This window comes from Ornithorhynchus anatinus, chromosome 17, assembly GCF_004115215.2.
Source record: "Ornithorhynchus anatinus isolate Pmale09 chromosome 17, mOrnAna1.pri.v4, whole genome shotgun sequence".
NCBI classification, from domain to species: domain Eukaryota; kingdom Metazoa; phylum Chordata; class Mammalia; order Monotremata; family Ornithorhynchidae; genus Ornithorhynchus; species Ornithorhynchus anatinus.
Window position 1 is genome coordinate 29,166,709 of NC_041744.1, and position 142,132 is coordinate 29,308,840.

At 39.7% G+C, this 142,132-nt stretch overlaps 1 long non-coding RNA gene across 1 annotated transcript; it reads left to right on the forward strand.

Annotated features, from left to right (window-relative positions):
- Window positions 1-12,232: 12,232 nt before the first annotated feature.
- LOC120638918 lies at window positions 12,233-118,882 on the forward strand. Its single transcript, XR_005660961.1, has 3 exons — window positions 12,233-12,316; window positions 56,008-56,112; window positions 118,605-118,882. It is a non-coding gene; the product is annotated as an uncharacterized LOC120638918 (long non-coding RNA).
- The last annotated feature ends 23,250 nt before the right edge of the window (window positions 118,883-142,132 follow it).

Consider the following 142,132-nt stretch of genomic DNA (forward strand, 5'->3'; position numbering starts at 1 on the left):
AAAAAGAGGGTTAAGCTGCGGAGAGGGGAAGGGGGGGTGGTAGAGGGAGTAGAGGGAGAAGAGGAGCTCAGTCTGGGAAAGCCTCTTGGAGGAGGTGAGTTTTAAGTAAGGTTTTGAAGAGAGGAAGAGAATCAGTTTGGCGGAGGTGAGGAGGGAGGGCATTCCAGGACCGCGGGAGGACGTGGCCCAGGGGTCGACGGCGGGATAGGCGAGACTGAGGGATGGTGAGGAGGTGGGCGGCAGAGGAGCGGAGCATGCGGGGTGGGTGGTAGAAAGAGAGAAGGGAGGAGAGGTAGGAAGGGGCAAGGTGATGGAGAGCCTTGAAGCCTTGAAGCCTCACTCCTTGAGTGAGGAGTTTTTGTTTGGAGCGGAGGTTGATAGGCAACCGCTGGAGTTGTTTAAGAAGGGGAGTGACATGCCCAGATTGTTTCTGCAGGAAGATGAGCCGGGCAGCGGAGTGAAGAATAGACTGGAGTGGGGCGAGAGAGGAGGAAGGAGGTCAGAGAGAAGGCTGACACAGTAGTCTAGCCGGGATATAACGAGAGCCTGTAACAGTAAGGTAGCCGTTTGGGTGGAGAGGAAAGGGCGGATCTTGGCGATATTGTAGAGGTGAAACCAGCAGGTCTTGGTAACAGATAGGATGTGTAGGGTGAAGGAGAGAGACGAGTCAAGGATGACACCAAGATTGTTGGCCTGAGAGACGGGAAGGATGGTTGTGCGATCCACGGTGATAGAGAAGTCTGGGAGAGGACCGGGTTTGGGAGGGAAGATGAGGAGCTCAGTCTTGCTCATGTTGAGTTTTAGGTGGCGGGCCGACATCCAGGTGGAGACGTCCTGGAGGCAGGAGGAGATGCGAGCCTGAAGGGAGGGGGAAAGGACAGGGGCAGAGATGTAGATCTGCGTGTCATCTGCGTAGAGATGGTAGTCAAAGCCGTGAGAGCGGATGAGTTCACCGAGGGAGTGAGTGTAAATGGAGAACAGAAGAGGGCCAAGAATTGACCCTTGAGGAACTCCAACAGTTAAAGGATGGGAGGGGGAGGAGGCACCAGCAAAGGAGACCGAGAATGACCGGCCAGAGAGGTAAGAGGAGAACCAGGAGAGGACAGAGTCCGTGAAGCCAAGGTGAGATAAGGTATGGAGGAGGAGGGGATGGTCGACAGTGTCAAAGGCAGCAGAGAGGTCAAGGAGGATTAGAATGGAGTAGGAGCCATTGAATTTGGCAAGAAGGAGGTCATGGGTAACCTTAGAGAGAGCAGTCTCGGTAGAGTGGAGGGGACTGAAGCCAGATTGGAGGGGGTCTAGGAAAGAATGGGAGTTAAGGAATTCTAAGCATCGATTGTAGATGACTCGTTCTAGGATTTTGGAAAGGAAGGGTAGTAGGGAGATAGGGCAATAACTGGAGGGGGAAGACTTTCTTTCTAGAGATTCAGATTCTTATGGTTTTGAAGGCTGCATGTGACTTTTCCCCAGTCATTAAGAAATATTGCAGGTCCTGATGGGCTCTGTTAATTAAATGCACACATAATTATATATTTGTAGACATAAGTAGAAGTTGAAGGAAAAGATTTGGCTGAGGAGGAATCCAGAAAATAAATTGAGCTGAAGATAATTGAAAGGGATGAGACAAGGATGTTTTCTATAGCAGAATAAACAACATTCACACACAGTGCACAGCGGATACAGCTAATAAATAAACAATCAAACAAATTAAATAAGCTGGTTAGTAAAGAGGCAAAAAGAAATATTGTTGATAATTTAATGAAGACTGTTCATGAAACAAAAAATGAATGTTGAGGTCTAGCTGCATGGAAAGGATAGAAACAGACATTTCTGGGGGCCCAATTGTGGAGAAAATTGGTTGAGTGGTTGCTTGGGGATAAGGGATAAGTCCTCCAAAGTGGACATTCAACTTCCCTGATAATCAGTGAGCTTCACCTACAGGTTATCACTTAATCAGAACAATTTTCTGACTATTCCTATCATTCATATCAATCAGTATTATTTATGGAGTTCTGGCTCAAGGCTAAGTATTGTACATTTAGGAAGGTTCAATAAAGTTAGAAGACATGATCTCTACCTTCAAAAAGCCTACAGTTTAGCAGTGGAAACAATCTAAAGATAATGAAGCTATAGATCTGTGGACAAATAACTCCTTAAAAATTAGAGTACATAAATTTATGTGTACAAAAGTGATACAAGTGGGTGTGAAGGCTAAGCTTCAGCAGCATTGTGGAAGGAAAACCAACATGGTTTAGCAACAGGCTGAATGTGATCATCTCCAACCATCCAGCCTTCCTTGGCCTTACAGAGAAGACCAAACCCTCTGTGCAATCATGTGGTCTTCTGCTTTGGCATATTTGACTAATATTTGACATTTACCCAAATAAGCAGGGTAACACTGTCTTTTCTGGATTTAGGAAAGACTATGGACGTCTAAGTTGGAAATTTCTTTTGACAATTGTAATCAATATGTATATAAAATCCTTAATGAACACAATGTAACTGGAGCAACACTCCCACTATCTGAAACTTGGACTACTTACTTAAGCATATAGATATCTGCCTGAAATAGAATCTCAATAGAGCCCCCATTTGGGGGTGTTATGTAGGTTTCAACTCTGCAGGAAAACAGAACAAAGGGATATCTTAAATTAACTACTTTATAGGTAATGGCCTCTTGGGCCACACTATCCCAGAGATCTTATCTTATTCACTCTAAAGTTAATGGGAGTCCTGGACCTCTCTTGTGAAAATTGGAATGGGAGTAGATAATGTATTAGGACAACTGGTAAAATGGTTTATCTTCAGAAAAAAAAATAAATGCATTAGATTTTTTTATGAGCGATACGACTAGAGGATGGACTGAGATAGTTGAACAACTGAAAAAGTCATATTAGAAGGCCACTGGAAAATGGGTAGTATATTTCAGGGCAAACAAATCTCTGAGGCTTTGGGGAAGGCATGGGGAGAAGAATTTGGCATTTGAGTGTAAGACTTATGTGAATGTACACTCAGAAATAAATGGTACCACTGGAGTTGTGAAAATCATCTTAAGCATATTCAAGTTGTAAATGGGGATAAAATTAGCATGCTTCTTGTTTTGGGGAGGATATGTAACCATCCATCTATTCTATAGGTTGATAAGCTTCAGTTAATTAAACTTTGCATGAAATATATTTTAATGATTTAACTAACTTGAGGAAATTAAAAAGATCTTTTATTTCAATAGGGAATTTTAAAGACAGATATACAATTTCGTATCTACCATGTAGATATGATAATTTTTATATGTTTCAAAATAAAAATGGAAAATAATCATTCATTCATTGATTCATTTAATCATATTTGAAAGCTCACTCTGAAAAGCACTGTACTAAGCGCTTGGGAGAGTACAGTATAACAACAAGCAGACATATTCCTGCCCACAATGAGCTCTCAGTCTAGAGGGGAAGAATCCAGTTTTGTAAATTAAAATCTTATTTCTATTTTTTTCATTGTTTACCAAAATTTGAAATCATAATTACTATAATACTCTACTGCATCAAATCAATTTATCTATTAATGTTGTTTATATCATACCCACTAATTGATAGCCCCATTTAAAAATTTAATTTTACAATTGGGAACTGTTATACCATGTTTGCAATTTTAGTTCCTTTACCACAAGTGCAATTCTGCACAGCAGAAAAATGCCAGGCTCTAAAAGAAGAAATCAGGTTAATATGAAATGGGTTTTGAAGCCTCATACTCTCCTTTGGAGAGTCATGGGACTGTGTTTTGTGTGAATGAAGATAATGACTCTCTTATATATTCTTATTTCAGGCTAAAGAATTATCCCACTTCAACAGATGCTTAACTTTCCCAGATGGATGCTGCTCTGATAGTATTTAAGGTGATTTGAATGTGATTTTTAGTTTTCATTTGTTGTCAAATGTTAACAGTAAAATGTATTGACACTCAAAATTATTTGAGAAATATATCAAAATAGTTTGTTCTCACGATTTAAAGCAATGGCTGAACGTATATCTTCAGTACTAGGAAAATATGTATAAAATAGTATATGAGAGAAAGGAAGATATCTATCTCAACAGTAGTAGCTATAGATGTTGTAATAGCATTTATTGAGTGCCCATCAGGGTGCAGTGCATAATACAAAGATTTATGTGACTTGAGTTGCTGGAAATTAATCGGGGGGAGGAATTTTGGAAAAGGTAGTCTTACAGGGGGAGTTTGAAGGAGGGTTATGGTCTATTCAATGATGTATAGAACAAAATAATTCCTAGCCACATATTTTTATATCACTCTATACTATGATATACTTTTGCATTTTTCCAGATTGCACATTTGAATTAGATTTTTTGCATTGAAGTGTTAGATAATGATTATGTGCTACTATAACAAATGTATTTTTAGAATATTCAGAAGGAAAATATTCTGAGAACAATTTAATATAGTAAAATAAAAAGATTGAAATGAGAAAAATAATGTAGTAAACAATGACATAGCTATTCTGAATTGCTGAAAACCATAATTTGAATTCCTTTATAATGCCTTCATCTTTGCAACAGCATTAGCACACTTGGCCTCTGTCAACTACTAAGCAAGTTCGATTTTCCTGAAGTTCACTAAGGATTCTAAAGTAGTGGTTGCATTTGAGAGGATGTTTTCTGGCCTGTCTCCATGAATGGAGTAAAGTTGGGACATATAATTGGTTTTCTTATTTAACCAGTCTCAGCCTCTTCTGAAGACACAACATAAAAATCTGGAAGGAAATATTAGAAATCGCCACAAAATGATTATTTATGAGCACCAACAAAAGACCTTGTATCAGTTATTTATCAGCAATTATGGTGCTTCATGCAGCATAAACTCACAAATAAATAGAAAAATGTGTTGCAGAATCGGCCACACACTATGGATTCATAGTCGTCTAGAAATAGGCTGGGGTTAGGTGCTTCCTGCATCAAGAAAACCTAATACACAACCAAAGATTTCATCAGCTTTTCCATGCTTTTGCAGAATTATATTCTGGGGGAAGCACACTATTCTTTCCATTCACCTACAATGTAGAAGGTAGAAATAAGAATATCAACATCTTTGAGAGCTCAAAACACATGATATAGCACTTACATGGCAGTCTAAATTGAAAATCTGCTGAGTTACTCCTGTAATACAGTGTGTGATATGTGGCCCCTGAGTACCATCACTAGCCTTTTCAACAGTTTCATCAGTGATATTTCTCTGCCATACTGCATATTAAATGGTGAAGCAGGATTATTAATCTCCATGTCTGTAACCTAATATTCAGTCTACCAGTTTCAGGACAGGGCTGGACAGTTGTAAATCAGTTTGTATGTATTTTTAAGAAAAAGATTCAAAAAGATATGATAATTGGGAATTCAAACTTAGTGACTCTATAGGAAGACAACAACATATATGTATGACCAGTGAGGAATGCACAGTTGGTCATTCATTGATGTTTCATCATGGAGTTATGAAAGAACAATAGTCAGACACTAGTGGTGGCATCTTCGAATGAGAACATTAGTTCTTACCAATATTTCAGAAGGTAAGATAACAATTTTCAAAATCAATCTTTAAAAATATATTATGGTGTAATTTCTCATCTATCTCTAATGCTAAGTAAGGTATTTAACCCTTTCAGGCCTGTAGGGAAGCATGTAATGTTTTGTTTTCTATACTTTTCTCATTAACAGTAACATACTTCAGGTGGTATACAGTACCTTTAATTTTAACCTTATTCTCTACATGTTTGGTATTGATAAAATCAATCCATCAATCAATTGTATTCACTGAGCATTTATTATGACAATAATTTTTTTTGGAGATTGAAATGGCCAGCAGGTGAATTCTTTTAAAAAATAAGAATAATAAAATGAGAGGCTTTTTCTTGTTTGAAAGATAATATTTTCCAGGAGAATGAGATTTGAATATATTCAACTGATATTTTGTCTATATGGCATATGCATTGTCAAATCAATTTGGCACTTTAAAAAATAATTTCTGGATAAAATGATTTACAAGTATACACATATATATATTTATACTTGTGTATATATATATGGATTGTGTGGGCAATTCACATACTGAGGATGAAAATTAGTAGTCTTGCTGGTTAATAACCATTTAAATCTCTGCAGGGTATAATTTTCCAGTCAACCGCAGGTTCCCTGGGAAATCAATCTTTCACACACTGCATGGTTGAATGAGCCTTATAAGGGGGTGTTCTTAATTGGTGTCCTCATGGGGCATCTCTAAAGAACATGGGTGGCAGCAAATCACCCTGTGTGCTTAATCAACTTGATCTTAAAAAGTGTCAAATGACTTACCCTACATTTCCCATAAATGTTTCCAATGCATTTCTAAAGGTGATGAATCAGAGGCATTATTTTGGTGTCGTTGTCTACAGTCATAAATTGAAAAGCATGGCTCAGGCTGTTCTAATACCTACCTGAAACTATTGGAGTATACAGTACCAAACTTTTACCTCAACTGCACTCTGAGGAGTTCAAAGTGCTTTTAGACTTTAAAATTTAAAGTGCCAAATCTGCACTTTATTCATACTAATGTCTATCTCCCCCTATAGACTATGAGCTCATTATGGGTAGGGAACGTATATGCTAATTCTATTGTATTGTGCTCTCCCAAGTGCTTAGTACAGTGCTCTGTACATAGTAAGTGCTCAATAAATTACATTGATTGAATAAATGCCATTGATTAATTCAGCAAAGGTGAGCTGGGGGGAAAGGACAACCAAAGGAGAAAAAGATTCCTCTCCCTGTCTTTCAACATATCCTCTAAAGAGCTGATATCTCATTTTTATTGATAAAAAGAATAGGAAAGGGAATGTGTTAGCCATCATAGAGGAGGGAAGCGGTGGGGCATTCAGTGGTCTTTATTCTTCTTGCCGTGTTTAATATCCACAGGTGGAGAGATGAGAGTCTCAAACTTATAGTCCCTTCCAGGTCTTGTGGACACAAGTATCGTCAAAGTCATGCAGTAAAATTTTGTCCCCAGAGAAGCAAACTTGCAGCTTGCAATGTTCTGCTAGGTTCAGTCCCATGACTAGGGGACCTCAATTGTGACATGGTGACTGTCACAGGTGCTACATTTCTCACCAGGTAATTTACTTCCCCTCTGCCCGTTCTGACTTCAGGGCCCTCATTCTCTACTCTCCACATGGACCAGATGTGAAAATCCTGGGAATTCCAGCTCAATTTAAACCTGTAGTGAATGGGTGAATTAAGTGCTCTCAAATTGTAAATCTAGAGTGTGGGAGTTGTAATTCATCCCTCTGTGAGGAGTAGCAAGATTGAACTTTTCAGATCTGCTTAGTTGTACTTTTTGCATTATAGATAATGATATTTCAGCAGTAAGTAGCACCAAGCTGGTGAAACTTGTGAATCTGCTCTTTAAAGCAACTCCTCTCCACTTTCATTTATGTTAGTGTGAAGCAAGCAGCTCCCCGATGGGAGTGGATTTAAATTCATTGCCATTTCTCTTCAGCAAATCCATTCATTGCCCCCTTACTGTCTGAAAGACTCAATCTACCACTAGTCAAGCTGGACTGAAATAGGAATGAGGCAGAGTTTGGTTCACTAGAATTGGAAAAAAGACTTTTCTTGGCTTCCAAATACCTTACTCCCATGAATCGTGTCCCCAAGGCAGAGAACCTAAATAATTGCCTCTCAATGATGAATCAAAAAAGCTGGAAAGTCATGGGAAACAAGTTAAAGAAAATATTGCCCGCTAGGCGTACTTTAATTTTTTCAAAAGCTACCCTCTGTCCATAAGATACTGACTGTATCCTCTGACTATGGTATTCCAAGAAAGCAGTCAGAATTACCAAAACACTTGGAGGAATTAGTTTTAGCAAGTCTTTGCGTGGAGGCGTTTTTTGGCTTTAATTTAGATGTGATAGTTTTAAGAGCCTGTCTATTGCACTGATGAGCCCATAACACCTTTCAGACATGGATGATGGAGGTGATGGAGTCAGTATCCTAAGACTGGTTCTTCAGAATCCCAGGATGGAAGCTTGAAAAACAAATTTAACCAGAGTTCTTGGCTGGGAACTTAGTTGCAGTGAATGAGCTTTATCCTGCCCCCAATAACTGGAGTTGATACTATATGGAATGAAGGGCTGGGGCAAAGGGAAAATGTAACTCTGCCCATATATAGGGCAAAGATGATACACTGGGTTCCTCACTGAGCATACCTGGGGTGGCGCAAAGAATCACTTAGGGTGGAAAAGGGAGTAAGAAAAAGCAAGACTGCATATGTGTGTTCCAAGAGATTCTGCCATCAGCATGACCCCTGCCGTTCTTATCTTTTGTCATCTTCTGAATATGCCCCAAAGTAGACTGTGGAAGAGGAGCAGAGCACCACTGTCCAGGATATACTCCTCCTTACAAAAGGCCTATGCATTTTTCCAGCCCAGAATCAGGGAGGAAGCACAGAGAGGTTGTATTTTCCTCCGTCATTTCAGGGAGTATGCAATAGCTGCCTTTGAGGCTCAGAACAAGGAAATTTTGATAAAAGTCAAAACTAGAAACAGTAGGAAAACTATAGAACAATGAGCTTGGTATTCCAATACTGAATAAAACTCAGCTTTATGACAGACTGCTAATTGTGGACAAAGCAACTGGGTGAGATGCCTCTATTAGCATGGTGGGTCATTGCTCAAGTACATGACATGCAGTATAAATGGCAACAAAGTAATAAAGAAACTCTGTAAAATCAGATTTCTGATAAATTAATTAGGCTGTGTTAATATGGCTACCCTTTGGGACATTGGTGCCCTGACTATGGGCAGGGGTGATATACCCTGAGCCTAAGGCAGTGGCAGGCCCAGAAAAATCCCTTTACTTCTCTGACACTTAAAACAGCCTGCCACACTATACTTCAGGAGGTGAGGTGAGCTCTGGATGGCTGCTAAAATTTGCTTTATTTTAAAAACATCCTAATCTCAATGCTTTGCAATTATTAGTATAATAATAATAATAATAATAATAATAATGGTACTTGTTAGGTGCTTACTATGTGCTGGGGTAGATATAAGCAAATCAGGCTGAACACAGTCCCTGTCCCACATGGGGCTCACAGTCTCAATCCCCATTTTAAAAGATGAGGTAACTGAGTCCCAGAGAAGTGAAGTGACTTGCCCAGGGTCACACAGCAGACAAGCAGTGGAGCAGGATTAGAACCCATGACCCTCTGACTTCCAGGCCTGTGCTCTATCCACTACGCCATGCTGCTTCCATTACTATATCCAAACTCTCTAAACCAATATAAAAATATTTCTGCTGGCTGTTGTCAACTCCTTCACTCTATGTCTGGTTTGGAGAATCTTCCCTTTAGCTGCTGGGCACTTCCAGTGAAAACAGTAAGATCGATTTTAGTGGAAATAAAGGAAGGAATGAAGAAGAGAAATATCAGGAAATTACTATTTCATGTTAAAAGTTATGTAGAATTTGAACAGTGAATGAGACTAGATAAGTCGTTTTGCCTAAATGTATTCAAATTATATCTGTAAATTCAAATGCTGGCTCGTTGCAGAAAAAAGAGTGAAGTCTACTACTTTAGTGCCTTATGATTAGCTATTGCTCACATACATATTAAGAAAAAGTTTGAATAGTTTTTCCATTCTACCTGTAACTCAGGAGGGTTGTACCTATTGAGACCTCTTCCTTATGAATGAAAAGGAGAAGCAAGAGCATGGAAGAGCAGGAGGCCACAGGGATCTTTTTGAACAGAGATGGGCCTGCTAGGGCTTAGAGAGAGAAAGAGATTAATTGGAGTATGAGTACATATGTATACGGACATCATTTTCAAAAAGAGCACTACATATGGTGACACTTTATTTGAATATGCATATGTGGTGGAAAAGCATAATGCTCAACTGACATGTGTACATATAAGGATAGTGCCTTCTTGGGTACATATAAGGATAGTGCCTTCCTGTCCTAATCAATAATCAATGGTTATTTTTGAGTTCCTACCGTGTGCATAGCACTGGACTAAGTACTTGGGTGAGTATAAAACAACAGAGTTGGTAGTCACATTCCCTGCCCACTTTGAGCTTAAAGTCTATAGGGAAAATCTTTCGCTCTGCTGACTGAGAATCAAACCCAAGTCAACTGCTTGGAAGGCAACTATGTTCACCACTATATCACCAATGTTGCAGACAATGTGTTTGTTGTTCATATTTTTGCTGAATAAAAGGCTATTCTGTTTTTGAGGCTAGTAAGGAATAATACCACTCCTGATTACTACCCACCATGTTGGGGTCTCTGCTCAAGTGGTCTCCCAACAAACCCTCTAATGTCTTACATTGTTTCAAATATGCTTTGTTATGCTTTAAATAAGGGATCAATAACCCCTTTCTGCACTAGAGTAAAATAAATGAAATATTAGACCTGTGGATTCTCCAAGAGCCAATCACACAATTAAAACGTAGCTTCCTTCATTGTGAATTTAAAGGTTTTAAATGCCTTGTCTCAGACCCTGAAAATATTGGTGGATTTTAATGTCTGTTTTCCCACCCTTATCCAGTGCCCACTCAGTGATACTAGGCTTGATTAACACCACCACCCAAGGGACTCAGGATTACTAGGTTTTATGGAGCTCTATAGGCTATGATAATAATAATAATAATAGTATTTGTTAAGTCCTGGGAAGGGTATAATAATAATAATAATGTTGGTATTTATTAAATGCTTACTATGTGCAGAGCACTGTTCTAAGCGCTGGGGTAGATACAGGGTAATTAGGTTGTCTCACGTGAGGCTCACAGTCTTAATCCCCATTTTACAGATGAGGGAACTGAGGCTCAGAGAAGTGAAGTGACTTGCCCACAGTCACACAGCTGACAAGTGGCAGAGCATCGGGTTGGACACAGTCCCTGTCCCATATGGGGCTCACAGTCTCAATCCCTATTTTATAGTTGAGGTAATAATAATAATAATAATTGTGGTACTTATTAAGCATTTACTATGGGCCAAGCACTGTTCTAAACAGTGGGCTAGATACAAGTTGATCAGGTGAGACATAGTCCCCTGTCCCACATGGGGCTCACACTCTTAATCCCCATTTTACAGATGAAGTAACTGAGGCCAGAGAAGTTAAGTGACTTGTCCAAGGTCACACAGCAGGCATGTGGTGGAGTAGGGATTAGAACGCAGGTCCTTCTGACTCCCAGGTCTGTGCTCTATCCACTAGACCATGCTGCTTCTTAGGCACAGAGAAGTGAAGTGACTTGCCCAAGGACACACAGCAGACAAGTGGTGGAGCAGGATTTCAACTGATGACAAATGACCCTAATAGTAACGATAATAACAACAATTGTGGTATTTGTTAAACATATACTATGTGTCAAGGACTATACCAAGCCCTGGTGTAGATACCATGTAAACAGACCAGACACAGTCCCTGACCCACATGGGGCTCACAGGCTGAAAGGGAAGGAGGACAGGTTCTTTATCCCCATTTCACAGACAATATTACTGAGGTTCAGAGAATTTAAGGGGCTTGCCTAAAGTCACCCAACAGGTAGAGTTGGAATTATAATTTAGCTCTCTGACTCCCAGGCCCCTGCTCTATCCACTACACCATACTGCTTCTCATGTATCAGTATGTCATTCTTTTTTTCCATTGAAACAATAGTTCATAATAACAGCTGTTGCTGCCTGGAGGGGAAGGAAGGGAAGGGGAGAGAAAGGGAGGGGAAAAAGTAAAGAAGGGAAGTGATGATTGGAAAAGAGTAGAAGAAGAGAGAAAATGACAGCAAATGGGAACAGTGGAGGAGGGAAGGAAGGGATAAAGAAAGGAAAGGAGGAAAGGGTCGGAAAAGGAAGGGGACAGAAAGAAGGGAAGGGTGAACAGATGAGGGGAAGGACAGTGTTATGGACTGGCCCTTGGAGAGATTAATTTCTTTCCTTTTCTCAATCTAGGCAATCCAGCATTCGCAGCCACATAAAGGTTGGAAATAAAGGTTTTATAGATATTCAAAGTGACATCCAGCATCATGCCCAAAAGGTGCACTGACCCATTTGATATCTGGTCATTTTCTATCTTTCATTCTGTGTTGATTAGCCACTTAGTTTCTTCTCTTGCCCATACTAGATCTCATCCTTTTACCCACTTCATCCAGATTGATCTAATTATCCAATTAGTAAATTCACACAGGGGTTCTGGGTTTGGCAAAGTGAGGGCTTGTCCAGTGACCAAATCTGCAGAGATCTGAAAAGACCTTTAGTGGTGGCGGTTGTAGGGATCGATTGTAGCCTGTATGTAAGAGGTGAGTTGCTTTCTTTTTTTTTTGTCTGACTTTCATTCTTCTTCCTTAGCCTTTGAGATTTTCTCTGAGATGAAGAAAGAGTTAAAGTAGCTTTCTTGTGGGGAGGTGTGCTGGGAGGTGGGAGGGGGCAAGTGAAGAAGTAAAGCACATATCATGAAAGGCCTGAGGACAGGTAAAAGTGCCTGGATATAATTGTTCCAAAGTGTCAGATGACAGGATAATTCTGTGTGCTTTGGCTGTGAACTGTTTATAGGATTTTTAATAGAAATCACTTTCTGTTGAGGCAAGGATATTCATTTTTCAAAGCTGATGCCTTGAGGTTAAACTGAGTTTAGTTGAAGTAATTGTGTTAAGAAAGTTCGTTTGCATTTTATGTGAAAATGGAGACTGAGGTCAATCCCTTTGAAAGTGTTTGCTTTTTATCATCTTGTGGGCAGGAGGTAGATATGTATTTTTACTAACATAGTTTAGGAAAATTTACATCTAGCTATTGTTTTAGATTATGACAATCACATATTGTATTCAGATTTCCAGAAGCAGTTAAACCACAAAGGGAAATAAAATTCTTTGATGCCTTTGCTATTACCTCTTTGAATATGTAGTAGAAGAAAATGTGTTTCTATAATGGTTGCTTGCTGCTTGGGAGAAATTGTTACATGATTATAAAAGTTAAGCTCATAAGATTAACTTACCCATAGTGAATTTTATTAGGCATGTTAGCCGACACAGTGACATTTGCAAGGGTATAAGTAGTTTCATTTTGTGAGCCATTATGCTGCTTTTCACTTGATCTAAATAAGGAAACTATCATCAGTTGCCTTTGGAGTACAGTATCCCACACTATTAAATTTCTTAAAAATGAATGGACTTGGCCTTTTGCCTTGTCTTCCCTGGCAATCATTGGAGAGATTTTAGACCTGGAGCTTTCTCTCCTGAAAAATTCATTTTTAAACTTAAATAATTCACATGCAGTATATGTTGTAGTTTGGAATGTAATTCATTTTTTGAGTTCTGAAATAAAACCCAACTGACCTCAATGATTGTAGTAAAGCAAAAAAAAAAAAAAGATAACCATCTAGTCACATGTTTTAATGATGGGAAAGAACCCAAATGTTGAAAAACATCAAGATCTAGTGATTGAAGGCTTGCATTAGGGTAATTATGACACAGATATCCATGTTATTTTAAAGATTTCCACCAGCATTGCTTCAGGATTATTAAAAACAGACCCTGGATTCAGCCTTTTAAGCTATGTAAGGCAGTAGCATTCATTCCACTCCTTTACTTAAATTATTGAAAAACATGGCTGTGGCCCAAAGTGTAATCACTTGCCTCTAGAAACTGATGTGGGAGAAATTCCAAGAAGAGGGAGGGTTTGTTCAGCAGTACATGCCAGAGGAATTAAGGGGTTTACCCTGATTTCTGTGTTGCCATTATTATGCCTTGGTGGTGATTTCTAGGTAGTCTCTCCTCCTCTTCTCCTTTGTGGGCAAGGAATTGTCTATCAACTCTATTATACTCTCCCAAAAGGTTTAGTACAGTTCTCTGCATACAATAAAAGCTCAAAAAATACCTTTGATAGAGAATGTAGTAGTCAGAGCTCTCTTTGCTTTCTTGACTTGTTGCCAATCTTTAGTAACAAGACAAGAGAGAGGGAGGAAATGGGTTCTACTTGTCTGCTATGTTATCTTGGGCAAGTTATGTGATGTCTTTGGGCCTCATTTTTCTCATCTGTAAAATGGGGTTTCAAAACCTGTTCTTCCACTTAATCTGAGAGCCGTATGTGGGACTGGGACTGTTTGTAACCTGTTTAACTTGTATCTACCCAGTACTTAGTGCAGTACTTGTAACATCATAAGCATTTAAGCACTATTATATGTAGTAGTAGCAACTATAAAAATAATACCAGCTGGGAGGCTCCAAAATCATGACAAATTTACTTCATTCAAATGTATTTATTGAGTGCTTACTGTTTCCAGAACACTGTACTAAGCACTTGGAAAGTACAAATCAGCAATAAAGAGAGAGAGTCCTTGCCCACACTGGGCTTACAGAAGGGGAGAGACAAAAATCTGAATATATGAACAGGCATTAATATTAAATAGAATTGTAGACACACACACACAAACACACACACGTGTTGTGGGGTGGGGAGAGGGGGAAGAGCAAAGGGAGCGAGTCAAGGTGATACAGAAGGGACGGGAAGCTTAGTCTTATGGCTCTCAGGCTTCAGCGCTCTGGGATTGACAAAGGAAGTGTTCAGCATTACTGTTTCTTTGAAGGGTAGTGTCTGATAGTTTTTTTTTTATATATTAGAATTGTTCTTATCATTAATGGCATCAGAGCTCTTGCCATGTGGAGAACAGCCTGCTCTAAACATGATACAGATTGTGGTCTAAAAGGGGAAATGGGAATAATCAGCAACCAATAGGGAACATGTTGTCCCTGAGTAGAGTGTACAGAGCAACAGAAAGAATCGTTTTAAACCTTTTGGGGCTTTAAGGAGTGTGCTGTCCTGGAGCACAAAGCTATTTCTAAAAAGGCCAATATCATAATGCAATCTAGAGCTTCAGTGCATTATTTTGGTTTCTCTTCCCTGAGGCGATGTAGATGGGGGAAAACAATCAGAACATCTGAGCATGCTTGTTGTGACTGAAATCTTAAAAAAAAAATCAATTGAAAATGCTATTTTGTCTGAGTTTGCTCTTTGTTTACAATTAAATGGCATACGTCTTCATCGTCTGAGTGTACCCACTCCAATGTGATAAAGCATCTAGTATTTGGGGGCATGTCTGGATCTGAAGCAGACAGAATGCATCATCAGATAACCTCCCAGGGGTGCAGCAGCTGCCTCTGTATCCTTCATAAGGCCCTTCCATGCTATCACAGAAATGGTAAAGTAAAAGTACATTTCCCTATTCCCTTAATGCTCCGGTGAGTGGCGGTCCCTAGCGTGGAGTGAACAATTGAACTCAGTGGGTGGTTTCACTGAATAGATCGCGTTTTAATAGGGGATATTCTTTTAAAAGAGGAGGAGAAGAAGCCTTGGTTGTGACAGTTGCAAAAGGCAAATGATATAGATCTATTCAAAGGTTACATGACACCTATTTGAAAGTGTCATAATTGCATAATCAATCATAAATAGTTGTATGAGGAGTAGAAAATGTGTTCCACAGGGAGCAGACAATTCTCTGAGGCTCCCCAACCAAAGCGAAATTTGCCATCTCTAAGGAAAATCCTGTTCATTTTCCGTAATCAGATCTGAAAAGTAGCAGTCAGTAAAGTTATGCCAGTGAAGACAGAGAAACTACAGGCTGCACAGGCAAGCTTGGAATGATTTGGATCATGATTTTGCCTGCACCCTGGAGAAGGGATCTAGTAATTTCCATGGAACCCTGACCAGTGTTGAGGAACTAGATCCAACCTAAATTCACTGGGGGCATTTTAGGGAAGTAGTGTGGCTTAATGGAAAGGTCACCGGTCCAGAAGTCAGATGACTTGTGTTCTAAGCCCAGCTCTGCCACTTGTCCACTGTGAAAACTTAAGCAAGTCCCTTCACTTTTCTGTGCTTCAGTTAGCTCATCTGTGAAATGGAGAATAAGACTGTAAGCCCTATGCAGGACAGGGACTTTATCCAACCTGATTTGCTTGTATCCACCCCAGCACTTAGTACAGTGCCTGACACATACTAAACACTTAACAAATAACATAATTTATTATTATTTAATTTCCTGTGCCTCAGTTTGTCATCTGTAAAATGAGGATTAAGTACATATTTCTTCTCCTACTTAGACTGTGAACTCTATGTGGGGCAAAGAATTAGGAAGCAGCATGGCTTATTGGAACATGGACCTGGATTTAGAGTACCTGGAGTTTGATCTTCCTTTCTCCACTTTTCTGTTGTGTGACCATGGGCAAGTCTAACTTTCCTGTGCCTCAGTTTCGTCTCTGTAAAAATGGGAATCAATACCTGTTCTCCCTCCTTAGACTGTGAGCTGCAAGTGATACGTGTGTTCACCCTGATTACCATGTGTCTACCCCAGTGCTTAGTTCAGTACCTGGCATATGTACAGTAAGTACTTAAACACTGCAATTATTATTATTATTAGAGAAGTTTTCCTGGTGCGCCATTCCAACTGTAAACACTGAACCTCAGAGGTGTGTAATATGGTTAAAGGAAAAAAAAAAGAACTATTTCCCTCACTGCAGACTCGCACTTGACACAAGAGAAAGATCTTCTCAGTTGGCAGTGATGTGCACTCACAGAATCCTGTGCAAGATCTTTGACCTTGCCCCAGGCAGACTCCCATCACCCCTCATTGTGGTGGATGGAAGAGCATTCTTCCCAAATGGTGGCTTTGTAGCTTATCCCAAAGTCACTCCAGCCTTTACTTAACTCTGCTGCCTGGGTCATTTTTCTACAAGAACATTCAGCACGTCTCTCCTCTCTTTAAAATTCTCTAGTGGTTGCCCATCTACCTCCACATCTAACAAAAACTTCTCACTGCTGGCTTTAAAGCACTCCACCACCTTGCCCCCTCCTATCTTACCTTGCTATTCTCCTTCTACAACCCAGCCCTCACACTTTGCTCCTCTAGTGCTATTCTGTCTTGTTTCTGACCCATGGCCTACATCCTGCCTCTGACCTGGAATACCGTCCCTCCTGAAATGACAGACAAGTACTCTCCCCCCCAGCCCCCTTCAAAGCCTTATTGAGGGCACATTTGCTGCTAGAGGCTTTCCCAGACTAAGTGCCTCCTTCGTCTTCTCCCACTCCCTTCTGCGTCACCTTGAGTTGCTACATTTGTTTCTCCCCCCCACCCCACTACTCTTATGCACATACCTCTTATTTATATTGATGTGTGACTCTCCCCGTCTAAACTTTAAACTCACTGTGGGCAGGGAATGTTTCTGTTTATTATTGTATTGTATTCTCCCAAGCAATTAATACAGTGGTCTGAACACAGTAAGCACTCAATAAATTTGATTGAATATTAACACTTCTTGTCTTGTCCCCTTCCAAAACCTATCCCCTGGGATCCTCACCATTCTCACCCCCATTCTCAGAATGAAAAGTTGTTTGACTCACTGACAGTGTTCTGGTACAGATGTAAAAAGGCAATTTGAACAATACAAACATTTATTTTTACAGGGATTTTAAAGGAAACTGGTAAAATATGACCCTCTTTTATTTGAAATGAAATGACATGGAACCCTTTATCTTCAGTGCATATGTGGTCTGATATTAATGAAAGCAACACTTTCACCAGGCCTGGGTAGCTCTGGTTTCTTGCTAATAGGGAAAAAATTTATCTGCTTTGCACAGTTCTGCTGAGAGGACTTTCTATAGAACCATTCTATTGGGTGTTGGGGAAGAACTCTTGCCAACCAATTTATGTATATTTCTTCTAGAAATACTTTCTGCTCTTTTCCAGAGGTAGCTTACTTTTAGCCTATAAATTTGATCTTTTTTTTCCCCCTTTGAGTTTGAAGCTAATAATGCACTACCAGTTTGGCCACCTGAATTTGAGTTGGATGGGGAAGGAAATCTCCACATTATTCAAAACTCAGACCTTGGTGGATGACAGGGAGAAAAAAGTATCAGAGAGGGGCCCTCAGCTGGTGGAAGAGGAGATGGGTTTAATAAAACTGTTGGCACCCTTAAGGAAGCTGTTTAGAGACACTTTTTGCTCCTTATGGAAGAGAAAATTACAATCTTATTCCCTAATTTTAAAAGAAAAGCCATCTTAGCATGTACTTGGATCTAAAAATCTGAAACAGATTTGTGACACTGGAACTGCCAAGTTTTTTTTGCAGCAATTACTGAACAACTTAGGAGATGATTCCAGGATTGTTTTCTAACATTAAATTCTGTATATACTCCACTTTGTTTTTGCAGAGTTTATTCAGCCCTCTAAAGGTGATCCTCCTTTAGGTTCACCATACCACAGCTATTTACATGTACTGCTGTCATCCATTCTTCTTCCATGTCTTTCGCAGCAGAGCTCTGTCACTGTGAAGCAGCATGATCTAGAGGATAAAACATGGGACTGGCAATCAGGAAACCTGGGTTCACATCTCATCTTTGCCACTACTCCCCCTTGATCATGGGCAAGTTGTTTAACCTCTCTGTCTCAGTTTCCTCATCTGTAAAATGGGAGTAAGATACTGTCCTCTCGCTTATAGTTGGGAGCCCTTTGTGGGACAGAGAGTGTGTCCAATCGGAATATTGCTACACTTATCCCAGGGTACATTGTGCACTTCCAGGGACCTACAAGGGGAATGAAATGTCTCTGGAACGAGGTGGGGTGATCAAGGTCACCCTGGGAGAAACATTGTTTTAGGAGATTTGAACATCTTCCACGTGGTACCATTATATATTTCTGCATGTATACACAGCATAATATTGTATTATGCAGAACAAGTGGGAGTGACAAATTTTCCCCCACTTAAAGAAGTTAAAAATGTCTGAAGCTGGCCTTGGATTTTTACTTTCAATGTGCCCTAGGATAAATTTCATCTTCATGAACAAAAGGCAACTTTTAAAAAATATGGATAATATATTTTCTATAATATAAAAAATTAATTCTAGAAAATTCAGAAACAGCTGTTTTCGTCTAGTCTATTTCCAGGGGTAATTTATTTTGTCCTTTTCCATCTTTATCCAGTGGCTTCCATTTTATGAGAATATGACATTTATAAAGGATTTTCTATCTGTGAAGTACTTTACCATCCATTTTTTAGTTTATATCTCACAGTATCCTCCAAGATTGGTCACACTCACTACTATTGTGATTTAGATAAGGAAACTAGGAAGTGACAGACACTCTGGGCTTCCTAGGAATGCACTCCCAAAATGAAAGTATTTTCAAATTTCATGCCTATCCTTCTCCAACTATGAGTCATTGAAATAGTAAAAAACATTCTGAAAGTTTTCCTTTTTGCCAACAAGTGGCCCTTGGCGGGGACAAAAAAGAGGAGAGATTTGCACTTTAGATAAGCTAAATTGGAATGGGCCGGGAATGTGTCTTGTTATATTGTTGTCTCTCAAGTGCTTAGTAGTGTGCTCTGTACTCCTTAAGTGCTCAATAAATATGATTGTCTGAACAACCTCAGCTGGGTGCATATCACGGCTGCTTATAGTTGGCTGGGTGCTTAAAGGTGGCTGCTTATATTACTGTAAGTGGTAAGATGCATTTGACCAGTGTTGGAGGTTGTCACTACCTGTAATCAGAAGTGCTTTCTCTATTCTTAGTGATGTGCCCAGGGTGATCTTGTTCATAAACAGATTGTTAAAATCACTTGGATAGTGCTGTAAACTTGCTGTTTTATCCACAATTTTCAAACTTTAGGGTATGGCACTATATTTCTTTTTCAAAGTCTTATTTATTGTTGCTTATGAATTAAATATTTTTAGTTATGCTGATACTTCCAAATCATCCATGAATCATTCACACAAGTAGTAATGCTTATTTTATAATGAGAATAGATTTAAGTTCTGTTTCTGTTCACACTCAACAGTTTAAAGAATTTTGGTATCCTGGAAATTCTAATTGAGATGATGCAACTTGTATATCTCTCTCAAACCCCTCTCACTTACCTCCTCCTCCTCCCCTCCGCCCCATGGTGTTTTGAGCCCTTGAAAAAGTTAGTCCTGAAATCTTTCCAACTTGCTCATTACTGTGTCAATCAATTTCTTCCTCAGGGCTGAAAAATAACTTTCTTTTAAGCCTATTTCTCTGATTTTCCTGGAACTACAAGTCTTTGCAACTCAGTTGTGTGCCTCACTTTATCACTAAGCAGACTTAAAAGTGGTTAGTACCTTTATGCCATAGAGAAATAGAGTAATAGCAAAGAAATCATATTGTTTGTTTGTTCTCTCTCTTTCAGGGTGTCCCTAGCTAAAACTTTCTCTCTTTATGTTTGTAATAATCTTGAGATGATGTTCTTATGGGCCTTCTAGTACCACATTTATTAACTGTAATTTTCACGGATACCAATTTGCTGAAGTGTACTCCTTTCTTTATTATCAATGTTCAAAAATAATGTACTGAGTAATAACAATACTTAGCCTTTATAGAGTGACCTATTTTTCTTCACCTCTTGAATAACACACCTAAATTTGTGTTTTCCTCTCATTAATGGCCTAAGGAATTAGCTGACATTGCAGCCAATTTTGCTTTACTTTTGGCTGAAGCAGGCTCTCCATGAAATGTGTTTTCTGCAGAGGTGAGGCAAACCCCTTCTGGGTTTGAGTCACTATTGTGGTTTTTTTTTACTTTTCTCATTCCACCCAAACTTGTCCCTTCATTTCCCACCACCCTCTGGGCCAGCTCCATAGACAGCTTTTTTTTTTTTTGAGAGATCCCATGTAGGGGAGGAGTAGCACTCTTAAGGCAAACATTATAGAACTATTTACAAATTTACACTCTTAGTTCCTTTAATTTACCAGCCATTCTTTAATGATGGTGGTAATAATTATGTTTATTGAGCACTTCTATGTACTAAGCACTGATGAGATAGGAGATAATAGTCAATCAGTTGTATTTATTGAGCACTTGCTGTGTGCAGCACATAGCGCCTAGCACTTGGGAGAGTACAGCACAAGCAGTATGACAGATACATTCCCTGCCCAGAAAGCACTTTCTTTCTAGAGGAGGAAACAGAAATTACTATAAATAAATAAATTATGGCTATGTAATGGTGGGGCTGGGAATAAAGAAAGCAAGTCGGTGCTGCAGAGGGAGTGGAGAAAGAGGATTTGAGGGCTTAGGAAAGGCCTCTGGAGGAGATGTGCCTTCAGTAAGGCTTTGAAGGTGGGGAGAAAATTGTCTGTCGGTTTTTAAAAGGAAGGGTGTTTTAGGCCAGAGATAAGCAAGATACAGGTACAGTGAATAGGTTGGCTTTAGAGAAGTTTAGTGTACAGGCTGGGTTTTAGTAGGAGAGTAGCAAGCTATGGTAGGAGGTGACCAGGTAATAGAGTTGCTTTAAAGCTAATGGTAAATTTCTATCTGAAGCACAGTTGGGTGGGAGGTTCTTGAGGCTTTGGAAACCATGGACTGAATGTTTTTCTGGAAAAATGATCCGGACAGAAGAATGAAGTATGGACTGGATTGGGGAGACACAGGAGGCAGGGAAGTCAGCAAGGAGGCTGATAAAGTAATCAAGGTGGCGTAGGTTAAGTGCTTGGATTAATGTGATGGTAGCAGTTTGGATGGAGAGGAAAGGATGGATTTTAGCAATGTTGTGGAGTTTGAAGGATAGTCAGTTGAAATTGTTGAGTTCATCTGAGTACACTGAGCTGTACTTCTGGAGATCAATGTTACAGAGGATATTTTAGTTTTTACTACCAACACATTGTCTTTTGGAATTAATAAAAAAAATATGTTTCAATCCCCCCACATGTTTTATTGTTTTAAGTTTCATTTGGATGTTACCTCTCTAGATCAGTTTAGTAGATTTGGTAGAGCGTGAGTTGGCAAATGATAATTTCATTTTTCCTGTTAGTGTTTGCTGGCGGACACACTTTTTATGTGTAGTGGCAATGCCCAGTGCTTCGGAAAATGTTAAGAATCTCGATAAGATTTTTTTTTTTTTGGATAGAAAAGCAGTACACCACTGGCAGTAGAACAAAAAATAAATTGTAACTCTTAAATATACAGCTAGAATTGATGGCATGTTTTAAAATGCCTGGGGTGTAGTTGGTAGTATATATGCTCTCCCTCTTCATTACCTGCAGTCTACCACTTTCCTCATCTTCCAAACCCTCTAAAATCACATCTCTTAGAGGCCCTTCCCTCATCATCAGCTATGCCCTTGGCTATGTGCCCCTTAAGCACTTGGATACTCACCCTGGCCCTACAGTATCTGTGCTAATATCCTTATATTCTACTATTTCACCTATTTGTAACTGTAATGTCTCTCTCCCCCTGTAGACTGTAAGGTCCTTGTGGGTAGGGAATGCATCTACCAGTTCTGTTATGTTGAACTTTGCCAAGCTTGTAATACAGTAATTTGAGAAGCAGTGTGGCTCGGTGGAAAGAGCACGGGCTTTGGAGTCAGAGGTCATGAGTTCGAATCCCAGCTCTGCCACTTGTCAGCTGTGTGACTGTGGGCAAGTCACTTCACTTCTCTGGGCCTCAGTTCCCTCATCTGTAAAATGGGGATTAAGACTGTGAGCCCCACGTGGGACAACCTGATTCCCCTGTGTCTACCCCAGCGCTTAGAACAGTGCTCAGCACATAGTAAGCGCTTAACAAATACCAACATTATTAATTAGTAAGCACTCAGTAAGTACATTGGATTGACATGCTCTTAAAGCTTATAGTATGTATGCAACATATATGATATATAAGTATATATCAGCACTATACTGCACTGCAAGCTCCTCGTGGGATGGGTCTTTCAACTCTATCATACTCTCCCAAGCATTTACTTCAGTGCTCAGTGCACAGTAGGCTCTGAGTACATATATACTATTAATTTATGGCAGTTTTATATCCATTGATTTGTATATCTGTATGTGTTTCTGTTTTGTGTGTGTGTATATATATATATACACACAGAGAGAGTAGAAAGACAGTACATTCTACTTTGTGAGGAAGTATGCTGCCCTGCTGCTTTTGCCACTTGAAATTGTTTTCTAATCTGCCTTATATTAGCCTTATATTCCCCAGAGCTCTGACCATCATTATAATTATCCAGTAAAGGACTTAAGGTATTTGGGTAGGAGAGATTGGTAAGAAATGTGCAAGTAGTTTTTCTTTTGCAAGAAGCCAGGGTGATTTGTCAAGTAATATTGACATTTTTGCCTTGCTCCCCAGTTTCAAGCTATTAGCTAAACAGATACAAATGAGCTTCTGTGAACCAGGAATTGTGTTGGAGAGCATAGTCACAAAAATATAATTGGAAACTATATGTAATGTTAATTGAGCATCTGCTTAGAATAAGTTTTTAAGAATAAATCTTGTTCCAAGACAAAGTCTTCACTCAAAATATGAAATAAAATTCTACAATAATGGAATTCTGAAGGGTCAACCAATTGTATTTGGCATACTATTCTGTGTGAAGAGCTATACTAAGTGAATGGGATTATACAGGATAATCAAAAGCAATACCTACTCTGTGAGTTTACAAATCTAGTGGGAGAGAAAGACACTAAAGTCAATTACAGGAAGTAAAGTTCATTTTATATAAGTGGATTCAAAATGAGGAAGGAGAGAAGTTCATAAAAAATCATGATTTTTCAAGTTTGAAAATCTTTAAAACTACTTTGCAGAGAAGATCAATTCTATATGTCATCCTCTCAGATTCTCAGGTCATTCAACTGTTCAATTCCTTCACATTTTGAGGAAACACTATGTATTCATAAGTACATGGAATTTGAAGGAACTCCAACATGTTCTATGTTACCTAAACATCAGGGATTTTGGACATGTATTAAGGACATCAGTAAAGGACATGGCCATCAGTTTAAGAACAGTGGGGTTCATATGTAGAACTAAAGCCTTTTTTTAAGGTATCTGGCTCTTCAGAGTGAAATGCAGCTGGTTAACCTCATCCCTGATATGTTCACTAAGCAATGTGAGCACAATGAAATTGTTTCAGCTGTCAACAGTTATATAGGTCCTGCAATTTCAGTTGGAGTGTCTGCCACTGACCCACGGCAGCTGAAATCACAGGGGCAGTGTGCTGGAAATTGAACCCAAAGTGTTTATTGGCACCAGGCTAAACACCAGTTATTCCTGTTGGAAACTACAACCTGTTGCTTGAAGTTGTTATATTTTTTATCTTTCCTGGAACAGAAATGTAAACTCTTCATACATATCAAACAGGAAGCTGCCTGGATACATACGGTTAGACAGGGATGTCAGAGATCCAGATGCAAAATGGAGTGCTGAGAAGCATTTCATATCTAAGCTGAAGAAATTGCTTTCAGGTCAAAAGCAATGCATATTTTTTTGTTTTCAACCTGCTATAAACATTATTTTGAATTAAATAGTATAGTAATGTATAATGCAAATAAAAATCATAACAAAGGGACTGAAGTCAACTTTAATTTTTCACTGGTATTTAAGCACTATGTACCACACACTGTATTAAGTACTGGGGTAGATACAAAAGGATCAGGTTGAACACAGTCACTATTCCACATGGGACTCACAGTGTTAATCACCATTTTACAGATGAGATAACTGAGGGATAGAGACATTAAGCAGATGCTGGAAGTGGCTTTGCGGTAGTGATAATTTTTTTCTAACTCTTATACCCTCAAGTTCCTGAGTAGTCTTCTTCACCCAGTGGATGCTTAGCAAAGAGTGATTGAATTTAATCAGTCATATTTATTGTACACTTAACTACAATGCCGTACTTTTATTTCTCTTAGGTCTTCAAGGCCTCAAAAGGAATATTTGAGGTGAAAAAGGAGAAATTTGCTTTATACAGTCTCTGGCTTTCATTTCCCTATGGTCTTCAAGACCTGTAAAGATAATATATGGCATTAAAAATGGGAGAACTTTGCTTCATGCAAAAAATTTTCTGCTTATTTGATCACCCAAGGTCTTCAAGAGCATCCAAGAGAATATATAAGGTGAAAAAGGAGAAATGTGATTCACACAAACCATCTCCAGCTTTTAATTCTATACCGAAGGTCTTCAAGGCCTAAAAAGAGAACATGTGAGGCTTAAAAGGAGCAGTGTCCTTCCTGAAAACCATCTCCTTGCTTTCATTTGTTTACCTAAAGACTTTAAGACCTGATAAGAGAATATTCAAGGTTAAAAAGGAGAAATATGCTTCATGCAAACAATCTCCTGCTTTTATTTCTCCTCCTCAGACCTTCAAGGCTCTCTAACTGAGAGTGAATCAAGATTATTTGAAGTGGAAAAGGAGAAATTTCCATCGAGCAAAAAATCTTCTGCTTTTATTTCACTACCGCAGATCTTCAAGGTCTCAAAAGTGAATATTTGAGGGGAAAAAGAAAATTTGCTTCATGCAAACAACCACCACTTTTTATTTCTCGACATAAGTTCTTTGAGGCCAGAAAAGAGAGTATTTGAGGTGTAAAAGGAGAAATTTGCTTTATGCAAAAAATCTCCAGCTAAGGGGTTTTCAAGGCCAGAAAAAAGAATATTGGAGGTGAAAAAGGAGAAAATTGCTTCATGTAAAAGACCTCCTGCTTTTCTTTCTCAACCTCAGGTCTTTGAGGCCTCAAAAGAGGATATTCAAGGTGAAAAAGGAGAGAGTTTATTTTCCTCAAGGTCTCAAAGGAGAATATTTCCAGTGAAAAAGGAGAAAGTTGCTCCATGCAAACAATTTCCTGCTTTTCTTTTCTTCAATAAGGTCTTTCTGAAAAAGTGACACATATCACTAAGGAGAATTGCTTCATGAAAAACCAGTTCTGCTCATTTCCCCACCTTAGTTCAAGGCCTTCAGAGATTAAAATGAGGTGAAAAATGATCAATTTACTTCATGAAAGCAATCTCCAAGTGTTACTTATGAAAGGTCTTAGGTCTTCAAGGTCTTCACAGAGAATATTTGAGGAAGGAAAGGAGAAATTTGCTTCCTGCAAACAAACTCTAGTTTTTATTTCTATAAGGTCTTCAAGGCTTGAAAAGAGAACATATAGCATTAAAAAAGGAGAATTTTGCTTCATGGAAAAAATGTCTTGCTTACATGATGTAGTGGATAGAGCATAGACCTGGGAGTCAGAAGGTCATATGTTCTAAGCCCGGCTCTGCCATTTGTCTGCTGTGTGGCCTTGGACAAGTCATTTCACTTCTCTGTTTCTCCGTTTCCTCATTTGTAAAATGGGGATTAAGACTGAGCGCCCTATGTGGGACAGGGACTGTGGCCAACCTGATTTACTTGTATCCACCCCAGCACTTAGTACAATGCCTGGCACATACTAAGTGCTTCACAAATGCGATAATTGTTATTATTATTACTATTAACTGTGTGCAGGGCACTGTACTAAGCACTTAGGAGAGTAAAACACAACTATAACAAACACATTCCCTGATTTTAGCAAACTTCATTGAATATCACACAAGGCAACCAATTTGCTATTGTCTAGTAAAAGGGATTCTAAATGTTAGAATGCCCTGCAATTGGTTCAATGCAAAGAACACTGCTCTAGGAATGAGGAAGTCTAGAGTTCTAGCAGTAGATCTGCCTGTAGCTGGCTAGCAAGGGCAGACACTACGTGTGCACTATGCAGTATTGTATTAGAGAAGCAGCATGGCTTAATGGAAAGAGGCCAGGCTTGGGAGTCAGAGGTCATGGGTTCTAATCCCAACTCTGCCGCTTATCAGCTGTGTGACCTTCGGCAAGTCACTTCACTTCTCAGTGTCTGTTACCTCATCTGTAGAATGGGGCTGAAGCCTGTGAGCCCCACATGGGACAATCTCATTACCTTGTATCTACCCCAGCGCTTAGAACAGTGCTTGGCACATAGTAAGCACTTAACAAATACCAACATTGTTATTCCATGCCCCAGCTATAACATTACAAGCCAGGATAAGATTAATTCATTCAATCATATTTATTGAGCACTTATTGTGTGCAAAGCATTGTAATTAGCATTTGGGAGGGTACAATATTACAACAAACAGACATTCCCTGCCAATAGACACATGTACAATCCACTGACAACTATAACCAATTCCTCCATTCAGATATTCAGTCCTAAATTCTAATGAGAGAGGCTTGTATGTTATTCTTGTTGGGAGACACCATTCATACACACAGTCCTTTAAACTGTAAGCTCCTTTTGGGCAGGCAGCATATCTACCAGTTCTGTTGTATTGCACTCTTCCAGGTTCTTAGTACAGCACTCTACACACAATATGTGCTCAATAAAAAACATGGATTGACTGATAGACTTAAACTTTGGAATTTACCTTCCTTCTAGTGAAAGGAAATACATCACAATCAAAGGCAACTCACTTTCCACTCAGTGTTGGGTACATTTGTTCATTGGTAAATATAAACAGGACAACTGACACAACTGAGAGTACACCCTAGAATTTTATCAGCGTGGTTCATTGGAAAGAGTCCAGGCTTGGGAGTCAGAGGTCATGGGTTCTAATCCTGGCTCCCCAACTTGTCAGCTGTGTGACTTTGGGCAAGTCACTTAACTTCTCTCTGACTCAGTTACCTCATCTGTAAAATGGGGATTGACTTTGAGCCCCACATGGGACAACCTGATCACCTTATGTCTACCCCAACACTTAAAACAGTGCTTTGCACATACTAAGCACTTAACAAATGCCAGCATTATTTTTATTACTTCTAGATATAAAGGAGAGTATACAGAAAAACCCTACACTTTGAGAAGGTACAAGATGCCTGTTAGTTTTTTCAAGTGTGATACCTAGATAGGGACTTGTATTATCTTTACCTGAAGCTAAGCAACACTTGGAAAGAAGTAAGGTTGTGTGTTTAATTTGGGAGAAGGTCCTTACAAAGAGTTTTTTGGTTTTTTGTTGGGTTTTTTTTTTTTACACCAGTTGGACTGAACAAAGAACAAAAACATCAGTAGACTATAGTCCAGGGAAGTTAGTCTCTTAATACATCCACAGTAGCAAATGAGCACACACAATTCCATGAAGAGTACAAGACAAAGCATGTAGAAGAACAACTCACTATAGAGAAACAGCAGTGATGAAATACTAGCAGGCAAACTAACCAGGCTTGAATATCTTCCTACTAACTGCTACCTGTTGAGATTAAAGAGATTTATACTGCAGGGCATAATGCCTAGTAAAAAGTACACAGGAGGAATGGAGGTCAGGAAAGCTGGGTTTGAACTCCAACTCTGCCACTGGCCTGCTTTATGACCTTGGCCAAATCATTTCACTATTGGAACCTGTGTTTTCATCTGTAAAATGGGGATAAAATAGATTGACCCTCATTTGGGCAGGACTGTGTCCAATCTTATACCACTGTATCTACTCAAGCACTTAATAAATGTCATAATAGCCTTGGGAGGCAGGATGGAAGAGACAAAGCCCTGTCTTTCCACTTCCTTTTTTTTTTCTGATTGACTGTGGTATTTGTTAAATGCTTACTATGTGCCAGGCACTGTACCAAGTGCTGAAATTGTTGTAAGCTAATCAGGTTGGACACAGTTTGTGTCCCATATGGCGCTCAGCCTTATTCCTCATTTTTCAAATGAGGTAACTGAGGCACAGAGTTAAGTGACTTGTCCAAGGTCACACAGAGACAAGTGGCGGAGATGGGAGGGCTTAAAACACAGGTACTCCCAGGCCCATGCTCTATCCACTAGGCCATGGTGCTTCCCTTATTTATGCGCTCAGCCCAAGAATGAATAAAGAGGGCTCCCAGAGAGTACCCGAAAGCCTTACAGGGTTCATCCCTGCCTTCCTGGGTTGCCCAAAGTCTGATAACCTACGAAGTGAGAGTACTGGCAGACTGTTTCTTGTTGCCCCTTGCGGGTTGCTGATTGTCCAAGGTGAGAATTCCTTAGATAACTTCATAAAAAGCAGTGAACTGAAACCAGCAAAAAAACCAAAAAACCTATCATTATTATTCTGAAAGGCACCTTCCTGTTTACTATTCTCATTGATGGGATTTAAGTGGTATGATTTACTGTGAGACTCTTATATAGTTTTTAAACACTAAAGCATTAGCAACTAAGGCTCAGTGTTAATCTTTGCAGCTGTTTTTGTGAGAAACAGTGCTTTTGCTGAGGTCACTTGAAGAACAAAGCCCTGAGCCTTAAAACTCCCACAGCTCCACTTTATAAAACTTGTTAAATGAGAGCAGCATTGCTACCTACTGGAAAGAGCCCAGGTTTAAGTCAGGCAGTCTGGATTTTAATCCCAACCCAGCCATTTTGCCTGTCATATGACCTTGGTGAAGTCATTTAACTTCTCTTTCCCTCTCCTCCTACCATCACTGGACAAAGGCAACATTAGCTGTCACCTAGAATGGGTCATTTGTGCTGGAACTGCCACTACAGGAGAAGAGACTGAGTAACCTATCCTCTTGTTTCTCTTTCGTCTCCTGCTTCTCCACTCTGCAACCACATCACCATGCAGCAGTTGGTCCACAGAATGTTTTCCTGCCAATACATCTGGGCATTTTGTGGGGAGGGCAAAATGCTAAATTAGGCAGTTTGCCTAATATAGGAATGTTCACACTACTCAAAAAGCCTACTCCTAATTTTATCTTCCTCTTTCTGGCAGCCATCTCCAATTTTATTTGAAATGGGGTAAGAAACCACCTTTAGCTGAAGGAGCTGAACATTTGAGGCCAGAGAGGCATGATGTCGGGTATGGAGCACAGGCTCTGGGATAACTTAGTACAGTGCTCTACACCCTGTAATTGCTCATATATCACTGATGGTTTGTATGATTGAGCTGCTTTGGCCCTTGTGAAGAAAGTTCAGCTTCTGTTTCTGTGGGTCCAGAAAGGAAAGAGAAAATTTTGTAATAACTGACAGGAAATTGCTGATTTCTTTTCTTCCAAAGCCCTGAAGACTCTGGAAAGTTCTCATACTCAAGGTTTGACCCAATCACTCACTCATCTGACACTGTTTAAGCAAAGTGTCTCTTTCCATGGTTCTTAGAATCAGTTTTAGAAGGAAAACATATTTTAGTAACAGTGATTTTTTTGGCTAATATGGAAGTGAAACACAAATGAAAGGGGCAAGGTGATCAGTGTTATACACCTCTGTCCTCATTTTAAAATGCAAGACTTTATTTTAAATGATATAGAGAGGAGCTGAGGGATTGTTCAGTAGGGTGGGATTTTGATCCTCTATTAACATTTTCTCACCAACTAGTTTTATTTTACTCTGATATGATTCTCTTAAAGTACCTTAAAAGTGAAATCTATAAACCCAGTGACAAAAATTGGCAGAAATGGGGGAGAGAGATGCTCCATTAGGAGGAATTAACTTTAGTTCTATAAATGATTGAAGTTAATTGTAGAAACAGACCAACCTTTCCAGGTGAAAATAAAGTTTTGTTGTTTGTTCATATGCTATTAGTTTGTCTCTTACTTCCTGTTTAGTCTGCTTTCCCCAAATGACTTAGGAGGATGAAATCTAAGAGTAGAGGAGGTGATTTAGGTCTTGAGGCTGTTTGAGAGTTTTTAATCAGTTGCCTTAGGGCAGCTTGGAATGTTTTCTGAATTTGAGGTTTACATTGATCGCGTATATAATTTTGAACATGTTTAATGCAAAGTTATTCAGCTTTTGGTATATTTCAGTGAATTGCACATCAGGGCTTAACTGATTCAAGGACCCAAATAATTTGGTGTGGAATGCAGGCTGCCATGGCTGCTGAGATGGCATGCAGGAAAGTAGCTATATAATTGAGATAGTAATCTCAATTCCTTGTATTTTTATGCATTTTCCCCTTGATTTAATATTTTCTTCCTTGTTTGTTATTTATTACTCTGACCTCACATCTTCACTACTGCAAAGTTAGAGATTAGACTGAATGTTCCTCTGAGCCATGATATGAACAGAGCATTGTGACTGTGTTGACAACAAATACTGTAAAAGTTGAATTTGACCGTGACTATAGCTGTAAGTCACCATTCTGGCTATAAATTTCAGTTAGCTGCAGCCTCCAGCCAGAGTGAATATGAGGAGACAATTTGACATCTCCCTTTCTCAACGAAAGTATTAGGGCTTTTTGGTCCAACTTCCTTAATCTCCTGCTCGTTTCTATGCTACCATGATTGTGTTTGGGAAAGTAAGGTGATTAGTAGAATTGCTTAGTATGATGGCTCATATTTCCTTGTATGTTTTCAGTAGTGGAGCCTAATATTGCTCACTCAAGTTTCTTAGCTTTGCTTGTATGTTCTGCTGCAGGTTTTTACAAACTTCAATTTTCTTAGGATCATGACGATCTGCAAGGTGTCATTAATACATTTCCCACCGTGCAGCAGATAGTTATTTTTTAATATGAGTTATTGTTGCCAAAACAATCTTGATGGAGTCTCTTTGCCATTCCCACAGTCTTGATGATTATCACTCCATCTATTTATGTGAGTTCTTTGCAGCTGATCTTGCTTATTCCAGATGGAGTGCCTTGATTATTATTCAGGAACTCGATATTGAGCCTTCTTGATACTTTAGGTGTCATTTTTCAATGTACATAAGTTTGGAGGATTTGAGCTGATGCTGAATACAACACTCAGCTGCTTGCATTACAGCAGATATATTTTCAGTTTTCCAGTAGTTTTGAAAGGTGATAATGAAGTAATCTATGAGATGATGTCATTTAGGCCTTGGATTCATCCATGATGTCTTACTTGGGAAGTGGGAAATTGCATCCAAGATTATGAACTGACATTTCATATGCTTGCACATTTACTGACCCTTTCCACTTTCTAGCTTGTTGCCCTTGTCTCATGTTTTGGTAACACGGTATCAGCATTGAAATTTCCTTGTAGAATTCTGTGAAGGTCTGGGTGGGCTTATTAGAGTGATTCTAGAATCTGAGAGGGAATGGAAGTATTGGAGCAAATCCGCTCTTCTTAGGGCTGGCTTGCCCAGTGTTGCCAAGTACCAATGCCATTAGGTCAGGGAGGAGCAAACAGGTGACTCACCTGCTGGGAGTGGAAGGACGGGGAAAATATGCTTTGCTCTCCCTTAAAACTGCCTCAGAAAATGAGGTCAGATGATAGACTATGTATCTGAGACTTAAGGAAAGAGAAACTGCATGAAGGAATTGATGATCTTGTTAGTGTATGCAGCGCCACTCACACTTCAGCACCACTCACCCTCTCAGTCCTGACAGTCAACTTCCCTCTGAGACACTGAGTGTAATGAGTGAATAGGTGTGCAGGAATGTAGCACAGAGTGTGGCCACAAAGTTTTTTACTTGCAGGATCCATGTCGTTCGCGAGTGACGTTCACAGCTGCAGGTCAGTGCTGTGCCAAAGTGACATAACCTGACAAATAATTGCTGTGTAGAAATGGCAAACTTTCATGGGTGGTCTTTCAGTCACCACTGCTGGTAGAACCTCAACAAACAGTCCCCTATTTATATCTGAAAATACTGCTGTAGTGGCCTAAAAAAGAGTCCGGTTTCCAAAAGCATTTAACTTCACCGGAAGGGTTATATGGTTAAAAAGAGACTTTGGTTAATGAAATTTTTCTTTGATGTTTCTTTAAAGGAACAATTTGCTTAAACAGAAGATCCCTTTTTGAACTTTATAATGTTTTTTCACATTTTCTGAGCCTATTTGACATTTTGCTAAAATAGTGTAAAGAAGCTTGAATGAAGGTCCTCAGCAGGTGCTGTTTTGCACTCTGGGAGTTTAGATGGCATTGTTGAATTGAATATTTAAAGCCCCATTCTTTCTCTTCTCTCCTTTTACCCTGTAACTCCACCCCTTTCGCTCCCCCTCCACATAAAGGTGCTTTTTAAGCCAATAGGTAGAAAACTGTTTTCCATATGTTAGTCCTAAGGGATCTGTGCTAATGAACAGACTGGAAACATATTAGGATATGATGACATTTCTTGGATTGGATTTTGGTCATAGATTCTGACCATCACTGTCCCATAGCCCTCTTCCCTTCTTGGTTTTTTGCAGGTATCTTGCATCACGTAAACTATAAACTCTAGACTGTAAGCTTGTTATGGGCAGGAAATGTCTACTAAATCTGTTGTATTGTACTCTCCCAAGCTCTTAGGACAGTATTCTATACATAGTGAGTGCTCAGTGAATACTATTGATTGATCATATTTGAAGTTGAATAGAAAAATTACTTGACCATCAAAAGAAAGTTCTGCTTTGCCTGGGGAAATCCAGAGCCAGGGACAAACTGGGATGAGAATGTAAAGAAGGTGTTCCCACATCCATATTCAGGGAGGGCATGACTGTCCCCCACTTAAAAATGTCAAGGAGACAACTGAGCTCAGAAAACCGAACATTTAAACTTGGTGAAAAACAGGTGACATTTCATTCATTCAATCGCATTTACTGAGTGCTTACTATGTGCAGAGCACTGTACTAAAAGCTTGGAATGTACAGTTTGGCAACAGATTAGACAGCAGACATTTCTTCCTATGGTTAAATATTTCAATTAAAAATTTAAATGCTCTGACGAACAGGGTATTTAAAGGGGTATATTAATTTAGAAATAAACAGTAATAATAATGGTATTTGTTAAGCACTTAATATGTGCCAAGCACTGTTCTAAGCACTGGTGTAGATACAAGGTAATCAGGATGTCTCACAGTCTTAATCCCCATTTTACAGATTCATTCATCCAGTAGTATTTATTGAGCGCTTACTGTGGGCAGAGCAATGTACTAAGTGCTTGTAATGTACAATTTGGCAATAGAGACAAACCCTGCCCAATGATGGGCTCACAGTCTAAACAGATGAGTTAATTGAGGTACAGAGAAGTTGTGACTTGCCTAAAGTCACACAGCTAACAAGTGGCAGACCTAGGATTTGAACCCACGACTTCTGACTCTCAAGCCCATGCTCTTTCCACTAAGCCATGCTGCTTCTCTGAAAAAGTAAAGTGTAATAAAAAAAAGTGAAGTATGTATATGTGGTATTTTGGATCCAGTCTGCAAGTAAACGTGCATGATATAAAATCCATTTAGCTCTAAATGTGAGGCCTTTTATATTTTTTTATTACTTTTATAATTCATTTAAAAGTTATCAAGATGGGATGTCATGATTTTTACTTAATGAACCAGGATGCTTTTTGTCAATCATTTCTATCTGATATGGATGTTGCAGATGTTGCTTCTTAATATTTGCTTTCTTATTATTCTAATCATTTAGTTCAGACTTTTAGAAAAGTAATTTCTGTTATCAATTCTCCTGCTTCTTAAAAATCTTTCCATTCCTTTTCAATTTTCTCTGTAACTACCTTCCACTTGGTACTTTGGTGTTACACCCCTCCCTTAGAAAGGGTGACTAAGATAATATTTCTTCAAATGCAATATCATTTTCACTGGGACTTTTTTTTTAAAAAAAAACAATCTTTGTCTACCATTTGTGAATACTTTCATTTTAAGCCAGAGGAATTGTATAGAAAGATGTCTATAGATTGAACAGGAAAAGGAGAACTGATTTTGATGATTTATCAGGCATAATATATAAGCTTAGATGCCATCATTACTCAAAGCAATCTGCCCCTTTGCTTTCTTTCATTTAGAGTGTTTATTGAAGGTTTAATCTGTGCAGAGCACTGACCAGAGATATTGGCAAAGTTCAAGTGAGCCTCCTCCTTACTCTGGTTTTTCTCTCCCATCCCCTTGCAGTGTTTTTGCCACTTACAGAAGCATTGTGAAGTGAATTTCTGAGAATACTTTGATCATATTTGCAAGCAGTAGAATATTGACAGTATTCGCTGGGGTGCTGGGCTTAGTATTCAACCAAAATATGAGGTTCATAGACCCCTCCTTAGCTCCTCCCCTACTAGAGTGAAAATACCAGTCATTGGTGTTTGGGAAGTCTCTAGGGGCATTTAAATAGGTGAACAGAGTCGCATCCAGATTTGACCCTTACTAGAGAGAGCTGAATATATGCCCTGCTTGCTTATAAAAGTCAAAGCCCAGAAAAGGATTTTTTCTGTTTTGGGAAGGGAGATGAAAAGTCTGTTATCCTCCCCACAGCTCACTGCTTTTATGACTTGTTTCAGGAGGGTTCAAGTGATCCTGGAGGCCTCTCAATTCACTGTGGAACACTCTCTTTGTGATTTAACAGAGATTGAGGATTAATGGCAACAGGTATCATGATACCAAATAGGTCTTTGCCTATGACCCCCATTTTAGTTACCATTCAGCAGTTCTCAAAGGCCTGTGTGATTAACACATACAAGGTAATTCAAGGTAATGAGGTTGGACATAGTCCCTGGCCCACATTAGGCTCACAGTCTTAATCCCCATTTTATAGAACAGGGTACTAAGGTACAGAGATGAGAAGTGACTTGCCCAGGATCACACAACAGACAAGTGGTTTAACAGGGATTAGAACCTATATCCCTCTGACTCCCAGACCTGTGTTGTAACCACTGGACTACGCTGTGTCTCATGCCAACGTTGAGAGAGTGGTGCCAGTTTTGCTTGTGAAGGGTTCATGAGATGGCCAAAATATAGATTTTTTTAATACAGGGACTGAACCTCCACAAAAAAAACCCTTAGAGGAACAATGTATTATATCTCCCAAACAATACTATATTTTAATCTAATGGAAAAAATGTGGAAAAATGAGACACGGTGAGTAGGGGGGTGGGGGGTGAAAGAGTGGAAAAAGTCACAGAACTGTAAATAATTTTGGAGTGGTCTAAAATCCCAGCCAGGTGAAGTCACAGTGTGACATTTTAGATGTTGCTCTTTTACCTTGCTGAGAGTTTGCAGGTCTTATTCCTGCAGCTACTCTTGCTGCTGCTCTCCAGGCTCTGGGATTCACCCTGCATGCACACATCAGGGAGCTGGGAGAGTGGAGACTGTAGTGTTGGCAGCAGCAGCAGCCTCTCTCCCTCAATAAGAAATGAGGCTTCTTGGTAGAGGTGAGTCAGGAACATTTTGTACCATATCTCTCCTCTGATGTCATTGCTCAAGAGGAAGATCATCTGAGGACATTAGCCTCTGTCTAGTTTGTGTTTCCTTCGACTCTTTCACTTCTATTTCTTTTTCCCCCTCTCTCTCTTTCTCATTTATCTCTGGGTCTCTGTGCCTCTCATTTGTTTCTGCTTTAATCTCCCTCAACCCTATCCTCAACACACCCACAGCTAACTCATATTGTATCTATAATAAAATTATCAGGTTAGTTCTGTTTACCAAATTAATTTCCTTTTGTTCTGTTTAGGAATAATGCATTAGGCTGCAAATCACTATTTGTTTTTTAAATGAAGTGTAAACTGTGAATAAGTTTATAAACATATGTCCTGCCCACCCACAGGATGGGTTTGACATGTGCAGGGGAATTATTTGAGTTTCTGCATAGATTAATCTCTCCTGAGGTTAATCCATGGTCAAGGTATACCTGAAATTCTTCCAAGTAAAAGGACCAAGTGACTGTTAGGTACCTTAGCTAATATCCTCTCACGCTCTAATCATTTTTCATAAAGTCTCATTCAGTTAGATTCAAGTAATAATTCAAAACAAGGGACCTACAAGGACCTACCATGTCAGCATTTCAGCCAGAATCACTAACCATCCCCAAAGGAACACACTGTCAGTTCTAGCAAACTAAAATCTGAATTAATGCAGGACACTGACAGGCCTTTCGTTGCCACTTGTCAAGTGCTGCCCCACTGTTATAATTAAATCTTTTAAATTATTTCTATTAAAATTATGTTTGTGAGTGTCAAATCAAAGGCAGATAGGACTTTACAGTTAAGTGGGAAGACTTTCTTATGATTTTTAATCCTGTCTTATTTTAGCCTGTCTGTGACTAATGATTTGTATGATTCCAGTTGGTGATATTGTTTTGTAAGAAAAAGGTAGTAAAACTTTGAAATATTTTAGGCATCTTCTCAGTCTGTTGTACTAGATATTACGATGTTCTGACAGTGTTCCAAAACTTATTTTTTTTTGTAACAACCAGTATTTTTTTCCACATCAAACAAAATAAAACCTGAAAATGGCTACCAGGAGAATTTAATCTCTAAACTAGTGAAAACCAAAGGAAAGCACAGCTTTAGGGGATTTTTGCATTTTTTTATTATTTTTTTTCTAAAACTAAGTTAATTCTCTAGAATTTTCCCCAGGTAATTCATGTTTAAACAAAAACTCACAAAGAACCTAACCCAATTGCCAACCACCCAGGATGCCAAAGGGTATCTGGTGTCAGGGATGTGAATTTGAACTCCACCAAGTTCCAACTAATGGGTAACAGTACCTGAAAAGTGACTTCCACGACATGGCTTAATGGATAGAGCATAATAATAATAGTGTTGGTATTTGTTAAGTGCTTACTATGTGCAGAGCACTGTTAAGCACTGGGGTAGATACAGGGTAAGGTTGTCCCACGTGAGGCTCACAGTTAATCCCCATTTTACAGATGAGGTAACTGAGGCACAGAGAAGTTTGTGACTTGCCCACAGTCACACAGCTGACAAGTGGCAGAGGTGGGATTCAAACCCATGATCTCTGACTCCCACGCCTGGGCTCTTTCCACTGCCCCACAGGGCTTGAGAGTCAAAGGGACCTGGATTTAAACTTGGTTCTGCTGCATGTCTGCTGTGTGACCTTTGGCAAGTCATTTCACTTCTCTGGGCCTCAGCTACCTCATCTGTAGAATGGGCATTAAGTGTGTAAGACCTTGTGGGACAGGGACTGTATCCAACCTGATTAACTTGCATCTACCCCAGCAGTTAGAATAGTGCTTGGCTCATAGTAAAAGCTTAACAAATACCATGATTCTTATTAATGTTATCATTCCATAATGGTCCCTAATGGGAACTCTACTTCAAACACTGAAGTCTGAAAGGTAGTTAATCTAGTAGCAAAATGATGTGAGCAAATTCACACTCCTGTTAGGGGGTCTCTGCAAACCATGACAATTTTCTGGGTTAATGGAGGTCCGTAGACTCCAGAGGAGACAGCCAAATCACAGATTTCCTTCTTGTTCTCTCCAGGTTTAGAAATTACATTTTTCTTTCTTCTGAAAACTGTAATCCCTTAATGCATGACAGATACTTATTTTCCAGGGAGAACATGTTCTAAATGTTATCCTCTGGGCTCAATCTCACAAATTTTTTAAAAAGGAATATTTGTAACAGCAAGTAAGAAAGGAAAGTTAACATTTGCCATTTTCACATTGCTTTGAGATCTTGATCTGAAAATATGCAAAAGTCCTATAGGCTTTTCTTTGTCTTTATATTATCATGAGATCAGTATGATCTGTGGGAATGACATTTGGCAACATTTTAGTCATTTATTTTCAGGGCTGCGTTTTGAGGTTGCAGGCTAAACTGTCACTTTTCCTGATCACTAAATATTGCAGATTGACCCTATTCTCATTCAGAACCCCACAACAGATGATGGGAGTTTTCAGGTCCTTAAAAGGTTCAGTGCTCTGAGGGTTGGCCATGGTCCAATACCCTGAAAAGATTGAATTAGAAAAACTAACATGGCTTGAAACCAGCATACAGTCTTATTCAGCAGAAATGTTTTATGGGCCTTCAGGCAAAGAAAGTATTTAAGATCTTGATCTCCATCTTATTCCTAATCAACTGGTATATGGCTGCCATGATAGGTCAGCCAAAGTTGCACAAAATGATAAAGTATGAGGTTCTGATTGTGATTTTTTTTTATCCTCTGGCCAAATATGCTATTTATTCCATGTGCTTGAGCTTTCTGAAGTACAAAATGTTAGAGACAGAGAGGAAAGTCAGAATTCTTGCTTCCTCTGGAAGAGCTAGATGACTGCTATTCAGGATTTAATTTGGGGAGGAATGGGGGTAAGAGTGGGAAATTGACCCCTGACTCGCAAGCAGCTCACTGTTAGCAACTGATGGGCAGCCACTCCTGACAGTGCGGAGAAGCTATGGGTGGAGCATCCCTGGAAAAGAAAGGAGCAACATCATCTACCACTTCTGCATGGCAGCCTTAAGTGTTCCTCCCCTTCCAGATGTTCTAGATCAACTGCTTTTCCCAGGAGCATTGAAGCAACAGGAAACCCTATGTTTCTGCTGCAGGTAGGTAATCATTAAGTCAATCAGTGGCATTTATTGAGTGCTCACTGTGTGCAGAGCACTGTACTAATAATAATAATAATGTTGGTATTTGTTAAGCGCTTACTATGTGCCGAGCACTGTTCTAAGCGCTGGGGTAGACACAGGGGAATCAGGTTGTCCCACGTGGGGCTCACAGTCTTAATCCCCATTGTACAGATGAGGGAACTGAGGCACCGAGAAGTTAAGTGACTTGCCCAAAGTCACACAGCTGGCAGGTGGCAGAGCCGGGGTTTGAACCCATGACCTAACTAACTAACTGACTAACATGACCTGACTAACATGACCAAACCCTACTAAACACTGGGGAGAGTACAGTACAGCAGAGTTGTTAGACATGTTGCCTGACCTTAAAGCATTTTATAGTCTAGAGGGGGAGACAACCATTCAAAACATTATGGGTATGTACATAAGTGCTTAGGGGCTGAGAGCGGGATGAATATCAAGTGTTCAGAGAGTACAAATTCAAGTGCAAGGGCAATCCAGAAGGACAAGGGAGTAGAGGAAATGAGGGCTTTGTTGGGGACGGCCTCTTGGAGGAGTTGTGATTTTTAATAAGGCTTTGAAGGTGAGAAGAGTCATGGTCTGTCTGATATGAAGAGGATGGAGTTCTAGGCCAGAAGGGGAATATGGGCAAGGAGTTGGCAGTGAGATAGATGAGATCGAGGTTGAGTGAAGAGATTGGTACTGAGCAGTGAAGTATATGGGCTGTGTTATAATAGGGTAATCAGAGAGATAAGCAAAGAGGAGGGTAAGGTGACTAAGTGTTTAAAGTTAGTAGGAAGGAGTTTCTGCTTGATATGGAAGTGGATGAGCAACCCCTTGAGGTTCTTGAGAAGTGGGGAAACATTAAGCAGCGTGGCTCAGTGGAAAGAGCATGGGCTTTGGAGTCAGGGCTCATGAGTTCGAATCCCAGCTCTGCCACTTGTCAGCTGTGTGACTGTGGGCAAGTCACTTAACTTCTCGGTGCCTCAGTTCCCTCATCTGTAAAATGGGGATTAAGACTGTGAGCCCCACGTGGGACAACCTGATTCCCCTGTGTCTACCCCAGCGCTTAGAACAGTGCTCGGCACATAGTAAGCGCTTAACAAATACCAACATTATTATTTATTGCATGGTCTGCTAGAGCAGAGAAAGTGGAGATTTTACAATAGCCACGTGACCTTTAACTCTCTCCTTAGGTCCCCTGTTCCTCCCCCTCCCCCATCCCTCCCCCCCAGTGATCTGGCCACCTATTTCCCCAAAAATCAACACAATCAGGTCTGAGCTCCCCAAAGTCACCCCTCTGCCTCTCCCCTCCCCCCCACCAACCCCCTCCCCTACTTTCCCATCCTTCCCTGCAGTATCCTCAGAGGAGATCTCCTCCCTCCTCGCAAGTGCCATCCCCTCCACCTGCGCCTCGGACCCCATTCCCTTTCACCTTATTAAAACCATCGCCCCTGCCCTCCTCCCTTCCTTAACTTCTATTTTTAACCACTCAATCTCCAAGGGCTCCTTCCCCTCTGCCTTCAAACATGCCCACGTCTCCCCCATCCTAAAAAAACCCGCTCTTGACCCCACTTGCCCCTCCAGTTATCGCCCTATCTCCCTACTACCCTTCCTTTCCAAAATCCTAGAACGAGTCGTCTACAATCGATGCTTAGAATTCCTTAACTCCCATTCTCTCCTAGACCCCCTCCAATCTGGCTTCCGTCCCCTCCACTCTACCGAGACTGCTCTCTCTAAGGTCACCCATGATCTCCTTCTTGCCAAATCCAATGACTCCTACTCCATTCTAATCCTCCTTGACCTCTCTGCTGCCTTTGACACTGTCGACCATCCCCTCCTCCTCCATACCTTATCTCACCTTGGCTTCACGGACTCAGTCCTCTCCTGGTTCTCCTGTTACCTCTCTGGCTGGTCATTCTCGGTCTCCTTCACTGGCGCCTCCTCCCCCTCCCATCCTTTAACTGTTGGAGTTCCTCAAGGGTCAGTTCTTGGCCCTCTTCTGTTCTCCATTTACACTCACTCCCTTGGTGAACTCATTCGCTCTCACGGCTTTGACTACCATCTCTATGCCCCTGTCCTCTCCCACTCCCTTCAGGCTCGCATCTCCTCCTGCCTCCAGGATGTCTCCACCTGGATGTCAGCCCGCCACCTAAAACTCAACATGAGCAAGACTGAGCTCCTCATCTTCCCTCCCAAACCCGGTCCTCTCCCAGACTTCCCTATCACCGTGGATGGCACGACCATCCTTCCTGTCTCTCAGGCCCGCAATCTCGGTGTCATCCTTGACTCGTCTTTCTCGTTCACCCCACACATCCTATCCATTACCAAGACCTGCCGGTTTCACCTTTACAATATCGCCAAGATCCGCCCTTTCCTCTTCACCCAAACGGCTACCTTACTGCTACGGGCTCTCGTTATATTCCGGCTAGACTACCGTGTCAGCCTTCTCTCTGACCTCCCTTCCTCCTCTCTCGCCCCGCTCCAGTCTATTCTTCACTCCGCTGCCTGGCTCATCTTCCTGCAGAAACGATCTGGGCATGTCACTCCCCTTCTTAAACAACTCCAGTGGTTGCCTATCGACCTCCGCTCCAAACAAAAACTCCTCACTCTAGGCTTCGAGGCTCTCCATCACCTTGCCCCTTCCTACCTCTCCTCCCTTCTCTCTTTCTACCACCCACCCGCACGCTCCGCTCCTCTGCCGCCCACCTCCTCACCATCCCTCGGTCTCGCCTATCCCGCTGTCGACCCCTGGGCCACGTCCTCCCGCAGTCCTGGAACGCCCTCCCTCCTCACCTCCGCCAAACTGATTCTCTTCCCCTCTTCAAAACCCTACTTAAAACTCACCTCCTCCAAGAGGCCTTCCCAGACTGAGCTCCTCTTCTCCCTCTACTCCCTCTAACACCACCCCTCCACCTCTCCGCAGCTTAACCCTCTTTTCCCCCCATTTCCCTCTGCTCCTCCCCCTCTCCCTTCCCATCCCCTCGGCACTGTACTCGTCCGCTCAACTGTATGTATTTTCATTACCCTATTTATTTTGTTAATGAAATGTACATCGCCCTGATTCTATTTAGTTGCCATTGTTTTTACGAGATGTTCTTCCCCTTGACTCTATTTATTGCCATTGTTCTTGTCTGTCTCCCCCGATTAGACTGTAAGCCGTCAAACGGCAGGGACTGTCTCTATCTGTCACCGACTTGTTCATCCCAAGCGCTTAGTACAGTGCTCTGCACATATAAGTGCTCAATAAATACTATTGAATGAATGAATGAATGACCCCACACCACTTTTTTATCTGACTCTGCTGCTGTTTAAAAAGTCCTCGATTTGAAGTATACCTTGCTTTCTCTTTCTCACATGGAATCAAAAACCTAAGCTATAATTCTTTCCTTTATTACCACCTCTCTTCCTCCTCCTCCTCCACAGTCACCAGTATCTGTTGAATGTTTACTCTGTGCAGAACATTGCTTTCAGCATTTGGGAGAGGACAATGTAAAAGAGTTGGTAGACAGATTCCTTGTCCACATGGAGCTCACAGTCATCTTTAGCTTACAGTATTCTTATCCTTCTACCTTTTATGGAAGTAAGATTTGGGTAATTCAATGTCAGTCAATCCTTTGGAATTTTCAGGATCAGCATGTGACCATCAAATTTTGATGCTTCAGTCAGTTTTATAAAAACACAAGCGGTCATTCTATGACAGACCAGTATTCAGTCTAGCCCAAGTTTCTGTCTCTAACAGTGGCACCAAAGGAATAATGGAAGGAACAATGTGATGACTGCCCTACAGGAAGGCTATGGATTTACCACCCAGTAGCCCCAAATTTAAATCCTTCTCAAACCTAACATGGTTAACTTTTCCTCATGAAATTTCAGAGTGTTATACAAAGTCTCAGTCTAATAGCCCATTGTAGATTTCTAATAGCCTTGAATTTAATCTATTAACATTTTCTGACTGCTCAGTTTCCTGTGGAACATTGACACCACTGTGGAAACTCTTCCATTTCAAGCCAGCTCCTTCAAGAATTCTGTGGAACATTTCAGTCCAGAGAACAAAGCAACTGAATTTGGGATAGGGAGCAGTGTTTTTCACTAAGTCACTTGACCAAGATTAAAAAAAAAAAGACGAGCAGTTCCCTGCCACACCTTTAATGGTCTAATTTTAATTAAAGAGAAGCTCTGTGTTTGGGTCAACAGTTAAGAGCACAAGCAGACCATAAATGGATCTTCAGGGATGACTGAGAATGCTTGTTGCCTCAAAGTTTTATTCAGCGGTGGGTAGAGGGTTTCTAAAAGACCTAGGCTTTGCATGATCGAAACACAGTAACACTGCGATGAGGTTGCTATAATATTTTTGATCTACCAGTTAACAGTGGCAAATAGTTCTTGAAAGTAGAGTTGCTTCTCAAGTTCAGAATTCCTTCTCCTCTTTCTCTGCCTTCCTTCATTTCTCTGACAAGGACTAGGACCAGACCTTTTTTGTGCCTTTGACATGACTCTCCACATGCCTTTTTTTTTTCTTTTTTATCTCACCCAAAGAGGAAAATAACCACAAAAGCCATAAGATTTTCATAGCAGATAATTATAATGACTTTGCTTTCAGACATTCCAGTGCTTTAATCATCCTCTAGTTTTTAATCTTTGCATTTTGAGTCTTTGGATGTGAAATATACTGTGTTAATACTGATTGTAATTATTTTGTACAGGTGGTAGCTGTACAAAGTCACCAGGCATTTCTATCAGAATTTGAGCTTAAATATCACCTTTGAAGAAGTAGGATGAAAGGATCAAGAACAACGCAGTCATAATTCAGTTATCCACCTCATTATCCAATCCTCTAAAAAAACATGTTTCTGTACTGGACTCTCTGAATTCGTTTACTTTTCTAGTTATTGCACCTTGACATGTGGACAGACATTGAACTTTTTCACCACAAAATTAATGATGACTTTTTCACATCATCTGTTTTTTCTGGGAGGAAATGAGTATTTATTGACCACCAGATCTTTTCATCTCAATCTGTTTTCATGTACCATTCTCAGTCCTATTTGTTAAGGTTTTAGGTAAGATGAGACTGTAGCAACCCAAATGAATTATCTTGTATGGCTGAGTTCTCTGACCCAACCAAAATCCCATCACCTTCCAGGATGTCTCTACACACAAAGTTTTTCCCAGGAGTAATGAGAAATGGAAGCACATTTCCTGTCACCATACTTGGAGATTTGAAAACTCAAAGCAATTAAGAGAGCTGCCTTCAGTGACATCCAGATATTGGATCAGACAGAAGGTGATAGAATCTTAGATCTGACCTGACTGCTTGGATAGTTTTTTGGTTTAGATGGAGTGTTTCAAGAGGCTGAGCAAAGCTAAAGATTTAGTGAAGGGTGGCAGCATCTACAACACTGTGACGAGGTTTTTTACTACCATACTACTTTCTATTGTAACCATTCAAATGTGACATCAGATTTAAGTAGGTTTTACTTTGGACAGCACACTTCAAAGTCATGCACCATTTAGACCTAAATATCTTAAGCCACAAAAACACTGGCTTAGAAAAGCTAAGTGAATATATTTATAATGGCAGAGGAGAGAGCTAGAGGAGCAAAAGAAGGGGAGGGAAGTTGAAGAGAAAAAGAACAAATCATTTTAATGACTAATTCAGTCCAGCCCAGAAGACTCTAAGGATGCTATGATAATTGCTTTCTTGTTCCTCTCTTTAACCATTGAAGCTACCCATCCAAATATCACTAACATTTCCCCACTTCATTTCTAACGTTCAGTCTACTAATCCATTATGGACTTGGTAATATTTTCTACTGCCCAACTTTCTGCCCTCGCCAGATATGCCATCAAAATGGTGACAGTGGTTTGTTTCAGCCAGTTTTATTAGTGGTATACTAGTCAACTTTACTATATTGATATGTTTCTGAAGAAGTAGAAATAAGTTATATAAGTAAAATCTTGTTGGAAAAGTACCAAATAAAACATGTTTGTTTCCCCAGTTAGTCATTTCCATACAAAAGAATGATTGTTTTCTTAGTGAGAGAAGGTTGAGCAATGAAAAGATGATAATTAAAGTTTAAACAAATGCACTAAATATACTGGATAGGATACTAAATATGAGTCACCTAATAAATGTCTTAATTTTTTCACCAGAAGAAATTTATAGTTGCAACCAACCTTTTAAACTGTCTTTGTGGAATAAAAATGGAAAACAATTCTATGTAAATTATGTGTATAGCTTTGTGGAAAAAAATGACTAGGCTGAAAAGAGAAAGATATAAAGGGAAAAAAACTATCACTTAAGAACAAAAAGAATATTGTTTCACTGACTTTCAAAGAATACATTTGTAGGAGAAAAAGCAAAATTATAAGGGTAGATTAAAACAAATGTTGCTATTGATAAAGTGTTGACAACTATCTATTTTGTATTTTAGCTGTGTATAACACACACACAAACACACACACTGGTAAATAGGGCATTTGAGAATGAAGATAATGAGGTCCTTGTGTAATCGTCTCCCACGAAGAATGACATATGAACTCCAGTCCTGACACTGAGACAAAGAATCTGTGTGAAAAAATTGATTAAGGTGATGTCAGTTTGCTCATTGCCACTTAGACTGTCTCTTACCTGATAGCCATGTTTCCTCTGGGACACAGCACATTGAGTAAGTAGTGGGTAAGTTTGTATTTGATCATACATTCTATTTTGTTGAGAAGGTTGAGGTAGTTTCTTGCTTTGCAGCTATCCTTGATTCAAGAAATTGTAATTTTTTATCAAGTGGTATTTGTATGTTGGGCTATTTGTCTACCTATTTATGAAAAGGAGAGGGGACTTTGCACCCCAGTATCAGAATTCAAGCAATCATTTCATTTTGATATGGTGATAAATATTAGCTGTTCTGTAGAGATTCCTGGGCAGGTAAAAACTCCTAATCTGTTTTGGGCTAATTGGTAGTTCAAGGTACTTTTCTGACTCTGTGAAGGGATTTATAATTTGGTATTTACAGAGTGGAGCATTTAGCAGAAAAGAGGTCCTAAATGCCTGCTTCAAAAATTTTATGGCTCATTGTGTAAGAGCTATTTGGCAGACCTGAGGCACATTCTAACACTTACTTTTAAGCACTTTCTTGGGCTCCCTAGTGTGGTCCTATAGGGTAGCCTGGGAGTCTTACACAGTGCTGCTTTATTCTAGTATTGACGATGAGATGAACATAGCTGTGGACTTAAGGGGTTTCAGTTATTTGTCTTGATAGAGCTCTTGATATACAGTGCTTATTGCATCACATTTTCTAACAGAAGGATCCATTTCCAACCAACTTCGTGACTTCTACAAGTATTATGTTTCCTTCTCCACCTCCTGGTTGTTGGTAATAGCTGCTCTCTATTATAGGTTCCATCAACTGCAAATGGTAATTGTGTGTATTACCTGCCACTCACATTGATTCCACTTTCTCCAGTCAGCTTTTTTCACCTCATCAGTAGAACTTGGGTGAAATATCTGAGAGCTTGTGGCCCCTTGCCATTCTCCTTTTTCATCTTGAAACTTGACGGCTCCTTGAACAGTGTTACTGCTGTCATGCAGTCTCTGTTGATTTCTGCCAGCAGGCTAGCATTTCATCTGATTGATTTTAATATTGTTCATGTTTGATCCTGTAAAATTCTATAGGTACTATTGTTGGGAGTTTCACATTAGAGGGTAATGTATTTGAGGGAAAATCATTGTGCCTTAATGAAATTGATTCATGGATAGGCAAACCTTTATAATGTTTTATATTATAGTGTTATATGACTTCAGTGTTATGTTGCTTTAGATAATCCTGTGTAGATAGCAGCATAGCCTAGTGGAAAGAGCACAGGCTAAGAGGCAGAGGACCTTAGTTCTAAACCCAGCTCTGCCACTTTGTAGCTGTGTAATCTTGTCAAATCACTTAACTTCTCTGTGCCTCAATTTCCAAAAATGTCAAGTGGGAATTAAATTCCTGTTCTCTCTTTTACTTAGACTGTGAGCCCCATGTGGGACAGGGACTCTGACCTGATTATCTTGTATCTACCATAATGCTTGGCAGGTAATGAGTGCTAAAGAATTACCCCAGTTATTATGATTATTATTGTCATTATCCATCAACATAACCAACCCATGATTATGCAAGGTAGTAGAAACAGGAATGGCATTGAGAGAAATCTGGATTATCCCCAGTTTGATTCACCTTGACTTTTAATGAACTCCTCCAAATCCACAGCCTGATTAGAACAAAAATTGGGATAATTAGAATATCCTTTTCTCTTCCATGCTAGCTCCGTGTCTAATGGTACTCAGAGATTTGATCAGTAGAAGTGCAAGAAGGAAGAGATGTGACTCATGGAAAACTACAATGTGGACTTGTGGATAGTGACAATTTAACCTTCTTTGGTAGATGAGGCCACGACACAGTGTTGGGCTTTGCACACTTTTTTTTTTTAATTGTAAAACACTGCTAAAATGCTTTGGAATAACAACAACAACTGTGGTATTTTAGCACATATTCTAAGCACTCAGGTAGATACAAGACAATCAGGCCCCACACGGGGTTCACAGACTAGGTAGGAGGAAGAAGAGGTATTGAATTGAAATGAGGTAACTGTCACAGAGGAGTTAAGTGACTTTCCCAATGTGTCACAGTAGGTACATGGCAGAGCCAACATTAGAACCCAGGGATCAAACTCCCAGGTCTGAGCTTGTTCCACTAGGCCACAATGCTTCCCAATATATCAGAGAAGTTGTTTTTTTCTAGCCATATTGAACAGATAGCTTTTCCTGCAAGATCATAGGTGATTACTAGGGTCAAAAATGAGAATAGAGGTGATCAGGAGAGCACGTTTTGCTCCTTCATATTGTTTGCACCTAAGTTAGTATCTTTGTTCTAACATGTCTCCTTTGCCAGTTCTCACTAGGAATTTGTCAGAGCCTGAGTTTGCTCTATTTTTCATCCTCATGAAGTAGCTTGTGGTTCAGCAAACAAAACTGTCTATATGTATTATCTTCATCTACCATCCTTGAATCTCCTCGAATATAAATTTTGCTAAAACACCTGCCCTTGTTAAGCAAATGGGAGCTATGGCCTGGAAACCAAATTAAGAAGTACCTTTTTGGATTTCACCACACGTGGGAGAAACACTTGATTCATGACTTTGAGAGGACAAAGAGTTTTGAATAAGAAAACAATATGCCATTTGCTCAACAATTTGAAAGCTCATGCAGTGCTACGATTACTACATTATGCAATTAATAAAGTACAAGATGTCTGTGAAATAGCATAAAAATTTTACTGGCTATTTCTGAGCCTTCTAGACAGGATGAAAAGCAATATAATTTTTGAAACTAGACATTTAGCAGCATAGGATTATGAATTTTACAGTTATCACCATCTGGTTTAATATTAGAAGAATTTAATTGGTCTCTCAAGCTCAAATCCAAACTTGAACTCATTACTAGTTCAGGGAAAGCAGGTTTCATGTGTATCAACTGTATTGAATTGTACTTCCCCAATGTCCTGCACACAGTAAGTGTTCATTAAGTACCAATGACAGATGCTTCATAGATGCTTAACATAAACTTCCTATAGTAGGAATGCAGCCTACTGGAAAGAGCACAGGCCTGAGAGTCAGAAGACTTGGGTTCTAATCCCAGATCCACTAGGTACCTGCTGTGTTACCTGGTGCAAGTCACTTAATTTCTCTATGCCCCAATTTTCTAATCTGCAAACTGGGGATTCAATACCTGTTCTTCTATTTCCTTGTGGGACCTTATTATCTTCTATCTACCCCAGTGCTTAATACAGTGCTTGGTACACAGTACCTGCTTAACAAATACAACAAATTATTTTATTAATATTTGCACCAGTTGTCCCTCTGAGTAGGGAAAAGACAAGTTGTTGAAAGTCCCTGGGGTATGATTGCTCTGGACTTAATCTGGAAATGGAAAATGTATTCACCATTTTTCTTGTAATGCTAATCTCTGCCCCTGGATGCTAAGAAGTGTCTGCACAGTGTATATCTGTAAAAATACCTGGTGCTGCTTTGGGTTATCCTGGAGTTGAGCTGATGGCAATTCAGCTGGTAGCCCAACAGTGGCATCTGCTCCCTGCATCTCCTAGCAACATGATCCGAACAGTCACATGGTTAGAGAGCTGCAAGACCAGTCTGGACCACCCCCATGGGCTTTCAGGGGCCTCACTCTGAAAGGAGGATTTTGCTTTTCTTTCCATTAGCACCTAGGGCCAATGTGGGCTGTGAGACCACGAGACCAACCTCACAATAATAATCTCACTGAATAGTAAAATATTAGAATGGACTAGTGCATAGATGATGGACCTGGAGTTGAAAGGACCTGGGTTCTCATACCTGGTCCACTACTTGTCTACTATGTAACCTTGGGCAAGTCACTTCACTTCTCTGTACCTCAGTTACGTCATCTGTAAAATGGGGATTAAGACAGTGAGCCCCATTTGGGACATAGACTGTGTCAAACCTGATTATCTTGTATCTATCCCAGTGCTTAATACAGTTACTTGCACATAGTGTTTAACAAAAACCATAAAAAAGTTAAAGAACTGGGGAACATAAGCTAGGAAAACATAGAGATGAATATATGATGTGATTTTTTTTCCATCTTGTTTACCCTCTTTCTCCCTCAAAGGATCTAAAGAAGGATAAATTTGTAATCAGTAAGTCATTCTAAGGCAGGTTTGGATTTCTGGGTGTGGATATGCTGAAAAAAAGTTTACTTTCTAAAGACAGAAATAAACAGTGTGTTTTTTTCTGAAATATGTGGTGGAAAATATTCTCTGATAGATACCGGTGTTCTTAAGAAGATAAATTAATGAAAATAGGTCATCTTCTCATGGATGAAATAATCATTCCAGGATTACCTGGAGCTGTGCCCAAAATCTTTACTTGGGACTAAGGTTTGTAGAGGTAAATAGAACACCCTTTTATCAAACACCTAAAATTATGTATTATGTATAACATACGTAACCATTTGGTTCATAGACTATATGCTCCTTGTGGACAGGGAGCATGTATGGCAATTCTGTTGCACTGTACTCTCCCAAGCACAGAGTACAGTGCTCTCAGTAATTGCCATTGATTGAGGTAGGTACTCTTTTACCCAGTCTTCAAATCCAGTTAATATTCTATGCAAGCAAAATTAAGAAATGTGTTCAGAAATTGTTTTGCAGTGTGCACTGACTCAACTCAAAGCTTAAGTCAGAAAAGGTTTTACATTGCAATTTTTTATAATCACACAATTCAGTGTAATTCATTAAATCAGACTAAATTATCTTGCACCCTACCAGTGTAGCTGAGAATCCTGACCTATTTTGTCAGTTAATGGATCCTGATTTCTAATTGAAGATACAAGGCACACTTGCATTCACATGGGGAAGAGAGGAATAGTCATTCTAAGGTTAAAGTTAACTAACCCAAGGAGAACAAGCAAACAAGGATTAACCAGATTCACTTGAATTTCTTATTTCCTTACCAGTTTTGAAATTAGCTAACAAGTGGGACACCTAAACCTTGTCATCCAACTCCAAGTGTTCAGCCTCTTAAGAGTGCGAAAGCACACAGAACAAGAAAATGGGACATGTGATTCCCAGATTCAGAATGCTGACTAGGCCATAAGGTAAAACAAGATGGACAAGCAATGTGATTGCTCATATCAGTGTTAATGAAATGGAGTCTAACAAGGGAAATAATGTCCAGATCATTCACCTTCAGGAATTCTGAAGTAACTTCATAGGACCAAATCCATTAACTATTATTTTAATCATGTCCCAACTGGAAATGTTCAAAAAAAGCAAAAACAGATAAATGGAAAATGAAATATTTCTGGTGATAGTTACTGTGGAGCTGCTTCTGTTTTTTTGTTGGGTTTTTTGTGTGTGGAGGGGATGGCTATCAGAGGTGGCAAAAGGACTCAAAAAGGAAAATGAGTAGGGAATTAAAATATGACTATCAGTAGCAACTGGCCGTCTGTTTAGAACAACAACAGGGATAATGGCTATTGCTGTTTTCATTTCCTAATAATGGATGCTGAAGAGAAGCAGGAAAAACCCCAGGGCTGGCTAAACTTATGTATTTATTTTATTCATTTAGACATGTGACATGCGTGACATGTCATTGTGTTCTTACTATATACTTAATTAGAAAATACATTTCATATTACTGGCCGACTCATTTTTGACTGAGACAAGGTTAAGCACTTCCTCAAACCAGGTTTTTTTTCAAGAGCCTGTTAGGATTACATTAAGAAGGAAATATCCTTCTCTTTAAGCAGTTTGACCATTTACTACTGTGCTGCAACCTCTCCTGATACTAATCATGGACAGTAATGATGATGCTTTTGAAAAGTATAAGAATTCCAAAGACTGTTTCTTTGAAAGCTTCAGTAAAGGTGCTATTATTGGATCAAAGCAGAGGCTAGAATCTGACTATTGATATGTTGTACTTTGATCTTGTCTATCTTGCCCAATTCTTGCCTCTGGCCTGGAACTCCTTCATTCAGTTGTATTTATTGAGCGCTTACTGTGTGCAGAGCGCTGTATTAAGCACTTGGAAAGTACAATTCAGCAACAGAGACAATCATATAAGATAGTCTGTTACTCTCTCCACCTTCAAAGGCTTTTGAAAATCACATCTCCAAGAAGACTCAATGCCCCTTTTTGTTGCCTATGTACTTGGATCTTTACCCTTAAGTAGTTGATATTACCCACCCTTAGCTTCCAGCATTTATGTACATATCCATATATTTTAAAGTATGTCTCCCTCTCTAGACTGTAAGCTCCTTGTGGGAAGGGAACATGTCTACCAACTTCATTATATTGTACCTTTCCAAGTGATGAGTAAAGTGCTCTGTATGCAGTGTTCAATGAATACCAGTAATTGCACCATTAGGCACTGATAATCACAATCAGTAATCAGTTCAGAAGGACCTGGTTCAGAAGGACCTGGTTGTAATCCCAGCTCTGCCACTTGTCTGCTCTGTGACCTTAGGCAAGTCATTGCACTTCTCTGGGCCTAAATTGCCTCATCTGTGAAATGGGGATTAAAACTCTGCACCTCATGTGGGACTAGGACTATGTCCAAGCTTCTATCTACCCCAGATCTTAGTGGAGTGCTTAAATACCATAAAAAACAGAATAAAAGAAAAAAATTCCTGATTGCTAGAAAGATACTAGCCTACTGAGATATACTTAGTGTCCTGAGTTACTGAGATTCTCCAACTGACGAAGGACACCCAGTAGTAAACTGTAAAGTTTTATAGGTGTGTTTAGGCCTATGGGGTGCTGTGGTTTTTTTTTCCATTATTCAGGTTGGTCATATCATATAAAATTAACTGTCAAAGGGTGGCCATTCATCTGGTTTTATATCAGGCAGTTTGATTTCGTTCTGGTTAGTTCCCTGTCTTGTACTGATCCAGAACTGGACACTTTTATGTCCTGTTCTTAAATTTTAAGCTCCAAGCTTCCTTCCACTGTGCCTTCTGCTGCTAAATTCTGCTGCTTTGACAAGACACTGGAATTCATACAGGCTTTGTAGGCCAACACAATAGTTCTGTGGCTAATAAGTCAACCAACTATATTTATTAAATGCTTACTTTGTGCAGAGCATTATACTAAGTGTTTGGGAGAAGACAATATAACAGAGTTGGTAGAGTCCTGCACACAAGGAGTTTGCAATTAAGAGGGTTATTTATTGAGTGCTTACTGTGTGCAAAACATTCTATTAAATGCTTGGGAGCATTCAGTACTGTTGGTAGTGGAGATAGCATTCTCCTTGCCTTTCCTACCCCCAGTAGAAATGTTCTTAGATCAGCCAACTTGTGCCTGTGATAAAACCATGTTACACAATGTGTCTGCTGAAATGTGTATGTTATGTACATTTCCCTGCCCAAAATTCATGATTTTGATCTAGGGCCATCCAACTGTGTTGTCCCAAGAAAGGATAAATGGACTGTGGCACTATTTTGGAACTATTTTAGAATACTAATGACTTTCATTCCCAAACCAACTAATTGTAAATCGTGGACATGCAAGCTGGTGATTTACTTTAAAAAAAAAAAGTGAATTACAAGTATTTTAGCTGGAGATGGTGACAAGAGTGAAACTAATACTCAAGAGAAATAAACTGTGATTCAGAAACTAAAAATAAATTCACCCTTTTGTTTTCTATTTGTATCAAGTTTATGAACATTATGTCTACATTTCTAGTCAACTTCTTCTTTTTGAAATTCAGAATGCTCTAGGTTGGAGGCATGAATGGGTTTGCAAAATGATGGATTAGTGTCACTCAGTAACAACTCAAGAAGGCAGTGTGGCCAAATGGAAAGTGTAGCTCTGGGAGTTCAGGAGACACTGGCTTGCTGGGAAGCAGCGTGGCTCAGTGGAAAAGAGCCTGGGCTTTGGAGTCAGAGGTCATGAATTCGACTCCCAGCTCTGCCACTTGTCAGCTGTGTGACTGTGGGCAAGTCACTTCATTTCTCTCTGCCTCAGTTCCCTCATCTGTAAAATGGGGATTAACTGTGAGCCCCACGTGGGACAACCTGATTCCCCTATGTCTACCCCAGCGCTTAGAACAGTGCTCTGCATATAGTAAGCGCTTAACAAATACCAACATTATTATCTAGGCCAAGTCACTGAAATTTTCTGTGCTTCAATTTGCTTAGATGTAAAGTGGAGATAAAATATCTGCTTCCTTTTAGATTGTGAGTCCCATCTTATACAACAGGGACAGTATCTGATTTGATTATATTATATCTGTGCCATCACTTAGCTCCTAGTCAAGTGCTTCATAAATTCCATTATCATCATTAATCTCTTCTGAATGAAGAAATTGAAATGAGATTAAATTGTAACAAGGTATTAGAAAAATGGAAAAACCCCCCACTAATATTGAAGTGGGGCTGTAAAAGGAATCTGAGGTGCTGCAAAATAGGCCCTGGCCTTGTTGGAAATGGCTTGGTGCAGCCTGCCTACAGAAGTGACTAATAATCTCATGTCCCTCATATATTTTGCCACAAGCACCCACACTTGTTTAATGGAGTTTACTTCTTGGGCTTAGATGTACTGATGCCATCAGAAAAACAGAGTTGGAAATTATGAGCAGATTTTTTGGGTTTGGGTCAAGTTTCAATATGTTGTCTGAGGAAACCCCCAGATAAAAATCCAGGGCACTTAGGAATCCATTTCTTAGCTATCTTAGAAATGATTAATCTGCTTCTGAAGCAGGAATTTCCTTTCTCATCTTCTAAATTTGTATTTATGATCAAGCACCTAGTACAGTGCAAAGCAGGGATGCCTTATTGGAAAAAATAGGGGTCTAGGAGTTGGGAGACCTGAATTCTAATCCCAGCTCTATCACTGGCCTGCTGTGTGACCTTGGGTAAATCACTTAACTGTACCTCAGTTTTTTCATCTCTAAAATGGGAATTCAGAACCTGTTCCCCTCACTATTCCTTCCCCCCATTAGACTACAAACCTCATGTGCAGCAGGGAATCTGTCCTAGCTGATAATATTTTATCTACTTTAGTGCTTAGTACATGGTTGTCATGCAATAAGCACATAAATACCACTGTTATTATTATTACCACACCGAAGTGGATGGCCAATAAATACAAATTCTACTTGGTACTATCATCACAATTTGGCTTAGGAGTCAGAAGGACCCAGATTAAATCCCAGCTTCACTACTACTACTTTTGGCTTCAAGGCCCTCCATTACCTTGCCCCCTCCTACCTCACCTCTCTTCTCTCTTTCTACTGCCCACCCCGCATGATCTGCTCCTCTCCCGCTCACCTCCTCACTGTCCCCCGTTTATGCCTATCCAGCCGTCGACCACTGGCCCACATCCTCCAGCTGTCCTGGAATGCCCTCCCTCCTCACCTCTGCCAAACTAACTCTCTTCCCCTCTTCAAAGCCCTACTGAGACCTCACCTCCTCCAAGAGGCCTTCCCAGACTCAACTACCCCTTTTCCCTTGGTTCCCTCTCTGCTCCCCCTCTGACCTCTGCTCCCTCACCCTTTCCCCCTTCACTTCCCCTCAGCTAAGCCCCCTTTCCCTCTGCTCCTCCCCTTCTCCCTTCCCCTCCCCTCAGCACTGTGCTCATTTGTATATATTTTTATTACCCTATTTATTTTGTTAATGAGGTATAGATCCCCTTGATTCTATTTATCATGATTATGTTGTCTTGTTTTTTGTCAGTCTGTCTCCCCTGATTAGACTGTGAGCCCGTCATTAGGCAGGGATTGTCTCTATCTGTTGCCGAATTGTACGTTCCAAGCACTTAATACAGTGCTCTGCACAAAGTAAGTGCTCAATAAATACCATTGAATGAATGAATACTAGTCTGCTATGTGACCTTGGGCAAATCACTTAAATTCTCTTGGTTTAATTACCTCATCTGTAAAACGGGGATTAAGACTGAGCCCCCCATGTGGCCAACCTCATTAGCTTGTGTCTACCCCAGTGCTTAGTACAGTGCCTGGCACATAGTGCTTAATAGATACCATTTAAAAAAAATAATGTTTTGAGTGCTTGCTATGTGTAGAGCACTGTTTGTCTTTAGGAGAGTACATTTCAACGGAATGAGTATACACATTCGCTGTTCACAAGGACCTTGTAGTATAGAGGATATAAATGTGTGTTATTTCTAGCCCAGACATTATTTTGATAAAATGATTGTGGTTGGCCTCTTCCTGACTGAATTATAGAAGTCTAGTTGCTTATCTTTTTACCTTTGAGATTTTAAATATTTTATTTTCCTGACATCCTACTCAGGAAGATACACACGCTTCCAACTCTTATGTCATGCCAAGTATTTTAAACTAATAAAACAATATTGTCTGTAAGAACTAATGAAGTATTAAGGAGTTTTCCAACACCTTTCATTCCAAATAGTAATCCTCAATGGATTCTCTTATCATACTAAAGCATATAAACGTTTTGAAAATGATCTCTGACTTTTGTTTTACACAGAATATAACGTAATGCGAAGACAGTTTTGTGGAGATTCCCAAAATCCTACCAGAACATCACACAGGAAGAAGCAAGCTATGTTCCATCACCCCCAACAGACAACAAGTGAGTGTGCAGGCCCAATTTTTGACAGTTAACAAGATAAGAAAGTATTTTGAAGTATGATGATGCGGTGTGGGTTACTGCATTTTTAAAAAAAGAAAAAGATCCTGAGCCAGAAGAGTGCCCATATTAACAGGAACCTAGGATGTGAATGCAGAGACTTCCGTCCTTGTGAAGAAATACAAGTCGGTTCAGGGGGTTGAATGGATTTCTGTATGATTTCTTTGTTACGATTTGTGCCCCTGTGGTGTAACTTGTTTGATGTGATATGGAATGATGGCCAAATATCAAAACTGGCCCTTTTGAGGTAAAGGGAAGAGAGAGCCTGGGAAAGAGGGACAGGGAGGGTAATAGGTGGCTTTCTATGATTTGTTTTTGCTTAGGTTTTATCTTGAAGGCAGAGGGTCAGTATGGAGAGTCCAGTAAGGAAAATTTGCATACTGTTTCAGACCTGTTGTCTACTCCTCTCCACGACTCTCCCCAATCCCCACTGCTCAGGGAACTAAACTACCCTGATCAACAATTTGTGAGGAATCCCAAAGGGCTATTTGCCACTCTGGACTGGAAGTTTCGGTCTGAATGGAATGTTGTGTGTGCATTTTCCACGATTGAGTCACTGACCTGGTCTGGACTTTTCATGGCTAGGAAAAAAAAAGATACAGGCTGGTACTTCTCAAGGGTGTATGCATGTTTCATGGTCCTTGCAGGCTTTCTTTTAAGCAAATAAATGAGGAAGGAAAGAATGTGTAATTAGATGTTCAGGAGAAAGTCCATAGCCTCAAACTTAGGTTAATCTACTACTGAAGAAAAGGAAATCACTCTTTAGAAATGACTTTTGCAAATTTTCCAGTAGGATTAATTCAAAGATTTCAGTCTCCATAATTATGGAGTATCCCACATTGATTTATGTAAGTAATATATCCAGTCAATTTTTTAGGATAGTTTTATCATCTTTCTATTTGCACCTGTCTCCCAGTTTTTTTATATTTTGTATTTAAAGCTACTAATATTTCTAATAATCAGGAGGGCAAGTTATCAAAATTTCCATTCCAGGAATTTGGTCATACTGGTTTCTGTAGATGATAGTAGATTTTCTTTGTGTGTATTCACATAAAGCATCGGTAAAGGAAATACTTTGCCTAGGGGACCACTTACCAGTTAGCAACTCTGGCTTTCTGTGTGAGCTGAAGTCCATCAGAACTGAGGACTGCTGATTGAATCAGAGTTAGGTGGGGGCTGTATTATGCCTATTCCAATAAACAGTACATTCACATATCATGCAGATAAAGTAGGACCTATAATTGGTACACTTAGGACAAACATTTGGATATAACCAATTTTTGATCAATATTCTCTTTGAATACACAAACTTGGCTATAATGTAGAAACCCCCCTCAGTGAGGTGTCATGCTATAGGGAGGAAACAGTAGCAGTTAATGGTTGAGCGGGAAGGAGGGAAGTTTGGGTTTTTGGGTTTTGTTTTGTTTTTTTATTTTCACATCAGTTTGGTTGAAAACTAATAGGGTAGATGTGGAGTTTTCAAACTACTACATCTAATTATTTGGGGGATTCTATCAATAGTAGACATAACTCCAAGAAGGACATGCACATTTCCATAGCTGCCCAACAAGGCTTTATCTGTTATATAATTGAGTGAGTTTAATGCTAATAGTGAACATGCTTTTAGCTAGATGCAGGCCATCATTGAATTGTAGTCTCCACTGACTACATTACTTTTCAACTTCAATTCTTGGACTCATGTATGGATTCTTCAATGTTTGATCTGCCTTCCAAGTTTCCTTTCTTAGACTGTAAGCTCCCGATGGGCAGGAACATGTCTGATAACTCTGTTATTTATAAATGCATAAACAATTTATGCACTTACAAATTCCAAGCATTGGACTGGAAGCCTTTATTAGCATTGGCTTTTTATCCCTTCATCTTGAATACTAATTGACTCACCTCAAACCCCCAGTATGTGTAATCCCCCAGATATGTGTGCATCATAGATTCTCCACCTTTAGTTAAATAAGCTGTGTCTCTTCCTGTCCTTATATATAATGCCTCCATGTAATTGGAAAATGCTACTTTTAATATCATAAACCACATATGCTATAGAAAGTTTAGGGGTACCATTTGTCTGCTCTTTGATCTTAAGAAACAGCAAGGACTAGTAGAGCACAGATTTGGAGTCAGAAGGACCTGGGTTTTAATTCCAGCTCCACCTTGTCTGCTATGTGACCTTGGGCAAGTTACTTAACTTTTCCATGCCTGTTACCTCATCTCTAAAATGGGAATTAAAACTGAGCACTCCATGTGGAACACTGTCTGTGTTCAGCGTTGTATCTACCACAGTATCTGGCACAGAGTAAGAGCTTAACAAATACCATTTAAAAAAGGTCACTTAACCTCTCTATGCCTCAGATTCCTCAACATAAAATGGAGATGTGCCCTAGCGCAATATTTGGCAGAAACTAAGCCCTTTAGAGATACCATAGACTGTAAGCTCCTTGTGAACAGAAAATGTATTGGTCAACTCTGTTGTATTACACTCTCCCAAATGCTTAGTACAGTGCTCTCCAAGCAGTGAGCACTCAATAAATACCGCTGATTTGATTGGTCAAAAAACATGTCAGCTATGTTGAACCTAATAATTTATCACAAATGTTGTGCTCCCTTTATTTGGAATTTCCAAGACACTAGAAATTAATATGGATTCTAAACTGCACTGTCAATAAATGTTGTATTTTTTGAAAGCTTATTGTGTGCAGAGCACAGTACTAAGCACTTGGGGTAGAACAATAAAACAATATATAGACACATTCCCTGACCACAATGAACTTACAATCTACAGGGAGAGACAAACTTAATATCAGTAAATATATTGCAGATATGTACACAAGTGCTCTGGGGCTGGGAGGGGGAATGAAATAAAGGGAGCAAGTCAGGCTGATGCAGAAATGGGTGAAAGAAAAGGAAAAGAGGGTTTAAGGAAAGCCTTTTGGAGGAGATGTACCTTCAATAAGGATTTGAAGGGGAGAGAGTAATTGTCAGATATGAAGAGGGTGGGCATTTTAGGCTAGAGGCAGGACATGGATGAGAGGTCAGCAGAGATATAGACAAGATCGCGGTACATTTGGCATTCAGGTTGGCATGCAGGAAACGAAGTGTGTGGGCTGGGAGAGTAAATAAGTGGGGTAGGAGAGAGCAAGGTGATTAGCCCTTTAAAGCTGATGGTAAGGAGTTTCTGTTTGATCCAGAGGTGGACGGGGAGCCATTAGAGCTTCTTAACGAGTGTGTAAGCATGGAAGGAACATTTTTGTAGAAGAATGATCCGGGCAGCAGAGCAAGGTTTGGACTGGAGTGAGGAGAGATGGGAGGCAGGGAGGTCAGCAAGGAGACTGATACAGTAATCAAGGTGGGATGGGATAGGTGCTTGGGTTAACGTAGTACCAGTTTGGAAGGAAAGCACAGGATGGATTTTAGCAATATTATGGACAATGAACCAACAGGATCTAATGATGGATTGAATGTGTGTGTTAAATGAAAGAAAGGAGTAAAGGATAATGCCAAGGTTATGTACTTGTGAGAGGAAGTTAGTGTTGCTATTTACAGTGATGGGAAAGTCAGGGGAAGGACAGGGTTTGGCGGGGAACATAAGGAATTCTGTTTTTGGCATGTGAAGAAGGTTGCTGATAAGCAGGGTTGTTAGACGGTTATAAACAGTATCTTTCAAGTGAGGAAAGTATTCTGTCTGTTGCAGGACAATGGAAGTCTAATTGGAAATGATAGACTCTTCTCAGCATTATGCTAACACTATGATATTTTGTCTCTGTGGCTACAGAGGCATTGCAAAAAGAGAGGGAATCCTGAATGGCAGATTCCTGAGCTCAGTGAGTATCTGAAATGGATACTGAAGCTTCCCTAGTAGGAATGGAAAATGTGACTTCATTGTTTCATATTGAATTTTATTTTTACTAAATTTCCCAGCCTGGCAATTGAACAATGAAGTTGTGAAATTACCACTGTTTATCTTTGATCCTGGCATAACTTTACCTAATTTGCTCTTGGAAACACCAAATTCCTTATTATAATACACTTGGAAAGTTATGACCAGCTAAGAGGTAGTCTCTGAGTTTTAAGATTGAGAAGCAGCATGGTCTAGTGCCGGTTTCTAATACCGGCTCCACCAGGTGATGGCTGTGTGACTTTGGGCAAGTCACTTCACTTCATCTTTGGGTCTCAGTTACCTCATCTGTAAAATGCAGATTAAGACTTTGAGCCCCATGTGAGACAGGAACTGTGTCCAACCTGATTACCTTGTATCTACTGCAGTGCTTAGAATAGTGCCTAGCAAATAGTAAGTGCTTAACAAATACCATAAAAAAAAAAAGACTTCTGATTTAGGTTGATGGGGAAGTGTCACATCCAGAAAACACTGATGAGGTATAGTTCCTTTATTTTGGCTACATAATAATAATTATGATTATTATGGTATGTTTTAAATGCTTACTAAGTGCTAAGCACTGTTCTAAACCCTGGGGTAGATAGAAGTTAATCATATTGGACACAGTACCTGACCCACATGGGGCTCACCTTCTTAATCCCCATTTTACAGATGAGGTAACTGAGGCACAGAGAAGTTAAGTGTCCAAGGTTACACAGCAGATTTGACAGAGCAGATTTAAACCCAGGTCCAACTGACTCCCAGGCCCATCTCTATACACTAAGCCATGCTGCTTCTTCGTTCAAGGGCTATGGCCCTTTTGGGTCACTCTCCTAACCACACATGGCCCCCTGCTGTGTTGAAGAGAGCCTCCAGTTCAGGGTTGGGTGTGGCATATTGGAGAATCATGAGGCATTAGATTTGGGCCCCAACCTCTAGGTCTCTGGTAATATGGTGATTTATGGGGAAAGTCTGCACGGATGCAGTCGTCCCCAGCCTCCTCTATTCTTCATGCCTCTGGCATGAACAAAACAGATGGGGCTGTCTCTGGAATTAAGCAACTAAACTTATCTCAAGGATATTTTTGCGAGACAGGGACTAGGTCCAATTTGATTAATTTCCATCTTCCCCAGTGCTTAAAACAGTGTTTGACAGTAGGTGCTTAACAAATATAATAATAATAGAGGAGACCTGAATGAAATTATTTGGGGCTTCTACCCCACAACACATGTGGCAGGGCAGTTATCCATAAGCCCTTCCAGGCATGGAGAGAAAGTTGAGCTGGAATGGAATAATTGATGGTAAATTAGGTAGTGATTATTATGTCTGTCTTTGGTTTTTAATATCATTGACTTTTGTTTCTAGATTGGGAAGGAACTTGTTTCTGCAGTAAAATATATTTCATTTTATCAAAGTTTGTTTTTCCTCTTATTGGAATCTCAAGAGGTCAGATATTGATTGGAACTTGTGATCACTAATCCCAGAAATTGCTGAGCAGGTTGGACAGGACCTTAAATCAGATGTTTATTAATTTAGAAAACTTTAGCAACTTCACTAAATGGCCCAACTGCTGTTTTGGGCTTGACTCAATTTGACTCAATTTCTCAAAGATCACCTGTTCTTATTAGTTAACTCAATATTTTTTGGCTTATTTTCATTTTTCTAAGGATTTCAGAAAAACTTGTCCAAAACAGTCATGCCTTCAAGTACCAAAATGTCATTTATTATGAGAGTTAATAGAGGAGTGTCCTAACAAAACTAGAAGGAAACTACCATAACTTTTGATTGGCCTTTTAGTTATCATATAGTTGTGTCTATACCAGACCCTGAGTGCTGTCCCAAAGACGTGGGTCAGTAAGAGTTTTTAAGCTTTGATGCATTTTCCTCACTGAGCTATGCCAATGAATCTGATGACCTGAGTAGGTCTGCATTTGGACAAGGGGTCATTGAGCGCCTGGAATTGTGGGCCTTCCTGCCTAATTTTGACAAGTCTGGTCACCTTACCAGTTAGGCTGCCCATTTATGCTGTAATTATCATACCATTGATTGATGGATAAAGGAAGGAAGGATAAAGGTAGCTACCAAGCTACCCTGCAGGAAGAAACAAGAATAGAGGTTAATGGAGTTCCCAGCATGTCACACCCCAAATGATCCCTCCCAAATGCTTCTCTTCCCAGTTTTTGCTTATGTGTTTGGTAGATATCTTTGTTGAGGGAAGAACAATTACATAAATATCATCTGTTGTTTTTTTGCTTGAATTGCATTGCTGCCTGTGTGGAAGCCTTCTTAGATAGGATCAATCAATCCATAATAAGTATTGAGAGCTTACTGGGTGCAGAGGACTGTACTAAGCACTTGACATTCTAAAGACTTGCTTACATATTCTATTTCTCTGAATCCCCCATGGAGGGTTGGGTCTGTTTGACCTTAAACCAATCTAAGTCACTCACAGTAGCCTTGGTATGGGCAAACTAAAAGTTTATCTTGCACGGAAAACAACTGGAGCAAAATCTCCCAGTTCCTGTTTTGTATTTTCATGTATTCATGAGCACTGACCTCCAGGAATATGTTAGTGTTCTAATGAAATCAATCACAGTTCAAGGCAGGATGATTAAAATAGTGCAACCATTTTAATCACAAACAACTATAAAGGAATCCAGTGGAAACTTCGCCTCTAGACCTTTGATTATCATCTTGTTTATGACTTCTACTTGATGCAGATCAAAATTGCATTCCAAGGGGAATTCCATATTGTGCTTTTAGGAAACAAACCTTTATTGAAGAAGGTTTCATTTTGGGGTAGTTGCCAATGGAGTTGAATATTTGAATACAAGCCCTAGCTTTTTTAAATCTTCTCTGCTGGACTTTGGCATAGAACCCTCAGAGACATTCTGAGTTCAAGAAGTTACTAAGTAACTATGATTTGCCACATCCAACTGATACTAATAAATTTTTCAATCAATCAGTTGTATTCACTGAGCGCTTGTTATGTGCAGAGTATTTCATTCAGTTATATTTATTGAGCATTGTTTTGTGCCATGCAAAGCCCTGTATGAAGTGTTTGGGAAAATACAATATAACAGATGTGTCAGAAACGTTCCCTGACCACAATAAGCTCACAGTCTAGAGGGGTCAGCGGAGGTGGGGAGTGAATATAAATAAATAATGGATATGTTCATAAATGCTGTGGGACTGAGGGAGAGGTGAATCAAGGGTGCAAGTCCAGTGCAAGGGTGATGTTGAAGGGAGTGGAATAAGAGGAAATCAAGGTCTCTTGGAGTAGATGGGCTTTAATAAGGTTTGAAAGATGAGAAGATTATTAAAATTGCCTGTAATAAAATATGTGCTTAATATTAATTTCAAAAATTTGGGATTTTGACAATGCTCAAATATGGAATGGTTAATTGGTGTTTTGAGCTATATATTATTACTGGTGGGAAAAATTAAATTTGGCAGTTGAATTCAAATTCAGATGGTGTAAAAGCAGTTTTCAGCCTCAACTAAGATGACAGGTTACCTGTTAACTTAAAAAGAATAATAGTAATTATGGAATTTAAGTGTTTACTATGTATCAACCACTATACTAAGTGCTGGGTTAGATTTAAGACATCAGGTCAGGCACAGTCTCTATTCTACAGAGAGCCCAAAATCTATATGAGAGAGAGAACAGATATTTCATCCCCATTTTACAGATGAGGAAGCTGATGTAAAGAGTTGTCGCTTGTCTTAGGTCACACAACAGACCCAGTGGTTTGAAGTAGTTTAGGTACTCTGACCAGGAGGCAAGACAAATAACTCACTGTAGTCAGGAAACATATCTACCAACACCGTTATACTCTTATATTAAGCACTGTTATACTGTGTGCTTTGCACAAAATGAGTGTTCAATAAATGCGATTAATTGATTTCTTCTATGGTGTTCATTTTTCTGCACTTTGAAAGGAGTTTCAGGACAGTGTAGAGCAAAGATGTGCATCTACTTTCTGAGCCCATTCCTGGTTTATCCAAGTTCTGAGAAGCTTGCTGTTCTGTGATTAACATTTCCCCCTTGAGAAAAATTAGTCAGCATGAGATGAAATGCTTGACTAGGGGTTACCCAGTGAATTTAGTGGCAGGGGTAGAGTAAAATTTACAGTCCTTCAGCTTCTAGTATGTTGGTTTGCCACTGAACCATGCTGCCTCAGTCAACTGGCTTGAACTCCCCAGAGCTGGTTTTCTATTTCATGTGGTTCAGCATCATTACAGCAGAATCAAGGCACAGCTTGTGAGCAGGAAAGGAGCTACTATGTTATTTAAATAGTGATAATTATTTGCTGCCTGTGAGGCTCTCATGTAAGAGAACCAGTCATTTGGTTTCCTCCAAGTCTAGTGACTAATGCCCTTCTTTCATCTCATTTTCCTATCCCTGATCAGAAATGTGGCTTTTTCCAGAAAAAAAGAGCAAGTCCACATTAAAGAGTTTGCCTGGATAGACTATGAATTCTTAGAAGAATTCAGCACTAATGAGGACTAGTGAGACAGGGGCTTCTGTGTTAGGGAAATACATACCTAGAAGAAAATATGTGTGTGTGAAGAGATGATGTTAAAGGAAAGGCATGAAGGAGAGAAGGAAAGAATCATGGGGTTGAGAAGGATTGTGTTATAGGTTCAGCGTATTTGTGTGTAATCAGTCAATCAGTGTTACACATTGGATACTTACTATGTATAGAGTAATGAACTGAGTGCTGGGGAGAGAACATTATAACAAGGTTGGTAGACATGTTTCTGCCCACCATCAGCAAAGAGAAAAAGAATTTTCTTTGTTTCCATCTTTATTCTGAGCACAGATTTCGTACACCACCTATAGCTTTCCATCCTGCCTGCTTAATATTTTGGGTGCTACTTTGGCTTCAACAGTACATGGTTTTCTAGGGCTATATGTAAAGTTTGCCACTTCAAGTTTGTGCTCTTGCTCACCAGCCCAAACTCTCTCATAGTATTTGCACCGTCAGTAGGATCTAGTAGTTTGTCCTTCTCTGTACCTTCAAAGATTCACCCCCAAGTTCATCTCCACTCTCAAACTGAAATATCAGTACCCCTGCTTAAGTCCCACACCAAGAAGTTGATTGAGGGATCTGAAAGATCTTGTAAATATCTACTATCCAGAGTACCAAAGAATGGGAAGAGGTCTTTTTTCCATGAGTTAACCTTACCCCTTAAGTGATTCTGTCACCTGCTCCCTCTTCTCATTATCTACTTGAAGTTCAAAGATATAAGAAGATACAGGAAACTTAGAAAGTAACTCTAATAGATTCCCTCCCTGAAGTCTTTTGGGTGACTGCTCTTTTCAAATGCTTCAGGGACAGGCATCTGTGAAGAGATTCATATTTGAATTCCTCTGGTGCTACAGGCTCTATTTGAGGAGTCTCTTTGTAATTCTACAAAATGACCTCACTGGACTCATAGCTCCCCAGTGAAAATCATAGGTGATAACCAGTGCCCTTCTAAAGAAAGTGAGAAGCAGCTTAGCCTAGTGGATAGAGCCCGGACCTGAAAGTCAGAAGGACCTGGATTCTAATCTTGGCTCCATGACTGGTCTGTTCTGTGACTTTGGGCAAATCACTTCACTTCTCAGTGCCTCAGTTACCTTATTTATAACAAGGGGTTTTAAGACTGTGAGCCTTATGTGAAACAGAGACTTGGACCAACTTGATTTGCTTGTAACTATCCCAGCATTTAGTACAGTGCCTGGAACATAATAAGAACTTAACAAAGACCATTAAAATAAAAAAAGAATTGTAAGGAGAGCCCCTTTATGGGACAGGAACTGTGTCTAATCTAGTTACCATGTTTTGACCCCAGCACTTAGCACATAGTAAACCCTTAATAAATGCCATAGTTATTAAGAGTCAAGTCAGGGTGAACACAGGGAGGTGTCAATAGCTGTCCAGAGGTTGTCTATTAGATGGACTGAGTTCCTTTCCTTTTCTCTTTCCTACCTAACACAAGTATGGGGAAGTAAGAAATTATCTCTTTACATTGATCACCTCTTTCTGGGTGTCTTTTTTTTTTTTTTTTAGTTGGAAATTAGAACTACTGTAAATGGCTTGGAGGTAATCTTGTCCGGATTGTTGAGGTTTGGATAGAATTCAGTCTGCAGTAATGTGTGCTGATTTACTAGGCATATTTAGCCACCACTATGAATCTTGCTGATCACTTTGATAGCTGTTGAATTATTTCATGTCAAGGAGAAAAGGATGGGGATAGCCAAAAACCTGTTCACTGCTAAAATCCAAAACAGCCTATGACTACTAACATCTGCCCCTCAATTAGTGACAAGAAGAGCTCAGCCGGCATCGATTACACTAAAAACCTGATTGGTGATAAATTATTATTGGTAGTCTGAGAAAGCCAACAAAAAAGATAAGTCGATAATTTTCCTACCTCTGGCAGCAGAAGGTTACAGTGGTTCTATTACTTTAGGTAACTGCAGTGAGTTCTCCTGCCTAGTTTGCAAGATTTTGGCAGCTCATATAGGATGGATCCCCTATACTTTCTTTTTTTTTTTCCACATCCCATTTTGTTTCTAGGGGACAGCAGGCAAAGAATCTTGTTAACTGTGCTAGTCCATAGAATAAATTGTCCTAATCATAGACTGAGACTGCTACCTCAGTGAGCATTATGAGTTCTGGCAGTGTATTTCTATTTGAAGCTAGGTGAGACAGTGGTTCTCATCTTTTTTCTGTGTTATGACAGTTTGAATCAAGTACAGTAAGAGGTAGGAAGAGTGGGACCTTCCTGGGAGGTCAGAAGACAAAGTAGTCCAAGCACCCACATCTTCTCCTCTAAACCCCTCTCCACCCTCCCTACACAGTGAACTCCCCATTTAAATGGTAGGGACCCCCATCCCTAGGATTGGAAGCAGCTTCCTTGCTGTTTGGAACCCTCCATGTTCCAGAGATGGCTAACTTTGAAGGAGCTTTGAGTCCAGAAATGCACACTGCCAGTAACAGGGCAGAACTAATTCAGACATTCACTGGACACTACCCAGCTCACCTCACCCATTCTACTCATTTCTGGAACATAGACCTCCAAATAAAGGGATGGAAGACCTAGCGGATCTTGTGCCTGGACAACTTCATTCATTTAATCATATTTGAGTGCTTACTGTGTACAAAGCACTGTAGTAAGCACTTGGGAAAGTACAATATAACAATGAACAGAGGCATTCCCTACATACAATGAGATCACAGCCTAGAGGGGAGACAGACATCAATATACAAACATATGTACATATATAAATTACCTTGAGCAATCATTTAACTTCTCAATGCCTTAGTTATGTCATCTGGAAAATGAGGATTAAACCTATGAGCCCCATGTGGGACATTGACTATGTTCAACTTGATCAGCTTGTGTCTTCCCCAGCACTTAGTACCATAAAAAAAATGCTTGCACTGAAGTTAGAATAAAGAATTAAGTGATCTTTTGAACTGATCTCCTGCTCTTTTGATACTCTGATTTTCTATCTTCTTAAATCTAGAGCTCTATTAACAAAATTAAGTGAAGAATAGGCAACTATTTGAAGTGAATTATTCAGATAGAAAAAACTTTTCACTTAAGGTACTGTAGTCTTTTTGGACTTAGACCTAATTATTTGAAACTTTGAGTTTAAACATATTTTTTTTCAACTTATAGCTATAGTTTCCTTAATTCAGGCATTCTGAAATAAAGTGGTAAAAAGTAAATTGGTGTAGAAATTGCCTTCTTATGAAAAGCACACATCACTGACCTCTGAACCAGTGAGGACCAATTTGCTAAAAATTTTCCTCCATTAGCTGGACTTCTCTGTGGCATAAAAGTAGGATAACTAATATGAATATGCATTTCCTTTATTAAATGTTAGTAGAAACTGCTCAACACCAAGAGACTATTAGCTTGCTAAAACGGAGATTACAGGATTATGTAGATAAGTAAAGTATAACAGGAGGATAAGATATTTTGAAAAGTCAACTATCAATTAATTGTGCTAATGGAGGTGAAAAGTGACATAACTATTATATTCAAAAGATAACATAAAAAAAGAAAAGAGAATTCTATCTCAGCATTAAGGAAGATTGTATTTTCTTGTTAACCGACTATCCACAAAGAAAAAAAATCATTTCACTTTTTTCTTTTTTTCTTTTTTTTTGAAACCTTGAGTATTATAACTGAGTCAAATCTCTGTAATGGTTTAAATATCCATTTAAGTATCTACAGTGGACCTCAAAACCCTTTTCCAGATGTTTGGACTAGAAAGTAAAGAATAGAATATTATACTACATAGATGCCAGTTGATCAAAAATGCCCAATAGGGTCTATGATTTGACTATAGTTCATCGACTTGAATACTTTGCTCAGTGCTTGGTACATAGTAAGTGCTTAGCAAAAACCACAGTGGTTGTTCTTCTTATGCCCAAATGAAATAAGGTCTTGTATAAGGTCTGACAATGCATGTAGTAACCCTTCAGATAAAATGGATATTTAAATGAACTTTCAGGAAATGTCAAATTATATTTTATGATGACTCTTTAGGCATAGATTCTGAGAGCTGTTTTGAAAGCAATTTCAAGAAACCAATTAAAAGAATATGTAAAGTGACCAAACAAATTTTCTTATTCAGATCTATTTCTAGAGTTTCACTTTTAAATTGGATTTTGACATCCTCTCATGAGAAATCCAAATAACAGTGGCTGCAAAAAAAAATAATAATTCAATGAAAAATGTGTAATTTCTCCCCATTATGTCCTTAATTAAGGATTGCAGCAAGGACATTTTCACTGAATTACCCATGAAGTTCAACATGTGAAAATGGAAACTAAATCTATCTGAGAATGGTATCTGTTACAATAACAATTAACTTAGTTATTTCTTTTAATTTCAAATATTTTAAAACTGGGACAGCTAAAAAGGTTAGCTCTGGGTTTTTTCAATGCCTATTCATATGAGTGTAATAACCATTTTAATTTTACAATATGATGCTGAGTTAATTAGCTACTTGTGCCTGCAAACTGTATATGATAAATGTGATTGCTTGAAAAACCAGAAGACCTTATATTTAAAGCTAGACAGAGAGACCACAGCTCTCCCCACATTTGGACCCCTCCTTAAATCCTTCCTCCTCCAACAAGCTCTCCCAGATTAATTTCCCAGTCACCTGAGCCATGTCATCCCAGAACCATCTCTAGCATTTTATAGACTTTACACTCTTCTTAGCCCTCAGGTACATTGATCTGCTTTAATTTTTGACCTCTCTCATTGTAAATTATTTTAGTCTCCCCCATTAGAGTATTAGATCCTTGTGGGCAGGGAATATGTCATTGTTCTGAAGTTCCCAAGTTCCTAGAACAGTGAACTTCATCAACAAGGTAGTTAAATGCTGCTGCTGCTGATGATGATGGTGATGAAAAAAATAATTTCCACATTTGGTTTCTGATTGACCAGATATGTTATAAAAAACACCTCTGCCAAGAAGAGCAGGGAGACACTTGTCTGATGACAACTCCAAAAGGGCTTGGTTATATACCCTTCCCAAATCCCTAGCACCAACCAAAATATGATGTTTCTCAGCACAAACTTAGGTTTTCTTTCCTTATTCCTAATTATACAACTCTTCTTCCAGCTGGGCCTGGTACTCTCAGGAAGGGGAAGGGAAGCTTCAGAAAGTGGACCTAGTGCCCATATTTCTGAAAATGTCTCAGAGGGAAAAAAAATTAAAGCTTTTTTCATTTTACTACAAACTAAAGGTTTAAAGTATTTCTTTTAGAGTTGAACTCACACTAAAGTTTTTAAACTTAATTTTCAATTGGAGCCTAATGAAACCCAGTGAGCAAGTGAAGACTTCTATGCTGTTCCTAAATTTGAAAAATCTTTAATTATTGCTCATTGGTCTGTCTGACTTTGAACTAGACAAGGGACTGTCACTTTGCTAATCCACTGCATAGGAGGTCTCTTTAGGTTTTAAAAAAAGAATTCCATGATTTTCTGTCTCAGCATTGTAATGTTAAGATTGCTGACCCCCAAGAGTCAGCTTATTCTGTTAGCTTTGATTCTGAAAGCAATATTAAGGTTTGAGGAGTTGCATTTGTGTGATTTAATCAGTCTTCATCTTATCTCTGTAGTTTTCTATTTAAACAATTCCTTAAAATATTACGCTTTTGTCCCTTTGTATCATAGTTAAAAATTTGGCACTCAGTTGAGAACAACTCTAGAAGGGAATGAACCATTTTCAAAGATCTGCTATTTCATCAGTGGCAAGAAAACTTTAATTGTTATCAATCAATTCTATTTATTGAACACATATGCAATACACAGCACTAACCTCGTAGTTCTTTGGGAAGAAAGGGTACCAGCTCCACTTTGTTTAAAGTTCAGAGTATTTCAGTTTTTCAAACTGGGATGAACCTACTTAAGTAGTCAGCTGTCTTAAAGCCCACACATACCTTTGGGGCAGGTTCTTTGTATGCTAAATAAGGGGTCCAGCATGCAATAGAAGCACTGAAGAGGGCAGGCATTAGAAAGGCAGGTATTGGGGAGATCTGGGAAATGTGGGGGCGGGGAGTGCTGTTGTAAACGAGGGTCTCTAAATGTGGTTCTATCTCTGTGCTGGCTATACACTATAGACTACAATTTAACTGAACAGAGTCGGCCTTATATATCTCTGAATCTTGACCCACCCAGCTGTATTTATCAGTAAAAGAAAATCCATGGATCATTGAATTCTGCTCGCTTGATAACACCTTTACAGTACTATTACTTACATTTCACAGTGTGGGTTAACATATGTATCATTGTTGGGAAGGGAGCATGTCCGCCAACTCGGTACTCTCCCAAGTACTTAGTATAGTGCTCTAGACATAGTAAGCACTCATTAAATACCATCGATGATGATGTATCACACAATCTCTCATAATGAGAAGCAATAGCTTTGAACTTTCAAGGGCAGGAAAGCATGCATACCCATCTTTAACATCTTTAGTTTTATTTCTGAACATTTGGATTATAACAGTATTTGCTCATTTCTTTTCGAATTAGCTTCATTGAAGGATTGCCATCTGCAGTGTAAATAGTCTGCTGCTTCTATATCCATTTTTACTAGTTTTCAGAGTCACCTTGAATTTTAAAGAGTTTGTGGGTGAAACCTAAGAAAAATAAAGAAACTAGAATTAGATTGGAAAGGAAGAAAAGGTATAGAAAATCTTATTTCAAGTAGCCAAACTTTAAAGGCAGTAAAATCATTTGTAATTTAAAGGTCTAATAGGGCCAGAGATCAGTTCAGAATTTAGTTATTTGTCAAGGGCACACAGTGCACTAAATTGTGCAGTTCTCCATGAATATTTATGCTCATTTAGAAAAAATAGATAATTCTAGAGGAATATTGATGGCGATTTGGAAATATTGGAAGACCATTTTGACTATTGTGGAAAAAATAAACAAAATAAAATTAAAAAAAATTATCCCCAGATGGGGATAACTCTAGGGTGACTCATAGAAGAGTCAAATGAAGTATCATTTTCTGTAGTTCTAGTTTCAATACAAAATTTAAGAAACACCAAACCCTCCCTTGCCCCCAGGAATACTTTGAGATAATAAATATTGAGATCTTTCTTGCACAGATGCAGTATTTTTCTAAAATAAATTTTGAAGCAGTCATAATTCTCTATGTGCTTCTATAGTTTAATCAAAAGAAGAAAATACAGCAACAAGAGAATATTAGAAGACTGTTCTTTCTTGAGAGAAATATTCCGGAGAATCATAAACAATTTTCACATTCCATAGTAGACAGCCTAGAAAGATTCTTGTTTCATAAGTAAATGGTTTCTTCAAAATAAAAATGATATTTGATTCCTTGAGGGAATGAGGGACTAAAAGGTAAAAAAAATTTACTTTCCTCAGATACTAATTAACACTTTCATACATTTGCAAGGGCCAGGAGTGGGTTGAAAACCTCTGAGCAAAAAAGTTACTTAAAGCATGACATAGTTGCTACATTACAATGATGTACAATAAAACCATCCAGCCCAGACAATCTGAGGCATCCCATGGCAGCAGCAGGGAATTGAAGTCTACAGCTCACTCAATGAGTGGTGACATTTAGATAAGCAGAGAATTGGACATTTTTATTTGAAGGTAAGTATAACCCAACAGGAAGAATGAGCCGAAAGGTATGACAACCTAGCATATTTGAAAAGAATGTAGTAATACTAAGGCAGCTGTTTTTCTCAAGGATTGGTGTCTCAACTAATCTGTAAGAGTTACCCACCATTCCAAATGATGTCTTCATTTGAAATCATTTTTCAAGTGAAATAGAGCATCCATAATTACCCCATGAATTATGGTAAAAATACATTGACTGTGTTTTTCTGGACTGATTTTAATGGAGTCTCGGTCTCATGCTGTTTGAATTTGTTTTCCCCAAACCAATAGATTAATTACCCTCTTAGAGTTGACAACATAACTAGATGTTCTCACAGCCTAGTTACAATGCTTGAATATTATGAAAAGTCTTGAGAGCCATATAAATGTTAACTCAATTTTAGAGCTTTCTCCCAGAAATAAAGTGTTTAACTTGAAATTCTTACATGAATAACAGGTTTATAACCTTATCCAACAACTTCTTTGTCTATTTCTTTTAAAGTAGCCTGACAAGTTTTCAATCCCAATAAAAGTTCACATTTACACTTCAAAAATAGAGAATGACAGAAACAGTCATATACGTTTTTAACCAACCCATATTCCTAGAGCTTGAAGAAATTCAGGATGGATATTGAAAAATAGGGCTCTGGGCAAACTTGGATTTTAATAATCCTGCACAAGATTCTTTCATTAAAAGTATAACTCAAATGTCTAAGTACTTCTTCAGAATGCTGATATGCTGTACAATGTCAGATAAGTGTAGGAACAGTTGGTGGAAGTTCTTGGAGATTAATAGATATTCTGAATCAATTTTAAAGACCAGAAGCTAAAAAAAGAAACATTAAGAAGTAGGATGAAAAACCAGGAGAGCATTCTTTGTTGTTGTTCTGGTTTTTACAGTTTTGTTAACTGCTTATTATGTACCAGGCACTGCACTAAGTAATGGAGTCGATATAAACTAATTAATTCATTCAATTGTATTGAGCACTTACTGTGTGCAGAGCACTGTACTAAGCACTTGGAATGTACAATTCGGCAACAGAGACAATCCCTGCCCAACGATGGGCTCATTGCCTAAGAGCTAGTCAGGTTGGACACAGTCTATGTCCTACAAGGGGCTCACAGTCTTAATCCCCATCCTCAGATGAGGTAACAGAGGCACATAGTCTTTGAGCGACTTGCCCAAGGTCACATAGCAGTCAAGTGAGAGAGCAGGAAGTGGAACCCAGGTTCTCCTGACTCCCAGGCCTGTGCTGTTTCCTCTTGGTCATACTGCTTCTCTTTTATAGACTGTGCCTATGAAACCAAGACTGGAGAGGGTATTAGGAGGTGATGACCAAATTTACCATAGACAGCCAAAAGATCTTGAAAGTGAACAAGGGAAGTCAGCCAGTTTGCCACCCATGTGAAAAGCAAGACAGGAAAGGTAAAAGATGGGAGTATGATGGTTTCTTGGGCATAGGAGAGAATCATGCATGTTTGAAGACAGAAATGATGGATCAAGAGGAGAGGGAGAGTTTGAAGGGATTGAAAATATCTCAGTATCAAATAAGTGTGGGGGCAAAGGATGGGAACAACACTTTTAAGAGGTAGAGGGGGATGAAATTCATGACCCAGGTAGAGCTTAACAAATTAGGCAGGGAATCTGTCTGTGAAAAGCGGTTGTGAAAGAGAATGTGCATGTGCAAGGGAGGATATAATTGAGGAGAGAGGATGACCAGAATGGGGAGCTGTGAAGGAGGACTTCTATGATAGAATTGCATTAAGCAGCATGGCTTAATGGAAAGAGTATGGGCTTGGGAGTCAAAAGATGTGGTTCTAATCCCACCTCTGTCACTTGTCTGCTGTGTGACCTTGGGCAAGCCATTTAACTTCTGTTACCTGTAAAATGAGGATTAAGACTGAGAGACCCTTGTGGGACAACCTGATTGCCTTGTATCTATGTCAGCACTTAGAACAATGCTTGGCATATAGTAGATTCTTAACAAATATGATCATCATTATTATTATTATCCTATTAGCTGAGTTGGCATGATGTCATCCTGGTTTCTAGAATGGGTTCTCTTAAGCACTGCATTTATAGAGAGACTGGTAGACTGTCTGGAATGATTAGAATTTTCACTGCATTTCCCCATGCAGTTTGGATCAAATATGAAGTGTCCACCTGCGAGAATTCTTTCAAGAATATACCTGTCCAGTACAGACTGAATATTGCTTCTTGGGCTAGAGCAGGAGTGAAGTGCCTATACATGTTGAAGCCATTTGTTTCATTGCTGATGCATTTTAGAAACTCTGTGTAGTTCTCGAACAACAAATTACAATTTAATTTAAAAAGTTCTTAGATATAGCACAGTTCAATTTGCAAGAAAATATGCATTATATGTAAAGATGCTACTTGCATCATGAGAAGATCATTTTAAGGCTGAATGGACTTTGAACTGTTATAAAATCATACTGATTTGGAAAATAAGCAGTCTGAGTACTGTGCAGTGGGTTAATATCGTAAACATATATCAAGAATGTACTTAGGCAGTAAGGTTAGGCAGACTCACTTTTAGTAGAGTGCCCAGAAAGTCAAGTTGCAACCCTTAGAGATAGATAATGTGGCCACAAGAAAATCTAGGGACACAAAGCCAAGACTTAGTAATATGGGCAGAAGAAAATTTAAAAATAAAAAAAGCCCTTCTCAGTGGGACTAAACTACATCCATGAACGTTTCAGAAGAATTCCTGTAAATACCTGAGGGAAATATTAAGGGTGTACATGCATGATTTAAGCTGTAATTTAAGATTTTTGTGCATGGAAACTTCTGATGAGAAATGACATATATTACCCAAATTAATGCTATGTTTAGATGCACATTCAGGGAGTTTTGTGATCAGGCTAGCCGTATCAGTGATCTTTAAATCCAGCCAACTGGGTTGGGAACAGTGGTAAATCCTAGGCCAGAATTGCAGCACTGTGTGCTCGGGACATCCCCTTGCTCTGCAGGTCACTCTAACCAGCCCAGGTTCCTGCCGAGTCCATCATCGAGTCAACAAGGCAGGGGAGACGTGCCTCATTAAAACATCAATCTCTTTTTGCCATCTCTCTATGTCTTCCAGCCAGCCCAGCTTAAATAGAGAAGGCTCATTATGACTGTCAGTGGTAGCTGAATGGATGAGCCTGAGAAAGCAATAAAGTGGGGCTTCATTGAATTATAATTGGGCCTGAATACAAACCTACAGCTGGGATTGTTCAGTTGAGTCATGCTGAGTTTAGTTGCAGAACCTATCTGCTGGTACAGAACAGTCTCAGCATCAGGATTGCTTGTTGCCAAATATGAAGACTTTGGAATATTCCCACTGTTCTTAACTGGAGGAGAAACATTTTTGCAATACTAGGAAGGTAATAAACATTGCTACAGGAAGGGTAAGAGGAGAGAGCCCAAGAGGGTAAGCTTCATGAGAGCAGGAATTGTATTTTATACTTCTGTTGTCCTTTCCCAAATGATTAGTACAGTACATTGTATCTAGCAGGCATCCACCATAAACCATCACAACTTTTTTATGGAATTTAAGTGCTTATTATGTGTCAAGCAGTGCTCTAAGTGCTAACAACTGCTACTTAAGGACAATCTCGACCTCTGGTGGAGAGGTCACAGTAACTGGGAAAATGGGAGAAGATGGATGACCATCTGTATTGTGATTTGTCAGGCTATCAGGTGAAAATCTAAATTATAATCCTGGAATTTATGGTCATCCCTTTGATAATAAACCTGGTTTGTCACTTGTGAATAGTTAATTGTTGCTGCTGAGTAGCCAACATTATTGGATATTTAAAAATCATTTTTATATGTTTTAAATGACTCAGTTCATTAAAAGCCTTAAATTACGGTATGATTTTATGGAATGACTTACACAATCATCTCAAATTGTTGCATGTGCTTCAGTTAGTCATTTTTGTGGAAACATTACAGTGAGCAGATTGGGGTTTTATACTTTGCCTTTGATTTCCTTTTTGGCATTAATATTTGGTGGAATAACCTAATATTGAAGGTAGGTGACACATGGGCTAATTAAACAGTTTTCCCTTAGACTGAGAACTGTATGTAAGACAGGAATTGTCTGCTGCGCTTATAAATGTATCTACCCTAGTGCTTCGTATAGTGCTTGGAACACATTACATGCTTAACAAATACCACAGTTAAAATATGTACCGTATGACACCATATATGCTCAGGTTGAGATTTTTACCTAACATGTAACAATCTGGCAAATTATTAGTCATTTAATCAATTGTATTTATAGAGTGCTTTCTGCATGCAGAAAGCTATACTATGTAATTGAGAGAGTACAATATATACTCTAAAGTCTGGGTAACTAAAATGAGAGCTTTGACAAATGAGTTAATAAGAATGATCTGATACTTAGTAAATTCCAAATTCCTTATTACTTTCCTGTTTGGCAAGATTATAATGAGGGGGAAAATGTATCTGTGAGATGATAGATGCTACAGATCCCAGGTTAGATCTTTCAAGAGTTCATTTGAAATCAGTGATTTCTTTTCCAGAACGTGCTCTATTCTTGTCACAATCTCAGAATAGATGAAAGGAGTTCATCTCCCACTTCATGTACTTATTATAATTTTCCCCATGAGAATGAGTTATAGATTCATAATGCTTTCTATGTTCTCATTTTCATGTCCCATTTTCATTCATTTTCTTCTGACAAACAATATAATGAGAACAGAAAAGGTACAAAATTAATCTTTTTCTTCAGCAGTCTGGAGCATGTAGTAGCATTGTTGATCTCCTTGGCTACTCTTTGTATTTGAATTATATCAGGGGTTTTGAGAAGGGTGTGAATAAAAGCTGTGCAGCAATTATATAGAAATTTTTGTTACAAAGACAAAATGGCCAAAACACTTTAAGTTGAGGGTCTGATATCACTGTTCACCAGTAATTCACTAAGTAATGTCAGCTGTTATTGCAGCAACAGTTGAATCTGGTTTATATCTGACTGCATAAATACGCAGTTCACTGGTGATAGACCTAGAAATTCTCAGTAGTTTTGATAAAGGGCCTTTATTCTTAGAGGTGTGAGGGACAGGAAGAGAGAGAAAAGAAGCGCTCATACTTGGAAACAATCTTCCTTCAATACCATGATGAGGAGGAGTAAATATTAAAAGGAATAGAGGAATTCAGTTGGAGAAGCCTGGATTTGCAATCATCTGCCTCTTTCTAAAATTAGATCATAGGAAATAAATTGCCACTTGATGCATTAGTGTCTCTTAGGATCTGAACTCCTTTTTGGAGGTTTACAAAATGCTAGGGGGCGGGGAACTCAGTTTACTATTCCTTATATGTTGATCCAAATAACTTGAGTTTACACACTCCAGAAGATGCCAAATTCCTATCCAGGAAATAGACCCAGAGAGAATTTGTCTTGGACCTTTTAAAACTCTATTTTTGGTTTGTTTTGTAACTGAGCAGTGAAGCTTTATCTTGTGGCATTTATGGTTCTAGTCAAAATTTTTAATACCACACACATTCCACTTTCATTACTTTTACTTGAGATAGTATATATGCCTCAAAAATTAGTTTTTCCTTTCAGCATTTTCTCTTTTGCACCTTCATACACCACTACTTCTCTCACACACCTGTTCATGGTTAGTCACATTTAGATATGTTAGTTCAGATTGACACAACGAATACTTTTACCACAGGACGTTGGACCTTGTACTTTTTTGTTGCTTTGTTTTTATGAAACATAAAAAAGTGAAACAACCTTTCCTTTTGTGTTAGTTACTAAACCATTCCCCACCTTTCATCTTGTGAGTCCTTGGAGGCCAAAGGCCATGTCAAAATCTCATTTGCATATTTTTCCCAGCAATTATTACAATGCCCTGCATACCTTAAGTTTTTAAATATTATTGATAGAGGGAGATCTGGTGAGCTCACTAGAAAAAAATGGTGTCCTGTTTTACAGCAGCAGAGATTGTGCCATATTCATATGAAACCCATGAACACAACTCTCAAAGTATGGGCAAATGAATTTTTTTAATATAGATTGTTACACAGTTATCCTTCTAACTTCAGTTGGGATAATACTCTCAACATTGGTCCTGAATGTTCTAAATCACCAAAGTGAATTAGAATACTAGGGTCAGGAATTGGTGTAAATTAATGTCATGGTATAATCAACTGGGACTATAGCTCATTTAAATCACTTTTGCTGTTCACGATGAATGTCTTTATTTTCTGTGCACACTTCATCCATGATTAAATAGAGTAAATGAAAAGCAGGAGAATATAGTCGAAAGTATGTATAATGCTAACCTTTACTATTATAACAGCGGAAATTGTAATGAAATATGAAGGGTTTCCATGATTATTTTTATTGTCATTCCATTACTAAATCCTGTCATTCCCACCTTCTCAACATTGCTAAAATCCACCATTTCCTCTCCATCCAAACTGCTACCATGTAAATACAATCATCCTATCCTGCCTGGATTACTGCATCAACCTCGTTGCTGACCTCCCAGCCTCCCTACTCCAGTCTGTAGTTCATTCTGCTGCCTGGATCATTTTTCTACAAAAATGTTCAGGACAGGTAATGAAATATATGAGCTAACCAATTGGACTTGAATTTTCTCCAAGTTCAGGGCTTGATTTATTTTAAAAAATTCTAATCCTTTCAAGTTTAAATCTGGCTTGGAACAGTGCTTGGCTAATGGATCCGAGAAATATGAGGTTAAAAACTTCTCCATTGTCTCTATAGTGAACCTTGTTTCATTAATCCGATTTACTGATCTTTCTGATTGCAGCTTTCTCTAGCTAAAGAAAAAGATACATTTTATAGAACATAAGAACAAGCAGCTGAAACCTTGTATTTTATAGTTATGTAAAACATTATATGTCACAAATTGATCTATTATCTCATGAAAAGCTAGCCAACAGTAATTTCAAAGATTCTTGGCTGACAGTGCAATTGTAAACAAGCTACTTTATAATTTTATATTTTTAGTTCCAATTAATCTTTTTTCCTTGCATAAACACTAGCAAAATAAAGGGCTCCTACACATGAACGTTGGTGCTCATTAAATATACAGTTGATTGTGAATCACTTTTCAAAATCTGCAAATTCTATGGACTGGCAATTAGCATGAATAAGGCTGAGTTTCTATATTTATCTGCACCTGGAAAATCCCACATACAGCTAAGATCTAAATAGGTGACACACAGTTAAATGTTATTGCTGAATTCTGCTACCCAGGAGGATACTTTCCCATGAAACAAGTTTATCAGAAAGTCTTGTTTTGTGCTCTCCCAAGGGCTTGGAAAAGGTTTCTTGCATACAGTAATTGTTCAGTGAATACTATTGATTGATTTACTGTAAGTTTTTTGTGGGCAGGGAGTGTGTCTGCCAAATCTGTTGTACAGTGCTCTGCACATAGTAAGTGCTTAAAAAATAGCACTGATTTTTGAACCTGAAGAACAGAATCTTATAGATGTCGGGGCTGAAGGGGAAATGTGTATAATCGTCATCATCAACCCCAGCATTTATTCTGGGCTCTAAGTATTTTACTAGATATTTAAGATATAATAGAAAAGAATACACGAACCTGCACTTCCCCAAGCACTTAGTACAGTGCTCTGCATACAGCAGACACTCAAATACAATTGATAGATCAAAGTTGATGGATAGTTAAATTTTACTATAGAATAGAATTACCCTATTGATGATTAAAATTCTGTGCCTTAATCTTTGGAGAATTTCATTTTGTCCAATCTTCTTCTCTGATACACTTTGATTAGTTATATCTCTCTTTTCTTCCTTTTTCCCTCAAGAGGAAAGCCTATACATTTTTAAATCCATTTTCTATCCACTGATTATATTCATCCCCATATAATTCATAACTTCATTTCCCTTAAGATTAAAGATCAGACAACTGTAAATGCAGTTGCAAACCTGTCTGGAAAAAAAACTCAGTTCCTTCCCTTATGAACAAGTTTGGCCAATAGAAAATGAGTGAATTATAATCTTTATCTCTTTATAAAACAGCTGATTGGTAATTCATAGATGTTTAGTGGGTGGTTTCTGCAGAGTCTGTGTGTCATTTCAAAATGAAATGCTTGAATTTTTGAAACCAATTTACATGCACAGTTAAAACACTTTTGTGCTCTAGAATACATTAAATGACAAACCAAAGGCTCTAGGAAGGACTAAACATTATCTTGAATAGTTATGCAATTAAGTGCTAGCATTTAACAATTCAAAAAGAAATCAGAAACAACCTATGAAAGTTAGACAAAATTAAATTTATCACCTCAGTATCTCTGAGAACTGCATTAATGATCTGAACTTCCCATATCTGTTTCTGCCCCCTACACTATCAAGAGAAGTGTTGGTTCCACTCAGGATTACTCCCCCAGTTGTAGGGCAATGAGGTCTTGTATCCACCCTGTTGCTGTCAAAGAAGTATGGTTTTTCCTTTCCTTCCCTTGCCAGTGTCCAACCAGTTGGATGTTTCAAGTAGCTCTCATGGAAGACTGACCATAATATACCACTGCCAAGAGGGAATATGAACACATAAGGGGAAAAAAATCGAAACAATTATGGTAAAATATTGCAGTTCATTCTAGAACTCCTCAGTCTCCTTACCACTCAAGACTGGTTTTCTTTCCAGTGATGGCAGGGGAAAGAATGAGGTATAAACTCATGAGCTGCAGTTATATGGAAGGTTTGGGTTGTGTGCCACTGAACCATTTTGTTCATGTACAGTTGCCCACGTGGGAAATTTTCTAGATATGAGCCCAGTACTTGAAAAGGAATAATTCAAGTCTGCCATTTGAATAGTATTTCATGTGCTGGCCTTAGAAATGTGTCTTTTTAAAATTGGTGATTTTAAAATAAAATTTGACAATTTTAGTCCTAATCATTATTATTTTTATTTGTTAAACATAAAGGTACTAAGTGTCATTCAAGCAAAGTTGATTTCTATTGTATCTTAAATGCAGAATATTTTGTTGCTGTAGAATTCACAAGCAACATTAGCATGCCACTTCAAAACATAGAAATGTAGCTATACCTGGATGGAGAATTTCCTTTCAAGACTATATGTGGTGAAATAATTTCAGTTGGCCTTTGTTTTAAAGGTGCCAGAGTGTCTACATTCTATTAAATTGAAAAGATCGCTCCCTTGGATCACTGGTCGTCACCTTGGTTTCTTTTGAAGACAATTCATGTGAAGCTCTTGAGCTATTTAATTTCCTCTTAAATATCTCCATGACTCTTTCTTTCATTTTACATCCTATGAACTTGTATATTTCAGATACTACTTTTTGTGAAGGTGATTCGCTTTTCCACAGAAATGGCCTTCATCAGTCTCTATTCATTGCATGATTTCTAGGCCCATTTGAATTTCCTGTTAATCTTTTAGTTTCAAAAGTTATTTAATTTCTATCCTATCCCAGCACTTTCTGCGGTGCTCTGCACACAATAAGTATGTAATAAATATTATACTATTACTGAGGACACCACCTCCTGGTCTATGGGGCTATGGCTAGTCTTTAGTTACTTAAGCTATTAATGGGTTTTTTAAGGAAAATTCTCACATGCACTTTAAATGATGTTAGGCCTCTGTCCTCCTACTCTCTTGTGGACAGGCAATTTGACTACCAATTCTGTTGTGCTCTCTCTAGTACTTAGTAATAATAATAGTAATTATGGTACTTGTTAAGTTCTTACTATGTACCAAGCACTGTTCTAAGTGCTGAAGTAGATATAAGCTAATCAGTTTGGACCCAGTCCATCTCCCATATGGCCTCACACAGCAATTGTTCAATAAGTACCATTGGTTAATTAATTAATTTAATTACTGCCCACTCTGCTCCAGGAAGGATAATGATTAGCAGGAGTGCAAGTGACATAGAGCTACCTAATAGCACTGTAACCAATTCCTATGTACAGGTTCTCTGACCTGAAGATAGACACCCATCCTGAACAGAGATGACCCGATGGGAGACTTCATCATCTTCATCATTAGTGACTAGCAGCTCTCCTGTCCTTCCAGTTCCTCCTCCCCTTCCTGTCAAAAACACCAGCTTGCTGCCTGCCCCAGTACTTTTCCTCTATTTGTTATCTTCTAATATTCACCTTCAATCTATCACAGAATCCTGTTAGTTCTTCCTCCATAATATTTCCTGGATCCACCAAAAGGAACAGTGAACACCTACCTAGTTTGTTATCTTCTTGCTATTAGGCTACCCTATCAGCCCTTTCATTGGCCTACTTGACTGGAGATTCTCTCACCTTCAGTCTTTCTATATACCACTGCCTGAATTCTTCCCTTAAAGTGCCATTCAGCATATGTCTATCTGTTCCTCAAAATCCTAGTGGAAAGAGCCCAGGCCTAAGAATCAGCAGACTAACTCTGGCTTTGACACTTGTTTACTCTGTGAGACCTTGGACAAGTTACTGAATTTTTGTGCCTAAATTTATTCGTCTCTAAAATGGGAATTGAATACCTATTCTCCCTCTTACTTAAACTGTGACCGGCCTGATTATCTTGTACTTACCCCAGTGCTTAGTAGAATGCTTGGCGCATAGTAAGCATTTAACAAATACCACAAATATTAGAGTAGTTATTTTCCTTTTTCATTTTGCATATTAGTTTCCTTACCTGCTACTTCCAAACCTGTATCAGTCAATCAGTTGATGGTATTTGAGTGCTTACTATGTGCAGAGCACTGTTCTAAGCACTTGAGAGAGTACAATACAACAGGATTAGCAGAGACATTCCCTACTCATTGCTCCTTTCATGCTTATCTTCTCTTTCTATTCTGGGTTCTTCCCTGCTGCCTAGAACTCCCCTTTCAAATCCACCAGTCAGCTCTCCCCTCTTCAAAGCCCCCCAGAAATACCCCCTCCTCTTGGAACCCTCTGCTAATTAATCCCCACCACTGAAACAGCCACACTTCTCGTCTATTTATCTCTGAACTCAGCACTTACCTATATCTCAATATGTAGATCAGTGTTCTCAGCAATGCAGAACATCTGACTGGTGGTTACTCTATTACAGAATTTGTGGCCGAAGTAGAGACTCTCCCTACTTCTCTTTACTGTTACAGTGGGTCCCATCTCGCCTGTCCCAGTTCATTATGAGTGACTACCTTTAGCTGTCATTGAGGACTTTTAATTTTTCCTTCTCCAGGTCAGTCCACTGACCAAGAGAAGCAACTTGCCGTGGTTCAGTGGAAAGAGCCCGGGCTTGGGAGTCAGAGGTCATGGGTTCGAATTCTGGCTCCGCCACTTGTCAACTGTGTGACTGTGGGCAAGTCACTTAACTTCTCTGTGCCTGTTACTTCATCTGTAAAATGAGGATTAACTGTGAGCCTCAGGTGGGACAACCTGATTACCCTACATTTACCCCAGTGCTTAGAACAGTGCTCTGCACGTAGTAAGCGCTTAACAAATACCAACATCAACTTGCCACCTTTAGTTCTCACAAAGAAATGTTTTGATCTTCAGTCTACTATTCGGGAACATGTAAGAAGGTATTAAGCACATCAGCAAATGAGTTCCCAGTTAATTCAAGAAAGTAAAGCCAGGCTCTCTAGGGGAACTAGGGAAAGTCTCAGCTGAGTCATTAGGAAGCAACAAGAGGTCCTTGTTAATAGTCCATGTTATGGATTTTGGAAAGGATAAGGTTCTTAAGTTATAACTGGCTATGTAGTTCAAATGCAGTGGTCCCTGAATGCTGTTGACGGGCAGTGTCTGACCAGGGTGAGATAAAGGATTTAGTATCTATTTCTAAAAATGTTGTAGCCTAGTGGAAAGAGCTTGGGCTTGGGAGTCAAGGGACCTAGGTCTAATCCTGGGTCTACCACTTGCCTTCTCTTTGACCTTGAGCAAGTTAAATTCCTCTGTGCCTCAGTTTCTTCCTCTTTAAAAAGGGTATTAAATACTTGTTCTCTCTCCTACTTAGACAGTGAGCCCCATGTGGGACAGAAACTGTGTCTAACCTGATGATCTTGTATCTTCCCCATAGTTTAGTACAATGCTTGACACATAGTAAAAACTTAAGAATCATTGTGGTACTGTTATGATCCTTACTGGGTGTGAGGACCAGGACTGAGTTGCCACTGTGGGTTGGTTACTTTGGAGTTCAGCTGGAAGTAGAAGGAGATAAGGAGTAGCAGTAATATTTGGTATGGTATTTCTGCTCAAACGGCTTCAGTCCAGGCTTAGGTCAGGAACTCTTCCTGCCAGATTCTGATTTGGCCTGTCTCATTTGAGTGTTCTTGGAGCAAGTGACTCTGACACTTGAGCAGGGAGAAACCCAGTCCTATACAGAACAGGGCCTTAGGCAATTACCTTGGTTCATTTTCCCTGAGGGATGGTCTGGCTGACAGATTGTAAATGGACTTTAATCAGAACCATCCTCTGTGGAGTCTGGACAAGGGTACAGATAGAAGAATTGCTTCCCTATACTGTGGAGGCATTTCATCCAAGTTGTAGGGGGAGTCTGAGTCACCTGTGATTTATTTTCTATAATGTGTGAGTTAAAAACTCTGGTGCCAGGCCCTAAGCTATCCATTTTTACCATTAAAAGAACAATGTTACATTTTTAGCTCCAAGATCAGGGAATGCGAATAGGTTGAGAGTCTGGAAGGGAAAGTAATTATTGTATTTTTCAGGGCTTTGTTTTTTGTGATTGCCAGTTTCATCTCAGAAACGAGATATAGGTAGAAAAATCTAGGATTAACCATGTGTAACTTGGTTATTAGTTGACCACTGAAAAAGGAATTTCACATTTTTATAAGTCCAGCTTGGCTAGAGGTGAAGAACTTTCAGATTTAGAAATAAATTATTTAAATTCTCTTAGGCCACTCAACAGTGCTTTAAAAAGGAAAATACTCCCTATATAACTATTATCCTGAAATCCTGAAGTGTCCAGAAAAAAATATTTTGAGTGAACTCTTAGAAGTCCTACTAATGGGTCTGGTGGCCCTGGGGGACTTAGGAGAGGACCTCAGGGATATGGGGTGCGCCAGAAAACATAATGTTGGTATTTGTTAAGTGCTTACTATGTGCAGAGCACTGTTCTAAGCGCTGGGGTAGACACAGGGGGATCAGGTTGTCCCACGTGGGGCTCACAGTCTTCATCCTCATTTTACAGATGAGGTAACTGAGGCACAGAGAAGTGAAGTGACTTGCCCACAGTCACACAGCTGACAAGTGGCAGAGCTGGGATTCGAACTCATGAGCTCTGACTCCAAAGCCCAGCCTCTTTCCACTGAGCCACTGGGCATGCTTATGGACCTGTAGGGAAATGGGGAAAAAAGATTGTAATTTATTGTAGATGATTGGGAGGGGTGTGAGTATGGAGATGGGGACAGGCTGAGGTTATGGTTTGCCAGTTTGCTACCCAGTAATGTCATGCCATACTTAGATTCCTTGGACAGCCCTTCAGACTAGACATGAGGGATAGGTCTCCACCGTAAAAGTATGATGTTTTGGCAGCTGTCCACAGGGTGTTATTTAGGCTTTATTAATGAGAATAAAAATAATGATCATGGTATTTATCAACTGCTTACTCTTTGCCAAGAACTGTACTAACCACCAGGGTAGATATGGATAATCAAACTGGGCAGTCCATGTTCCATAGCCTGAAGGAAGGAATGTTGTTTTACTAGTAAATTATCCCCAACATTTGTTCTTAATTGAAGTCCTATTTCCATAGTATCCCTTAGCTTTCTGGGCTACATCCAGGGATTGGAACTTCATTCTTAATTCATTCTTAAATATGTTATTTCACTGCCCATTATCATTACCTAGAAATTCAGTCTCCATGATGACTTCATGTGTATTTGTTTAGAGCAATTCTCACTGATTGTGAAATTTTATTATCTGCCCACCATTTAACCTTTGGGTAATTGCTCTTGATTGCCTGCAATTAACAGGAACTTTTATATTACTATTTGATGGAATAAGATTTTTAAAGGATCCTGATGCCAAACTTATAGTTAGCCCTTCACTATGGAAACATAAAAAATGTAATGATTGAATTTCACCCAGCTAAAGGATAAGGATTTTTGAATTAGCAGTTTCAAAGCATGTGATATAGAAAAGAAACGATCCACAGTGTCAACCTCAACAAGATGGAAATTCCTAAATACCTGCCTCACTAGAGGAGGATAGGAATATTTGCTCCCAGTAAATTCTTTCACAGGGATTCAAAGTTTATACTCCAATGAATTTTCTATTTCCCAAACCTTAGGCTATTTGTTTCTTAGGGCATCTAAATCTATCTATATATGTGTATGAATATATACATATAATCTATACATGTGTGTACATAAATATTTATCTTTGTGTACATATACATATTCCTTTCCCCATCTTTATATTTGAAATCACATTTTAATAGAGTTTATAAGGTTTTATTTTCCCTTCATACTTTATACTACATAGTAGAACAACTTGGCTGTCTCTGAGAAGACAGAAACATCATGGAGCGGGGTGGGGGGTGGAACCCTGGGTTGAAGAATGGAGAAGTGTTGGCATTCCACCTGTATGGGATTTCATCTTCTTAACAAATCGGTTGAATCCATTTTGAGCCTGCTATGAGAGGACTCCTACAAGTTGGCAGATGAGGTAGAAAATAGAGCTAACAAACTCTGTAAAGAGATGCCAAGTAGTGGAATGTCACACAATTTGATTTCTGCCAAAATGTCACTTTTCCAGAGTTGAAATCTGCCACAACTTCGTGATAACAGCTGCTCACATTTCATTTGACCTAGAGATTTCCAGTTGGCAGCCCAAGCTGCTTTTCCTGAATTTGATTTTTGGATGACTGCTGATAATCATAGATTTTTCCTCCTTCACAAGCTGTTGATCCCTGTGTACCTTCAACCCACTGATCTTATTCACTCCTCCTACCTGTACTGGGAGTGTTTTAAAAGATGCACAGCAGGGAGTGTTATTTAGGCTTCTCTGACTCCTGGTGAATCTTTTTTAAAGACTCTCTGGGAGATATCAGACTGGTATTGATATTGTTACTTACCTTTTCATGTCTTTTTGTCCTTTCTTGCTCTTTCCGTTCAGTTTCTTCTCCTTTTCCTTTGGACAACAGATTTCTCTGTGTTAGAGAAGGAATTAGAAAATCAACTCTTGTCAACATAACAAGAGTTATGCTACTAATTATCTAGGTACAAATTTAGCTTCCCTAATTTCCCCAATCGGAACTCTTATGTAATGGCCCCAATTCTGGGTGAATCAAAGAAAAGAATTGCCCCCTCCCCCCCCCCCCGTCCCGCCCATGCTTGAGGAACTGTACATTATAAACTGAACTATTCCATTTATTTCCTAGCAATCCTACAAACAATTCTTTGTTTGGAATGTTGTAGTTTAGTTCTGAGCTTTCACCAACAAAAGGTAAACTCTGTGAAGGAGTGAATGTCAACACTATTCTTCACAAACAGAAGTTTCCAGTCAGAGTTTCTTGGATTCTTGAGTAGTGTTAATGCTCAGAAAAGTCACACCTTCTTAAAGCCAGAACACTTTAAAATTAATTTAATCTTAAGTATTTTGAGTCACACCTCTAGGAAATGAAATAAGCTTCTTTTGCCATCTGTATTAGGACAGGACTCTTGTTTCAGGGTTCTTTCGAGGTGTTTTCTTCAGCACCAAAACTTCTGTCTGAAAATGGAAGAAGAAAAAATCCAGGCTTCTGATAAGCCATGCCTCTTGCAAGAATCAAAATGATCATCATAATTGGATTATGTTCCAAGGAAGCAAAAAAAAAAATTGCATCTCATGGGATTTAGGAAAGCAATAATGAATCATTTAAAGATTTGTCTCCTAAATTTTACCCAGAAATAGTGCACGTTTAAAGGTACTTAAGAGGCAGTGCCCACTAGCCCAACCTACTTTATATTACCAGCTTTCATGAAAATGCTAAAATGCACAAGGAATTTGTTCGCTAAAATTATGTTTCCACAGCAGATGTATCCTGAACATTCAGTCATCCAGAATTCCTCAAGTTAACCAATGCAGTATTTTAAAAGTTTATTTTGATCAGAGTTCTCCTAAGATTTAGTCTCTGATGCACTCCAGAAGAGTGTCAATTATAGTTTGCTGCTTTTGGGTATTGTTATTATCAAGTGAGCTCTACAATTTGTAAAGTATCACCAAGGATTTCAGTTGCACTGCTATTACCAACTCATCAAAATCAGAAAATCCATTTTTCCATTTCAAGTAGATCCCAAGTTATTTTTGATAACTTAGAAATCCCTAGTTTCCCATATCTGACACTGATCAACCATCAGATCAGTTTATCTCTGAACTGTTCCCTCCCATTGGATAAATGACTTCACCTCTTTTATTCCTGTTGGTCACATGATAAATAATGTTGAATAGCAGGGCAGCCATTAAGAAGTTCATGAGTAACATATATACAACCCTGATAGTTGTAGTCAGAATTGCATATGAATAAATGTGAATGCTAAATAAATTTTTACTACCATGTTTCACTGACTTTGGGGTGGGGGGCGGGGGCAGCGGGGAAATGGTTTACTCTTTTATAGGAAATGGGAGGTGGCTAATCTATTGAACTTCCAGTGGAGAAGTGGAGCTGAGACTTGAGGTGGTTGCAATCTCCTTTATCATACTTTATCATAATCTTAGTGATCATCATCATATAGAGAAAAATCCTGAGGATGGGTCTAAATAAGGATGTAAATATTGGAGATGCCTGGCAACTTGTATGGCTAGGAGTGCAATAACTAGTTGGAGAACACTGGTATGTGGAAGACATTGGGATTTTAGGAGGACTGGGCATAGAGATTTCTCAAGAGTCTACCTTCTGCCTGACTAGATCCCATTTTGGAGAAGTCTTTTTCTTTTTCTCAAGCCAGGGCAAAAGAATTATGATAATTATGGCTTTTATTAGGTGCTCATTGCTGAACACTGGGGTAGAATCTAGATAAACTGATCAGAAGCCGTGAGGAACAGTGGTTGTCCCTGTGATCCAGATAATTTCCTAGGGTAGACCTGGCCTTATAATAAGTGACACAATACCCATCAACCCCTAAGAAATAGTTTTACCAATGGCATTGTAAGATGATATTCGAAATGTTGGTTTTATCTCTATAAAAAAATTCAGTGAAAAAGCCAGGATAATACCTTCAGGATTGCCTCATTGCTACATGTCTTATATTCTTTGGCTACAATTGGTACAGGCTGTTATTGTTCTGAGCTGTGCATCTTTGCATGGTGAAGTCAGGGGTTTGTCTTTATCATTGTTCAAATTAAGGTCCAGTGACTATGCTACAAGACTTCTCTGCAGTTATCACTCCTAATAATACTGGGCCTCAGCCAACAAAAGTTGCTTTCTAACAGTGCTGATCACACTGGCCTAGTTCAGCTCAAGAAGCATTTGAAGGAGTAAAAGACAGCCAGCCAGAGCAAGAGCTGCTTATTGTTAAACATGAGAGAATTTTCAAGTGCTATCCTAGGCAAAATTCCCTCAAACTCCATCTGAATTTTAATGGATTGCTCCCCAATAAAAGCAATAGTGCTTTATTTTTGTTTAGATTACATGTTAAACTATTGACAGCACTACTCCAGCTAAGACCCAGATTCAAACCCATCTGAAAACTACCAGGGAATTAGTTCCTAACCAAAGATACCCCCCACTCCCAGTTGCAATGTTAGCCTCTGAATACACATTGACTTTATTCACAGAGTATCCCTTGCACTTCTAAATGGCTTATTGATTTTAATTGTCAGACAAGAATCTAAGTTTAATATAGTGGTTTACTGAAATCTAAGGAATGGCCCGCAATTTCTAAAACGGCAGGCCATTTAGTGAAGCAAAGATGCAGACATTCCATTTTCTCAAAGAAGCTTCTATCATTCTATTGATTGATTAACTTCCATATATTGTAAACAGATCTAAGTAATAATGGCACTTTATTGACTACATCACTGTCTGAACGCAAGACCTGAAGGATGCTCTTATTACTGCTGATACATTAAGTGCTGGACTTCCACTACTGGTACAAGGTGAAGTGAAAAATGATATCCAAGCAGTCTAGTGTCCAACTCCTGGAGAAAAAGCATCTGCAAACAATTTCATGGCTATATCCTTATTTGACAGAAACCCCATTTTCCACTGCTAATAGGAAAATCAGATGAACATAAGAATAAAAGAAATGTTATTATTGGATCAGAACAATGGCCCACCAATCCCACCAATTTTTTTGATAAAGACAACGGAATGCTGGGAAGATCACTGTTATGAAACATGCTTCTTGATGGCAGGGATCAAGTCTACCAGGTGCACTGTACTTTCCCAAGCTCTGCACACAATAAGTACTCAATAAATGCCATTGATTGATTCCCCACTTTTTAGATCACTATTATTACTTATAATGGGAGGGAGAACATATGTCAGGAAGTGGTAGACCCCCTACACAGTAGAATCATAACTTTCACCTTGTGCAAAGCTCCTGGGAGAAGTTGTTTGAAAATTTTCCTCTCTACCCTATCCCATGCAGCTGCAACCCCAACCAAGTCTTCTCTTTAAGCAGGACTGATCAAATCACACACATGAGTGTGCATCCATAATGGGGTGCTGTATCCCATGTGGACTGGAAAAGGAGAAGGTTTACAGTGCACTGTCAACCTACGGCATTTGATAACTTTATCTGACTTCACCATGATCTGCTCCTCCCCAGGTAGCCTTCCTCTGCTCCCAGTCCCTGCATAATAGGGAAGGGAACTAAGGCTCAATATATTAATGTGAAAACTCTACATGGATCACAGTTACCTGTAACATTAATGAAAATACAATTCTGTAACCCTAATAGCACTGTTGAATCATTGGGCCTTATTTTATTTCTCTTCAAGCAGGACTTCATGTTTCACAATTGAGAAGGAGTTCTGGGAAGTCTAGCTGAGGGGTCTAGGTGCCCTTAAGCTGCCAGCTTGGTGGGAGGAACTTCACCCTCAGTGATAAGTGCTTAGAACAGTGCTCTGCACAGAAAAAGCACTCTATAAATATGACTGATTTTCTTTTAGGGTATTTGTTAAGCACTTACTATGTGTCAAGCACTCTTCTAAGTACTGAGGTAGATACAAGTTAATCAGGCCAGATAAAGTCCCTGTCAGCCATGAGGCTCACAATCTAAGTAGAAGGGAGTACAGGTATTAAATCCTCATTTTGCAGTTGAGTAAACTGAGGCACAAATAGGTGACTTGCTCAAGGTTATACGGCAGGCAAGTGGACAAGCTAGGATTAGAACTCAGGTTCTCAGGCTCCCAGACCTGTGCTCTTTCCCCTAGGCTAAGTTGCTTCCCTTGATTAGTAAGCTTAGGCACCAAAGAAAGTCTGTACAAGATTCAACAGCCCTTTTCCTGTTAGGTTAATATCTCAAGACCTTAACAAAGAGACTGACATATATATGTTATGAATCTGGTGGGAGAATTCTGCTTAAGGTGTGTTACTAAGCACACCTAGAATGCAGGTTGCTGCATTTTAAGTATGTGAAGAGCCTTTCTCATGAAGTTTGCAGCTATTTTTTCCAGGAGTAAGAGGGAGACACAAGAGGGAAACAGAGAATGGTTAAGAAGCAGAAGCTTGAAAGTTATGAGGAGTTGAAATTATTTCCCAAAAGGCATGTAGAAAAGGGCATCAAAGAGCATTTTCTTTATGTAATGGATACTGTTATATGATACACTGAGAACCAATTTTCAAGAACATCTACCTTCCCACAAATTAGAAGGGTGTACTTCCCCTTTAGGGTCCTGTCATCTTTCCAATCAGCCAGAGAAGCAAGAGGCAGTCAGTGACCTTGCCACTCTTCCTATCCTAGTCCCACCTCCCAGAAAACATTCTGCAGCCACCATTCCCTTTGGCATTAAGCCCTATGATGCTCTCTGCACTGTATCATGGTGAGGACAAAACGGCAGCTTGCTGCCTCACCTGTCAGTTTAGAACATTGGGGTTCTTGTGGCAGTGACTCTTGTGACCACTGGACTCAGAATAGATTCGACCAGAGAGCCAGGAGCATGAAACTGTAACTCCTAGGGCATCTATTTTTGTCTTTCTCTTTAATGAATTTCTGATTTTTCTAACCTTCCTTGTATCTGTGGCCAGCTTTCCCCCCCGACCCCCAGCCCTTATTCTTAAACTGTGAGTCCATTGATGGACAGGATACTTACCTGTTTTTAATCTGTTTACTTTTTCTCTGACCTTGGCTTATAACAAGTTCCAAATAAATACTCTACATACTACTGCTACTAGTTCTACTTTGCCATCAATTGTCATGGCTTTGGGCTCTAGTACATCTAAAGCTATTTCTGGTAACCCAGGGTATAGTTACGGCTTTGACTACCATCTCTACGCAGATGACACGCAGATCTACATCTCCACCCCTGTCATCAGAGGAGATCTCCTCCCTCCTCGCAGGTGCCACCCCCTCCACCTGCGCCTCGGACCCCATTCCCTCTCACCTTCTTAAAACCATCGCCCTGCCCTCCTCCCTTCCTTAACTTCTATTTTTAACCACTCAATCTCCAAGGGCTCCTTCCCCTCTGCCTTCAAACATGGCCACGTCTCCCCCATCCTAAAAAAACCCGCTCTTGACCCCACTTCCCCCTCCAGTTATCGTCCTATCTCCCTACTACCCTTCCTTTCCAAAATCCTAGAACGAGTCGTCTACAATCGATGCCTAGAATTCCTTAACTCCCATTCTCTCCTAGACCCCCTCCAATCTGGATTCCGTCCCCTCCAAATCCAATGGCTCCTACTCCATTCTGATCCTCCTTGACCTCTCTGCTGCCTTTGACACTGTCGACCATCCCCTCCTCCTCCATACCTTATCTCACCTTGACTTCACGGACTCTGTCCTCTCCTGGTTCTCCTCTTACCTCTCTGGCCGATCATTCTCGGTCTCCTTCGCTGGAGCCTCCTCCCCCTCCCATCCTTTAACTGTTGGAGTTCCTCAAGGGTCAATTCTTGGCCCTCTTCTGTTCTCCATTTACACTCACTCCCTCGGTGAACTCATCCGCTCTCACGGCTTTGACTACCATCTCTACCCAGATGACACGCAGATCTACATCTCCGCCCCTGTCCTCTCCCCCTCCCTTCAGGCTCGCATCTCCTCCTGCCTCCGGGACGTCTCCACCTGGATGTCGGCCCGCCACCTAAAACTCAACATGAGCAAGACTGAGCTCCTCATCTTCCCTCCCAAGCCCGGTCCGCTCCCAGACTTCTCCGTCACCGTGGATGGCACGACCATCCTTCCCGTCCCGCAGGCCCGCAATCTCGGTGTCATCCTTGACTCATCCCTCTCGTTCACCCCACACATCCTATCCGTTGCCAAGACCTGCCGGTTTCACCTCTACAATATCGCCAAGATCCGCCCTTTCCTCTCCACCCAAACGGCTACCTTACTATTACGGGCTCTCGTTATATCCCGGCTAGACTACTGTGTCAGCCTTCTCTCTGACCTCCCTTCCTCCTCTCTCGCCCCGCTCCGGTCTATTCTTCACTCCGCTGCCCGGCTCATCTTCCTGCAGAAACGATCTGGGCATGTCACTCCCCTTCTTAAACAACTCCAGTGGTTGCCTATCGACCTCCGCTCCAAACAAAAACTCCTCACTCTAGGCTTCAAGGCTCTCCATCACCTTGCCCCTTCCTACCTCTCCTCCCTTCTCTCTTTCTACCGCCCACCCCGCACGCTCCGCTCCTCTGCCGCCCACCTCCTCGCCGTCCCTCGGTCTCGCCTATCCCGCCGTCGACCCCTGGGTCACGTCCTCCCGCGGTCCTGGAACGCCCTCCCTCCTCACCTCCGCCAAACTGATTCTCTTTCCCTCTTCAAAACCTTACTTAAAAATCACCTCCTCCAAGAGGCGTTCCCAGACTGAGCTCCTCTTCCCCCTCTACTCCCTCTGCCATCCCCCCTTTACCTCTCCGCAGCTAAAGCCTCATTTTCCCCTTTTCCCTCTGCTCCTCCACCTCTCCCTTCCCATCCCCACAGCACTGTAATCGTCCGCTCAACTGTATATATTTTCGTTACCCTATTTATTTTGTTAATGAATTGTACATCGCCTTGATTCTATTTAGTTGCCACTGTTTTTACGAGATGTTCTTCCCCTTGACGCTGTTTAGTGCCATCGTTCTTGTCTGTCCGTCTCCCCCGATTAGACTGTAAGCCCGTCAAACGGCAGGGACTGTCTCTATCTGTTGCCGACTTGTTCATCCCAAGCGCTTAGTACAGTGCTCTGCACATAGTAAGCGCTCAATAAATACTATTGAATGAATGATCTAGATGTTCCATACACATGGCATAGTATTGCAACTAGAGATGCAAGTAGAATTTTATTCTCACTAGTACACCTTGGTATATAAAACATCTCAAGTGAGGACTGGAGTGTCTCATAACTCATGCAAAGAAAAAGGTTTCAACTTTTTTCACTTTGTTACAATAGTCCCAAGGATTTTAAAAATATTTTTTTCCACAAAAATGGCAACAAAGGACTAAAATGCATTAGAATCATAAATCATCCCCAGCATACTGCAGGATAATCTAAAAAAAAAGTGTTAGAGATTAATGTTGTGTCATAGTGGAAGTTGCTATAATTGGAAAAAAAATCTTAAAGTCCCCAAAATTCATACTGGAATGCTGTACTGCATTTACCATTTTTCGTTACTATGTATTGGACCTGATCAGCCTATTTTCACCACAGTTCACAACCTCTTCTCTGATTCAGAGATGTAGTTGGAGTAATTCCTAAATTTGTAATACCAAACATGGGTCACAGATGTCTCCTTGGCTTACCTGGGAAAACTCCTCCAATGCTGTAGCTGCCAGAGAATTCATAGCATATTACCCTAAATCACTGTGCTCTTCACTGCTTTTCTGTTTGTGCTCAAATGCCATAAGGAACCAGCATGGCCTAGTGGCTAGGAGTCAGGAGACATGGGTTCAAATCCTAGTTCTGCCATTTGTTTCTGTGTGACCCGTTTAACTGTTTTTGTGCCTCTGACTCCTCATATATGAAATGGAGATAAAATTCTTATTCTTCCCTGAGACTGGGAGCCCCATGTGGGTCAGAGACTGTGTCCAATCTGGTTGTATTATATCTACTCCAGCTCTTGATACATAGTAAGAACTTAGCAAATACCACTATTTTTACTGGAAATCAATTTATTGGTACTGATATGCATTGTACTTATGTGCAAAGCATTCACTAAACATTTGGGAGAATTAGCAGTCATGTTCCCTTCCCAAAACAAGCTTTCAGTCTAGAGGGGAAATCAGGCATTAATATAAATAACTTAGATATGTACTGTAGTGTTGTGGGGTTGAAGGTGGGGCAAATTTCAAATGCCAAAAGTTTGTAGATCCAAGTGCATAAATGACTCAGAAAGGAGAGGAAAGCAGGGGGAAAAAGGGCTTTACTCAGGGAGGTCTCTTGTAGAAGATGTGAGTATGCCTAGATGGGTTTGAATGGGAATTTAAAAAAAATTAGAAACACTTTTTTTCTGTTAAGCTGTGTTTGGGTGCTAATATTATAAATATCACAATATCAAGAAGCAGTGTTTCCCAGCGGAAAGAGCAGAGGCCTAGGAGTCAGAGGATCTGTGTTATAATACTGGCTCCACCATTTGTCTGCTGTGTGACCTGGGGCAAGTAACTATTTTAAAATAACTCTGAATCAGGATCTCCTTTACAAGCCATTACTATTATAAAGATCAAAGCAAAGGAAGTCACCCATACCACAGTCTTTTTAAAACCTATTTTTCAACAGTTCAGCAAATACACTCCAGACAAGTGTATTTACAAGTATATACTCCTTTACAAGTATAAGAATAGCATGATGGACAGTTGAGACCTTTGTACCACAATGCCATTTAGCAGGAAATAGTGATAACACCACTGGAAATGGAATTATTCAGTCTTATTAGTATCAGGAATGTTTATTTTAAGAAGGTCACACTGATAAACTGAGGAAAAATTAATTAAAAATACTCTAGATTAACAAAGCAAGGATTGGGTTAGTTATCAAAAACTCCTGAGCATATCAATCAGTCAGTCATACTTATTGAGTGCTTACTGTTTGCAGAGACTGTACTGAGTGCTTGGGAGACTATAATAGAATGGAGTCGGTAGATACGTTCCACAAGAGGAGGTACTGACCAATTAGTGTGTATTCTGCTGCTCCCCTCAAAAGTTTGAGGCAGCTCAGGGAGTGAATGCAAACTTAAACCCATAAACCCAAAAAGAACGTGTGCTAAGCATGAAGGGGAAGGATCAGAGACTGATTAATAGAGGCACTTAATAAATACTATTATTATTACTACTACTAATTTTGAATTCTCTGGAGTCCAAATTCTCCTCCCTGTGCCAACATATTGGGATTTTGCAGAGATGGGTAGGTGAGAAGCCATTCTCACTAATTCACCAGAGCTCCACTTACCTCATCTTCCCCTGAAGGGTTTATTACTCATGCTCCCCCAAAGGCAAAGGGTAACCCAACTGATTATGGCATTACTGGGTTGGATAATCCAACTGATCATGAGATTACTGGGCTTGGAAATCCATTTTCAGTCTAACCAGCTGCTAATTTAAAAAACCATCTATAGCACAAGTAGTTTCAGAGAAGGGAGAAAGGAAAAGCCAGTAGATTGTGGGAGAAGTTAATTATCTGATAAGAATCCTATATAGTACCTAGGGTAGAGAGCAGAGGCTCTTTATCCATCTAAAGAAATAAATGAAAGCTCCTAAGAATGGATGAACCCAATGGGTGTTTTCCTTTTGGGTTATGTTAGACCCTGAACATCCATTAAAATCACCCAGATGTCAAAACCAGTATTATATGTCTGACCATGAAATTCTTTTTCATAGATCAATATAATGTTTTGAATGATTACGGTGTGTAGGGCACTTTACTAAGAGGACAGTAGAATTACTAAATGTGATCCCCACACTCGAGGTGCTTGCAATCTAAAGAGGAAGACAAACACTGAAAATTATAGGAGGCAGTAGTAGACTATAAAGATATGTACAACAAGAGGTTATGAGTTTAAGTGCCTACGAAGCATAGGAATACTGAGATGGTGGTTGGGAGATGTGATTGCAGAGATTAGAAATTACTCAGAAAAGGCTTCATGGAAAGATTCAGCTGCAAGAGAGAGAGGTTTAATTTTTCATTTCTCAAGATACAAAGATAGCAAAATCCTCATAAGCTGCTTTAGAAATCCTATAATACTGGTTTTCAGTGCTTTACCATCAGGAAATCTCTTGAAGCCAGCATGTATGAGTGGCTATATGAGGGCACTATGGTTGATCATACTTTCATGAAAAAAGAATTGATTTTGATTTCTCCTCAGCAGAAATGCAGTTTCAGGGGCTTTTGTGTTGTCTGCTAATATAATTAGTAAATCAACTCCAATTGGCAATCAGTCACTGAATTTCTAATATTCTAATGAAACAGTCTAGTTTTCTCCCCTCCACTTCTTCTTCCCCCCAGACAATAGAAGGGTCTGTCCTTATGTTCTTTGTGGGGTGATGCAAAACCTTATGCTTTGCAGCCCTAATGGCCCCTCCTATTCCTCAAGCATGAGTCACAGAGGTTTTACTTTGTCTACATGATGTTTTTAAATTTTTTTAAAAAGGTGCTTATTTCTAGATTTTAGATCCTGTCAGACCCTATATAAAGTCTAGAAAATTCAAATTAAACACATAAAGCACAGGGTTTATATTGTAACTCATGTGTAATGAGTTGAGAGACCCATTAGAGATTATGATTTTCTGAAGCAGACCACAAATTTGAAAACCTGTAAAAAGCCAGAAAAGGAAATAACCGTATAAGAAAAAACAAACGGACAGTCTGGATTTGCGGAAAGCAAAACTAAATCTAAAATGTACCATATTTTGTGGAAGGCCAGCTTCTGAAGGTTGATGTATTTACCAACTCTACCAAGTATTTAGTCCAGTGTTGTGTGCATAGTAAGTACTTAGTAAATGCCATCAGTTGATCGACATGCTTTTTATTACTCTTCAGCAGGGTTTAAAGTCTTTGAGAGAATTGAACATCTTTTATTGGAATTTCATTTCAGTCCAGCAATTGATATTTCCATTTCGGGAAGTGTAGGATCAATCTATTCCTATGCCTGACTATCCCACCTTAGTTTTTCCAGTACTCTTGAAATCCCCAACTTTGCTTTGTTCATGAATTAAGATAGTACTAATGTTTCTAAAGTGATTGAAATATGTTTTTTGTTCAAAATATATATTAGTAAATGGAAGATTCCTAGGTTTTGTAAATAATAAGGTTCTCACTCAAAAGTCAGGAAATTTAGAGATAATGCCAATAATATTCTTCCTTCCAATACATCAGTCTAACAGATAAAATGAGGGGCATTTAGATAAAATGAGGGGCTAGAGATCTGTCCTTTAAGTATTACTTTTAAATTCCTAACTCTTAATTGGCATTAATTATTTGAGAATACTACTTTCTTATGTGACTGTAGACCTGTATTTCATAATAGCTTTTGTCTCTTGTGGGGGGGGGCAATATGGCCTAGTGGGAAAAGCATGGGATTGATAGGAGACCAGCGTTCTATTAGGAGCTGTATCACTTTGGATAAGTCACTTTAATTCATGTTTCCATATCCTTATCTGTAAAATGGGTACAAAATATCTGTTCTTCCTCTCTTATATATTGTGCTTCCCATCTGGGATGGAGTGTGCCCAATCAGATTATTTTGTATCTTCAACAGCCCTTAGCACAGTGCTTGGTACCTTTTAAGTGCTGATATATATATATATTTATATATATAAATAATCATCATCATTATATGTTGCATTTAGGTATTATATACCCAGCCTAGAGAAAGAACAAGTCTTTTCAAATAATATTGCCATTTATAGTTAATTTGCTTCTTCAACTTCCAAGTTGAAAATCCATCTACAAACCCGTCAATTTAGGAGAAGTAAACAGAGCATAAAACTTATTTTGAGGAAGGAAAACCTGACAGCAAAAAACTAAGTGAATTTCTTTCGCATTTACTTTTGAAATTTCAAACTCAGTTTTGTGCATGTATTAAGGCAAGATATTACTGTTGTTTCCAGAATGATTAAAATATGTTCTTATTCAGAGTTTATATTAGTACATAGAATCCTCCTTGTTTTTTTTAAATAATAAGTCTCTTACTCAAAAGCCAGGAAATTAAATTGGGCAAGTCACTTCACTTCTCTGGGCCTCAGTGACCTCATCTGTAAAAGGGGATTAAGACTGTGAGCCCCACGTGGGACAACCTGATTCCCCTATGTCTACCCCAGCACTTAGAACAGTGCTCGGCACATAGTAAGCGCTTAACAAATACCAACATTATTATTAAATTAGGAGACAACCTATAAACTTTATTTACAATCTAGTGCCCAATTAACTAAATGACTGTGATTTTCTCAAACTATCATGCCCACTGAGGACTGTTAGCTTGAATAAAAGCGTTTTCTGTAGGCACTGATGGAGGAGCCTCAGTTCTGAGACTGCTCAAGACTGAGAACCTGTGTGAAATAATTTAGTTTTTCCTGTGCCTTTACTCTGTCCTGTCCAATCATGGCACAGAATGCACAAGCAAGTATATGGGCAGAAATGCAGAGCTCTGTGGGATGCATGCAAAGGCTTTTGTCTTGTTTTGTACGTTTACACGGACCAATTTATTGACTATCAAGTTGGGAAAAGAGAAAAGAATTTTTAGTAGAAAACCCTGATTGAACAGGCAAGAAAGAAACCCATCAAGTAGGAAAACTAAATTCCCTTCAGTATTTTGGTGTACAAGTGCTATAGAGAGATATTTGAGATATTTGCCTGGGTAATTTTTATAATATCATTAGGAGATGGAGGAAGGGTATCAACCACTCAGACAACTGAACTTCTTCCCTGTTCAACCTGCTAGCCTGGTTCTTCCTGGTACTGAAAAACAAGTGGAATAAACATGAAGGTGATAATGATGAAGTCTTCCATTGTAAATGATGAATAAGTTTAAATCCAGTCTTAGTGAGTTTGGAACCAAGAACCAATGAAAGGGGAAGGGAGATGTAGTCGGGAAAGCCTCTTGGAAGAGATGTGTCCTCAATAAGGCTTTGAAGACGGGGAGAGTACTTTTCTGTCGACTTTGAGGAGGGAGGGTGTTCCAGGCCAGAGACAGGAAGTTTGCAAAGGGTAGGCATGAGATAGACAAGATGAAGGCACGGTGAGAAGGTTAACATTAGAGAAGCTAAGTTTGAGGGCTGGGTTGTAGTAGGAGAGTAGCACATGAAGTAGGAGGGGGCAAGGTGATTGAGTGCTTTAAAGCCAATGGTGAGGAGTTTTGGTTCTATTCGTTCATTCAGTCATATTTATTCAGTGCTTACTGTGTGCCAAGCTTGATGCAGAATTTGATGGGCAACCACTGGAGTTGCTTGAGGAGTGGGGAAACATGTCCTGACCATTTCTCTAGATAAATGATTGGGTCCGTAGAGTAAAGTGTGGAGTGGGAATTACAGGAAGTTCAGAGGTCAGGAAGGAGGCTGATCCAGTAATCCAGGTGGCATAGGATGAGTGATTGTATTCACATGATAGTGGCATAGCCCCAGCAAGCATTCCCCACCCTCTGGCTATTTGACTATCCTCTTTCATAGCTCAGTGAAGTTGGGAAGACTTTATGGGAAACTGCACAGATCTACTAACCCTCAGTACACATTTTACAGACCAAATGCTGCCAACATTAGAGGCCCTTATGCCACATGTAACAGCAATCTGTTTTCCAAGCAATCAATAATCTGTAGCTTCTTGAGACATTTTCTTTCAACATTTTAATCTAAAAAGAACACCAAGAGCTATGGTTAGAAGGCACCATTGCAGTATTATTTAGCTAGCACACTTTTCAGTGTTTGCAATGTTAATCATTCTAATTCATTAAACTTGTTAGCTTTTGGCTAGCCTGTGCATAGAAGAGAAGAATTTGAGACAAGACCTGTCAATTCACTGTAGAATCCCAACCTCATTTAAGGGAGAGTGCCAGCCACTAGATTCTTGATCCAGTACAAGAAAATTTCAGTTTAGAGTTGAACATGGCAACAAAATATTGTGAAGAGAATATCAAGTTGAGAAAAACTTAATCGATTTGCAACCAGTTAAATTTACAATAGCAGGGAACACCTAAAAACATGATGACTTCTGAGATACAGAGAAGTGAATATTTTTTCGAGATGTGTAATTCACAGAGGCCATAGTATTTTATTTTGATCCCATAATTAAATGTCAGCTAGGATCAGCTTGTTCTAGAACAGCCCTTGTATCTTATATATCTTCAAAGGTATATGAAGCTGTTTTTTGAGAAGTAGTAAGTCTTTAAATCTTTCAGTTTCAATAGAGTGGCTACTACTATGAGTGCATTTGTATTTTTTATGTCATTTTAAATACATTTGGGTAAAACGTGTGTATGAGTGTATATACATACACAGATCTACACATATATATATATATATATATACGTTTATTTTTATGGTATTTGTTAGGCATTTTCTATGTACCAGGCACCGTACTAAGTGCTGGGGTAGATACCAGGATATTAGGTTGAACACAGTCCCTGCCCACACATATAAGGTTCATAGTCTTAACCCCCATTTTACAGATGACGTAATTGAAGCACAGATAAATTAAGCTATTTGCCAAAGGTCACACAACAGACAAATAGTGGAGCCAGGATTAGAACCCAGGTCCTTCTGACTCCAGACCTGTACTCTGTCCACTATGCTGCTTCTCAGTAGATAACTATCTAGATAAGTAGATATATTTTCTTGAGCCAAAGAGCGAAAAATACCTAGGTTTCTATTTAAATCCCGCTTCTTGTAACAAGACTTCCCAACTTAATTTCAAGACCCAGCTTCTTTTCAACCTTTCAACTTCTTCTTGAACTTTTATACTGCATGTATTTCCTGAGTGAGAGAGCACTAAACTGAAATCAAGAGACCTGGGTTTTAGTCCCAGCTCTGCTATTTACCTGCTATGTGATCTTAGGCAAGTCACTTAACCTGCCTGGGCCCCAGTTCCCTCATCTATAAAATGGGGATAAAATAGATTCTGAGTCCCATGTGGGATATAATCTTATATCTACCCCAGTACTAGGCTCTTAGTAATCATTCATCATCGTATTCACTAAGTGCTTGTTAGGTACTATCCTAAGTACTGGGAGAGACAGAGATTTATCAGGGTCAGATACTATCCCTGTCTCATATGGGACGTAGTGTTCAAGTATAGGAGAAAGAACAGGTACTTACTTAATCCCCATTTTACAGAGGAGGAAACTGAGACACAAAGAGGTGAAGTAACTTTTCCAAGGTTACACAGCAGACAAGTAGTAAGTGCTCACTAAATACCATTGTTTATTAACTCGTCTAATTGTGCTAGCGTGTTTGGCCTGATGACTGTAAGAAAAAGTAAATAGATTTGAACATGAGTTTTAAAATCAGCAGAATTCATTGAGCACCTACACTGTGTAAAGTAATATACTAGAATTTGAGGAAAATACAATAAAGTAGAAGTGAAAGAAGTAATGTAGAAAAGTCCTTGCCTTATCAAAAATAAGATTATACTAAACTGAAAAGTTTGCACTGTCATATGAAAGAAAAATAAGAATCATAGAAGACTGAAATTGGACTCTCAACATTTTCTAGGGCTCAGAAATGTTTTTTGAAAATGATTTGATATTTTTGGAGATTTCAAAACTGCTGACAAACTTGGAATTAACAGATTTCCTTTGTTGCATTTTTATTTGATAAATCTGACAGCAATAACTGTCCTAATAAGAATGGCAAATGCAGCTGCTACACAATTACAAGCACCAGCCAGGATGAATAAAAGGATGCTTTCTTGGAACTTAGATTGAAGATTTTAACATGTTCTGTTGCTCGGCTCACTGGGTTTTCATTTCTTCACAGTAGATAAAAATAAATCGAAAAGGTATTGGAGGATTTGTCCTAGTCCCAGTTGAGACCTGGAACAACTATCCTACTTATTAGGGTCAACTGAGCCTTCATATTGATTTGACATTTATTGAAGAAAGAATTTTTTTTTTTTAGAAGGTAATGAAGCTCTGGGTGAAAATCGAGGGTGAAGGTAAAAACGGCTCATACTGGAATTGCAGTGGAGGAGGTTGGAAGTCAGGGTTCAAGGCACCTCTACATGGGTGGCTGTTCTAACCAAAATATGTGTTGCGTGGACAGTGGGTGGTGAAGGAAGGGATTTCAAGCTGCAGCAGTGGAATGATTCTGGCTCACTCTGAGGCCTGGTCACTGGGCTGGGCTGGAGCTTGGGTCCTATTGACTCAAGGGGTGGAAGAGATAGGTGTGTAGGCAAACTGTCCCCAGTACCAGCCTGGATGGATTCCCATCTCCTACTCTGAATCATGCCGGTTATCTATGCTCTTGGGAGTGAATGGGCTGCTTCAAATGGGTACAGACCTTGAGGCGGCCCAAGCACACTGTTGGCAAATAGGTTAGTGAGGGACAGACCAGCCCCTTGACATTGTGGAGTCCTGGGTCCAAGCACCTCAGTGAGGCATTAAAAAAAAAAAATTACCAAAATGAAACTCTGGTGTCCGCTTGGAAATACTTCCAACTGGAACTGGTAATCACATCCTTATTCCTTTACTGGTGATTCCTCCCATAGAGTCCTACCTCATTTACATCCCGGATGTCACTGTAATGAATAAACCGAACAAATCTAAAAAATGACATTCGTTAAGGAAACCAATTGTAAAGATGTGAGACAAATAAGTGATATAGGTGCACTCTCTTCACAAACTTCTGATGCATTCTTCAGGATGTTGCTGTATCTCTGAAGGAGATGTGTAGTGATTTTAAATAAGGCCTGGGGATGATTGACTGCTCCAGTTTGGATAACTATTATGTACATCAAATGCTTTCATTTCTTTTCCCAGATCTTTTAAATCAGTGGAGATTCAACTTACTCATTGACCAATGGTTCAATTTAAAATTAATTTTATAACAAAAATAGAACTAGCTTACTATGCAGCACTGTTTGCATTTCCTATAAATCACAATTCTGGTCCCCTAAAGAGTAAAATAAGTACGATTTAAAAAAAGAGAAGCATTGTCATTAACCTATTATTGATAATTAAGGAAAATAGAAATTATTATTTAAAAAGACATCGATGGACTATATTTCCAGAAATATCTTGGATAATATTTTGTTTTGGTGACATCATACCAAGATGGAATTTAAGTGAGTTTTAGGAAAGATTCATTTATGCTTTTAAAATGAGTGAGAACAAATGTATTCAGTCTTACTTTCTGAAGACCATTACATTACTTGGGGTATTTCACAACAGAGTTTGTATAATACTTGGCAGGTTTGGACAGGAATATATTGCTTGGGTTGGAAATTGTTGGTTCATTGTTTCTTTGTTTTGGATTTGTACTTGGTCTTTTTAAGAATGTTTCTCAGCTTTCTGGGGGGGATTTTACATTACAACCTGTTAGATTGTTTTTCATGAATGTTTGACACCTAGACACAGGTAGGAGTATTTTTCTGGCATTTTTTTATCTGACTTTTAGAGTCACAGGATTCAACATCATTACAAATCTCTAAAGAGTTCATAGCCATCAGTCTGTAGATTAGAACAAAGTTGACAAAAAAATTACCTTATCCCATATGAACACGTCTCTGTATTTTTGTCATAGAAGAATGATTAATTTCCCAGGAAAACATATATTGAAGACTGTTTCTCTTTTTTATTTGGATATGTGCCCAGTAAAAACATGTTGTGATACAATATACTATTTTAAATCACTAAAATGGATTAAGCAGTTAAATTTAAAGTTCATCTTCTTCTAATTCTAATTTCAGTAAAATGTCACATTACACCACATAACTGACAGTGGGAATGATTCAAAAAGTGCTTAATGCATTTGATGAACTGGCTTAAATCTTGCAGTCATTTGGTACAATCATAGACTCTGCGTTCATATTTTTCACCTAAAGTGTAAGTAAAGTAGGCTTGAGTAGTATGCATGGGGTTAAAATGGATTTTATATTGATTAAACATGAGAGCATGTCAGAGGTCCCTTGAGGGGGGAAAAAAATCACTATGTTTTTCACATATATTACTTGAGGGGCCAGGAGAGCAAATGTGGGACTGAGGGATTATTTTGGAATTGGCAACTGCAAACCCATTCTGGCACTGTCATCAGGGGTCAGAATATCTGACATAGTGGGAGAACTGAATATGAGAAGTCTTGAGGGGTCCTGTGTGGGGGTTTAGTGTGTGAGTGTTAAAGATGATCAGGCATTTAGAGGAGGTCGTGAGTTTCCATCCCCTTCTGCCACTGATCAGCTATGTGACTTTGGGAAAGTCACAACTTCTCTGTGCCTCAGTTACCTCATCTGTGAATCCCATGTGGGACAACCTGATTACCTTGAATCTACCCCAGCACTCAGAACAGTGCTTGACACATTAAAATTGCTGAACAAATACCATCATCATTATTATTATTAAAAAGGTAGTAGATGGTAGTATGTCCAGACAGTGGAGGAGTAGTGTTTGGACAGAAAAGATAGTCTTGGATCAAAGAGACTATTATGGAATATGGACCAGTAATGTAATTGTAACACAACTGGACAGCCTGAGGTAGCTGCAATTAGGGGAGGTAATCCATTTCAGGAATCAGTTGCCTCATGCTGAATCATTTTGGTTCTGTTTATTGGAGGAGACCTTTTCATTTCTTCTGGATTCATTTTTTCCTTTACTGTGTGCTATTCTAGGTTCATGCATCACTTTTCACTAATCACACTTGCCTGCCAGTTACTAATGTATTTTCATCTGATGTATTTTCTAGACCTTTTTTGACTTCTGAGGCTTTATTGGTTCTGATCCAGGCATTTCTGCCAAAACCTCTGCTTACCTTTGGGCTTTATCTATCCCTTTGGTTTTAACTTCTTGGCCTTCTTATCATTTATCTTAGGCATTATGGCCCCATGCTCTTCCATTTCTCTCCCTTCAGCTTCCCTCTAGGGCTTCCTGAACTGATCCTATATTGAAGACTGAAGAAAGGCTAGGAATTCCCTAATGTAAATATCTGCTCATTACTTCTTATTCATATACCATTTCTTTATGTCAAGAACAACATATACAACAACTCTTTCCAAGTCAAAGTAGACTTTCTCCCAGATTTTTTTAAAAATCAATATAAAATGAAAATAACTCTTCAAAAAGAAAGTATAAGGGCCTAATATGAAATGAAATTCAAATTGTTCATGGATGAATTATTCAGTCTGTGGATGCTTTGGCCCTCTTCTTTTGACCCTCTTCTTTCAGTAGTTGCCTTATTTGAAGGTATTTCATTGGTCACTAGCATCTTTGTCAGAGGGCAGAGAGGAAGAGATTAAATTTGAATTCAATCATTTCAATAAGTGATTTCTAAGACTGTCACAGCCTCATCATCTTGTTGAACTATTCGAACACTTTTCTGAACTACAGCAAGAATCCTTTCTTCTTGACAATTATATTTCTGCTCTGCAGTAATTGCAGGGTTTTCACTGAGCTATGAAGTTTTTCATTTCAATTATACCAGTGCAATCAGCTCAACAGCTCTAAATAAATTAGTCACCAATTTGCATATCCTGTTGATTATTGTAGCTTGGTCTTTTTCTGTTACGGCAAATAATTATGCGTTGCCGGTTCAGGGTTACTACAGATGAGGTCTGCGGTTACTTCCGATTTCAAATTCAATGCCATACTCACTACTATTTAGTCTTAGTCACATATGTGATTCCAGTTACGGTGATTTGAGAAAACTGCAATTCTACTATGCAGAAAGTGTAAACTATATCTAGAGTTGAGGATGGCTTAATGTTATAGCTGTAAAGGAATCTTATTCTTTGGGAAAAGAACCAAACACATCATCTTTGAAATTAATCAAATGAGACCAAAAGCAATATGAAAGATTTAGAAAATTTTCTAACCTAGTGTTGCCCTCTTCTATGCTTCTGCTTACTAACATGTATTGTGCTATTTCCCACTCAGCACTCTGCCCTTTTCCTACTACCCCTCACTAACTTGCCCCATTTTTAATTTCTCTTAATTCTCCTGACTCCCGCCACTCCTTGCTACCAGCTTCATTACCCTTTGCAGCCTGGGTAATTGGACGACATGCATAATATAAAACTTGAAGGTAAAATCGCCCTGTTTGGTCTATTGGTTACAGCAGTGAGATAGTGTTTGGGAAAAGAAAGACAAATTTAACTTATTGGCATTAGTTGCATATAGACGGAGGATGGCTGGTGCATCCAAAGCAGGAAAGCTTTAAAGGCCAAATTATACATCAGTAAATATTCAGAGCTGGAACAAACCCACTGCAAAACCAGTCTTGAAATAAGTCACAGGTCATCCAAGCTTCAGGATTTGCTCTCTGAAGGACAAGTAAAGATGCCTTGATCTTTCCCATAAAAGCCCCAGGTGGTACCCACGGAGTACCTTTTCCCATGGAGTTTCAAATCACCTGCTTCACTGTCACCAAGTAATGGCAGCTTTGAGGATTCATATATTCTGGAGCACTTTAGGCCTTTGAAGCAAGAAAAGTTATAGTTTGCATTTTCTTTCACAAGCATCCTGTTTCATCAACATGAAGTATTTGGGGAGTACCATAGCCATCTTCAGTTCAGCCAATTTTTCAGGAAAAGCTGGTGCAGCTTTTGTGCCTATACTTTGTCTCACTAATAAGTTTCAGTTAGCGTTAACTTAGCCTTATTTTAACAAACCAACCATAGTGTCCAGGAAAAGAGAGCTTATCTTTAGCACCTTCTCCCATTTATGGGTTTTTTTTCAGATCATCATAAAGAAACTTAGCCCTAGGTGAAATGATGGCCTGGCTTGGTAATGTGAAGAGGAAAAGAGATTGAAGGCAGGGAGGTCAGCGAAGAGGATGATGCAGTAGTTCAACCAGGATATGACAAGTGCTTGGACCAGTGTGGTGGCAGTCTGAATAGAGAGCAAGGTTTGGATGCTGAATATAGAAAGAGAAAGAGAGAGGGGGTGTGCGTAAGGATAATAGAGGGAGGATGGATGGTGCTGTTGTTAACTGTAGTGAAAATCTTAGATGGAGGAAAGGAATTGGGAGAGCAGATAAGGTGTTCTCTGTTCTAGACATTTTGAGTTTGAGGTGTTAGCAAATGACCCAGCACCTTGAAATCAAGAATATGCCCCGGCACCACTGGGATATCCCATCAGCCCCAACTTCACTCCATCCCTTCAGAGAGAAAACAGCAACCACACAAAATCCTTGCAACTTTTAGGACATTGGGAAGTCTATGGCCAGGACTGTTCATACCTATTTCTTTTTTGTACCTTTTTAAAATATCTTTGTCCTTGTCTTCTATGTTATTTTTGTGTTTTATCCTTCCTTTCATATATGTTGCCAGTTCCTTTTTATCCCCCTCCACCACCTTCACATTCTTAGCTCTTGGGTGGTCAGACACCTTGTATAATTCTCAAACTTGTATTTTCTTTTTTCCCAGTCCTTAAGACACTGCTAGGCCACAGATGCTTAGTAAATGCTATTAATACTACTGCTATCTTTATGATTCTCGACTTTTGTATAGAACTTGAGGACCTGGGTTCTAATCTCAGCTTTGCCACCCCTCTGCTCTGTGACCTTGGGCAAGTTCCATAACTTCTTTATGCCTCAGTTTCCTCATGTATAAAATGGTGGATTAAATCCTACTCATCCCAACATAAACTGTGTGCCCCATATACGACAGAGACTGTGTCCAACCTGATTGTCTGGTATCCACCCCAGCACTTAGACAAGTGCTTGGCACATAGTAAGTACTTAAGTACCATTATTAATTATTAATTGTGTAGTTTTAGGAATACTTTTCTACCAATAAGGTCTTATAATTTCTCTTTAAGTCCTCTTAAGTCATAAAGAAGAGTTCATATTCTTATGAATACCAATTATTTTTGTCTTCCTGTGAAAGGTAAATGTTTAAGAACATTTTAGCCATCTTGATCACTGCATCACCCACAACCAAATATTTTGACATATATCCAGGGATTTAAATGTTTACCATTACTATTATTTTCTTCAACTTTCCAAAAGCTTAAAGCATTAGTCACATCCCTCCTGAGAGGGAGGAGAATATTAGATGATTAATCACCAATTCTACCCAGTGATCAACAGGGTTGGAATGAAGAAGGTATAAATATTTTATATATTTCTACGAAACACTAATAAATTGTGACTAAATGTTATTTTTTCTAGACAAATTAACTTTAGAGCAAGCTGGTGAAGCTGGCATTGATTCATTGTATGATATAAACCCAAGGAAGTCAGCATGAACACCAGGAAAAGCCAAATGGGCTTTGCTAAAAGAAATAAAACATTTCCAAAAGAAGCAAGATGCCTTCAAATTACTCATCCACAGAAATATTTAGCAATTATCCAAGAGGAAGTTGTTGAAAAACAATCATGGTTAATGGTTGTAATCATAGCTGTATTTGCCAAGAATTATATTCATCAGTATGATCATGTCATCTTGCACATGTATCAGGCCACCTTATCTCAACTCTTACCAGAAAAATACATTTCTTGAAAGCCAGTTGGACCTTACTTGAGAGAGATAAGTAAGTGGTTCTGGTTTACTTCCAACCTGTTGATAACATGGTGGGAGATTAGTAGAAGAAGCAGGTTTCAAACATTTTTCTTTTCATTGATAACTGCCACCATTCTTCTTGCATCCTGAAGCCTACAACTCTTTGGAGAGCTGCAGAAACTTGTACCCAGAATCTTACAGTTAATTTTGTGTTCTAAGAAATCAGACAGTTTTTGCACTTGTCATGTTTGTTGATCAGTGCTGCCCTGCTTCTTTTTACCAACTTGTTCCAAGGACTAGGATGTCAGCATAAATTGAAGGCATTTGAGAAGCAGAGCTGGGGTAAGCTGTTGGCTCAGGATGCAGTGTGCCAGGGGCGATGGCTTGGTCACTGCTAAAAAAAGTGTAGCTTCCCATGGGAAATGATGTAAAACACAATAATGCTTTTCTAAGATCTGCAAATCTGACCCAGACAATACATTTTTTCAAGTGATAACAGATATGATAAACATACTTAATACTATGCTTCTGTCAGGAAGAATTACCTGATAAATTTTCTCCCCCCTTGATATCTTCCTAAATATTTACTCAGCACTTATGCATACCCCATCACCCATAACACTTTTATGAAAATCAACTTATGCATACTGCTATCTAAGCACTTATTCTTTCCATTTTCTTTTTCTTTCCATTCTCTTTTTCCTCAAATAAATTATGAGAAAATATCCTAAAATGTACCCAAATATAATATAGAGAAGCAGCGTGGCTCAGTGGAAAGAGCCCGGGCTTAGGAGTCAGAGGTCAAGGGTTCGAATCCTGGCTCCACCACTTGTCAGCTGTGTCACTTTGGGCAAGTCACTTAACTTATCTGGGCCTCAGTTACCTCATCTGTAAAAAAGGGGGATGAAGACTGTGAGCCCCATGAGGGACAGCCTGATCACCTTGTATACCCCCAGCGCTTAGAACAGTGCTTTGCACATAGTAAGCGCTTAACAAATACCAACATTATTATTATCTGCTAGCCCTTCAAATGTATCTGCTTCATAAGAGTCATGCAGTTATTTTCTTATGATTTCTATTTCAGGAAATGGATGTTTCTTAAGGCATTTTTATCATGTTTTTGGTAATGGATTTAAAATAACTTTCAGAATTTTTTTAAAAAATGAAAAGGCTCATTTTTAAATAGTCAAAACAGAAATAATTAAAATGCACTCTAAAATAAAAAATGTTGGACCCCCTAAGTTGTCAAAGGCACAAAATGTTCTCATCTCTGTAATAGGAATTCCAAAGTTATAGTTAATAGGACTTTGCCCAATATTACAATGCAGAAGAATAATTAATGTATAATGAGCTATTTATTACAAAATGTAAAGCACTATAAAATATTCCAATCCAGTGAATGGGAACTCTAAGTAATTTTCCCAAGTGGGAATTTGGTCAATTTTTTCCTAGGTTCCTTCAAAGAGCTCCAGAGATAATAGAAACCATGAGTCTTATCTGTGCTATTTTGGAGCAAAAATATTCATGAAATGGTTTGGAGAAAAAGATAGCTCTGAATAAGTAAAAATATTTTAATTTGAATGAATAGGTTCCATTGCCTTTCTCCCATTTGGGCTCAGCTTCTGTATGTGACTCTGATGGAGCCATATATAAAGCCTGGAGTTTTCTACCAATAGGATTGTCAGCAACCCAGTTGGGAATTTGGATAGGGAATTGGAGGAACAATAACAAAGGAATAGATAAAAGAGGAAAAAAATATTACAGTAAAAGCCCTCCCTGAAGTAACACTTTGGAAGATCTTTTTAGTCAAATGACTTGCATTCCACTGGACTGTAATTCACTGAGGCAGGGATTGTAACTGCTTTTGCTATTACAGTAACTAAGAGTATGTATTAAGCACTTGCTGTGCAGACCATGGTACTAAACATTGGGAAAGAACAGACGTGCCTATCAACTGCTTAGTGTACTAAATACAGTGGCAGTCAATACCATTGATTGATTAAAGGTTTTCACAGCTAATTTTTAAAAACAAATAGGGAAAAAAGTTTAGTACCTGCTAGTGAAAACAAGCAAAAGACATTGGAAAAGCCTTCCTATAACCTCCCTACCTCATGCTCTTTTTCACCTTCTCCCCAGCCCCCAACCCCACCCCCACCCCATCTCTACACTAGCTTATTTTTAAGCAACTAATGGGTGACAGAAAATAGGTGTGTGTGCATTTCCAAGTATTTCAAGCAAATGCGGTGTGGAAGGTATGGAATTCCATACCTAATTCACTGCTTTGGGATGAGTAAATATTAGGCTTATTTTTTTCTCTCCCCAATCTTGTTAAAAATCTTACTCCTCTTAAGCAGGCTTTGACTGCAGGTCCAAAGCCAGGTGAAATGTAACTGCTTTCCAAGAAGTACAAAAACAAGTGAATTACTTTTTGGTTTTCTGTTTGTTCACCATGTCATTCTTTAATGGTTGTTGTCTCATTCATTGATTCAATCATACATATCGAGTGCTTACTGCAGAGCACTGTACTAAGTGCTTGGGAAGGTACCTGACACCACAAACCAAACGTCCCTCTTTGTTCCTCATCTCCTTTATTTAATGTTTTTCCTCATGTGCCTAGGGTAGTGTTTTGCACATGAAAAGTAATCAGTGAAAAGCAAAAGAACAAAGGAAGTAACTGGAGCAGCTGCTTGTGGCCTAGTGGAAAGAGCAGGGTCCTGGGAAAAGTCAGGGGACCTGGGCTCCAAACCCAGCTCTGCCACATGTCTGTTCTGTGACCTTAGGTAAGTCACCTAATGTCCCTGTGCCCCAATTTCTTCATCTGTAAATGGGGATTCAATACCTATTCTCCCCATTTGGGACTCCTGACCCACATCCTACCACTGACCTGGAGTGCCCTCCCTCCTCACATCTGCCAAACTAACTCTCTTCCTCTCTTCAAAGCCCTACTGAGAGCTCACCTCCTCCAGAAGGCCTTCCCAGACTGAGCCCTCCCTTTCCCTCTGCCTGCTCTACCCCCTTCCATTCCCCACAGCACTTGTGCATATTTGTATATATTATTTTAGTCTTATGCATGATGTGTATATATCTATGATTCTATTTATCTATTTTGATGGTATTGATGCCTGACTACACGTTTTGTTTTGCTATCTGTCTCCCCCTTTTAGACTGTGATGGGTGTTGGGCAGGGATTGTCTCTATCTGTTGCTGAAAAGTACATTCCAAGCACTTAGTATAGTGCTCTGCACAAAGTAGGTGCTCATTAAATACGATTGAATGAATGAATGAAATGCTCTGCACACTGTAATTGCTCAATAAGTATGAATGAATGAATGACAGAGATTCTGTCTGATCTGATCATCTTGTATCTACCCCAGTGCTTAGTGTTGGGCACTTAACCAATGAAATTATTGTTATTTCAATACTCTGCTCATAGATGCTAAATGAATACTGTTGATTGATCAGTCAGTCAGTGGTATTTGAGTATCTACTGTGTGCACAACAGAGCTTTACACTGCAGTTAGTATGGGGTAAGGCCAGCACAGGAAGGGACAGGAATCAAGTCTGATCCTAAGTGCTTAGTGCAGTCCCTGGCACTTAATAAGTACTTCGCAAAAACTATTTTAAAAAAGGGCTCTATGAATTCCACAGGAAACCCCAGAATCTATCACAACAACCATGCTTGAGATAACTTCGGCATGGAGCGTGCATGGGAAGCAGTAGGTGTAGTGGATAGATCATGGACCTGGGAATCAGAAGGTCGTGGGTTCTAATCCCGGCTCCCCCACAGGTCTGCTGTGTGGCCTTGGGCAAGTCATTTCACATTTCTGAGCCTCAGTAACCTCATCTGTAAAATGGGGATTGAGCCCATGTGGGTCAGGGACTATGTCAATCCGATTTGCTTTGTATTCCCAGAACTTAGTTCAGTGCCTGGCACATAGTGAGTAACATAGCACAGTTATTATTATTAGGTGACTTGCCCAAGATCACACAGCATACAGGTGTTGGAGCTGAGATTACAACTCAGGTCTTTAGACTTCCCGGACTGTGCTCTATCCACTAGGCTATGGGGATTCTCCCAAGGCTTCTCCCAGATAACCTTCTCCCAGAGATCTGGCCTGCAATGACTGTTCCTAACTTGGTGCTGATGTTTTTTGGAATCAAGGAATTGGTTGATTGTGGGATCTCTTCGCAGGATCAGTCAACAAGCAGGAACCCAGCAATCCCCTGGGAATATTCTATTTCCCTATAAATCCAACTGTGGTGAATGGTCCCTGAAATAGGGGACATCTGGTAGATTTAATTCAGTGATGATTTTTGTATCCTCACTTTCTATGTGAAATCCATTGTCTTGTGTTTATATGTCATTTTTCACTCATCCCACTGACATTTTTTGAGTATCTTCCATGTTACTGATAAATCCTCATGCTGGGACTATTTTTTGAGTCATTAGGGTACATGGGGTATTATACTCAAGCAAATATAGAGAGATTTGATGAGCATAAGGCAATTAGTTCTTTCATATAGTTCTGTTTTCTTGACTACAAAATATCAACAAACTTCAGGTGATTTGGGAGGGGGGTTGTGTCATGTTTTGTAGGAGGTCACAATTTTGTTCTCTGAGGTACTTAAAGACTTTTACCATCTTCAATATTTATCTCAGGCAAATTAACTGCAACTGTAAGCCAGCTGCTATTTTTGAAAGTCTCTAAGCACTGTATTTAATTTCCCTAAAGTTTTCTTCAATGTGCTAATAAAATAAGCACTAGGATTATTTGTTTGACACATTCAAATTTTGGCCCTCACTTGTTTCCCTCACAGATTAATGAAATAACTGCCATCTCTTGTAAAATCTGCACAGGTTTTTCTTTCTTCAATAGCTTGCTTCTCTAATCTGTATTGGATATACAGTATTTTTCCTTTCTCTTATGCTCCAATTCATTTTCTTTCATTTTCAGTGAGTGTCTATACTATTCTCCTCCTTTCCCTCTGTCTCTGTATTTCCTTTCTCCAGACCCTTCTCTTTTCTTTTTCTGGGTGTGCCTTTTTTAAATTTACCCAATTATTAACCCATTACCTCTGTCCATCAACTTCCTCTGTCTCTCGTGTTCCAACCAGCTGCCGCCTCTAATTATGCCACTCAGTGTTCCTCTCTTTCTTGTCAAGATTCTGTAACTTTCCTTCCCCCACATCCTTCTTTTCTTTTTTTTTTCTGTAGCCTCTTCTCCTTTCAGGCCATTCTGTCCCTCTTCCTGTTCCTTTCCCCCCTTTTTTATTTATTCTGCCACCTTCCATTTGTCTACTTTCCCTCTCCTCTATTCATACCCTCACTCTTTTGCACTTTTTCAACACCAGCATCTTTTTCTCTCTCACTTTTCTTTCATTTGCTTATTATTAATTGTATTTATGGAGTGCTTACTCTTTGCAAATTACTGTCTTTTGCTTCCTTTCTCAGTTTCCTATCTCTGTTCAGGAAAATGAAGCTTTGGTGCATGTATCTTCCCTGCAGCCAACTCTTTGCCAGGGGATCTGAGACAAACCCAAAGTCCACTGATGAGGAAGGTCTTGATCGAGGAAAGAAAAAGTTTCTTGGTGGTCATTGCAGCTGTGATGAGAATCAGAATGGGTGTAGATCAGGAAAACTGTTCGTTGTGGGCAGAGAATGTGTCTACCAAAACTGTTGTATTGTACTCTCCCAAGTGCTTAGTTCAGTGCTCTGCATGTAATAAACACTCAATAAATTATAATAATGATGGGTTTTTTTAAGTGCTTTCTACGTGTCAGGCACCATACTATGCTCTGGGGTTGATACAGGCAAATCCCTTGTCCAACATGGGGCTCAGTCTCAATCCCCATTTTACAGATGAGGTAACTGAGGCATTGAGAAGTTAAGTCACTTGCCAAAGGTCACACAGCAGATAAGGATCATAGCTGGTATTAGAACCCATGACCTTTTGACTCTCAGGCCCTTGTTCTATCCACTAGGCCATGCCGCTTCTTTAGTGAATATTACTGATGGATTGATTTCCACAGTCAGCCAGTAATAACAAACTGTAACCTTTGTACAGTTACCAAAGGTACATGGTAAGGTACAAATGGGAGGGGACAGAAATAAAGATGGGAAGGATGCAGGTTCACTTGTGCTGTACCTGAAGGTGGACACCAAGAAGAACGAAGGTGGAAGCCGGGTCAGAAAGACTCATTGCCACATTTCCCTTTTCTCTCCTTTGCTCACCATAGAGGTCAGGAAGGTCTGGGTATGGAAGTGAATACTTAGCCTGTGAGCCTCATGTGGGAGAGGGACTGTGTCCAACCTGATTATCTCATACCTATCCTAGTGCTTAGAGCAGTGCTTGACACATAATGAGCTATTTACAAATACCATATCTGTACCTTATAGCATTATAAATAGTCAAGTGTGTTTTGCAAGTGTGTGTATTCATGTGTGTCGAAGGAGGGTGAGGATGGAGAGAGAGAGAGGTCTGTCCTTAGGTTCAAAGATATCACTGATGAGATTTTATCAGTGTGTTCACATAGTAGTGGTAATAGTTTTTATTAGTCACCTGCTCTGTTGTATGCACTGGGTCAGAATTAGAATATGGTCCTTGTCCAGCTGCCCCTCAAGGTTAGTCACAATGTAAAACTAAGAAGGGAAAAGGGACGTGACAATAGGCACAATAGGAAGGATGGGAAAATATAAACACAAAATAGCATGATAAATGCATGACTGGCAATTCCTTCCAAATGGTGGGCATGCAAAAGTTTTCTCTTGTTGCAATGTTGCATTTGCTAGAGTATATGACTTGTTTTGCTTTTCATTTAATCTTTTTTGTAGTGACAGGTCTTATAATGTGGTAGTTGCAATCTGCAAGAACGTTCCTTTATGGTAAAGTCACATTTTAAAACTCACAGCTTGACAGATGCCATGAACTTGAACTCCCTACGCTGTGTCTCCTGGGGCTGAGTTGTGTATTGTGTTCCATATATCAAATTTATTGAGTACTCCCTGCTTGCAGAGCACTAGGCTTTTGGGAAAGCACAGTACATCAGAGTTGGCAGATATGATCCCTACCCACTAGGAATTTGCAGTCTAGGGAGAGAGACATTAAAGTAAATTATGGGTAAGTACTGTGGTGTTGTATGGCTGAGGCGGGGTGAGAATCAGTGTCACCTAATGGAAAGAGCATGGGCTTGTGTTCTAATCCTGGTTCCACCATTTGTCTGCTGAGTGACCTTGGGTAAGTCAGTTAACTTCTCTGGGCTTCAATTACCTCATCTGTAAAATGGGGATTAAGACCTTGAGCAATCTGATTATCTTGATTATCTGCTTATGACCATTTGCTTTGTAATAGTACTGTTTATTGAGTGTCCATTTTGTGAAATGCACTGTACTAAGTAGTTGCGAAGTACAAAATAAGTGATATGCTTCCTGCTTGCAAGGAGCAAATTTTGCTCATAATTGAGGTACCTGAAGGCAAAATGTAAGAGAATGTAAATGTAAATGCAAGAGAGCTATATGTCTTGTTCAGCTCATAATCAGTTGTATTTACTGAGCAATTACTCTGTGCACAGAGTTATACTAAGTGCTTGGGAAAGAACAATACAATAAATCCAATAAATCAAACCAATCAATAAATCAAGTTGGTAGAGGCAATCTCTGTCCATAAGGAGCTCAAAGTCTACTGGACTTCCTAGAGGATCTTAGTTCATTTCAACTACTATTTTCCAGCTTTTCCAGGTACAAAATGGAGAAATTAGTACCACTAATAATTATTTGTTGAGCACTTACTATGTGCAAAGCATTGTTCTAAGCGCTGAGGTAGCACAAGGTAATCAGGGTGTCCCACGTAGGGCTCACAGACTTCATCCCAATTTTACAGATGAGAGAACTGAGACCTAGAGAAGTTAAGCGACTTGTCCAAAGTCACACAGCTAACAAGTGGCAGAGCTGGGATTAGAACCCACGACCTCTGACTTCCAAGCCTGTGCTCTTTCCACTGACTCAAGCTGCTTCCTAGCTATTTGAGAACATGTAGAGGTGTTGGATTAATTAAATCATGTTGGAGAAATGCTACTTGCTGCATGTATAATTAAAAGGTGCTGGCGGTATTTGTTTCTAACATTCTCAGAATATTTAGCAGTACTCGCAATCAGGATTCTTTTTGCTTCTGCTTTATGCCTTGTTGGCAAAACTTTCCATTATGAAGACTACTGAACCAGTACTCACTGATTCAGAATCTCCTAAAATATAAAAAAACAAATCATGACTTGTAATTGTAGAAGATGATTTCTAAAAGCTTGTGTTTAATTTAAGCAGTGGGATGGAACCTGCTTTCAAGCACAGAGTGAAATCTGTCTGTAGTGGATTTGAATTCCACAAAAATTTGCAGAATGAGAGAATACAAAATTTTATGCTTTGCTAACCAGACCTTATATTGTGATAATTGCAATTTTGGTTGTTAAGGCTAGTGTCTAAATTTGTTTTCGCTTATTATCTATTATTTATCTCTGAGAAGAAAGCCAGTCACTGTTCTGTGAAACAAATGGCATATAACTTATTCGTGTCTAGTACTGAACTATTTACAAGCAACCTGTGTGAAACCAGCTGCCAAATTTACCCCTCACAGGAATAACTTACATGCCCCATATGTGAATGCTTTCGTCACCTACTATCTTAAATATCTTAGGTTTTATTCTCTTCCTATCTCTCACTGTCTGTGTCTCTCTCTCTCCAGAAAAAAATGCACGTGTTGAGGAATATAGATATTTGAAGAATATAAAACTGCAACAAGTAATTGATTTTTCTTGTCTTACTATCTTGCATGAAGAACTTCAAAGCACTAGAATTTCTACAGCAAAATAAAATGCAATATTTAAATTACAAGGGCCATACTTTATCTCCTGGATATATCCTTTGGATTGTGTAATGTCAAGTTATTGACAAGTAAACAGAGATGCCGGAGTATTAAAACAAAGGCCTTTTGTGAACTGTACGAAGAGCAACTACAAGACTCAAAAGGTAAGGACATTCTTTTCAAGGTTTTGCTGATATAAGTGGAAAGTTATTGGTGAAATAAAAACCAGGGAGGGAGAAGTTATATCAGTAGTTGGGTTTGCTTTGTAAAACACTATCTGAAAGGTATTCTATACCTTTCAGAATACTTTCTTATATATACATTGATTGGTAAGAAGTTTCCAGAACACAGGTAGTTTGGATTACTAATTTGAAATACTGTAATTAAATTGAATTCCCGTGATGCTTATAGGACTTTTATTGAGAGAATTACTAACAACTGTAAAGCACTTTGTGTAATCAGAAGACTCTCTAAGTGTTCAATAACAATGTATTCATTTCTTGCACTGAAAACACTTTAGCCCTAGTGTAGTGGATGCTGTCTAATTGTTTAAGTAAGCTACAACCCAACTGACATTTTGAGACTTGCAGGCCTAATTCCTGCTTGATATGGAAAGTCAGTAAATTTTTAATGTCAGCTACATTGCAAGCACAATATGATATGCAGGGGTCATGTTGGAACTCTTGAGAAATATTCACCTTCAGAAGGAAACAAGTAAAATGATCTACCAACCAAACTACTTCTTTTGGAAAAATAAAATAAAGACTGTTAAGTAATTGCTTATATGAAAATTTTTTAAAGGAATTAAATATCATAACATTTTGTAAATGTTGGGCCATATGCTTCATCGAAATTCATACACTCATAATTTCATTTTTAACTGCTTATTTCACCTTGATGACTTCATCATTTAAATAATACAATTTACTTGATCAAGATCCAAATTCAGATTTTAATTTGGATTTAAACTCCCTTTGAGGGGCAACTTGGAATAATTCTTCAGAGCATACTAACAGGCAAGTTATCTTTTAGGGAATACTTTTGGACATTACAGTTTGGATTATAAAAATTTGTAAGGGGTTTTGATTTATTATTTCAATGACAAGGAGCAAATTAAGGTCATTTCACCATGAGCAGGTTATGAATATTTATTTTATCAAACAGTAATTTTTCTCAACGAAAATCTTGATTCCATATTCTGTTTTCTTTTAAAGACAGAAATTGAATTGAGGAAAAGACTGGGGAGAGAGGACAGGAACAGTGATAGATGTCCTGCAACATGTCACCAGAGTATTATCCAAGAAATCAGGCACTGAGGATTCTAATACAATGATAATAATAATTATGGTATTTATTAAGCACTTACCATTTGTGAAGCACTATTTTAGCAATGGGGTAAATATAAGTTAAGCAGGCTGGACACAGACCCTGCTCTACATGGACCCCTCAGTCTAAGTAGGGAGAAAAGTATTGAATCACCATTTTATAGGAGAAAAAACCTCACAGAGAAGTTGTGAATTTCCCAAGGTCAGACAGCAGGCCAGTGGCAGATCTGGGATCAAAACCCAGGTCCTCTATTTGACTGTCTAGCCCTGTGTGCTTTACATTAGGCCCCAGTGCTCCTCACTTTTTCTTCTGAATTGCTAGAATGGGGCAGGGGAGCTAGGTTAGTCCCAAAGGAAGCAATTTATTTGAGAGTTTGAGAGAGTCACCGGCTCATTTCAGGAGCTCTAGAGAAACAAACTGACCCTCTGAGAGCAAATTCATTACCACAGGAAATTGAATCGGAAGGAGAGACCAGGGTCCGTATCTAATTCTCATCAATATATTTTTCCCAATGCTTAGCTCAAAGCTCACTCATAGCAGGTGTTTATCAGTTTATATATCGAGCACTCTGTGCAGGTCCCACTCTGCTAAGGGTTGGGAGAATTATATTAGAATTGTCAACATTATCCCTGATTGCATAAATACTGAGGCTACTAGAAGATTCGAGAAGGGAATTCTTGGAAAGCTATGGATGTTAAGTGGTACATCCCCAAGACATTGTCAAACTGTTGGACTCATCAGTGATAAAATACTAGGTTAGATGGCCCACGTTTGACCCGATAATGGCATTTGTGATGGTTTTTAGTCTATGACCATGCTCTTACAGCCTGATTTCCTGGAAGTTAGCAGGAATTTTCAGAAGCAGGGGTGCCAACATTTGATTTTGAACTTGGGTGAATTTGGGAGCATCATTGGGGATGTGATTTTGAGGTGTGGGACAAGGAGGGGGAGGAAGAGAGGTGTAGAGGAGGAAAAAAATGGGGAAAGTAATAGGGAGGAAAGAAGGGAAATAGAAGAGAAGGAAGAAAATAAAAGGGAGAGGAGAGTAAAAGAGCACACGGAAGCAGTGACCACATCTTACTTGTCCACCTCGTATATTACTTCCACACAGTAGCAGGTGCTCAATAAATGAATGATCTTAACCACTGTCATGCTATGTACCTTTTCCACTCATTCTGCAGCTTCTTGTCCTTGGCATGCTATGGGGCTGAACAAATGGCTCCTCTAGTTCTTGGTCATGAGGTTTGTAAAGAGAAGCCATATGGTTCCTCCCTGAGGTACTTTAAGCTCTACATGGCTAGAAAGTCTCCACCCCCCTTTCTGGCTTGTCGCAGCCTGTCTCCTGCCACTCTCATCAACCAAGTAACAGTGGCTCTGGTTCACGGTGGACCAGCTAAGTAGAGGGTAGTGGTACAGGCTGTTAGGCTCTGCAGGCATTAGCCCAGGAGTGTCTCCAAACAGCTTGCCCTCAGGATTTGGGGCCAGGCTCAAGTCCATGGCTAAGTCCCACTGCCTTGTAAGTGATGGGAAAATCCACAGAGTAGGGCCAGGGGCAGTAACTCAGGCATATTTCTAGCTTCGAAAGGTGCAGTGGTAGAAAGGAGCCCGCCCTGCCTAAAAAGCTGAGGAGATGAAGCTAATGTCTTCCACTACGTCTCCATGGAGTTGGCACCTATGCCAGGCTCACTGATAGCACAGAATGAGTTTAATTTAACAAAAAAGACATTTTAAATCTCTTCATCTTTTACTGACTTTGAGCCAGTGGTTAATGTCAGTTGCCACTTGTCTGCTGTGTGACCTTAGGCAAACTGCGTAACTTCTGTGTGCCCTCAGTTACCTCATCTGGAAAATGGGGATGAAAACTGTAAGCCCCACGTGGAATAACCTGATTCCCTTGTATCTACCCAGGCACTTAGGACAGGGCTTGGCATGCTGTTAGTGTTTAACAAATACCATAATTCAGCGCTTAGAACGAGGCTTCGTGCATAGTAAACACTTAACAAATAGCCATCATTTTTTATTATTATTATTATTTTTATATCCCTTCTTGAGAGTCACCTACCGGCATGAATAACTCAGGAAGGCCACAGGCATGAGATTTTTCCATAATATTTCCATGTACTTGCCTAAACACCCCTAACCTGGGATACTTATTAGCAGGTAATTTAAATATTACCAATCTGTGGATTTTCTTAATCTCTATTCCCACTCATTCTCATTGAACTAAATTCCATACTCTGGAAGTATGCAACAGAAGGGGACTTAAAAATCGGAAAGGTTCAAAGAAAGACCTTCCAGAAAGCTTTCCTAAATTTAGGTTTGAGGATCACTGGATTTAAGCCTTGGTGGATTTGCGTTGGTGGAGGCAAAATCTAGTGGCAGCTGACAAAGACCAAACAGCTATCTTCTTTGTCTTTATGCTGCTAAGAAGATTGAATATGAAAATTTCATCCTTGGGTTTTTTTGCCCCTACTTGGGGTGGGAAAGAGTTGAAATAAATAGGTAGAGGCCATGCAGAAAGTATTTTTATTATTTTTTTCTCATGAGCTTTTGCCTATCTGTATTGTCCTTGATGGGGCTCACAAACTATCTGATTAACAACAACGGTCTTGAGTTCCTCCCACTACCAGATCCACCAGCGTGGGTTCTGACACAAAGCAGTAGGAACAAAGAGACTGTAGACTGTAAACTTGTTTTGGGCAGGGAATATGTCTACCAACTCTGTTATATCCTACCCTCCCAAGCATTTAGTTCAGTGCTCTGAACACCATTAGCACTCAATAAATACAATTAAGTGATTGAGGGATGGGACTGAGGAGTGGGGAATCCTGACTGGCCAAAAATGTTGGCTTTGTATGCTGACTGCAACCCCTACTAATCATAGGTCCTTAATAATAGCAATAATAATATTGTAATAATTTTAAAATGTGGTATTTGTTAAGCACATCCCATGTGCTAAGCACTATACTAAGTGCTGGGGTAAGTGCAAGATAATCAGGTCAGATGTAGTCCCTGTTTGACATGGGGTACACAGCTTAAGTAGGAAAGAGAACTGGTATTTCATCCCATTTTACAGATGAGGAAACTGAGAAACAGAAGTTAAGTATCTTGCTCAAGTTCACACTCCAAGTAAGAGGCAGAGGCTGAAATAAAAGGTCTCTTGACTTCCAGGCCTGTGTTCTTTGCACTAAGCTAGGGAACTAATCCTAAATAAAGTGATTGAAATTCAATTAACCAGCCAACTGGGATCATAGATCTTTTTGAAATGACCCTTGTCCCTGTGTTCACTAGTGAGACCTAGAGCTTCAAGACACGCTTCCCAGGCTAGAAACTAGCCCCATAGTTTAGCAGAGTTTTTGTGATTCCTGCTAGATCAAACTTGTCTCAACAATCACTTAAAAATGCTTGCTTCTGAAGTTTCATGACCAAGCTCTGCAGGGAGGCCCATGATAACATTTGTCTAACAGTGTATAACCTTCACCTCCAACTTAATTTACCATGTAATTATTTTTAAGAATTCTCGAGCTCTGTCTAGTCAGACAGATGTAGGCATTAAACCATAAAGAATACTGCAATGACAGATGAATAAATCCTATGTTTTGCTGCTTTCTAGATTTTCGCTCTACTAAAATAAACAAGTTAACAGATGCAAAAGTGGGGAGAGAAAAAATGAGATCTAAGAAGATTAATAATGCTGGTGTTAACTCCTTTTGATATTTCCATATTGCCATTTTCCTTAAATATTGCCTTTTCATGAGATAATGTACTGTGATATGTAAATCCCAAGGGGTGCAGCTAAGTATAATGAACACATTTTGAGAAAAGAAAGTGTTGGGGGAGGGGGTGTCATGAAAGGTTAGATTACATGGGTTTAAATTGACCTTCCTCCAGTACCATCTTGATGAATCACCAGAGGCATTTTTTTTTCCACGTGTGCGGGTAGTGTTTTTACAGAAGCAGCTAGTTCAGGGAGGTAGAAGTCAAGTCATTAGGAAAAAAAAAATTATTGAATTTACTAAGTGCTTACTATGTGTCCAGCACTGTTCTAAACTCTGGGGTAGGTACAAACTAATCTGGTAGGCAACAGTCCCTGGCCCACAAGGGGCTGAGAGTCTTAATCCCTATTTTACCAATGAGGTAACTGAGGTCCAAAGAAGTGAAATAACTTGCCCAAGGTCACACAGCAGACATATGGCAGAGTTAGGATTACAGCTCAGGTCTTCTGATTCTCAGGTTTTAGCTCTTTCCTCTAGGTCATGCTGCATGGCCTGTTAATGATGTTAACATGTTAATGATGCATATGATTGAATTAGGAACCTGGAAGAGTTGGCTTACTGAGGTTGCTTAACTTTAGAATCAGCAATTATCATCATTGGTCATCAGTTAACTTCTTCAGCCACCCTCCTCCCAAGAAAAAATGGTTGAGGAACACTCAAAGTCAAGTTCGTTTGTGGGGCTTCAGCAAGATAGGACAGGGCTCAATGCTTAGAACAGTGCTCGGTACATAGTAAGCGCCTAACAAATGCCATTATTATTATTATGAGAGACGAAGGGGCAGAGCTTACAAATAGGGAGCATAGCTAAAGCAGTGTGGCTTAGTGGATAGATCATGGGTCTGGGAGTCAGAGGACTTGTGTTTTAATCCCAGATCTGCTATTTAGCTGCCGTGAGTAATTTAGGCAAGTCACTTAAACTTCTCAATTCAGTGCAAAATACCTGTTCTCCCTCCTACTTAGACTGTGAATCCCATGTGGGACCTGATTAGCTTGTCTCTACCCCAGCACTCAGTACAGTGACTGGCACATAGTAACAAATAACACAGATATTATTTAATTCCCATTTTATAATCCCCATGAGAGAATTGAGGCACAGAGAAGGTAAAGTCACATAGGCAAGTGTGGTAGAAACCCAACCTACGATTAGATCCCAGGTCTCTGACTCCCTGGGCTGTTTCCACTAGGCTATGCTGCTTCTCTATTCATCTTTTTTCTTCCTTGACCTTTCTGACTTTTCAGTAGAATGACAGAAAATCATTTTAGGTGGGCTATCCATTTGAAGCTCAGCCCTGGTTGAGTAAGTGTAAAACTCCTTTTATTGCCAGCCCAAATGCCCAAAAGAAAATTCTACCCTTCAGCTGTCTGTGGCTGAAGGGCAGTGCCCATCCAGTTGAGAGAGTAGAAGCTCTGCCTGGAAACAACAGTCAGTCACCATTCTGGGTTGAGGTATCTGTTATTAAAACTTGCTTTGATCTTTCTTAATTTTGCTTGGATCTTGTTACATAACCGTCTACATTTACCAGCAGCATTTAACTTTCTCTGAGTGATACTGCTTATTCACTTGAGATAGTGAAGGAAAAAAGAAAGGCAGACCTAGGTAAAATCCCATTTAAAGGACTCACATACACTATTTTATTTTTAGCTGGTATCATTTAATACTTTACCCACTATCGATGTTTATACCAAGCTTTACTGTAATAGCATCCTCAAGTAGTACCCCACTTTACCAGCGCTACCCCTCTTCCCCCTCCCCCTACTCTTCCCCCCACCAAACCCCCTCTTCACCCCCTCCCCCCTTCTCTCTTCCCCACCCATGCCCCATCCCAGTCCTCTTGTCCCACCGCCACCCCTCATCCCCCTCTCCTCGTCCAGGGCCCCGCCACCTCCTTCCCATCCAAACCCTCCCCTCCCCCCGCCCTTCCCCCCCTCCCCCCCTTGCACCCACAGCTACTTTCAAGTGTGGCCTCTGGAACCCCCGCTCTATTACAGGCAAGCTACCTTTCATCCATGACCTTTTCCTCTCCCGCTCTCTCCTCCTCCTCGCCCTTTTGGAAACGTGGCTCTCTCCCGAAGACACGGTCTCCGCCGCCGCTCTCTCCAGCAGAGGCCTCTCCTGCTCCCACTCCCCCAGACTCACCGGTAAGGGAGGAGGCGTCGGCTTCCTCCTCTCGCCCCGTTGCCGCTTCCGCACTATCCCTCCTCCCCCCTCCCTCTCCTTCCCCTCCTTCGAAGCCCATATCATTCGCCTCTACCACCCCCTCCAGTTACTTGTCGCCATCATCTACCGCCCTCCCGGTCCCACCTCCGACTTCTTCAACCACCTTGACCCCTTTCTCACCTTCCTTCTCTCTGCCCACTCTGATCCTTGGAGACTTCAACATCCATACGGATGTACCCGACGACTCCTCTGCCGCCCGCCTGCTATCCCTCCTCGACTCTGCAGACCTCCTCCTCCACCATACCGCGCCCACTCACCGACTCGGTCACACCCTAGATCTCGTCATCTCCTACCGCTGCACTATCTCCTCCCTCACCAACTCTGAAATCCCTCTCTCTGACCATAACCTTCTCACCTGCCTCATCTCTCACACTCCCTCCCCCTGCAAATCTTCGCTACTGCCCCACAGAGACCTCCGCTCTCTCGATCCCATCCGGCTTTCCAATAGCATCTCTCCTCACCTTGCCGCCCTGTCCTCTCTTCCCACTCTCGGCGATCAGGTCTCCGCTCTCAACTCCACCCTCTCTACTCATCTCGACTCTCTCGCCCCCCTTTCCCTCCGCCGCTCTCGCTCCACTAACCCACAGCCCTGGATCACCTCCTCCGTCCGCCTCCTACGCTCCTATGCTCGAGCTGCTGAGAGCTGCTGGCGAAAAACCAAGCACCAAGCCGACCTCACACACTTCAAATTTATCCTTTCCTGCCTTAACTCTGCCCTCTCCTCCGCCAGGCAAAGCTTCTTCTCCTCCCTCATCGACACCCATGCCCGTCACCCCCGCCGATTGTTCCGGACCTTTAACTCTCTCCTTAGGCCCCCTGTTCCTCCCCCTCCCCCATCTCTCACCCCCAATGATCTGGCCACCTATTTCCTCACGAAAATCAACACGATCAGGTCTGAGCTCCCCAAAGTCACCCCTCCGCCTCTCCCCTCCCCCCCACCAACCCCCTCCCCTACTTTCCCATCCTTCCCTGCAGTATCCTCAGAGGAGATCTCCTCCCTCCTCGCAGGTGCCACCCCCTCCACCTGCGCCTCGGACCCCATTCCCTCTCACCTTCTTAAAACCATCGCCCCTGCCCTCCTCCCTTCCTTAACTTCTATTTTTAACCACTCAATCTCCAAGGGCTCCTTCCCCTCTGCCTTCAAACATGGCCACGTCTCCCCCATCCTAAAAAAACCCGCTCTTGACCCCACTTCCCCCTCCAGTTATCGTCCTATCTCCCTACTACCCTTCCTTTCCAAAATCCTAGAACGAGTCGTCTACAATCGATGCCTAGAATTCCTTAACTCCCATTCTCTCCTAGACCCCCTCCAATCTGGCTTCCGTCCCCTCCAAATCCAATGGCTCCTACTCCATTCTGATCCTCCTTGACCTCTCTGCTGCCTTTGACACTGTCGACCTCCTCCATACCTTATCTCACCTTGACTTCACGGACTCTGTCCTCTCCTGGTTCTCCTCTTACCTCTCTGGCCGATCATTCTCGGTCTCCTTCGCTGGAGCCTCCTCCCCCTCCCATCCTTTAACTGTTGGAGTTCCTCAAGGGTCAATTCTTGGCCCTCTTCTGTTCTCCATTTACACTCACTCCCTCGGTGAACTCATCCGCTCTCACGGCTTTGACTACCATCTCTACCCAGATGACACGCAGATCTACATCTCCGCCCCTGTCCTCTCCCCCTCCCTTCAGGCTCGCATCTCCTCCTGCCTCCGGGACGTCTCCACCTGGATGTCGGCCCGCCACCTAAAACTCAACATGAGCAAGACTGAGCTCCTCATCTTCCCTCCCAAACCCGGTCCTCTCCCAGACTTCTCTATCACCGTGGATGGCACGACCATCCTTCCCGTCTCTCGGGCCCGCAATCTCGGTGTCATCCTTGACTCGTCCCTCTCGTTCACCCCACACATCCTATCCGTTACCAAGACCTGCCAGTTTCACCTCTACAATATCGCCAAGATCCGCCCTTTCCTCTCCACCCAAATGGCTACCTTACTGTGAGAAGCAGCGTGGCGCAGTGGAAAGAGCACGGGCTTTGGAGTCAGGGCTCATGAGTTCGAATCCCAGCTCTGCCACCTGTCAGCTGTGTGACTGTGGGCAAGTCACTTAACTTCTCTGTGCCTCAGTTCCCTCATCTGTAAAATGGGGATTAAGACTGTGAGCCCCACGTGGGACAACCTGCTTCCCCTGTGTCTACCCCAGCGCTTAGAACAGTGCTCGGCACATAGTAAGCGCTTAACAAATACCAACATTATTATTATTATTACGGGCTCTCGTTATATCCCGGCTAGACTACTGTGTCAGCCTTCTCTCTGACCTCCCTTCCTCCTCTCTCGCCCCGCTCCAGTCTATTCTTCACTCCGCTGCCCGGCTCATCTTCCTGCAGAAACGATCTGGGCATGTCACTCCCCTTCTTAAACAACTCCAGTGGTTGCCTATCGACCTCCGCTCCAAACAAAAACTCCTCACTCTAGGCTTCAAGGCTCTCCATCACCTTGCCCCTTCCTACCTCTCCTCCCTTCTCTCTTTCTACCGCCCACCCCGCACGCTCCGCTCCTCCGCCGCCCACCTCCTCACCGTCCCTCGGTCTCGCCTATCCCGCCGTCGACCCCTGGGTCACGTCCTCCCGCGGTCCTGGAACGCCCTCCCTCCTCACCTCCGCCAAACTGATTCTCTTTCCCTCTTCAAAACCCTACTTAAAAATCACCTCCTCCAAGAGGCCTTCCCAGACTGAGCTCCTCTTCCCCCTCTACTCCCTCTGCCATCCCCCCTTTACCTCTCCGCAGCTAAAGCCTCATTTTCCCCTTTTCCCTCTGCTCCTCCACCTCTCCCTTCCCATCCCCACAGCACTGTACTCATCCGCTCAACTGTATATATTTTCGTTACCCTATTTATTTTGTTAATGAATTGTACATCGCCTTGATTCTATTTAGTTGCCATCGTTTTTACGAGATGTTCTTCCCCTTGACGCTGTTTATTGCCATTGTTCTTGTCTGTCTGTCTGTCTCCCCCGATTAGACTGTAAGCCCGTCAAACGGCAGGGACTGTCTCTATCTGTTGCCGACTTGTTCATCCCAAGCGCTTAGTACAGTGCTCTGCACATAGTAAGCGCTCAATAAATACTATTGAATGAATGAATGAATGAATAGTAGGACCACTAAATTGCATTTACTGTTGGAAACTGTAGATCTTTCCCTACAATTTACTGAACAGAAATGCAAGAATGAGTTGTGTCTTTAAGAGCTGGTACTCATAGCTTTAGGTTCTGTTTGCTTTCTGCAAACTGGTAAGCCATTGTTGGTGTTATTCATCTAATTGATTTACTTAATTTGTAAATCAGCCTGTAGCTCCTGTGGTGATAAAATACCAAAAAGACAACATCATTATTTGGCTACACAGTAGGTTTTGTAATGAGGAAGATAAAAGGCTGGAAAAGGACAACCACCCAGCTGCGAATGTCACAGCTATCAATACAAATGGAGAGGGGAGGCTGTTGGAAAGTTACCTCTACTTACAAAGCAAGCACGTCTCCCACATCTCCTTCAGACCTGCCAGAGATTTTTCCCTCTTCCCCACAGGAACTTTCTCCTTGGAGTTTTCAGCTAAATTGCCTTCTCTCTACCCTTCTACCAAGAGAAGCAGCCTGGTCTAGCAGATAGAGCCTGGGCCTAGGAATCAGAGGGACCTGGGTTCTCATGTCACCATCACCACTTGTCTGCTGTATGACCTTGAGCAAGTCACTTAACTTCTCTGTGCCTCAGCTACCTGACCTGTAAAATGGCAATTAAAATGTGGAACACAGATTGTAGCCAACCTGATTAGCTCATATCTACCTGAGTGCTTAGTATAGTGCCTGGCACATATTAGGCACATAACTAATACCATTAAAAAAACTAAAAAACATTGTTCTGCTGTGCCCTAGCTTCTGCCATCTTCATTCTTCAGAGGTGCCATATTGGCATTTACAGGGTTATATGATGTCTTTGACAATATATAGAAGTCAAGGTTTCTGTCCTATGTAGAAGTGATGCTGTTACTCAATTTTGAGTAGATATACAAAAATACAAATATTAAAAATATCCAAAATGTAAAGGTTTGCATGGTTTTAGGCTCTTATGGAAAGTTGCAATTTTCCTAAATTAAAAATATTTTGGAAGGCAACCTGTTCTAAAGGAGGTAAGTGGGATGGCCTCAAGGAAAGAGCACAGGACCAGGAATTAGGAGACCTCAGTTCTCATCCCAGCTCAGCCACTTGTCTGCTGCGTTATCTGGGGAAAATCACTTTACATGTTTGTACCTCAGTTCTCTCATCTGAAAAATGGGACTAAAAAGTCTATTCTCCCTCCCTCCTTTTGAGACTGTAAGCCCCATGTGAGACAGGGACTTTGTCCAACCTGATTGCCTTGTTCAACTCTAGCACTTAATAATGCCAGACTTGGCACAGATTAAAAATTTAGAGACCTCAATTATTATTACTGGTAGTAGTAGAAATCATGGGTCTGGGAATCAGGAGACCCAGGTTCTAGCCTCAGCTCTGCCAACTAGCCTATGTGTGATCTTGTGCCATTGATCCCTCAGGGCCTCACTTTCCTTATCTGTAAAGTGATAAAATTGGTTTGAGTCCCTGTGGAACAAGGTCTGTGAGAGGCCTCATTATCTTATCTACTCTGAGCATTTTCAAGAACTGTTTTTAATTAATATTGCTTTGCATTACTCAACAGAAGATAAAAGTAGTAAGCTTGTTGTGAACAGGGAATGTGGCTGTTTATTTGTATTCTCCCAAGCTCTTTGTACAGTGCTCTGCACACAGTAAACACTCAATAAATACGAATGAATGAATGAATGAATGAATGAATGAATGAATGAATGAACAGGTATAAAGCCCTGTAAAATGTATTTGCATTAATGTCAGTTTAAGACTGAGGAACAGTGGCAGCCTAACGGAAAGAGCACAAGTCTGGGAGTCAGAGAACCTGGGCTCTTATCCCAGCCTGCCACGTGCCTGCTGGGTGGCCTTGGGCAAGTCACTCAATTGACTATCTTGATTCTAACCACAGAGCTTAGTACAGTGCTTGACATGTAGTAAATGTTTAACAAATACCACTATTGTTAAACTGAAGGAGTAGCTTAAAAGAACAATTATGGGATTTCTCTGGGTTGGATTTTGTTTCAAATTGAATTATGCAGCGCTTTCTTGTAGTCTGAGTAAATGAATATTATTATTGTCATTATTATCAAGTGCCATCAAGTTGTTTCCAATTCATAGCAACACTATGGATATATTTTCTCCAGAACATCCTGTCTTCTGCCATAATCCTCAAGCTTGCTAAAGGTTCTTCCATCAGTGTTGTTATGGTTTCTATCCATCTAGCTGCTGGTCTGCCTCTTCCACATTTTCCCTAGACTTTTTCTAGCATTAATGTCTTCTCCAGAGAATTAGTCCTTCTGTTTATGTGTACAAAATGTGCTCATCTAAGTCATTTAGCCACTTTGGCTTAATTTGCTCCAAAATCCATTTGTTTGTTTTTTGGGCTGTCCATGGTATTCATAAAAGCCTTCTCCAACTCCACATTTCCAAATTCACATTTGATGCTCTTTCTATCCTGTTTTTTTCACTGTCCAGCTTTCAGATCCATATATTGTCACTGGAAACACAAAAGTAATATTAACAAATATTAAAACCTTTTAAAGATGAAGGATAAAGATAAAGAACATGGGCCTGGAAAACAGGCACCTGGGTTCCAATCCCTGCTGTGTGACCTTGGGGAAGTCACTTAACTTTTCTGTACTTCAGTTACCTCATCTGTAAAATGGGAATTAAATCCTCCTCCCTCAGAGCCCCATGTGGGACAAAGACTAATGTCTATCTTATCTTGTATCTACCCCAGCACTGAGTAGCAGAGAGAAGAGGCACTGAATCCCCATTCTGCAGATGAGGAAACTGAAGCACAGTCACACAGCAGACAATGTGGAATTGGGATTAGAACCCAGGTCCTCTGACTCTTAGATCCTTGTTCTTTCCCTTAGGCCAAGTGCTTTCAAAGTCACAACTTTGTTTCTACTTCCACGATCTTTCTTCATGATAAAAATTTGCTTGGGACCATGAAGAGGTTTGAAACTTAATAGAAAACTGTATCTTTCACTTGCCTACATCCCAAGCAAGAAACATCCTTATCATTAAGAAAACTGTGAGTGGATACAAACTTAAAACTGAATAACCATTTCCAGACAGTGATAGCACCAGTATGGACCGGCTATTGACAAATAATTCCAAGAGAAATACGTTTGTCTAGGGATTGAATAGGGAAAAGGAGGTGGATTTTTTTTTAAATAGCTCTGTCGATTCAGCATGCATTTGTCTGGTTTAAGCAAGGGCCACTACTAAATGTAAATGAATTGACTGCTGAACTAAATAAATAGAATTTAGGTAACCTAAATCAATTCTTCCTCCTTTCATACAGCTGAAGCCACTTGCTTTTGGCAGACTATCTCCCTAGGCTTTCACAAAGCATAAATTCACACCTGTATCTTCCTATCCATGAGTGGAAATTGGCCCATGGTTACAGAGTACCATTAAATTGGAACAAGCTCAGTTGAGTCCAGCTGTGTCAATATACTTTTATCTAGGAGCTGGCTATGAGTACACTGACAGACATTCCCCACGAATGATGAAACTGTTCATGCAGAACTAACCTGCCTATATAAGGAATTGATTTATTTGCTACTGCCCAGCTTGGAGGTGGTCATTTTTGTGCACAGTGGAGCTGTTCTCAGACATCTATACAAATCTACTTTTGTATTTTATCAACTTAACTCATCCTGGCTCAATTTGGTGCCATTAACACTGTAATGGGCCAAAATTAGCCTGCCATGGATTATAATCTAGACTGTATTAGGGGATCATGTACTGACACTTCTGAAAATGCTTGAATTTCCCGCTAGATCAAGCCATTTATTTATTTATTTTAAATTTCTTGATTTTTGAAAAGACTATCAAGAAAAGTCTAATATTTAAATACAACTCTGTGCCTCAGATTCCTAATCTGAAGAATGGGGATTAAACACCTGTCCTCTCACCCACTTAGATTGCAAGTCCCTTGAGGGGCAGGGACTGTATCCCAGCCAAATTATCTTGCATCCATCCCAACACTTAGGGCAGTGCTTGGCACATGGTAAGCACTTGAAAAATATCACAGGTATTATTATTATTACCATCATCATCTTTCTTTCCCCAATGAGGCAAAAGTACTTCAATTCAGCAACAGAAAATAACAAAGGGAAAATGTCTTACAGATATGATAGGGTGTGGATTTCAAACGCTTCTTTGGGTAAAATCCTTATTACTTAGAGCCAGGATCCTTTATATTACTTACAGAAGTTTAGGAAGGAAGAGATTTAGTATCTTGCTGGAGTCCCTTCAGCCATTCATGAATGCATACTACAGAGTCCATTGTTACTGCAGGGGGTGAGAGAATTGGCTTATGGCTGCAATAATTCATTATGTCTGGTTAAATGAGTCCCTTCCAGTGATCATTTGTCACAATTTGTAGTGATTTATAGTAGCAGTTCTGAACTCTTTTCAGGTTCATAATCCATTTAGAGGGAGAGACTTACTTGGAGTTGATTTTTTTTTTTTTCATTTTAAATTCATCTCTCAAGGAATCAATTACTTACTAATGTGAAATAGCTGTAGTTCTTAGCGGGTCAACAAGTATATCCAAACCTCCCCATAGAAACCCAGTTCTGTTGTTTGAACTTTGGCAAGTCACTTACCTGCTGCGTCTGTTATTTCATCTGTACAAAGAGATGCTGCTTCTACCTTTCCAATTCCTGCCCCATAAGGTTGGAATGAAGAGAAATGAGAAAACTGATGAGAAAGCACTTTTAAAAATGAAGTTACTATATGAAAACATTATTTCTTAAAGCCAAATAATCTCATTCCTTTCACTTCTTTATGCTCAAGAAAAATTACAGGTATCTTATCCCCATTTTCACAAATTAGATTAGGAAACTAAGGCCCAGAGCAGTCAATCATTTGTACTTATTGAGCACCTACTGGCAAATGATTTGCTCAAGGCCATCCAACTGGTAAATAGCAGAACTGGAATTAGAACCCAGGCTCCTGGATTTCCAGATTTTCAAGATTTCCAGTGCTTTCTCCACTAGGCTCTTCTCTTGAGAGCAGAATGATCTGTAGTTCTATTGTAGCTTCTCTGAGCCTGCTGTAGATGCCCTCAACAATGCCCACTCATTATGGTCCCATGTCCAGGAGCATGTGATTCCATGGCATGTGGTTCGGTGAATGCATCTGAGTTGGCTTTCTCAACCAACATATTGGCAACCTGGACCCAGTTCAAGGTCATATTTTGCTCACTCTTGGATTTGGGACTTTAACACTGCAACTCGTAGCATCTGGTTCTAGCCCCTGCCAAGGGATCCAAATGAGAACTATGCTTTCATGAAGAAATGGAAGTTGTGCAGTTGGCCACAGAGACAATCTTCGAGAGGGGAGGAGGTATTGGGAAGAGAAGAAAGAGCTCCTTAGAGAAGTTAAGGACAACTCCAAAAGGTAAAAAAAATCTATAGTTGTACCGCCATGTTATATGTTCAGGGCCTTGGGTGTTTTGGGTTTTGCCTCCTAGCTTTAGGTACTTCTAAAGAGAGGCTCTCCTTTTATGACAGCAGTATGCATGCTGATCTCTTATATGGCTCATGACATGGTTTTCAGCTGGGATGCAGCATGGTCTGAGGCTTTGTTTTACCATATCCTTAAAATACAGGATAAATTTTGGTGGGAGTACAAACCTGCTTATCTTGTATCTACCTCAGTGCTTAGAACACTGCCTGGCACATAGTAAATGTTTAACAAATACTACAATTATTAAGGCCTACTGGAAAGATCACGGGACTGGAAAAGCTCTGGTACTGGACCTATTATCCTCTCTGGGAAGTTTCTTGATCTCTGAGGATAAGGTATATTGTGGGCCCTGTGTGGGGCAAGGTCAGTGTCTGACCTCTTATCTACTCCCAGTGTGTAACTCATAGTAAGTGTTAATAAATCGCATAATTAAAGCATTTCCTTTGTTCTCCTTGCTTTCCATTTCCCAATTTTAGCTTACATATAGCAATACTTGGAATATCAAGCTGTCATTTATTCTCCCATCTCATCCTGCGTAACTATGTTAAAATGAGCATTGTGTCAATGCTAGCGGACTGACTTCATTCTAGAACTTTGCTCTTTGTGATTCTGTCTTGCCATATGATAGGCTAACTTATTCCCTTAACCAGACTTAACCAAACTAAAGTCCTGTCTTTTCTAATTATCAGACTTTATTGTAAACAATTAAATGAGATCTAAAATGTTAATGGCCTAGAATAGTTCTGCCGCCTATTTGAATATGGGCCCATTCCAAACTCTGTCATTGTTTAAAAGGACATCATTTTACAACACATATAAGTATCCTTAACTTTTTTGTCATCCAACTATCCAAGATAGTTCTCAACCAATGAGAATTCCCCAAGCCCATTTTAGGGAAGAGATTGAGACTTGATATCTGCTGCCCTCCACTGGCACTCGAAAGTTACTATAATTGTATTTCTATTTCAATTAACTATTTTGGATAAATTCTGATTAAGAAAAAAAAATTATCTCAAGTGTGTGATGTGCATCTCCCCTAACAATTCCCAAATGCCTCAAGTTCTTTTTCAAATAACTTGAGAAGTAGGCATTTTTCATATATTGAAAATGAAACCCAAATAATCCCTTTTTCTTGTCCCATCAATTGAAAATTTTGATTTGCAATCATTCTCTGTAACTTAATTTACCAGTTAATTTCAAACATATCTAAAGTTGTGAGTGAAGTATCAACACTCATTTCATACTAAATATTTGGCAGTGTCTTTTGGTATCAGCATAAATTTCAGGCCCTCTTCCCATTTTGAGTGTCCTCTCATTTTCTTCTGTCCCTGATTCCCCTCCCTCCCCTCAAAAAGTAACTCTAGACCCTCCTTCTTTACTTCTTCCCCTCACAAAATTGTCAACCTTTCCATCTTTCCTTTCAGGGTGTCTAGTGTAATTTTATTTTTTCTCTTCCTTGCCCTTCATCTCCCTCCCTGTTTTCCAAATCAGAATTTGGAGAAAGAGTAGCTAGTTTAACTAAATATTGATATTTGCTGCCCCTTACTGGTAGATGAGAGAATTGCGAAATCATAAGCCAAGTTCAACCTTTGGAAAGAGAGTTTAACAATTGCACAACTTAACAAACAAATGCCCAACTTCCTAAAAGAACAGTCAAATAATAAATTAAATGAACCTCCATAAGAACTTCAAAAGTACACAAGTGAAAATATTCATTAAGGAGTATTATCTTGGTGGTCAGCAGGAAGTTATAATTACTACTACTAATAATAATAATATGTATTAAGCACTTGCTATGTGACCAGATTATAAGCGCTGGGTGGATTTAGGGAACATTTATTTAGGTAACAGTCAAATCATTCTGGAGACTTCAAGGAAAACATTCTTTACTCTCTCCCTAAGAAACTGATTAGATAGAGAGGGTGTTCATTCATTCATTCAATAGTATTTATGGAGCGCTTACTATGTGCAGAGCAATGTACTAAGCACTTGGAATGTACATTTTGGCAATGGATAGAGACAATCCCTGCCCAGTGACGGGCTTACAGTCTAATCGTGGGAGACAGATGGACAAAGACAAGACAACATAATTCACTTATAAGGGAACAATCAAATCATTCTAAAGACTCCAAGAAAAACATGCTTTGCTCTCTCCCTAAGAAATTAATTATTAGAGAGGGTGTTTAGACCTTAAGCTCCCTGTGAGCAGTGAACCCATCTACCAACTATGCTACATTGTACCGTCCCAAATTTCTAGTATAGTGTTCTGCACACAATAAGCACTCAAATACCATTGATTGATTTAATGACCGCTTATAAAAATGGAAAGATAAATCTACCACTAAATAAAATAATGCAAATACAAAATTCTTAGAAATGAACATTTTATAATCTTTCTTGTAACCACTTTATCATTCATATTACATGTGGTCTTTGAAACTTATTAGCTATTCACAACTTACGTCAGGAGAAGTGAGTTAATATCTAGTGATATCAGCAACTGCAATTGGCACAATTTGTATCCATCTGCATGAAAATCAACCTCTCTTCCATCGATGTTTTACTATTATTTTTCTAAATGTCCCTATGACTAGAAGGTGAGAAGGATTATTTGTCTCACTCAACAAGTCAGTGGTGAATTGGCTAATAAAACTCTCAAGCCTGGGTGTCTATTCTGATCATTTCCGATATACTGCAGTGTTTGGTAACCAAATTTAAATAGAATATAATAATATCATCTCGAATTTGTTTTGTGGTTTTGTTTTTTTCAAAACTGCCATCTTATTTATTGTCTCATTTAACCTCAACTTCCGTATGAGGTAGAAAGATACTAATGTTTTCCCCACTTTACAGACACTGAGCCTTAGGAAGGTTAAATCATCAACATCAGATTTATTGAACACTTACTGAGAGAAAACAATTAAAACTAACATGAGCAGAAGTTAGAAAAAATGAATAACTCAGTGGAAGAAATATGCATAAGTAAGAGGGGTGGCTGTTGGAATGATCAGGTGAATGGCTATTAGTCAGGAAATACCTCTTGGAGAAAGATTTTTTTTTCTTTTTTTAAGCAAAACTTAGGAAATGAAGAGGGATGTGGATTTGACATATTTGAGGGATCAGGGCTTTCATGTAGGGAGAAAGTCAGGTGCGGTGAATCAAACAAGAGTTGAGGTGAAGTACATTTTAGGAGTTTAATAGGAAAGGATAGTGGAGAAAGGCATAATGTGATGTTTAAGCTGCCATAAGCCTAGAACAGTAAGACAGAGACTGATTAAGAGGTGAAAACTGAAGATCAGGGAAAGCAAATAAGTGTTTAGTGCAATGCAAGCAAGCACTTAGTACAGTGCTCTGCATACAGTAAGCACTCATATGCAAATAACTGATGACAGTTGTGGTATTTAGGCATTTACTGTGTGCCAAGCACTGTACTAAATGCTGGGGTAAATACAAGATGATCAGGTTGGACACAATCTCTGTCCCACAGTCTACATAGGCCAAATAGATACTTTATTCCCATTTTACAAGCAAGGAAACAGGAACTGAGAAGTTCAGTGATTTGCCCAAAGTCACGGAGGAGATGTGGCAGAGCTGGGATTAGAACCCAGGTCTTTTGACTCTCGGGTCCACCCATGCTCTTTCTACTAGGCTTGCTGTTTCCCAGGAATACTGATCATGGTATTTGTGCTGTCCTAGAAATGATTTTTGTTTTTTAATATTAGCACACTTTATTTCCCCTCGAAGCTGTTACTTAGTCCTCTGCAGAATAGTGAGTCAACATATTGTGTTTCAGAATTGGCTTGAAGCTATTCTAGGGACCTGTCTTAAGAATTCTGATACCTTCGCCAACTAGATCAGTTGAGATGTGATGGTGAATATGACGGTCGGGTTCATGGTGTATAGCACACTTCCCTTTTAAATCATATGACTTTTGAGGGTGATATAAACTGTAATGTGATTATGCCAACCTTCAATCTTCAGAAATTCGTGGGATTCATGTACATTTTGAAGTTATTCTCATTGTGACTAATGTTAAATGCTTCTTAATTTTTATGCATTTTTGGCAGAGTAGTTACTATAGTGGTATTTTCCTCATTCTCTCCTATGCACTGTGCTCTGCTCTGAGGTTGAGCCATTTTTATGTTCACAGAAACCACACAGCCACTTTGTGCCTCACTGCAGCTAGCTCAAAGTTACTTTTTCTGTGCACCATAGTCCTACCAATATTTTGATACAGATACTCTAAGTCTTTAAATGAGTCAGAAGATAGTGTTTCTAAGACAATTTCAGTCGGAGATAGCACACATTATCCTCAAACTTCATGGGATTACCTAAATTGTTCCTGTCTCTTTGTTTTTCCCTACATCTTTCAATATAGCCTGAACCTGGTTAATTGTATTTGTTGTTGTTGGGATTGTTTTTTCTGAACAGTTGTGCTTGGCAGTCTCGAGATCATTCTAAGACTGAATAGGAGAAAAAGAGCCGAATGTTTCAGCCTGGGTTGTGCATAACTTTTTTTATTTTCCTGAATTTGCAGTGCTTTAGCATTGTGGTGAGTGAGTTTTCAGTTGCCTGTTATGAGTGGGGTATGTAAATTGGCATTGGGTGCTGAAACTCCATTTCTGTGTCAGGAAGCAGAGTAGAGGAGGGTGTGAGAAAACAAAGCAAGGGGTGAGATGGAAAACAGAAGGAGTGGGACAAAGAAAGGGAATAAGGGATATTAATTAACAGGTTAGGAATAAATGGAGGAAGGAGATTCTAGGGAAACTGCTTCTACTGGTTCAGTTACATTTGGACACAATTGTTTTGTGGGCATATGAACTAGGGTTAAAAAAAAAAAAAAAGACATGTTCCTATTGTCTATCTTGAAGAATTTCAAAATATTTGGAATACTTTAACATTGAAGAAATCTATCCTCTCTTAATTCTCTGATAGAAGGCTGCCTGATTTCAAATAGTTCAAATACAGGAGCTTCATCAGCTTAATCACTGATCTTGATAAACACCATGGATTCATTTTCCCAGAATCCTATTTTTAACATTATGATTGTTCATATCACTTACTGAGCACAAGCTTTATGCAAAACAATACACAAGGCACCAAGGGGAATTTTAAAAGTAGGAAATACACTGTCCTTGCTTTTGAGGAATTTATAGTTAACAACTCAGGAAACAGGGAATACCTCAATTATTATTATATCTACAAATCCCTTCTCCATTGATGTAGGTTCTCCAAGGCAACTCTCTCCTGCCCTGTGGTGTGGTTTTTTAATTTAGAAAAAAAAATTGCAAGTGTTTAAGCACTTACTATGTGCTAAGCACTGCAGTATATACAGGATATCTAGATCCGATACAGTCCTCCTGCCACATAGCGCTCACAGTCTAAGAGGGAGAGAGAACAGGTATTTAATCCTAATTTCACAAATGAGGAAACTGAGGCATAGAAAAGTTAAGTGACTTTGCCAAAGTCACACAACAGGCAAGTGGCGAAATTAGAAATAGAATCCAGATCTTCTGTCTCCCAGTCCTCTGCTCTTTCCATTAAGCCACACTGTTTCTACAGTATTTTCTCCACTTCTGTTCCTTGCCCACTTGATGGAAATCCACTGACTTCTGGTACTTCCAGTTCTTTGTACGATGGCTTTTAGTGTCATAATACAGCTGTTTTTCTGCTCAAATAGTCTACTGTTCCTCCCTTATTGACTCACATACCCACAATCCCCCCCACCTTTACCGATTCTTCAAGGCCCTTCTGAAGCCTCTAGACACCCCAAATCCACCTTCTTCCCTAACCCCTGATAACCTTGCTTTATTGAAGAAATGGAAGCACTCATGAGTGCATTTCTCAGAGGGTTTCCATTGCTCCCTCCAATAGTCTACTGCTGCTTCCTCAGCTCTCTCAAGTGTTCCAGCTGTTTATATGTGTCCTACCTTTCTAAATCCACCCTTTCAATCTGTATCTCTGATTTTACTCCCTCTTGTCTCCTAAATCACTGCTTTTCACCTCTCTCACTGTGATTTTCAACCTCTTACTCAGGTAGCTTCTTCCTCTCTGCCTTAAAAAAATGCTCATCTCATTCTAAAAAAAAAAAAATCTACCCCACATCTCCTTCAGTTATCATCCCACCTCAGTTCACATTCCTAACCTAAAATGCATTGTGAAGGCCCACTACCTCCATTTCCGCTCCACCTCTTGTTGCCTCACAACACGTTTACGGTCTTTTTCACTCCTCTGACACTGCACTCCTCAAGGTAAAGCCAAGTCCGAAGATCTATATACTGTCTTGATCCTCTTTCTCTCTGCTGCTTTTGACACCATGAACCACTCCCTTCTCCTCAAATACTATCTAGCCTTGATTGTGCTGAAACAATATTAACCTGGTGGTTCTCCTACCTCTCTGAATGCTCTGCAATTTTGTTTGCACACTTTTTCCTACTGGAAAGAGCATGTCAGAGGACATGGGTGCTAATCCCGGTTCCTCCCTTGTCTGCTGTGTGACCTTGGGCAAATCACTTAACTTCTCTGTTCCTTAATTACCTCATCTGTAAAATAGGGATTAAGATTGTGAACCCCATGTGAGACGGGGACTGTTTGCAATCGATTACTTTGTATCTACCTTAGTGCTTAAGAGTGCTTGGCAGATAGTAAGTGCTTAACAAATATCATGCTTATTATTATTCCCTGGCTCTCACCCTCTTAGTGTGGGCATCCCGCAAACCTCTGTTCTTGGACCTCTACTCTTCTCACTTTACACTCATTCTATCTTTTTTTAATAGTATTTATTAAGTGCTTAGATTGTGACTTGACTGTAGCAAAAACACTGGGTAGGTGCAAGCTAATCAGGTTGGACTCAGTCCATGTCCTACATGGGGCTCACAGTCTTAATCCCCATTTTACAGATGAGGTAACTGAAGCATGGAGAAGTTAAGCAATGTCACACAGCAGAGCTCTTAAGGAGTTCCCCTGCTCCTATGGCTTCAGCTACAATCTCTCTGCATAAGTTTCCCGAATCTCTCCCTTTAGCCCTGATCTTTCAACTAACCTGCAATCATGAATCTCCTTTTGCCTTCCTGACACTTCCACTTGGATATCCTGAACCTTGTATGTGGGGATCATGCCTACTACCTCTCAAGTGCTTAGCACAGTCCCATGAACATCATAAGCAATCAATACCATACAGCGATACCTTGCCCTGTCAGCATCTCATACTCAATTAGCCTAAAACAGAATTACTCATTTTTTTCATCCAGCCAGGTCTTTCTGTCCTCATCTCAATGTTATCACCATCCTCTCTGTCCCAGAAGACCACAACATCAGTATTCATCCTCATCCTTCACTATCTTTTATTTCCCACACTAAATCTATTGCCATATTCTATCAATTCTACCTACATAACTTCTCCAGAATCCCTTCCTCTCTATCCAGTTAGCTCCTACCTCGGACAAGCTCGGGCTATCTT